This window comes from Dermacentor andersoni, chromosome 1 (genome assembly GCF_023375885.2).
Source record: "Dermacentor andersoni chromosome 1, qqDerAnde1_hic_scaffold, whole genome shotgun sequence".
NCBI lineage: Eukaryota > Metazoa > Arthropoda > Arachnida > Ixodida > Ixodidae > Dermacentor > Dermacentor andersoni.
The window spans coordinates 75,752,501-75,896,679 of NC_092814.1; the positions used below are offsets into that span (position 1 = coordinate 75,752,501).

At 47.5% G+C, this 144,179-nt stretch overlaps 1 protein-coding gene and 1 pseudogene across 2 annotated transcripts; one reads left to right on the plus strand and one right to left on the minus strand.

Moving 5' to 3' along the window:
* Window positions 1–8,567: 8,567 nt before the first annotated feature.
* On the minus strand, window positions 8,568–8,740 carry LOC126546389 (U2 spliceosomal RNA; annotated as a pseudogene).
* Window positions 8,741–40,217: 31,477 nt separating this feature from the next.
* On the plus strand, window positions 40,218–119,863 carry LOC126546260 (T-cell leukemia homeobox protein 3-like). 2 transcript variants are annotated; one of them, XM_050194410.3, is made up of 4 exons: window positions 40,218–40,667; window positions 80,866–81,118; window positions 101,898–101,942; window positions 116,710–119,863. In XM_050194410.3, exons 1-4 carry the CDS (start codon window positions 40,298–40,300, stop codon window positions 116,984–116,986), a joined length of 945 nt encoding a protein of 314 aa, XP_050050367.1. In that variant the 5' UTR covers window positions 40,218–40,297; the 3' UTR covers window positions 116,987–119,863. The 2 variants fall into 2 exon arrangements, with proteins under 2 accessions (XP_050050367.1, XP_050050368.1); XM_050194411.3 differs by lacking the exon at window positions 101,898–101,942 and having other exon boundaries at window positions 40,222–40,667.
* Window positions 119,864–144,179: the final 24,316 nt, after the last annotated feature.

The following is a 144,179-nucleotide window of genomic DNA, read 5'->3' on the forward strand; positions in this document are numbered from 1 at the left end:
TTATCCGATCCCTAACATCGAGGAGCGCCTTGAGAGAGTGAGTAGCGCTCAGTTTATTTCCACCCTAGATCTTGTCAGGGGTTATTGGCAGGTTCCACTTACAGAAGAGGCTAGTAGGTATGCGGCGTTCATTTCACCAATGGGGACATTCCGTCCTAAAGTTTTGAGTTTTGGTTTGAAGAACGCGCCATACTGCTTTTCAAGCCTCATGGATAAAGTGTTGCGGGGACAGCAAGAATTCGCTTTACCGTATCTAGACGACGTAGCGATATTCTCCGCATCCTGGCCTGAGCATATGGCGCACTTGCGGGCAGTGCTAACCCGCCTGCGCGATGCGGGCTTGACAGTCAAGGCTCCCAAGTGCCAGTTAGCACAAGCCGAGGTTGTCTACCTCGGACACGTGATTGGTCGGGGTCGTCGCCGCCCCTCTGAAATAAAGGTGGCCGCTGTGCGAGACTTCCCGCAACCGCGCACGAAGACCGATATTCGGTCGTTCTTAGGTGTCGCCGGCTACTATCAGAGGTACATCCCCAGGTACTCTGATATCGCGGCTCCCTTGACGGATGCTCTAAGAAAGACAGAGCCGCAAACAGTCGTCTGGGATGAGACGAAGGAAAGAGCTTTTAGCGCCCTAAAGTGCGCCCTAACAAGCCAGCCTGTGCTACGATCGCCCGACTACACAAAAGGGTTCGTTGTTCAGTGTGATGCTAGTGAGCGAGGCATGGGCGTTGTACTGTGCCAACGGGAAAATGGAGAAGTAGAACACCCCGTCCTGTATGCTAGTCGTAAGCTGACGAGTCGTGAGCAGGCGTATAGCGCCACCGAGAAAGAGTGTGCGTGTATCGTGTGGGCCGTTCAGAAATTGTCATGTTACCTAGCCGGCTCGAGGTTTATCATTGAAACGGATCACTGCCCTCTCCAATGGCTGCAGACCATCTCTCCCAAAAATGGCCGCCTCCTGCGCTGGAGCCTCGCTTTGCAACAATATTCCTTTGAGGTGCGTTACAAAAAGGGGAGTCTCAACGGTAACGCCGATGGCTTAAGTCGAAGCCCCTAACGTGGGAATCAGCCTCAAAATTGCTTGTTACTGATGTTTTTCTTCCTGAGGCAGGATTTTTTTTAACTTATTGCTTTTGTGTAGTGTTTCAAAGTGATGATGTGCTTTCTAGTGCATTTTTCCGATTTGTGGACGCGTTCTGAGTGCTGCTAAACTACTGTAAGGAACTAGGCAGCAGTATAAAAGGGGAAAGAGCCTGGCAGGGCTTAGTGAGGGTTGTGCCGTGCTTGCTGACTGAGCGGTTGACTTTCGGCGTAGTTCTAACGCTTGCCGGAAACGAGAACAAAAATGTCAACTCTCCCGAAGTCACTTTGCAGTGTCCTGTGTGCACCTGAACGTGAGAACGAGGCCTTCTCTGTGCGCTGCGCTCAAGAAACGCCAAAGGACGCCCGACTTCGGTTATGAGCATCATCGAGCGACATCCCTCCGGACAGCGGATGCAGTCCCCTGACCATCGGGATCTCCTTCCCCCGGCGGGGCGGTCTGTTACGTTTCGCCTACAACGCGCGGTAATGCCGGCGCGGATGCAACGGACGCCGGGGCTTCGTTCAAAGCGGCGGACATTTTGGCCCGTTCGAAGCCGCCGCAACGCCTACCCGCCAAGCGTGTCCAGGCGTGTTTCAGTGCCACGTGTCTTCGAGTGTGCGTGTGTGTGTGTGTGCCCACGCTTGTCAAAGCGCGGCAGCCGGGGAGCGGAGCTCCCCAAGTGAGGGTTGGCGATGCGTCACTACACTCGGTTCAGCAGGTCTCTCGGCTCGACCGTGCGCGCCGTCGTGGGCTCATGCTCCGCCGTCCCGTGACCTTCATCCCGTGACCTTCTTCCCGTGACCTTCCCTTTTGGACCGCGACGCCGAGGGTATAAGAGCAGCTGCCCCCGGACGCCAGGAGAGAGGCTCCGATTTGTACTGTTGAGTTACGTGCTCTCCCGTCTCTCCACTTCGGTCGACCTGACCGGCCGCTCTTTTGCTATGTTAGAATAAACAAGTTGTTCTGTTACCAGTCTTCTCATGCTTTGCCGGGACCTTCGGATGCTTCCAGTGCCCCAGGCCGCCAGGCCAACGCTACCCTTGGGGCTTGCGACCAATTGGCAATAACGGGCGTCAGCACCGAGACCCCAACAACTCGTGCCAGCGGTGCGGTTCCAACAGAGGTTAACCAGAGGACATCTCCGATCCGGTATACCCTGTTCTCCGGATTCAAGCGCATCAAGGTCTCGCCTCCCTGATATCACAGAGGTGCGATTTCAGCTACCACCATTTTGGACGCAGAAGCCCGAAGTGTGGTTTCTATACACGCCGAAACGCAATTCCACAACTGAATAAGGATAAAGTTGTGACCTTTGTGGTGGATAAACACAAACATGACATCAGATTTTTCATTGCGTAGGGTGAAAGTAAAAATTGTGTTCATCGCTGTCAGTTGTAAAGCATTTAATTAACCGCTTTACTAAAGCTTCGCTTCACTAAGTTTCAACATGCGCGTTGGGTCTGCATAATTTTTTTTGTTCTTTTTTGTGAAGCTTGAGGCAAGCATCATCACTTTCGCACCATCGATATAGTTCTTGTTCAAAATCCCAGCTCTACGGCTTCTTTCAAAAGACTTTAGTAAAACCAGCAAATAAATTCAAGTTAATTTCACTAAAAAAATTCAATTTAATTTCGTTGGCACTATGAATGTTACATCGTGATCATATTCACCTGTTTGTATATACAAGGCAATAGGTCGAAGTCAAAGATTGCAATAGAATCTCCTGTTCACAGAGATTCTAATAGAAAAACCTATGCACCAGAAAAAGCGAAAAGAAAATTACAGAAACGGGAAACGGCCCAATTGCAAGACTATGCAGGGTGTTCGAGGCAACTTGAGTCCCTCTTTTAAAAATCGCCGATACAACTTGAGTAGATAAAGGCGTTGCACTCTTGCTCCGCTGTTAACTGCTTACTACTGCTGCTGCTAACTAATTAACAATTTACTATACTACTACGTGAATGTTTTAAACGCTGTTTTGATAGTGTTCGGTCGTTCAGGTCCGGCCAATATTGTCATCGCCTCACTATTGATGTAGAAGAAAATGCCACCGTGAACATAGACCCTGTCCTTAGTTCAACAGCAAGGTAGTTGCAGAATGCAGCGAGAATGTTGGCGGCCTTGTTTCCCAAAAGCAGCCCGTATGCGGGGAGCGGCGAGGGCCCGCAATTGGCCCGCGCCGTCCACGTGGGGCGTCGCGGCGGTTGACCGCCGAGGCGGGCAGCGCGCATCAGAGACGAGCGCCGAGAGTGGCGTGCGGCCACCGAGGCAGCCAGCCCCGCAGCAGAGGGAAGTGCGGGGAAGCCGGCTCTCCGCAGAATGAAACTGATCTCGTCCTCACGAACCGGGCACTACGCTGCTGTAAATAAATAAGCGCAGTTTCCCCTGCCGGGCGCCTAAGCGGCGTTTTATGGCCTCCCCATTTCACCGTGAAAAAGACCCCAACTGCTTTGTAAAGTGTGGCAATCCGGCACTTTTAAACGACGCTGGGCCGATCGAACCAGGGCTGCCTCTGAGCGGAAGCCGTTTTACGGGCTCCGACGCCACTAACTCCTTGTTCCTTGGACGTGGGGGAGGAGGACGCCCTAGCCAGAAAACAAAGAGCGCCGGGCTGAAAGCACGTTGTTGGCGGCGCCAGCGGCCGAGGACGTAGCTCACCGCAGGCCCGCCACCATGGGCGCCAATTCGCCATTCTAACAGACGTGTCAGAATGCCGATACATTTGCGCAAGGGCTGTTTCCAGTTTGACCGATGGGGCTAGCACGGCCATTTCGTTCACGCAAAGCGCTAAAGAACCACCATTCTGTCAAACGCCAACTGAATACGAATCACGTTTCATATGTTGCTATAGTTGGAGTGATAGACAGAATAACTCTCAAACTTATACAGATAATATAGTCTCAAGGAATGTACTACCGAGTAGGCACACATTTGAACGGAGAAACGGCGCGTAAGACGAGGACAATGAAAGATCAACAACACATTCCCCGTCCAAACGCAACACCAGTTAGTCCAACGTCGATGCATATCATCAGGAGCCAACAAACAAAGACACCAAGGAAAACACAGGGGAAATTACTTGTACTTACTAATTGAATTAAAGAAATGATCCATGTAATGCGAAGACATGGGATCGTTCGCTCCTGCGGCAAGTTGTTTTTTCATCCACTTTCATTGAAATTAATTTATCATTTCTTTAATTCAATTTGCAAGTACAAGTACTTTACCCTGTGTTTTCCTTGGTGTCCTTGTTTGTTGGCTTCTCATGATTTGATAATTAAAAATCGGGCCCCTCGGTTAACCCCATTTCTTCTCGTTCGATCCCTTGTGCAGTTACACATCGCAGTAATCGCCAGCAGAAATGACCACTGTCGTGGACACAAAGGCGTGTTGCTTTAAACATTTTCAACATCAATGAAATGTCCTGTTTGCAAGAAAAACACAGCACGATGTCCGCGTTCTGCAATTAAAGTTGATGCGCATGCTTTGACTTCGTGCCTAAAGAAAGACAGTGCCGCAAACTGCGAAGATAATGGCGGCGTCTGTACTAATTCCAACTATATTTCTTACAGTTAAAAGAGAGATGCAGGAAAGCTTGTAAGTGGTAGGCAAGAACAGTTTATTTGAAGGCGTCAATTTTCGCAAGGCATTGAGTGAGATTGCGAAATCTGAAGTTGTACATTGAAGTGCTGAATTGAAAGAGGCGCAACTGCACCGTAAGAATATTCTAATAACTATAAAAAAGTTGGAGAGGCAGACCTCCTGTATTATCTTTCATTTTATCACGTACATACAGCATACGCAATACCTTTTTCGTGCATATGAACGAAGACAGCGTAAATGGATTTTCATACTACTAAACATACTTCAATCCTTCTGTTGGCAGTGCATCTTAGTCGTATCTACTTGACGGGTGTGGTCTTGTTATCATGAGCTTCAAGAAAGCAAAAGAAAGGAGAGAAAGAAAAGAGAACACAAGGTTGCAGGCCTGTTATTCTAAGTTCCTTGATATACCGCGTTATTTTTCACTTGTTTTAAATTTCAACAGATTATTCAGTAATTTATTTGTTGCTTTCACCTGTTCTTTTTGCATCAACATCTGCCCCGAGGGGGCAGTCCGCGTGATAACGGCGACGAGGTGGCGTCCGAGCGGATGATGAAAGGTGAAAGAAAATTGAGAATAGACTATAGGGTGGTTGCTCGGGCTAGTTGGTAATTCATGATAAAAAATGACGTACAGCGCGAAAGACAAGGACTGCGAGAGGCGACATACACTGCGCTGGTGAACTAGGATGGTGAACAGCGCGGTGTATGTCGTCTCTCGCAGTCCTTGTCCTTCGCGCTGTACGTCATTTTTTATGAGAATAGACAATGAAAATAATGGTTACAAAATATGGCCACAGGTGGGGTTTCGTTAACGTTCATCATGCTTGCCCAGCTCTTGCTCGCCGCCGTCAAGTCCCTCAAGAAATAAAAGAAAACGGAGAGCTGCCGTGCGTGACAGCTCTTCGTTTCTGAGTTCGGTAATGCGCATTCCGTGCTTATTAAAACTTCAGGTTGTTACCACGCTACAGCCCTCCCTTATACAGCACGCGAAATGGCCGTGCATGGCTGATGTTGCCTCCTTCACGAAGGTTAGAAAGCAAAGCGCTGTATATCACCATCTCTGTGTTTAAAGGGACGCTAAGTGAAAAATAATTTCGTCTGCATCAGTAAATTACCGTTCTACAACACCAAATACACCACTCTTGCAACGCTAAGACGCTTGGTAAGCCAGAAAAAGCGCAAGAACGAAATACGGGTGGCGACGCCTACTTGAGTTCCCGCACCTGAGGGCTGTGACGTCTTGGATTTTGATGGCATCTCCTAGGGCCTACTAATTATATATAGCGGTACAGATTGACTACATTGTGTTCTAAAGGAACCATATATTAAACATGGCAAGTTTCGAAGACCTTTATTCAGCCAACGCGGCCCAAATGCGAAAACATACTTTGGAATCCATGACGTCACGCTGACGTACCGGTGATGGGGTTTCGGCGCGAAATTCAAATACTGATACTTGGACCTTCATTTTCTCATCTAATAATCAAACTATTTTTTTGAAATGACTGCCTGCAGGGTTCTCAAACAATGCTTCATTAGTCTAAACTGATTTATTGTTTCACTTTAGCGTCCCTTTAAGTTCCTGAGCTGGCACACTGGCAATTCAACAATGTTCACTTAAATGGGAAGAACTAAAGACGTGGAATGCTTGCATACTGGCACAAGGGCTATCAGTAGGCGTGGAGCCTATCTTTTCCCGCTTTTCTTCCCATACACTGGTGCGTCGATAATAATAATAATAATAATAATAATAATAATAATAATAATAATAATAATAATAATAATTATTATTATTATTATTATTATTATTATTATTATTATTATTATTATTATTATTATTATTATTATTATTACATATACATTTTTGTGTCCCTGCCTATGATCAACAACACGCAACCATCCACAGAATACAGTGTCTTTATAAAGCTTATTTTCATGACCTTGATATTTTCATAACTGGCTGTCATCATTCCTTTCCGAGCCTTGCCTTGTTCTGTCATAGTTTCATGCATTGTTAAACTGCCCTTCTCGTCCTTTTCCTTTTGTATTTACATCGGGCTTTGTTTTATCTCCTCACTTCTTTTCACAATTGTTCTTTTTTTACGTTAAATAAACATGATTGATTGATTGATTGATTGATTGATTGATTGATTGATTGATTGATTGATTGATTGATTGATTGATTGATTGATTGACTGACTGATTGATTGATTGATTGATTGATAACCGTTATTTTTGCGACATCTCATCCAAATGAAATTTACCGACTTGTCAAAGCCAGAAATTGGCTTTTAGGGCTTATACATAATTTGTAATTTATACTTTATTTTTAATTCTTAGGGTATATTCTAAATTTTTACAACCCCGAGTCACTTACACAGTGCACGTTATTTTACGCTTGTTGGAGCACAAATATTTGTGGAGATCATCGCTGTATATATTATATATATATATGTATATATATATATATATATATATATATATATATATATATATATATATATATATATATATATATATATAAAGAGAGAGAGAGAGAGAGTTGATATGACGATTCCATCCCTGTTAGATTCGGGTTCTAGTGAACTACAGCTCTTCTAGTACTTCATCACTGCTTCAAGCGTGGCCGGGCCACCATTATTAGGCCCCACGATCGGCCGCCAGTCGGCGCTGAGGCTGATAAGGGCGGTACAACCTCGCGGAAATAGACTCGTTGTATAATACACCGGCGCAGGTCAATACTTTCGTTTTCGGTCTAGTTCTTATACCGAAGGCGTGGGGCCACAGCAGCGGAAGGAAGTGTGCAGGCGTAATGGACGCGGCGCGCGGCCTGATGACGCACGCTTCCCCCAGATAGGGCGAGCGCAGTGCGAGAGCATGCATGCATGCACGAAGAAGAGTGCGGCGGTCGCAAAGCGCGTGTGAAGTGCCCGTCCAAGATGGAGCGCCACGGGCAGGCGCGCACCTTAAGGCACCCGGATCGCGCGGGGCGGGAGCCGCGCGGTGGGAAAAGAAGGCGCTCCCTGCGCCGGAGTCCATTAACGCGCTCTGGCAGCGTTCCTTCTCCTGTGATCCGTCCAGAGCGGCGTAATGGATGTTGATGATCCCAAATCAGATTAAAGCTTTTCGGGTCTTTCCATCATGTTTCAATTACGGAGCAAGTATCGGAACACCGGAGCCCATTTATTCGTTTCACGGGGCCTCGGATTAGACCAAATTGAGGGCCTTTGGAGAACGATCGCCCATCAAATATTTACGCCGGAAATAATGTTTCCGAGAGCCTCGCTCTTCTCGGATCTCTTCACTGGCGCGCACTGGGCCGCTCATCCCGTGTGCACTTAATTTGTTTCGCTTTCACGCCGGCAAACGCGCCGATAGATGCGGCGCCGAGCGCTGGCGCGGTAGCGCGCGCCCCGTCACGATCAAGCGCCGGCCCGCCCCGACGAGACAGGCGCCACTCGGCGCGCGCGGAGAGCGACGCGGCGCGCATACCGACGCGCGCTGGACGGCGCCAGGAGGAGCGCCGCTCTGGCCGCGTTACGGCTTAGGCAACGCCCCTGGGCCAACTGTCTCGCAGGTGCAGTGCACTTGGCCAGCGTGGCAGCAAGAAAGGGTTGCGCAACGCTCGCGGCCAAGACGCAAATAATCGAGTTGGGGGAGAACTTTGATTTCGTCAGGTCGACTCTCGCGGTTAGCATGGTTCCCTCGGAATGCCTTCTCTGGTGCTTCAGCAAAATTAGTCACGCAATTTTTTGTGGTCTTTCATTGTGTTGTAGTGCGTCCGTGGGATTCATGTGGCTTTTTTTTTTTTTTTTTTTTTTTTCAGCGAAGCTGTTTATGGGGTAGAGTTCTGTGCATTTTTGCTCTGCGTGTGCAAGAACCGTGCGCCGCTCCCGGAGACACTGCAATACCGAGCCGATGCGCGGCGGAGGTGAATCAAGCACTCCGCCAACTTGCAAAAATAAGTTTAATATCTTGTGTCTAAACAGAACCCGTGTCAGATATTAAGCTGATAAGAACAGACACCACACTTTGACCCGCGTCGGCCATGTCTACGTTCGCACCTCCCTCTCTTTGTCGGCGTTGCAAGCGCTTGCGTATCTCATTTCCTTTCCTTCCGCTCTCCCGTGGTGGCGGTCCCGTCGAAACGTCTCGCGCGTCTAGTTTCCTCCGGCTCCTTCGGGCGGCGGTCGCGTCGTACGAGCGAATGTATATAATAATCAGGGTAAATGAGTTCGGAGCTTTGTTCAAAACTCTGTGTCACCTCTGTGTCGTGTGCCAAACAGCTTCGCTGGACATCCACCTTCACAGAGTAGAATGGCTCACGATTTTTCTTTTTTTTCTTTCTAGATGTTAAATTAGGATGGGGTACAGCCACCAGCGTGTATTTTTTTTCTTTTTGAAGCCTGTTCATCTAACACACTCATTTAAACAGACGCCTATCACAATGTAATTCCCGAAATTGTTCTCACTATACCAGTCCAGTTCATTGAGATAACTTAAGCGACAGCAGCTTAACGTGCCACCCCCCGCCCCCCCTTGTCCAGTTTTTTTTATCTTTTCGTATGCCACGGAAGTACTTCAATACAGGGATCTGAATGCGATGCATGGACGCGTGACCGGTGTGATCAAGAGCGCAGTGTTTCGTCGCCTATATAACGCGCACACACACACATCACGTGCAGTTCCGTATATGCAGTTCCGTACGCGCCGTGCGCTCGCCCGCGCTCGCTCACGAGAAACAAAACGCAGCTGCCCCAAGCAATTGGCGCGCTTCTCCAATAAAGCAGCGGCAATAATTCCCCGCGGAGAAAAGGGATAGGACGACACCATTCGCGGCAGTTTTACACAAGGCAGCCCCGGCGGTCACAACAGCTCGATATGTCTTGATGAACGTCAAGCCGTTTTGCCGCGCCAGGCTTTGCGGCGGGAGAAGAACGGCCCTGCCTGCCAATGCCTCGATAACCGAGCGAGCTCGTCACGGCGGCACGTGGCGCGCCTTCTCCGGGAGGGGGACACGGCCGCGGACTCGCGTGGGGGGGTCTCGGCGTGTAAACCAATTAGTGTATTTCCAAAATTGTCCCGTCTCGTCGGGCAGCAGGCCTCGCCGGGGGGTCGCGTGCCTGTGGCCCAACGATGGCGGTGGTTGGGCGAGAGACAGGCGTGACGGCTGGCGCTCCCTATTGTGCTCCCCAACCCTCGACACGGTGTCGGTGCGGCACGACCTGTGCTGGCTAGTGCGACCGTGGGTCCGAGCCCGAGAAAGAGATAGGGATGGGGGCGCCCTGCCGCTTTTTGATGGGGAGGCGTGTTGTCGTTGTTACAAGACCATTGAAACGAGCGCGCGGGAGTGCTCCTCCTGAATGATCCTTTAATTTGGTTGTCGAGCAGCCGAACCACCTGTTTAACGCTGTCCCGACAAACTGCCGTGCCGCTCGTCCTTGGGGACGCATTTGGGCGCCGTTCGAAGGCACGCTAGCGCCGTGTCTTCAATCCTGCTGACTCACGTAACTCGACGCGCTCGCCGAGCGCCGCCGTACACGCGCGCGCGCGCCTGCGGGACGGCGCCGGCCATAATTTATTAAGACGTGGGAAAAAATAGGAAAAGGCAGCGGCCGCTTGGCGCGCCGCACTCAGCGTAGGTGCGCGCGCGCCGCTCCTCGCGGTCCCCAGGAGAGGCGGCTCGCGTCCGTGCAGCGCGTGCCTGACCGCGCGGATGGGCCGCTTTCGCGGACGTGGGAAATTTGCTCGGTATGACGACTTTATTACGGCGCGATCCGGGCTGCTGCCAGCGCAGTTTGTGTTACTCGCTCCGCAGGGAGTTGGCCAACATGGCGAGGCCCGCACCACGCTAGCGTGGCGTCGCGAGCGCGCCTGGCGTATTTTTTTTTTGTTTTTTTTTTTGCCGCAGCGTATAAGCAGCCGAAACACGCAAAAGCAAAATGCTCGGGCGTGTCCCAATAAAGGGGTGTACTTTGAGCGAAAGAAGTAAGCGGAGAAAAAAAGAAATCGAGCAGGCACTTGAGAACCTGGGAAAGCAGGCGTGCGATTGCCGTATAATAGTGCAATAATAATATACATGGACTGAATAAGCGTCAAGAGTATATAGCGATAAGAGTGAATAGTGCGACTAAAAGTAACTGTGTATGCCACTTCTTGATTGCCTTCGCGTTGAATTGCTTCACCCGGCTCTCATAGACTGAGCCTGCTGGCGTAGTCTCGTGAAATCTGTATGGCGACTAATTGTAAATAAATTGTAAACATTGTGAGAAGATATGTTGCTGGCCTCTCCGTGATTAAATGTTCAAAAAATCACCGGGTGTCCTTAGCTATCGCCTAAGAGACGCGAAGGCTAAAGCCTTGTAAAGCGTACTGTAATTCACCCTAATCCCCATCATTCCTCTTCAATCCTCCTTCATCCACTTGAATCGACTTTAATCCACTTTAATCCAACTTGACTGACCTTATTCCACCATAGTCCACACTAATCCTCCATAATGCATCCTAATGCACCCTAATACATCTTCATCCCCATAATCAACCTTACTCCACCTTAATCCTGCTGAATACACCTTAATTCACCCTAACCGAGCTTAGTCCACCCTAGTTCACCTTAATCCAATCTCTAATCGAGCTTTAATTCACTTTTCTAATCATTAATCATCTCTCATAGGGTTGGACATGATTTGGTTCTTTTCTGGCCTTCCTTAGGTCACGTGATATTTTCTGTACCTCACAACGCGACCTTGAAACATAGAGATTTAATGCTTTCGCCTTAAAAAAATCAAAGCACGGAATGAAATGAAATGACCCTCACAGCAGTAAAGTCGTTGACTACCACCAGCGCTGCAGTCATGTTTATAAAAGGACAAGAGTAATACAGACATAGCAGCTTCCACGAAGTCTTGGCGATGGCGTACAAAAAATACGAAAATAACATAAACCGCACACAGAAAAAAGTAATCTTGTGTTTGTAATAATACAAAAGGAATAAGAATAGCAACTAAAAATGACGAAATAGACACATTAAAAAATAGTAGAAAGAATATGACCGTGTAGATATCGATACTTGGATACCACATCAGAACGAGTTACAGCTACGCTGAAGTCGGTGAGAAGTCATGAATGCAAGAGCCAATGCCTGATGAAAAGTCTGATGCCTCTGCCTTTCCTCCTTTCACGCTTAAAGAAATAGTGAGACAGGCACGAAGGAGGAGGTGCCTAGAGCGGTTGTTCAGCAACAAAGAACACGTCGCATGGTCCCTCACCATAGACACGATTAGCCAGAATCGCCAAGTGTGGGGTTGAAGAAGGTAGCTCAGAGCACAAACGGGCTGCTTGAATATAGATGGATGGCCCCTGAAACCTACTACTTGTAAGGACACCCCTCCACTTAGCTTGGGTGCGCGCCATCACCGAGATGACGCACGGCGAAAGGTTGAATAGATCGGTTGATCACTTTATATGAAAACATCACTCGCACCTGACGAGCCCTCGAACTGAAGGGTGAGGATTGGCCCGACAAGGAAGCGCCTAAGCAATGCGAAGGCGGGTACATGGATATAAAATATTAGAAAATTAAGTAGAGGCAAAATAGGACGAAGTAATTGGCGAGTGCATGTCTCCCCGTCCCTTTTGGGGATCACTTACCACTGCCTTCTGACCAGTCGGGAACCATGCTATACAAAGTATTTCAGAGGCAATATATTTATACTAAGGCTTTCGAAGCAAATTGATGTCCTAATGCATTTTAACACGGTCCAAGCAGCTTTTTTCATATTACGAAAGGCGGTCACCAAGGAGATAAGTACTGCAAAACAGTCCTTTGTGAATCTTATCGAGAAGTGCTCAGTATAGATGTTCTATATACAGCTCAACCTGTTTAATGTGACATGTTGTAATGAGCACTATTGAAGTGCTCTACGGAATCCTTCTTGTGAGGTGGATATTTATTGCGGCAAGTTAAAACGAGCGTCTGCAAACAAAGAAAATTAAATAGAGAGAAATAAATCTTCTATATTCCATCTCTCGACGAATGTCGACGTTAATGCGCTTAGCACTGAAGCATTGCAGCGACGCACAGTATTGTGACCACACCGACACGCCACGTATGAGGCGTGTATGCCGCCGGAGATCCTATCTCGCGCTTCCCTCTAGACACGCTGCACCATCTAGGGGCGCCGTCGTGAACTCAGAGCTGGCACGTGTGTGAGTGTATATTCAGACAAGCGTGCTTAAATATACATGACGCGGGTTCGATTCCGCCTTGCACTGTGGAAATTTTAAATGATTTTCACCGTGAAACGTCTTTTAAGTTGACCAGAGGGGGTCGCTGGCTAAAACCTCATGTAACTAAAACATGTTATATTATTATTATTGCATGCGCGTGTGTGCGTGTGCGTGTGCGCGCGCACGTGTGTGTGTGTGTGTGTGTGTGTGTGTGTGTGTGTGTGTGTGTGTGTGTGTGTGTGTGTGTGTGTGTGTGTGTGTGTGTGTGTGTGTGTGTGTGTGTGTGTGTGTGTGTGTGTGTGTGTGTGTGTGTGTGTGTGTGTGTGTGTGTGTGTGTGTGTGTGTGTGTGTGTGTGTGTGTGTGTGAAACCGTACTACCCACACGCCTTGAAATCACTGTGCGGAGGGAAGAAGCCATTACTCGATCATGCATGTGTCGCGTGCGCACACGGCATACCATTGTCGTGCCGTCCATGACGCAATCTGAGCTAAATTTAGCTTTGCGTGCGTCTTTCAGAAGGGCATAGCTCAGAAGTACGCTTCAAACTGAAATTGGTGCTCATAAGCTGTTATAAGGCCTACAAGTGCGTAATTTGTTGCAGACATTTCAAGCTTTCTCATGCTATGGCGCCCCTGCGTTCCACCCGCATGGTCAAGAAATGTCATAGATAGACTCAGGCAGCAAGTTAGAAGGATGTCCAACCCCTTTCACCAGGGCGGAACGTATCCATCTCCATAAGGAACGTAGCACAGGAGATTGAGGCAAGCGCAGGAAGCCCAACCATCTGCGAGGGTGGTGGGTTCGAGCGGCGCAGAGTAAGCGCAGAGCAGTCTCGGGTGCCACCAGGGGACGCATTCTGAAACGATCCACTTCGGCGACACTATCGCCTCGGCGACAGTATCGCCGTCAGTCGCGCGCTTATTGGCTGGTTGAGCAAAGTCGAACGACGTAGTGCTCAACGAGCCAATCAGCTCATCCGATTTTGCTAAAACAGTCAATCAGCGCGCGCCAATAGTGAAGGCGTCGCCAAAGCGACAGTATTGCCGAAAGTGTTCGTTTCAAAATACGGCCCCAGTAGGGGGGTCAGTTCTTCTCCGTAGTGCCCAAACAACCCTTGCAAAACAAACGGGCCCACTACAAATACAGAGAGCAAGCACGATTGTAAAATTAGGCCGTAAAACTACCACTAGCTGTAACATAAATTCTGCATGTAAGGAATGCGCCAATAAATGTAACTTATGGAATAATACGATTAGCTTTCTTAAGGTACTTCAGGTACTTTCTGGGATCTATCTATCTATCTATCTATCTATCTATCTATCTATCTATCTATCTATCTATCTATCTATCTATCTATCTATCTATCTATCTATCTATCTATCTATCTATCTATCTATCTATCTATCTATCTATACAACCGTTTTCCCGCCAATTAGGGTCGCTGGGTACTCTACCCTCTGATGCATAGAGCATTCGGCTACCCTGCTGAGGGAACCAGGTTCGCAACTAACCGCCGGACCATATTGGGTCACTGGGTATGTGACACTAGGTGTTTGTCGGCTCTTCAATGAATCCCTCTGACGAATCTTTGGCCACTGGATATGGGCCACTCTTTAATTAACCTCCTTGACGCCAGCTTGGATCACAGTTTCCCCGAGTGTTCGTTTCAATTTGCTATGAGAATCTTAGATGTTTTGATGAGAATCTTCTAAAACAACTTTTCTTACGGTGGCTTCCGTCGTCGGTCCGCGAGCTCCTATGACCATGCTCCAGGCACCTCGGCCACAACTTCACAATCAGTGGAAGGATACAGCGTGGGAACCGACGGAGACAAGGAGGAGGAAACAAAGGGCAGGAAAGACAAGGAGGTTGGCCAGTGTAAGTACCGGCTGGCTACCCTGTGCTGGGGAAAGGGGTAAAGGGAATAAAAGGAGAAAGAAGAAGAAGAGGAAAAAAATGGAAACCAGAAAATTCACACAGTAACGCGAAACTACGCGCTACAACATTCAAAGGCGGTCGCACAATTCACATGTCCTTAAAAACTTCAGCCTTGAGTGCCGAAGCCCGTCTGGATCAGTGTCCTAGAGCTCTTTCTTATGTAAAGGGGCGATTGTTCAGTTTTTCTAGCGCGGTCACGAGCACCTTTCTTGGCACTTTGTAACGGGGACAGTCACAAAGGAAATGCTCAATCGTCTTCTCGCAGCCGCAGGTGTCGCAAGTAGGGCTGTCGGCCATTCCAGTGCGGAATGAATAGCCAGGAGTTCGTGAATTACCACGCCGAGCCACAGGCGGCACAGAAGTGTTGCTTCCACTCGTGGTAACCCTGGTGGTAGGCGGAGTTGCAGACGTGGATCCAATCTGTGGAGACGTGCGTTCGTGAATTCACTGGTGTTCCACAGATTCTGCGTAAGCTCGCGGGCGAGGGAGCGAAGACTTGTGGCTGCATCTCTTCTTGACAGCGGTATGGGAATAATCTGGGCACCATCATGGGCCGACCGGGCAGCGCCATCCGCACTGTCATTTCCCGAAATTCCGCAGTGACCCGGTATCCACTGGTAGATGATGTGTCCCTTGTTGATTGCGTGATAGTGGAGTAGTCGGATGTCTGCGACTAGTTGCACATTTGGTGCGTGGTTCAAAGGGGACATCAGACACTGGAGAGCTGCCTTTGAGTCACATAAGATGAACCATGAATGTGATGATTTGTGAACAATAAACTCCAGAGCAGCACGGGTAGCTGCGAGTTCTGCAGCCGCCGATGATGTGATGTGAGATGTCTTGAATTTGAGGGTGACGCACTCTCTGCGGGAATCACCACTGCTCCAGCTGAACCTTTATAGGAGACAGAACCGTCCGTGTAAACGTGGATGCGTCCTCTGTGCTTGTCATGTAGCACTGAAAGCACGGTTTCTTTGAAGGCGAAAGTTGACATCTCCGTTTTCTTTTTGATACCGGGAATAACAAGAAGAGCCTGGAGTGGATGGAGGCACCACAGCGGTAGAGATGGTCGTGCTGCAGGCGTGAAGTTCGACGGTAAAGTTCCATGGTTGGCGGCAATAATCTTGCTAAACGCTGAACAAGGTCGAGCGGCAGGAAGGGAGGCGAGATGATGCGATGGAAGTCGGGCGAAGTGCCTGATATGCATCCTTAAAGTGTCGACTTGAAGATACGTATTAATGGGGTGGTCATGCGCGATGGCTATTGTTGCTGCCGTGGATGCACATCTGGGAAGACCAAAGCAAATTCGCAGAGCTTGAGTTGTACAGACTGGAGGGCACGGAGGTTGGTCTTACCGGTCCCACCCTGTGCAGGCAAACTATAGCTCAGGAGACCGAGGAACAGTGCGTTATAGAGTTGGAGCATCGCACTGACAGACGCACCACACGACTTTCCCGCAAGAAATCTGAGCATGTGCGTTATCATGATTAATTTCCGTTTTAAGGAAGGAGATATGAGGACTCCAGGAGAAGTCTCGATCTATTATCACTCCTAGAAAGCGGTGCGTCTTCTCGTAGGCAATTGGCTGTCCATTAATTCTGATAACGTACGGTTTCATTCCTTTGCACGTGAAAGCGACTATAGAGCACTTCTCGGAGGACAGCTCCAGACCTCACACTAGAAGATAACCTGATGTTAGTGTGGCCGCTTTTTGAAGTCTGGCGCGCACCTTGGAACGCGTCGCTCCTGATCACCAAATGCATATATCGTCTGCGTAGATCGACACATGGACGTATTGCGGAAGGGTAGGGTATGAACCAGGTCCATGAGCACGAGGTTAAATAGAGTGGGGCTCAAGACTCCGCCTTGTGGTACGCCACGGTAGGTGCTGTGTTGTGATGACGCACCATCCTCTGTTTGCACAAAGAATGACCTGTCCTTCAAGAAACTGAATATCCACCGAAAAACAAGGCCACCTAGGCCGACATCGCCCAAGGCGTCCAGGATGGCTTGATGGGTTACGTTGTCATAAGCGCCTCTAACATCCAGGAACATCGCCGCTGAAAGTCTCCTGAGGCTTTTTTCGTGCTGAACAGACGAGACAAGCTCTATGACGTTGTCTACAGAAGAGCGTCCGCGTCGAAAGCCTGCCATAGCGTCAGAGTATAACTTGTAGTGTTCTAGATACCACTTTAGACGCATCAGCACCATCCTCTCCATCGCCTTTTCTAGACAACTGGCCAGAGCAATGGGACGATAAGACGTCTAGGGGTGATTTACCTGGTTTGAGCAGGATCACAAGGCGGCTGGACTTCCATGCAGCAGGTACTCCTTCACGCCATGAATTATTGTACACGTCTAGAAGTGCATGCCGGGCTGTTTGACCGAGGTTTCCAAGAGCTGCGTATGTCACCCCGTCAGGCCCAGCCGATGAGGAACGTCTGCACGCTGCCAACGCCGCCTGCAACTCCTCGATGGAAAACAGATTGTCCATACGAGAATCCTACGAGATTGGAACATCACGGAAATCACGTGTAGCGAACGATGGCGGTAGGCCAGCAACCTTGAAACAGAAGTCCTCCGCTACGTCGATCTCTCTGCGACCTTGGTAGAGAGACAGGCATTTGAAGGGATGGCGTTGTTGCGGTGATGTTCGAAGGACACGCACTGTTCTCCATATGTGTGACAGGGGTTTATGCGGATCAAGGGAATCACAGAAGGTCTTCCATCTTAGAGACTGCAGGGAGTTGATCCGGACGCTGGATCTTCCGTATGCGTCTCGCCTCCCTTAGGTCGTAGATGGACTTCGTGCGCCTGTACCTTCGTTCTGCGCGACGCGGATTGCTCGAAGCCGCTCCAATTCTGCTTCGAATTCAGGAAATTTAGGAACTGGCCTAAAAGATCTTGTGGCTTCTTGAGCAGCGGCGTTAATTAGCTTCTCGTTGTTGCCAGGTAGACAGTCCTGGATCTCTTGGCAATTCTTCTCCATGAGCAACGTGTATTTAGGCCAGTCGATGTGATGAAGAACTGTAGTAGAGTGCGACTTGCGTATGCCGTCAATATTAACATATGTTGGAACGTGGTCACTACCATGCGTTTCATTGTCTGTGAACCATTTCACACTGACACTGAGGCATCTTGAAACAAAAGTTAACTCCAGGCAGCTGCTGTATGTCAATCCCCGCAGAAAAGTGGGACTGCCATCATTTAGGCAGCAGAGCTCATGGTCCGACGCGAAGGATAGTACACGTCTTCCTCGACAGTCCATCTTTAAGCTTCCCCATGCTACGAACACGCTACGAGTATAGTACTCGTAGCGTGTTCATAAGGGTCCTTATCATGGTGACAACTTGTTTGTAGTCGTCTTGGTTGCTGCCAGAAGGTGAAGCATGATTCGGCGAGCGTGCTACATCTTGTCGCTCCGCTGGTGGATCTAGCCGTGGCAATGGCGGCCACTCCTCGCATGAGGCAATGATATTGGAGACTTTCTGCTGACGAATCTCATTGCTGCTATTGCTAGTTGTATGCGGAAGTTTGTGGACTGTCAGTGGACGCGGTGCATCCTTAGCAATATAGCAATAGCAGTCGGTTTCCTAGATCTGCGGTGACGTGAACGTCAATGTCGCACCTTAGCGGCAGCCTCCCTGTGCGAGGAACCATCCCTGACCATTTGCCTCAAGACTTTCGCCTCATTTTTCACATGTGGGCAATTCTTCGAAGTTGCATCGTGAGAGCCCTGACAATTGGCGCACTTTTGGTTTTCTGCACGACAGGCGTCGGAGCTGTGCGACCCAGAGCACCGTGAGCACACGGCAGCATTTGTGCAAACCGCACTAACGTGCCCTATCCTTTGACTCTTCCTGCACTGAAGCGGCTTTGGCACAAAAGGCCGTACAATGTGTCGGAAGTGAGCGACCTTGGCGTGTGACGGTAGGCTGTCTCCCTTGAAAGTTAACTCGACACACTGCGAGTTTCCCAGGCGACGGGCTTGCAATATGGCAATTCCCTCTGTCGCCGGCTTGATGAGTATATGCAGGTCAGCATCGCTTATGGAATTAACTACGTCATACACAACGCCGGCCGTAGAGTCATGATGGTCTTGTTTATAGCAGCGTACGTTGGTGCTATCCAGCACCTTAACGTTGCTCAGAATGTCTAGCGCGCTGCGGTTTGTGACATCTCTTTCTATTCCCCTTTCCCCCACCCCCAGTGTAGGGTAGCAAACCGGATGCTGTTCTGGTTGACCTCCCTGCCTTTCCTACCCTTGCTTTCTCTCTCTCTATAGCGAGGATGTTCTTACGGGCGTCGATCCTTACATCTTTGATCTGACCCGGAACAAGTGCCTCGAGCGATACAGATGTGGCTTGGCGGTTGATCCGGTTTAGATTGTCGCTAGCAGCCACAGGCACGAATAAAATTGTGAGGTCTGATGGCCTTACTTGTGGAAGGAGATGTCCTTACGAGTCTTCTCTTTGCTTTGTGCTTCGCTACGGGCACGAAGTCGCTGTCATCCGAGGTTTCATCACTGGTCCCTGAGTAGATCACAGTGTCCTCGCTGTCGGTGTCACGCGGGCGACTAGACTGTTTTCTCGGTGCGGCCGCTGTTGACGTAGAAGGACCAGGAACGACTCCACGTCCATCGCCGTAGTTAAGGGAGCGGCGTCTCACACAAAGTGGCTTCAAAATCTCGGAGACAAAAAGGCAGCGTTCCACTCAGGACACTTCGTCGTCGTGTCCCCCTTGTTTCGACGGAGACAAAGGAGGCACAGAAAGTATACAGGCACAGCGCTTGTCTGTGTACTTTGTGTACCTCCTTTGTCTCCGTCGGTCCCCGCGCTGTCGTCTTCCACTATGTTCAACCAACAAGCTCAACTAGTTACTCTGCGTCGAACTACGTGAGGACATACGGAAAATTGGCGAAGTTATTGCTATACCGCGAAGCGTTTTCCACACCTACCAAGGCCCAGTTCATTACCAACACCAACCTCGTGAGCACCTCTAACCTCGGTTGTCTATCCCACGTTCCCCTTCGCCCCCTGCTTGCCGTCAGCAAAGCTGAACCCGCTCAACACCGTCCTGCTGCTGCCACCATGGTTTCGGTGCCTACGCCAGAGGCTGCATGTAGCCCTGCAGCTGGTTCGGAAACTGGAACCTGGATTGCTAATGACAACGGGTGATTCCACAGGCAGCAAAGGGCGCCTCTTCTATATCGTAGATCACACGATCGGTCAGCATTTTCGCGTCGCACATCCCGCGTGCGCCATCGACCGTAACTTAACGCCTGTGTGCCCCTTGCAAGCGGTCAAGGGCTCCTGTATTTTCGTGTACAGGAAACGATCGTTGTTCGTTAACCTAGGTCTCAATCCGTCGCACATTTTGCTGGATTTTATTGTTGGCAAAAGTTGGCCATGTCATAGTAGGAGGAGACTTTCTGTCAAGCTTCTCTATGCTGGTGGATGTGGTGAACATGAGGATGCTTGACTAGATCTACGACGGGTCTTTCTGTGACCGACAAAGCATACACTTTCTTTGTATTCCCCGTTTACCATCAACCATACCGTGCCGCCACCTTACAGGATATTGCTTGATGAGTTTCCATCAGTAACGGCAGCGCTCGATTGGACAGAGCCTGCCAAGCGCGATTTCGTCCGTCGAATTTTAACAACCACACAGCCTACCCACGCTACACCTCGTCGACTAGCTCCTGAAATGTGCATCGCTCGCCAAGAGTTTAAGCACGTGATAGAAAGCAGCATTGATAAGTCATATTCAAGTAGCTGGTCAGCGCCACTTATGGTCCCCCGGAAATCCGGCGACTGGCGTCCTTACGGCGATTACTATGCTGTAAACTTGGCTACCATACCTACCATGCCATACCATACCATACTTACATCATATGAATATTGAGCATGAATGAACCTATAGTAGCGCGATTGTGGACAGATTCAAGTGAGTCAAAAAGGCGTGCTTCATATGGGTCTTCACGGCATCTCTCGTCATCTACAATGTCAAGCATTCAGTTGACGTCCGCACGAAAATCTGTCACAGATGCGTCCTTCCATCGACTTAGCAACGCATGCATGCCCTCGCCTGAAGGAGACGGTACACGTAATGCAAACGAGTTGATTAAGCTCCTTGTTCCTTAATTACTGAGAGCAGTTTGTTTGAGTTTTTCTCTTTAGGAGCCTCAGCTTGATGAACAGGTTGCGCGAGGAGACTTTTGTCACGATAAATTTCTTCAGCTTCTCACTTTTTCATCGGAATTGTTTTCAGAGTACGGTCACATGATCACAGCTAAGGGCCCCGAAAGTCGGCGTTTTTTGGAAAATCCGAATCGTCCATCCTCTTACCAGCGAGTGTTTTGGAGATTTTATAGGATTAATCCGAAAACAGAGACCCCTGCTTATATGCGTTGTAATTGTATCTCTTCTCGCGCCCAAGCTGTCGCCGGGCTCGCTCCCTGATTGCAACTAAATAGCTCTTCTCTCAGAACTAGTTATACACGTGTTCCGTTAACAATGCACACGGAGCTTAGCACTTCAACCCCCGTGTACAGGAGTTCACTCTTCTTTTTTTTTTTTGCCGTTTTGCAAACAGGCTTCAGGCGTCCCGCGTGCCATCGAGGGTCACACTCGTTAGCATTCAGAGTGAACGCAAGCCACGTCAAGCAGAAAGTTGTGTGCATCGCAAACGACCTGCTGCGCAAATTTGTCTCTCCTCCCGTGCACTGCGCGCGGCAAGAGAGAGAGAGGGAAGAGAAAGAGCTGGACGCGTGCTGATGGGCGATAACCGAAGCCCGAAACGAGCCAACAATCGGTCTCTGTGCGCACTACACGTAACTGCTTCGCGTATTGATAGCGTGCGGCTGGTTTTTTAAGCCGTGCAAATTCTGCGGGCTCTCTGGAACATGGGAGGGAGGGGGTCACGGGCGACCGGTCAACCTTGAAAGAGGCCTGCCGGTGCGCCCGGGACAACGGCCGGTCATGCGTGCAGTCGCTCGTAATGGCTCCATTTCCTCGGCTCCGCAGAGACAAGTCGCCGCTCGGCTGTTGTCGCTCTCGTACAAGCGCGTTTCGTGCGGGGGGTCCGCCGCCTAAAAGCGGCAAGGGGCAGTTTGGCGACGTCGCCCTGCGCTCGTCGGTGCTTGTCTTACAATCCGCTGACGATAAGGCGCCGCGGTGTAATGGACACCACGCGCTCATTTATCCGGCACCCGATCTCGTGCGCGCCGCCTTCCTGCAAGCGGCAGACGTAACACTCGGCGACATGTCGCGCGCGGCTTTGAAAGTGCAAGACCGACGGCTGCGGCCGGCTCGAAATAGCGCCGCCGGCGAGGGAGAAGCTGCGCGGCTGCTCGCCTAACTCTTAAACTTTGTGTCGGCAGCTTTGGCAGCGCGCTCCCGTGCGCGCGGGTGTATCCGAGCGCGCATATTTATGCTCTGGTAATGCTATAGCCCTTACATTTTATCACTTGTCCTGTAAAAGCAATTTTCTCATCTCGAGTAATGGCTGTTGAACGAGAAACGGAAACTGTAAAGTACGCAACATTTCTTCTCAGAAGCGATCCGGCAGGTTTCTTTTTTTTTTTTTTCTTTAGCGTCGTTTGCTGTAAGGCTTCACTTTGGTACTTCGATGTAAGTGTCCTTTAGCAAGTGTGTGTTTATTGGATTCCTATTTGTTAGACTCAGCTTTCTTTTGCTTGCTTCTTTTTTTTTTTTTTTGCTACAATTACAGGCGTAGATTACCATTCTATTATACCTTATAGACAGATGCAAAGCTCCAAACACAAACAAAATAATATGGCATGCCCACTGTTTTCTTTATTATACATATATTCCCATTTTCTTGTAACCTTGGCTGGTGTTTTGAAAGTTTAAAGCAGAAAAGAGAGACTCAACACCAGCAGTTGCACTGGATCGGGTAACAGAGACATGTGTCTTTTCTAAACACTGTAGGCTTTTAAGAAAGGGAGCACCTTTTCTAGCGCCTTGTCTGCGCACGTCGGTAGGAACGAACAGTCTACAACTATCTTTTTCCGACAGCGGACAGTTAAGTTAGCAAGACCAGTGCCAAAAAAAAGAATACATTTGTATGATCACCAAACCGACGATCGCCACACGTTATATTCAGATGCCCGGCCGTCTCATCAAGCCGCATATGAAGAAAACAGCCAACTGAAGTCGTAAAAGCCAGCCGAAAGGGAAGCACTAACATATTTCAAACAATTCCTTGGTGCCTCTATAGACAATTTCGTTATCAAACACAGACCCTGGGAAGCGTTCTGTTCTATCGAAATTTAGCAAGTATGAAACACAGTGGCGAGCCGCAGTAATGCCGCAAAACGGAAGCCCACACATTTTCATCAGCTTTCCTCCGCAACAAATTTACAAAATAATTTGGCCATCTATTACTAGGAAAAGTATAAACCCCTGTGGTTCAAGCATGGTACGCATTTTGTTTATTTGAAAACGTAGGAACGGCCACAGCGGCCGCATTTCGATGTAACCGAAATGCAGACGCCAGTGTATACCGTGCATTGGGTGCTCGTTATAAAGAACCACTGGTGGTCAAAATTATTCCAGAGTCCACTATGGTGTGTCTCATAATAATATCGTGCAAAAAACCCAAGAATGTATATCTTTTTTTTTTTTTTTTTTTTTTTTTTAGAACCGCAGGAAGGGGTGCCCCGTACGTTGAGCCAATTTGAAAACACGCTTTCTTTTTCGGTGTGATATATAGGCTGATAGGACACGGAACCGGAAGTTGCTTGGTATAGCAGATTCACTGCTGCCAAGGCGCGCGCAAAAACCGTCTATCAGGCTGATTATTACTGGAGAAAAATGCAGGCCGTACTTGTAGCTTTAAGCCAGTAGCCAACCGTAACTATCTCTGGTTAACCTCCCTGCCTCTCTATAGAACCTTTTTTCTCTCTCTTACGCTTCAACAGTGGTGCCGATGACACCGCTGTAATGTCATGGATTTCATAAAAATTTTCGCGCATTTTGTCCACTTATACACCTCAAAGTCCCCAGAATTTGTCAGGTTAAGGTTTCGTTCGCTTTATAATTCAAATAAATTGTCCCTCTTTATTGACGAGCAATTCACTGACGAGGGGACCCTGGTGCTATATAGTGTCTACGGGTTCAGCTGGCATGGGAATCACGGGAAGTACACGGATTTGCCTAAATTTCGTCCTTCTGGCTTTTAAACGGCTTTGTGACGTTGCAAACTAATCGTTTCCGACCAATATTGCTTCATAAGTGAACAAATAAACGTAATAAAAATTGGACGATGGCGGAATTCGATCAGAGTAGATCTAGCACATAAGCCCGATGTTGTAACCGTTGTAAGCCATGGACAAACGCTTTCGTCGGCAGGCGGAATAGAACATCATTAAGTATGTCGTTCGGGCAACCCAGCGCGCAGAGATGCTTGATGTGTTTTGATTTGGCCACGGACGCATGCCTCATCAAGTGGAATCGCTGCAATGAGCAGGGATTAGGCACGTTCGCGGAGTCTTACTGCCTTCTACATGTAGAAAATTATAGACCGCTTTGAAATTGACTTCAATAAACGCAGATAAAGCGAATAAAACGAATTTACAAGAAGGTCTGAAGCCATGGACAAGAGCGGAGGTCAGACAAATTCGTGTACTAGCCATCATTCCAACAGTAGCTGAATGATCGCGCCGCCAGAACTCCGTCTAGTAATTCTATAGTAGGAATCTCCATGCCTTGAATAGTTTGTCAAAATCCGTGACAGCACTTAGAGCTGGTGCCTGAATTTCGTGCTGGCATCGCTACCTGCATTTCGCGGCTCATCAACGCTCCACTTACTGCACGGATTACGCACTCCGTATTGGAGAAATGTACCCTACAAACCTATAGGCTTGCTTTATCTTCGTTCACCATTCCCCTCGTCTATGTGCATTTTATCGGCTGTCGTGTTTGGCAAGTGTTATTTGAGAATGATTTTTTTTATTGTAGATCTTTTACTTACTTTTTTTTTGTCTATAATTCTTTTTCTCTTCCTTTTGTTTCGTACCAAAATAAATCCAGAGTCTCACTACAGAGTGCTGCATAATCACATCGTGGTTATACTGTGGACGATCGTCGTTTGCGCATTTCGGGAGATAAATTACGGTGTTTTGAGGTTAACTGTTTATTTGCTCGTCATCAACAGTAGTTACAATGCCTGTCAAGCTACAGTACTGGTGCCTTTTCATATTCATTACTTTCACGCCTTTCTTTTTTAAATTATGCTGTGTTCCTTCCTAATAAATAACTCAAGGTCAAGTATATTCCGCACCATACTTGATATATCGTCATCGTATATGCTCTGCATTTTCTTATTGTCCATAGAGACTGCGCTGTGCGCCCTGTATTAATTACCAAACTCGCTACAGTCAAACCCGATCATAACGAACCCGGAAACGACAAATTAGGCTGTATATCGAACATGCCAAACTTATCCATGAAAAGCTTATTCATTAAAAATAAATCGCTCAAAACGAACTGAGCGTTGGATATATTGAACTCTGAGTGACTCAGCCTGCGCCATGAAACCACCGGCAGCTGCTTACTTATAGGCCTTTCTTTTTTTTTTTTTTGCATATGCTTTTCGAGCACGTTTTTGTGTGGCTGGGCATCGTTTTTCAGCATGTTCGGAAGTGACCGTGTATGTGGTGCAATACGATACATAAGCCGATGCAGCAGTCGATCCTAACGAGTTGCTGCAGAGACACCTGTTGGTGTGAGAGTCAGGTCGTCATTGTCTGTTTCAACAGTGTCGCGCCCCTCTGTTCTACCCGTGTACGATGAGCTTATCCTAAAGGTTCGTTAATCACGGGTTAGGATATGCTAAAATATTAAATTACTCGTTATATCTAACTAACTATCTTTAGTCCTCGAAACAGTTCGTTATAACAGAGCTTGAGGGTAGCCCGATTTCGTATGCTCTCATATGTTTCTCCTTAGCATCCCAGATGAGCAAAAATGCACGACGTGCAATACAAGCTGTTTAAAGCAAGGCTTTGGCATGCCAGGCGTTCGTCGTCGCGCAGTATGGAGCTTTATGCATACGCGCCGCAATGAGCAAGTGTAGTAGAATGGTGGTGTGCTCTTTGCGAAACCGCATTTGAGAGAAATCCCAAGCAGACTGGTGAGCGACTTGGACTATGCAAACTTTCGGCTGGTGTTCATCGCATCTATTAATTTGTTTTCTAAACCACGTGTAAACGCGAAACAAATGATAATAAAAATAACGGATCACGAAGAATCCTTAACTTTTTCCGCCTTTTGTGTCATGTTTGTGTCTTATAGATTGTGTGATCTTTAGCGCTTGACACAAAAAGCTTCTAACAGCAACATGCAGGTCCGTCCCCCGTCTTGCTTGCTTGCTTGCTTGCTTGCTTGCTTGCTTGCTTGCTTGCTTGCTTGCTTGCTCGCTCGCTTGTTTGACTTTATTGTGCAGTTTTTAAGCAATTTTGTGCGGCTACAAACGGCAAAATAAAATGCCCAGAGCGAATACTACACGAGCAGGAAACTTATTATCGATGCTTTTACCGCGAAAATCATAAATTGCAGTAAAATAACCTCTAGAAATATCAGATCTTTTTTACTGCCCTCTCCTTTCTTCTTCTTCTTCTACTTCTTATTTTGCGTGAGAGTAGTAGAACCTTGTCCTCTTATAAAGCATACATGGAGCGCCGGCAACTAGTACACCTTTCTTTGCCTTTTTTGGATACAGGTCACTGAACAGCGCAAGGGGGGAGATTAATTTTGTCTTACTGAAGATATTATTTCGTACGATAGTACGAGCGAGAGAGAGAAAGAGAGGAAATGCAGGGGGATTGACCAGATGCGAGTTTCTCGTTTGCTACCCAGCAGTGGGGCGGGGTAGCAAGTATATAACAGCTGTGTCTTACCAGCACTCACGTACGGGGCAGAAACCTGGAGGCTTACGAAAAGGGTTCTACTTATATTGAGGACGACGCAACGAGCTATGGAGAGAAGAATGATAGGTGTAACGTTAAGGGATAAGAAAAGGGCAGATTGGGTGAGGGAACAAACGCGAGTTAATGATATCTTAGTTGAAATGAAGAAAAAGAAATGTGCATGGGCAGGACATGTAATGAGGAGGGAAGATAACCGATGGTCATTAAGGGTTACGGACTAGATTCCAAGGGAAGGGAAGCGTAGCAGGGGGCGGCAGAAAGTTAGGTGGGCGGATGAGATTAAGAAGTTTGCAGGGACAACATGGCCACGATTAGTACATGACCGGGGTAGTTGGAGAAGTATGGGAGAGGCCTTTGCCCTGCAGTGGGCGTAACCAGGCTGATGAGGCTTATGATGAGTGGGGCGGGGGAAGTTTAGGGGTGGGAAAGAGGACAGCGCGAGAGAGATACTCAAAAAGAAAATTAACAGGAAGGCGTTCCAATTACAGGCGTTAACACAGGCCGGCGGATATCATGAAGCACAGTAGCTCATGCACGACCTTCAGATGCGATGTAGTCATTGGTAAACGTCTGATGGAAAGTCTTGGTGGAAGTCGAATGCATAAGGATGGGTCCAGGGAATATAATCGGGCATGCATGAAGCGTGGTTCATTTCATTCAGTCATAGTGTATTGGCGTGCAAGCGTGCGGAGCATCTTTGCAGCGTCTAGAAATCGCGATTTATATGTGGTGGTCTTCTCCATGGGCTAAACGGGAAGCTTGATTGGCACGCTCATTGCCGATAATACCACAGTAACTTGGTAGCCCATGGAATACGACATAGTGCCCATTCACAGTCAAGGGGTGTGTGGCCTCTGTAAAACACCTTTTCATGCGGACCGCGCCGCCAGGCTGACAGTAAACACTGGAGTACCGCCTTTGAGTCGCAGAAAGTGGACCATTTCATTTGAATTTGGTTTGTCATTAATAAAGTGTAATGCGACGCGAAGTGCTGCAAGTTCTGCTGCCGTACAGACCTTGCCAACTGATACGTCTTGAACTTGAGAGTGGTGGCTTTTGCTGGAACGAAGGCAGCTACGGCAGAGCTGTTAGGCAGGACGGAGCCATATGTGCTTTTTTTTTTTTTTATTGCGAAAGCAATACTGCTCGAGGTTTCCGCTCTTGGCCGTCGTCCCGGAGAATCCACCATTGACCTTTAGCGTGACCTATGTGTGACGTCATACCAGCTGTGGAAAAGCGGGGCCCCAACTCGGCTCGTCGCGATCGTCCCAGCGAATCCTCCATGCTGCAGCTGCGCGCCGCTGCCGCGAGGGGCGCTCGCTGTACGTGACGTCATGCCAGCTGTGGAAAAGCGGCTCCCCCGAACTCGGCTCGCCGCGATCGTCCCAGCGAATCCTCAACGCGCCGCTGCCGTGGGGGAGGCGCTCCACGGCAGAAGAAGGATAGTGTGGAACTATTCGATACTGGAAACAGCAGATCAGGAAGGAAGCGTTTCATGATAACTCAAGAGGCAGTGCCCTACTCGTTGAAGCTAGATCAGGATGTCTTAGAACGCGGAGCTATAAAAACAAATTTAACGAAGAAGAAGACACATGTACAGTGTGTGGTAAATATGTAGAAACAATGGAACACCTCAACTAAAATGTGATGGTATCAAGCCCGATGTCGATGCGGCCACAGTCACCCTTCCTGAGGCCCTAGGGTTCAGAGATAATAATAGTCAGGTAAATAAATATGCGGTGGAAATTAGCAAAAGGCGATTGGAGGATTAGTGGCTCAAAAGCAGAGAGGTGACATAAGGTTAAAAGGGTAGGAAGACGTATATAAAGAAAATCGAGAAATTCAATAACACCCAACACAGATAAAAATAAAAATAAAAGGCAAAATAAAAATCTGAGCAAGGTGGCAACTGCCATCGCCCCGTTTCAAAGGGGACGCTCCTACCTTCCATCCATCCATCCATCCATCCATCCATCCGCTCGCTCTACGTGACGTTATGCCAGCTGTGGAAAAGCGGCCCCCCAACTCGGCTCATCGCAGTCGTCCCAGCGAATCCTCCACGGTATGTCGGATGATGTGTATAAGGTGAAGCTGCAACCATGTGCTGCAGCTAAGAAGCGGTGGAGTGCGGAAGAAACGGGTGAAGAGCGGGAACAACGTTTAGCTAAACGGCGCGCATATTATGCAGCCAGGCGAATGCGTTCAACATCTCTTGATCTGGGTGCATCTACAAGTATCATGCTTGCTCTCAATGCTGACGCGACTTTGGCGACACCTGATCGTTGACAGCAAGCCTTATGGATGCTTTAAATGGCGACGAGACTGCATCTACACGTTCGATCAGCAGTATGGAACTCTACAACCTGAACAGAAGATTGCTTTCGCAATCCACTACGCTTAGCCAAGCTAAGCCTCTGCCATTTTTTTTTTTTTTTTTTTTGCGGACTTCAGATGTTGTCACGTTGATGCTTGGCTCAATGAACGATAGTATGAAATTCTACGATAAGTCGCAGGCAAAATGTCAATATCAAGCCACATCATGATGCACAATTAAGTCAAGATTCCGTCACATGGCCAAATGGGATTTTCTTATCAGACCCAATGTGGTATATGTAACGTTGCATTTGGCTGAGCACCTTCTGCGAGCCGCAGTACATTCTTCTCACGTACAGAGTTTCATCTGCTGTGCGGCCACCTCGCGGCAACTGGGACATCAAATCTCACAGAACGCTAGCTGCCAAAAAATAATAATACTTATACTGATAACGCAATACGTTTTCTTTTTTTTTTTTCAAATACAAAGCTTCACGACATTGCTTGTCTGTGGGCAGCGATCCTCTGCGCTCGAAATCATGGAAGTGAGCAGGGCCAATTAGTACGATTTTCAGTTCCCGTTTATTACTCACGCAAGTAATTAATAGCGCGCGCATCGCGCTATGCTGCGGCTGCAACCGAAGCGCCCAAGCACTGCGCTCGCTCGCGTGCGGACGAAAGATATAATATATATATATATATATATATATATATATATATATATATATATGTGTGTGTGTGTGTGTGTGTGTGTGTGTGTGTGTGTGTGAAAGAGCGAACAAAAGGAAAACAGATAACAGTTTGTGCCGATCGGTTTTTCGCCGTTTCGGGGCTGTTTCAGACGCCTTATCGAGTTAGCCGGGAAATACGTTACGCCTCCGGAATTCTTTATTAAATAAGGGACTCGGCCCAGCGCGCTGAGCCGCCGCCGCCGCGCGTGACAACGCCGCGCCGTGCGGAGAAGCTCGCGCGTCGCGACCGCGAGTGAAAAACAAGCAGCGGCGCCCTAATTAACTCATTACTCGCGAGAAGAAGAGGCTGAAAGAGCTTCGCCCCGGATGAAAAATAAGATGCGTGCGGTTGTTAACACAGACGAAACCAGGGTCATTAATCATTTCGGTAATAGAAGTCTTCCGAATTTTTTCGCCGCTTTGTATATATGACATACGGCAGTGTTTGTTTGCGTAGGGGTTTGTCCAGCATTGTACAGCAGGCCTCGGTGCGTAGTACATTTCGCTGCCTCTGGAGTGCTTTTGTTTGATTTTGAACTTCTTTTCCTGTTATTGTGTTGTTCTTTTCTTTTTTTTATTTCTTTTCTACTTCTTTTCTTTTTTGTGTGTATTATTCGGCATGAGAGACCGCGTTATCATCATTGCCACCTCTTTATTTTTGTTATCAACATTCAGCATGTTATTTTCGCGTGAGGCTTCAGCTTTCTCCTATACCTGGACACGATGTGTGGCTTTTTTCGCTGCTCCTGGTCAAACGGGTAATTCCTTTTGCCCTTGGATAATACTTCAGGAGCATATTAATTAGAGAAAACAAATTGCAACTGCTTTATTAATTGCTCCCGCCGAGATTCAAGCGCGCCTAAAGTTGTTTATCGCTTACCGCTCTCGCAGAACCAGCGCATTAAACTTGCAGACTCGTGCTTCTTTCGCCACTGCGGTGGGCGTTCGGCCATCGAATGCCAAGGGGAAAAACACGTACGTCATGTTCAACAAGTCTGGAGACATCGTCACGTATAGCACGCCAGAGAGAATCTTCATCGACGGCTGGGAAAGAGAAAGAGCGATGAGATGTCAGTGCATCTGCAATCGTAGTTGCAATGTACAGCCGTGTTCTGGAGACACGAATTCAGCTCGAACTAACGGGATGCGTGTTCGGCGGCGCAAGAACAGTGGTCCAACCCACTGCGATCACCAACGTGTTTAGATCAATTGCAAATATTTACGATTTAGTGTTAATATACAACGTCAATCGCAATCATGCATATGAGTAATTCAACATTTGCGTTCTGTTGTTACCCTGGCACTATACGGAAAGTTGATTGATTGATTGATTGATTGATTGATTGATTGATTGATTGATTGATTGATTGATTGATTGATTGATATTGATTGATTGCTTGATTGATTGATTGATTGATTGATTGATTGAAAGTCCCAAAGCAGCTTATGAGAAGCATCGTATGCTGGAGGGTTCCGGGTTTAGTTTGACCACCTGGGATCCTTTCCATTATTGTGTTGCCAAAGCGCAGCACACGAGTGTTCTGCATTCGGCCCCTATCGGAATGCGCACGCTGTGGCCACTGAATGCGCACGCTGTGGTGCACGCTGTGGAACCGAACCTGTGACATCTTGCGCAATAGCAGAGAGCCAGAGCCCCCGTGCCACCTCGGAGGCTGCAAAGACAGCTGTGACAGTTCATTGGAGCACCACGCTCGACAGGATTGATGACCGGCCCCTTACGGAAGGCAGAATTCTTGGATGCTGGTCCCGCCAACGTCGGCACGAACTGCTTTAAAAGCGCTAATGTGTTTCTTAAAGAAAACGGGAATCACTGAAAAACTATAGAATGTGAGAACTGATGCATTCTTTTTATTTTTTAATCTTCTCTTGTTTTCTTATCTTTTCTGCGCTTACCCCATCCCCCTGTGCAGAGTTGCGAACAGGACACTTAATCTGGTTAACCTCCCTGCCTTTCACCTCTCTGCCTTTCACCTCTTGTTTTCCTTCCTTTCTTAGGGCGAAGTCTGCAAATAATGCATGTGGCTGGAATGGTTCTGTAAGTGTGTGCAGCTCCGATCGCAAGAAAAGCTCCCAGTGAGTGCCGGAGCCATAGCTCGTGCTGGTTTCGCGTCTTCCATTACGAAATGTTGAGCTAAATTTTCAGCTGCCTGTGGAGTAGAACGGCTGAATGAAAAAGCGCAATGCTAAATGTGTGTTGTGCCAGTCCTCATTACACGTGTGTTGCGCGTTATACATAGTATAAGAAACAACTCTTGAAGAAAGCCTTCAGGATGGTATCCACAGTGATTAACAATCGCTTCCACAATTAATTGGCTTCGTAATCCACAACGTGTATTCTGTGTGCATGAGCTAATTTTTGAGATTCGAATTTCAATCAAATCATGATTTTATTCGGTTTGTTAAAAGACCCACTGACGTCCAGCAGGTGTTGCTTAAATTTGGAAGCACGGTATACCGTTGGTGCAGTTGATGGCTAGTGTAAAATATGCACCAGTTTCGCCCGAAATACCAATGAAGTAACGGAACGTCTTCCGCGAAGAGAAGCGAATTTTCTCCCTGCAGAGGCATTGATGGGGGGCTCTCCATCGTGGTAAGACGTTAAATAGACGGGCCTTGTAGTCTGTAAGCAACGGGGGGCCCCTTTGTGCGCACTATTCATTCGTGCGCTGTGAGTTGCCACTGGGAACAGCGATGATGAAAAGCGCTGCACAAGTGTCTTTTTCGTCGCTTTTGCTCCGGCACTGTGGCTGCAGACGTACTTCCGGCGACGATATTTGCCGAGCGAACATTCTGCCTACTTCCGATTGTAAGGACTGCAAGATCGGGTTTACTCCCGATTTGGCATTCCGAATTTAGTTAGCATTGATTAACTGCAGGGTATAGTAACTTGCCTTAGATTAGACACCCTTAAAAATGAAATCTTGTGTACTTAGAAAACCGTCCGACACTGGCATTTTAATCATACTACATTTCACGGCTACGAGTATCAGTCGTTTATATTTGTATTTTAGTTCATCATTCGTTTATTGTTCAATTAGCATTTGCTTGCTCTTATTGGGGAAGAATTTTTCACATAGAGCCTACAAATATATATATATATATATATATATATATATATATATATATATATATATATATATATATATATATATATATATATATATATATATACATATATATATATATATATATATATGCTACAAATGTTAGCAGATCGTGGCAGGTCGAATCAAGTGCATCGATTTTTAATTTAATTGTGGGGTTTTACGTGCCAAACCACGGTCTGATTATGAGGCACGCCCTATAGTGCAGAACTCCGAATTGATTTTGACCACCTGGGGTTTTTTAACGTGCACTTAAATCTAAGTACACGGGTGCTTTCGCATTTCGCCCCTATCGAAATGCGGCCGCCGTGGCCGCGATCTGATGCCACGACCTCGTGCTTAGCAGCGCAACGCCATACGTACCCATTAAGCAACCACGGCGGGTTCAATTGCACTGTTATTCCCTAATAAAAATTCTATAACAGTGGCGACTAGGAAATCAACAATGGCTATAAGGTCGATAACTCGATAATCGATAACTCGAATCATTTTAATCCCCTTTAGGTTCGATGACAATTATTCCCTGTCATGAAGCTTCCTCCACATTTAAGGATATCCGCAGAACTGATTTGTGGTATTCGGCGTTCCCTTGCTTCGAGTTGTCGATTAATTCGGCCTGTCTCTGAAATCTGCCAGACTCCTGGTTAGCAACAGCTCCGGAAAGACGTTGGATGAGGGTTCAATTCCCGCGCCTGCCTTGTGAATGACAGTTTCCTTACATGAAACTTCGTCCACCTTGCGAGCTTCTGAAGAGCTGATTTACCATATACAACAATCTTCTTCGTAACTTCCAGTTATACAACGACTGCTATGTGCCTCTCCCGCTGTTGTGTTCAACCCTATAAGACGTCATGAGCGCGTTCAATGAGACAGTAGAAAGAAAGAGAAAAGTATAAGGCAGGGAGGTTAACTACTCTCTGCCTTCTACTTTTCTCTTTCCTCCTACAGTCTCATTGAACGCGCTTATGACGTCTTATTGGGTTGAACACAACAGCGGGAGAGGAGACAGTAAAGAAGAGGAAAGATGTATAGGGCCGGCGTCGGATCTTCTGGTTATAATACTACACAGTAATGTGCAAAGCACCGTCCCACGAAGGGTTCTAATTATTTTATGCTTTAGTAATAGCTGTAATAGAAGTAAATGAAAAGTTGATGAAATGTCGCAAGAAGGCGAGCCGGCGCTCGCCGAAGCAGGCTCTCTCCGATTAGACAGTTTCAGAATATTGTACGCAAGCAAACCTAAAGACAAGTCAATTGTGCGCGACTGGCACCTTCAATCGGGCTAATTCCCGAGGTCATTCAGTGATTCTGTCATTCGTACTAGGCCTGACGAGACCACACCTTCCGCATTTCGCGTGCGTTGCCCCCAGAGCGCACAGAACAATTATTGCATCGACGCACGAAGTGTTACCCGTCTGCTTGCGTGAAAGTGGCGGCAACAACAATGTTGTATATACTCTATAGCACATACAGCGATTTTTTTCTCCAAGCCTTTTAAACGATAAAAAACCCGTGCAACACAAAAGCATTGGATAATGTGCAGCTAGATTCCGCTAACAGCGCCGTGGTTGGCCATGGTTACCCGTTTTCCGGCATTCTATAAACGGCAATATGATCGCAGAAGGCTGAGAGCCTTTAATAGATCTTCCGAGATTCCTCCCCTACCTTATCCCACAAAGCATATCCCAAGTCCTGGTTTATGCTTCACGAGCCGCACCTGCCTTTCCTTACTCTCTCTCTCTCTCTCTCTCTCTCTCTCTCTCTCTCCATTTGTGCGCCGTACTAGGGGGATGTGCAACGTGGTATAGGCGAGACCTGTGACGTCGCCTCTGCTTCGACTTATAAGGCGCAGCTTTTGGGCGAGGTTATCTTGCATTGTGATAACCAGCGGTTGATAAAAAAGGATAAATAAATAAATAAATAAATAAATAAATAAATAAATAAATAGAGAGACGAGGACAAGACAGCGGCTCCACCTGATCTCTTTGTGTGTTTTTCGCCGGGCGACACGCGCTGGTCATCCATCATATAATCATTCCTGCTGCCCGCAGCGGACGGGCTGCTATAAAAAATAAGAGCGCGCGAGCTTTCGTTTAAATTTTCAGTTGTTTTCGCGGCGGCGTACATCGGCTTAATGTTTTGCAGGCGAGGTGCAAATGCCCACTACGCTTGTTGACTTGCGATGTTCAAACGTTGCGATTAAGGTGTATATAGTGAATATGCGAAGAGTTTATTCATTTGTTTTATAGATATACTCGGTCAACGTCCCGCTGTGCAACAGTGTGCGGCAGTGTTTTAACGCGACAGCGTTAAGGGCCCCGTATCGCAGAAAATCCGGCGTCGGCGTCCCGCGTGTTTAGAAAAATTTTATTTCAACAAGAGACGATACGAACACCGAGTCACAATCACGGCACAATTCCACGTGCAGGACGATAACATATGCAAAAAATAAACCGTTGTAAACACGGCACGTTTTCAAAGTAGTGTCCCGAGTCCTCACTCACTAACATATAGCCACATACATCCACGGAAAGGCACAGTTACACAAAAACTAAATGTCACATGTATAAAAGGATTTTCAGTATACACGGTGTAGACAGTTGTTAAATACAATGATAATGTGACAGAGACGCTTTACATAATTTTGTAGTGATGCTATGAGATGTGTATATACAAAAATTATCATGTACACGAGAGCACGCACACACAGAAATCATGGGCACCCAGATTCTATGCACATGCAATGAATGCTTTTGATGGCCTGGCTACAAGAACCAGGCTGGTCGAAAATTAAGTCCCGCGTTCGGCGTCGGACGTCCCTCCGGCAAAAATAATTTCGTACCTAATTTCGAACCATGCATATCGAATCATTCTTTTACCATTAAAGTTGTCCACACCTTGTCTTTCATTTTTTATAAAGTTATTCCTCGGAACTTTGAGAAGGGCAGCCCACAAACAAATGTAATGAAAAAAAAAAACGACAGTGCATATCTTTTATGTTAGCTCTTCTCAGATTGAACTATTAAAAGTGCGAAACAATAACAGGAGATCGAGCCACTAAAAGACCGCGTTTCTACCAGAAAGCTTGGCTTCGTATGTAGCGTTCGCCGCCAGCGTTTCCTGGTAAACGTTACGGTTACATAAGCTGCAGTTGCTGGGAAGCACGAAAAGCAGTCAAGGGTCTTTGAATGCTATCGCGTACCACTTTTAAAGGCGAAGCTTAAATGTCCTCCAAATTTTTTATTATTATTTTATTACTGTTTTTGTTGTTGTTGTTGTAGTTGTTGTTGTTGTTGTTGTTGTTGTACAGCAGAAAGGTTACCCTACGCAGAGTGCTCCAAGCAGCACTTGCGCGGAAAACTCCGTGAAATAACTTTTTTCTTTCTTTGTTGTTGTTGTTTCTGTTTGCAGTCACGAAAGTATTTAGGTGTTCCTATGCTGGAAACCTTGCACGATAACTGAATGCGATGGCAATTGCACGCCGGCGTAAGACGCTAGAAAGAGTCCAACCATGAAATACATTTTTGTTTTGTTTATCAAGGCAATATTCACGTAGATTAGGTTTTTGGACTGCTGAATTATTTATAGGATAACATAAGCATATACACACGTTTTTGCTGCATTTTGTCACACTGCTTCCCTCTTTCGGTCATTTCGAAACCGAGCCAAATTTTGCCATTAATCCTCGCTAAATACTAAAATTTACGGGAAAAAGACTGGCAATGGCATGGAAATCTTCCCCAAATTTACATTACGCTTTCCATTTTTCGGTTTCTGCATATCGTGCGGCACGCCTAGCGGACGATCACAGCCATAACGGTGACGCGGTGGCTTCCGAACCACGTTTGAGTTAACAAACAAGTGCGAAAACAATGGTAACTTTGAAGTGGAGCGTTAGAAAATACGGCACCTGCAGTGTAGGCAGCCCTTACCTTACAAGATAAGTAAAATACTAAGGAAGATACCCTCTCGAATGTGTCATCATTCATTAAGAGCACTTTTGCACTTTTTGAAGACGATTGGCCTCAATTTTATTTATTTATTTATTTATTTGTTTATTTATTTATTTATCAATTTATTTATTTACAATAGCTCAAGTACCCCTGCTAGAGGGGTTTTACATGAGGGGTGGGCGAGCATACAAATTGGCGGAAAACTCCATTAAATTGCGACCACTTTTCATTGCACGGTGAACGCTGTTGTGCGAGAGCGTGCATCACTTACTTCTTCTTTTCTGTTTCCTTTTCTACCCACTTCTCCCTCCTCCAGTTTATGGTTGCGAACAGTGCCGGATTAAGGTGGGGGCTATGGAAGCTGCAACCCCGGGCTCCCAGCTTTCACGGGCCCCGCTCAACCATTTGAAAAAAGAAAGTTGCTGAGCATGCTTGCTGCCAACGTTGTACATACGTACAGTGCAACGTACGTGCGTAGAATTGTACGTACGTTTTGTTGAATGTTATGCGTTTATAACTTGAAGATTGAATGCCTAATAAAATGTGTCTTGTTTTGAAGAATATGATCTGCTGTTTTTTGGTCCGTGCTGCGTGCCGATGCGGCACCTCGACTAATTGTGAATTTGTGATGGGCTGACGCCTTAAAGATACCGACGTGTACGTCAGATAATAGCTGTTAAATAATGATAGAAATCACGCCACGAAATTAGTTTCCCGAACCCAAAAAGATGATGTATACGAAGTGTCTATCGACTCCAAGGGTCCCAGAAAACTCGAAGAATGCAAACATTATACTAATCCACAGAAAAGGAGACATTAAAGAATTGAAAAATTATAGGCCCATTAGATATAAAATATCTACCAAAATAATCTCCAATAGAATATGGGCAACACTGGACTTTAGTCAACCAAGAGAACAGGCTGGCTTAAGGAAGGGATTCTCTACCATGGATCACATCCAATCAGGTTATTGAGAAATCCGCAGAGTACAATAAGCCTCTCTATATGTCTTTCATAGATTACGAAAAGGCATTTGATTCAGTAGCGATACCAGCACTCATAGAGGCATTACGTAATCAAGGAGTACAGACCGCTTATGTAAATACCGTGGAAAATATCTACAGAGGTTCCATAGCTACCTTAATTCTACAAAAGTAAATCAGGAAGATACCTATAAAGAAAGGGGTCAGGCAGGGAGACACAATCTCTCCAATAATATTCACTGCGTGCTTGGAAGAAGTATTCAAGCTAATAAACTGGGAAGGCTTAGGAGTAAGAATCGATGGCGAATATATCAGCAACCTTCGGTTTGCCGATGACATTGTTCTATTCAGCAACAATGCAGACGAGTTACAAGAAATTGTTGATGACCTTAACAGAGAGAGTGTGAGCGTGGGATTGAAGATTAATATGCAGGAGACGAAGATAATGATGAATAGCGGGCAAGGAAACAACAGTTCAAGATCGTCAGTCAGCATCTATAGTCTGTCAAGGGGTACGTTTACCTAGGTCAATCAATCACAGGGAACCTTGATCAAGAGAAGGAAATTCATAGAAAAATAAAAGTGGGCTGGATCGCATACGACAGACATTGTCAGCTCCTGACTGGAAGCTTACCATTATCATTGAAAAGGAAGGTGTACAATCAGTGCATTTTACCAGTGCTGACATATGGGGCAGAGACTTGGAGACTGACAAAGAAGCTTGAGAACAAGTTAAGGACCACGCAAAGAGCGATGGAACGAAGATTGCTAGGCATTATGTTAAGAGACAGAAAGAGAGCGGTTTGGATCAGGGAGCAAACGGGTATAGAGAATATTCTAACTGACATCAAGAGAAAAAAATGGAGCTGGCCAGGTCATTCAATGCGCCGGTTAGATAATCGTTGAACCATTAGAGTTACAGAATGGGTACCAAGAGAAGGGAAACGCAGTCGAGGACGGTAGAAGGCAAGGTGGAGCGATGAAATTAGGAAATTGGCGAGCGCTAGTTGGAATCGGTTGGCGCAGGACAGGGGTAATTGGAGATCGCAGGGAGAGGTCTTCGTCCTGCAGTGGACATAAAAGAGGCTGCTGCTGCTGCTGATGATGATGATTATGACGATGATTATGGTGATGTTTATGATGATGATACTTTATCACTAATCAGCGAACGTAATATGGGGCTTCGAAAAATTCAGCGTTTTAAACCACTCGTCATCATCATCATCGTCGTCACTAGGGCCCCAAGGATGCAATTAGCCCCTGGCCCCAAATTTTTTAACCCGGCACTGGTTGTGAATGGAGTTCCAGCTGCTTAATCTCCCTGCCTCTCCTTTATTTCTCCCTCTTTCTCTCTCTCTGTCTCGGCCATACAGCTGCCAGATTTCTTTTTTTTTATTTCCTACTAACAAAATGTTAGAAATCACATAACTATTACACAATAATATCCAAAGTATGCCGCTCAACCTTTGTTGCAATTCAGCATGGCTAGCTAAGAAGGATCACACCTAATTATACGTCTGTTTCCAACTGAAGCTAACGTCACTGCATGCATGAAGATATGTGAAGGTAATTTTCTGTCCAGAAATAATATAGGAGAGATAATCGATGTCACCGGGAACAATATTACAGCTCTTTCAAGCATTACCTCCCATCTACCTCCTCCCCCAAAAATAAAGAAAAAAGAAAATGGAAAAGCTTACGAAACGAGTACCTCCAGCTACTCTGTCCGACATGTAACCAACTGTTTGCTAGGAAAGTAGCCCAGTGTCTTACCAGCGAGTGAGCGTACCTCGCGCATCTGCTACATGAATCCCGGAAAGATTTTCCCCACGTGCGTGTTTTTCTCGGGACAATCATGGCTCCGAAGGTGTCAAGAGTGGGCAGGCCGCTCGTTGCTCTCGGGCACAGGTGGCGGGAGCGCGCAAGAATTTGGACGACGCGAGAGCGAAGGGCGACGCCTGGCCGCATGTAGTAATGAATTGCCGCTCCCAAGGACTGTCACAGGCGGCCATGCGTGAGCCAGACCAGAGCATTGGAGGAGCAGCCGAGAAGAGGCGACGCTTCGCGCGCCATGAGGAGCCCGTCCGCGCCCGACCGCAGATATTGCGTCCAAAATGATAGACGCCCCAAGGAATAGCTCAAGAAGTCTGACCTCGTTATTAAATCTCCGCCGGCGAGCGGCGAAGGCAGCGCGGCTCCATTGGAGGGCCGCCGACGGGCGCGGGCGGAGCGAGCGGCGGCGGAGGCGGGGCGGCAGGTTTCGGCGGCGCGGCCTCCTCCGCAGCGATCCCTCCCCGGCATGCTAATGGCGCCCGCGCGGGCGGCTCGCCATTTGGCGCTGTGCTCCGGTCGCCGGCGGATATCATGAGCCGTGCCTGATGAGCGCCAGGATGACGAGCCCCGAGCCAACGGACGGCAGCCGCTCGGGCTCACCGGCATCGCCCGTTCCCTCGGCCGAGGGTACCAACCACAAGCCTCGCCTTTCGTTCAGCATCAGCCGACTGCTAGGCGACGACAGCGAACGGCGGCCCGACAGCGCCCTGCTCGGACCTTCGCCGCCGCTCGTGTCGGCCGCCGAGATGCCGGCGCTGGTCGCGGCCGCCCACCTCAGCCCGCTGCACCTGGGCGCCAACGGGACGGTGATCCGCGTGCCCGCACACCGGCCGGCGCCCATGGGAGCCTCGGCGGCGTTCCCGTCCTTTCCATGGATTGGGCCCACGCACCCGGCCGTCAAAGACCGCCTCCAAGGTACGCTACACAGGCTCCGGACGTGAATGCCAGCTGTCTGGGCTGCCATTCACGGCCGCCGCCGCCGCTTGGCACGTGCTCGCGCGCGTCACTTCACTGCGGCACACTCGCGCGGTGCTACGAAAGGCACGCCTTGTGTCACACCATCGTATGACGTTTTTGTGTCGCGCTGTCGATGAGAAATGGCGTCGCAAGCACGACAGGAATGGCATATTTCTACTATGCGTGAACGATTTCAAAGTGTAAGGATTTCTCTTTTCCCGACGTACTTTGTGAAAGACTGATATCTTGCAGCTGCTAGGGACTACTGTCGCATCAATGACAGTTGTGAAAGCTGTATTTCGTATGTGCCACCGACGCTTATACGTTGTTTCGGTGACTAACTTAATAGCAGTGTTCGGAACAGAACAATATATGATTAAATCTATGATGTTAATTGGCCAGAAACTCTAAAATCTTTCATGTTCTAATCGACTAAACCGATCTAAAACGCTTCCAAACTAATTGAGGCAACTAGTAATTTCACTAAGTTTACGTTTCAGCTTGTCACGTATGATGACTCGTTACCGTAGTCTTAAAGCGGCATCAGAAATTATAGCAGCGTGCAGTTATAAGCTGGCGTACGTCCGGAGAATAAAGCATGAAAGAGTGCATCGAAAGGGGAAACCAAAGCAAGAGAGAGAGAGAAAAGGTATGACGGCAACCGCGTAATCGCCTAACGCACCACATTACCCTGATGCGAGGAAATACGGTAGAGCTGCGTGAAATGTTTGCAACCTAGCACTTTTCGCACATGTGTACCGTGCTTGAGGTCCGGTCTGGATTGTCACTGACGATTTATTGACATTGTATAAGAGCGCATCCATGACAATAGAGGACGCAGAAACCTTAAAGAAAGCAGGAGACAGGAAGTATAGGAAAGGCAGGAAGAATATAGCCAAAAGGAAATTCAATTGGTCATGCTGTCCTGTGGAAAGTGGATATGGGAAATGCACAATGCAGGAAGAACTACCAGGACTTAAAGAAAAGATAGACGAGTGACGCTACGGAGGCATGCACGATATGCATATACCCCTCCCAGTGTACGTTTATTGCAAGCCACCTGGACAAACATAGTAATTACAAACGTACTTATTCTGCTCATATACAAAGCGTTCAAGTATTGGTCCCATCAGGGAGAAAGAAAACCAGATTTATGTGGCTTGAAAGACTCTATTCGCACTATAATATGAATGCAGACGGTATACATAACGCCTCGATATATACAGTTTCAAGTACACCACTATAACATCTGTCTAATTCTTAAGAACTTTAAGTCAAACAGAAACGAGATTGCTGAAGGAGCGTTTTACTTTCCTGTGCGTGTGGAATATTTCGCATGGGACGTGTACAACTACTTATTTTTCAGTGTTTATCCAGTTGGTCATTGTAATCCTTAAGAGTCTGTCCTACTGCCAACTTATTTGTGTGTCCTATCAAAATGTACACGACGGTGCAAAGCGGCACGCGCGAAGGGAAGAAGATACGAAAATCGATGACATCGTCTTGTATACAATGCTTCCATCCATTCCGACCCACCATGCGTGCATGCTGTCTTTGAGTTACAATGCATAATTAATTAGCACCTATAGCCCAACAGTCGAAGCTCGCGCTATATGTTCTTTTGGACTGCAGCACCGCAAAGCAAATGAACCGCTCGTTTCTCCTCGGAGGATTTCGACTTCATTTTTTTTTCCTCGCTATTTTGCAAACGTGCCCGTGGCTTTCGATGTGCTGTCGCGGTGGTGGCGAAATGTACACGTCTTCAGTGCAAATTTTCTCGGTGTATGATTCAGCAGCGTGCTTTATGTAGTCACTCATAACAGCGTAATAAAACGGGCGCGAAACACGTTATCGCCAAAGCATTACACGTGTTGTGTTTCAACCATATAGGATAGTGTTATAACAAGCGTGTCATAACAGTGCACAGCTTTTGAAATTATGACGGCGATAGTCTTGGTTGCGCAGTGCTCGCCGCTGCAGCGCCGCTGGTGGCTCGCATGTCGTAACACTCGTGAATGTCAAGCGTGGAGGAGGAAACACACGTAAAAATAAAGATACACAAATGGCACAAAAGTGTTCACTAATGTATTGGCGGCAGAGAATTCTATAGATGAAAGCATCGAAAAAAATATTATGTAATACCTGGATCGTTAGATACCCACAGAGAACAGAACACTTGGCCACGATCACTAATTTGAACACGTACTTAGGTGTGCAATGAAAATTTTGCAGTTGCCATCGTTTTCTCACTAAGTGGATAGAATTATCATATAAAATTTAATAGGCTTTGCCGGCAACTAAATCGTGCCCCTCTAGAAAGCCATCACAAATCTCGAAAATATAACGCATCTCAGAGACCAAACCACGACTACATGTGCTTAAATTTTAAGTTTTAATACTTAAGGTTTAATTTAACTATGCGACGTCTTGCCGTGAGCGGTGTTCTGCTGCTCAGCAGTATATGGGTGTGTGCCTCTATTCTTGTCCACCGCATCCGAGTTCCATTGCTGGCTAAATATCTTTAAAAAAGCCTATGTATTGACGATTCAGTGCTAGTCTAAAATTAATTGGGAGCCAATTAATTACTTTGATTTAGCCTAATCGGACACCACCTATAGGGACAGTGCTAGGCGTATATAATTAATAGAAGATGAAAACCTTAATTAAAGGCGCTGTCTGCAAGAGACAGCTATTTGGTCGACAACGTCTGTTTCCTTACCCCCTCCCCCTCTTTTTTTTTACATCTGACTCTATGCGTTTACACGAATCCGAAAAAGGCGAGGTGAGTTGAGGTCGTGTCAAAAATATTGTCGTTATAGTTTTACGTGAAACGTGAACGCCAACGGGTCGAGGGCGGAGGGTTAGTTAGGGTTGACTGAACCCGACTACGAGAGATGGGTTGACTCGCGCGACCAGCTTCGGGAAATGTGTGCAAACGCTGCCGGGTCTGTCTGGCACGACTTGTGAATTAACGTGTCGTGATCGATCTCTTGCGAAGGAAGCTTAACAAAGACCAAAATCACGAAATGAATCGAGTTAGGATTCATTATGTGAACGCGGGCGCAGCAGCACGTTCTGAGCAATAATGCGAGCTGAATTTGAGAATGCTGCAGGCGGACGCGTCGGTATAGCGTTATGTGAAGTACGATCTGTGCAGCTGTAATCACACAACTCCACCGTGAACAGACAGGTTCCAAGGAAGTGAAGGAATGCAGACATAGGAAAGGTTTCCTCGCGCAATAGCGAAACAACATGCGTCTATAGGACGACAAACATATATATATATATATACAGGCATCAGCAGCGAGCGGCTTTTATTCGCCCCCCCCCCCTTTCCTCCCTCCCATTCGCTCCCCTGTAAGCACAGGTTACAATCCACCCGTCCATGTGCTCTCCGTTGATGCTGTCATTATGCCATAATCAAAGCGGCTATCACAGTCGCCGAGCAAGATGCACTTAAAGGGGCCGTGTCTGCTGACATGTCGGCGGCAGCTCGCGGGGCTGCTATTCGCGAGAACTCTGCTCGATATAACGCCGCTTTCGTTACGCGAATGCTCGCTTATAAGGTATAGCATTATCAGAAAGATGAAGCGTGCACGCCGCGTTGCTATCCGAAGCGCTGAAAGACCAAGGCGAGAAATTTTAGTCAGATAGCTAGCTTTGTTACACACGGCAGCCTCGTCGTATGTTCATGGCGATAGCGATCGCTTCCTGAAGTATATATGAACGCCGACGGCACCATCAAGAAGAACAAAACGCAGGCGTCACTTTAGCATGAAACCAACACCTCGTATATTTATACATATCAGAGGAACAAGTTCTGACGATAAACAATAATCCTTGCAGCCTTAACGGAAAAGCTGTATCTGTATTCAAGTAGAAGGAGCTTCTTATCGTCGATGAGTTTAAAGAAAGTCTTATCTATGATTATATGATTATGCAACCAGACTAAGGTAAGCAACCAGGGCCAGTATAACGTAGCGATTCTATTACAATTATTTTCCATACCGAGCTTCGTAAGTGGTCAGAGTATAGCTTCGCCTACGTAATCTCAATGATAGGGTGGTTGTGAGCGGTGTATGATAACAAAGAACAGCTAGAATCGAGCGATGTAATATAACCGCTACATTGAACTGGCCCAGATAACCAAGTATACGCCTATACGCTCTTTTGCTTGTTTAGCTTCACTAGAAAGGAAAAGCGGACAGTGAAATCGATGTCCTAAAAAAAACAAGGAAATGAAAAAAGAAAGGAAAGAAACGACTGCCGAAGCTGTACTGAGGCACTATAGTATCATATAACTTCTTTCTTTTGTGAATTCGTGCGCGTTCTCTCTAAGTAATTTTCGTCGCTCAGTATTTGACATGCATGAATGAAGTTTCCATAGGACATGAAAAGCACACTAAGCCTTGATCTGCGGATAGCTTTGTCATTAATTGACGACAGCAGTATTTATAGAAGGCAGGAGCAACGCGTATCCCTTAAAAACGAAAAGAAAAAGGAAAGAAATACATGTGTGTATTTCTCCCTCGTTTCTGTGAGTAATATACTAGAACAGCTGTAAAAAGAACAAAGACAACATGGAAAATACTGCCAAACCTAATTTTATTCATAGGTATAAGCTAGTACGTTTGAATACGTGCAGAAAATCGCATTCGCAGTACATCTTAGAGTGAGTGAACGGAGTTTTAAACTGAATTGCACTCCACTGGCTATCTAATGCGTCCTCCTATAAATACAAGAAAAGGAGCAATCGAATATACGCGTCATCTCAGCCTGTCAATGGCAAACGATCTATGAGAGAGCAGAACCGAGCAAGAAATTTTAGAATTATTAGAGAGGCTGTACCAAAAAAAAAGAAGAAACATCCTAAACAATATGCTCTGCGTACCCGCCTTTTTATATAACTCCTTGGGAAAATGTGAAATACTGCCTTAAACGCAAAGCGCCTTGCTATTGAAAAGCCGAACATGTCACTTTTGATGGATGAACGGATAAAATGGTGAACAGGTGAACAGGTACGAGGTGCTTTCATGGATAGGCCTTTGCACATGCCAGAAGATTGCCCGTCGTTGCTATTGCATAGTAAAGACGGAAATAAATTTTTGTGTGCACGTCTACCAAGATGTGGTGACTGAGCTCGTCCTTTCTTTTTCTTCCTTATAGTTTTTATGCCTTTTTCTAATGCAAATATAGCTGTGAACTTGAGCGAAAACGATTAATACAAAAAAAAGAAAAGCAATGACAAACTGACTGAGTGAACACAGTCGTGCAGCAAAAGGTCCGAGTAGCATCAGGTTGCACAACTAACTGCTTGCTCTCGCCTTTTCGTTCGTTATACTGCCACGGAACATATATGTGGAACTTAGACACTTTTCTAACTCAATTTTGTGCAGCGTATCAGAGCGGATGAGCCCCAATATCCACCAATATTTCTTTTGTAACGCGTGCCGAAATCTCAGTATACATGGCCGTTTTTGCATTGTGCCTCCGTTGAAATGCAGTCTTAAAAAAGAAAAGCCTCTGAGGGTGGTTCATACACGAGGGCGAATCAGAAAGTCTCTGCCCCTATATTTTTTTTAGCCAAATTACGGCGCTAAATATGAAGTCAACATATCCCTTACCAGCGATGGATCTTTCCTGGACCGGCACGGCCTTATCTGCCGGTAACTCCGCGGCACGGCGCTCCTGTCAGCTGTTGGCGGTTGTGCTTCACACGTCCACGGCGTACGAGCAACGAAGTGTGATTCGCTTTCTATGGAGCAAGGGACGAACGCTCATTGAAATCCACAGGGAAATGCAGGTACGGAGAAGGGTGTCTCGCGTTGAGAAGTGCGAGGTGGTGGTGTTGTGAGTTCGCAAAAGGCCGTGAAGACGAGCACGATAATGAGCGTTCGAGGAGGCCGCGTGCGTCGCTGACTGACGTCATTTCTCAAATTTAGTGCTGTGATGGGACAAACATCTGAACCTGTGTGGGGACTATGTGGAAAAATAGTGTAAGTAAAGCGTGCGTATGTTTGTAATTACCTGTATGTACCTTATTTTGGCTAATAAAATATAGGGACAAAGACTTTCTGATTCGCGCTCGAATCAAGGTAATCACAAATATGACGCGTAAACGCAGCTATCTGCGCCTCTTGACTCGGCAGGGCGACAAGGAAATGTTCAAAAAAGGTATTACGGGTCATTATCATGGCGCAGAAGTTTGAAGAAACTTCACGTGTGCTTCCAAGTCATCAAATGATAGAAGTGGCACTAAAAGATGTCATCTAATAATGAAATAATCAAGCTGCAGAATGTGGCATCATGGAGATGCGGCGATGCTGTGGACAACTTTAAAAGCAAAGGTGTTGGTTGTTTCCATTGGGTGATTGAGCTTGCAGACATGCATACTTTTATCGAAGGATGTTTCGGTTAATATTTTGGGAGAACATGCTTAAAAGCGGCGAATAATTATATAGGAAGGATAGAATATGTAGTTAACGCATTCGTCCGCTATTTTTGCCTGTATACTTTCATCCTACTCAATAAGCAGGCGCTTTTTCACTTTTCACAGTATACTTCGCTGCGCTCCTTTGTTCACGAATATACAACCTGTCTGCAAAGACTTGCATCCGTCATTGTGCAAATCTTTATTGCCGTTGAGCACTTGTTCGGGAGGCTGTAGTTATCTAGAGCGATACACTAAACGAACGTCAAAATCCTCCGAGCGGTCATCAGTGGTCTCAATTTCCTCCATTGTATGCGGACAGAAATGCAGCGAATGGTTAACATCGCCGCAGTTACTGCCAGACGAGCTTCGTATGCGCCTGCTTGCCACGTGGGGCAATTTCCGCGCAAAATAAAGCGACGGGAAAAACCAAAACCATCATCGCGTTACATGCAGTGTGCAAGCTTTCAAAGGCTCTTGTTTACAAAGCGGGTCAGACGTGCTTTAACGCCAGAGCCCCCTTTTTTTATACGAATTTGTGTCCAGCTCACTCTCTGCGCATTGGGTTGCGTCATTCGCTGCCTGCGTCGCCCCCCTAGCAGCGGTGTGCGTACAAGCGCGACCGAGCTCTATAGGACGAACACCTGCTGTTGTGCCGCGAGCTGAACGCGTGCTGTCAGCGACCCACAGAGTGCGTGCACCACTCCTCCAGTGACTTGAATGCGTTGCATGTGTAAACCGCGCCGTGCCCAGCGTGTGGCGCCTGCAAAATGCAGGCGTGTGTGTGTGTATATACGACGGACCACATTCCATCCGCCACAGGCAAGCTGCTATGGCGGAATGTATACGGGCTGCGCATGTTCGCACAAGAAACGCGCGCGTGGCCGCGCGTAGAGGATTTCTTGCCGCGAGTGTCTCTCCTCGCTTGATATGCGTACACCACTGCTACTATGCACGCTCTTTTCTGATTGAGCTGTTTCGCAGAACGGCCTCGCCTAAAGTTGAGCGAGAAAGCTTCAGTTGGGTCAGGTTTCCGCCGCTTGAATGTGCCTATACACGCTTTTTGTTATATTCGAGTTGGTTAAGTCAGTGGAAGCCAAACAGCGCTCTTGAAAAGGCGATAGACTGCCGCATTTTCTTGTAGCTTTTTTTTTTTTTCCACTGACATAGGCGCTAGAATGGACAAGGACGTCTTAATATTTGCGACTTCGTCTAACTCCTTGATTCGATGAGCAATGAACAAACAAGCAAATGCTCGAAAAAAATAAATTTAGGGCCAGCATGAATAGTACTACACAGCACAACAATACAGCGTTCTGCTGCGTGTTATATGTACACGCGGTCCCCGGTAAGAGAAAATCAAAATATGCACTAATGAAACTTTGCATTTCGTATGTCAATGTATTAATTTGTTTTTTCCTCTTCCGTAGAAGCATAATCGCAGAAAGTTGGACGCAAAACGAAATAGCCAAGACAAAAGGTCTTCCTTAAGTACAGGCGTAAGTATAACGTAAACGCAAATAATATATATAAGGAAAGCGCATCGTTCTGCGTCTTCCGGTACGAACGCGCCTATCGTCTCCTCAAGGGCTACGAGGCCTAACAAAAGTATGTGACTATATATCATTTATACGTGCGTGTGGGTGTACGTCGCGCCTTAGCCTGCGGTTGTTTGTTTGCTTGTTCACGGCGTGTTTGCTTTTATCTTTCCTATATATACATCTGGTCGAGCGCGCGAGGCCGTCATCTATGCAAACGTTTGCACTTTCTCAGCATCTCTTTCTCTCTCTCCTCATGACAAATATATGGCACCAGAATCCGGCAAAATTAATGGTGCGCAATCGTCTCCGTCTATCATGTCAATAAAAAGAAGAGAAAAAGACAGTATTTACAACGAGTAATTAACTTTACGAGAGAATTCGTTCATATCGCAACCGAAAGTAAAATGAAAGAAAAAAAAAATTCGGTTTTAATTCAGAGCACGACAGGCAGTGATAAACTTTGCGATTGATTGCACATGCGCCTTTAACGATAGGGATTAACAATCAGCATTCATGCGTCATACACCAACTCTAAACATTGTGTTAAAGAAATCTAAGAAGTTAGGCGCCATTGTTATAAAAAAAACATACCTGAATTGACTCGTTTATTGCTATTTATTAACTGCGACATTATGGGAAGTTTGGTTGAAGAGCTCCCTATTCCGAATTTGTAACTAAACACGCAAAAAAAAAAAAAACGAAACGCTAGACAAGTTAAGAATACAAATAGAAACAAATATAAATTTTGGAAATCTTTCAGAATCGATCAGAGCAAATCAAATCTACATACACTTTACAAAGATGCAAATTTCTTGACATAAATTGCAAATCTATAGAAGTCATGCTTAATGTAGAGTCGGCGCATGACCTGTGACAAACACGAGTATATACTAGGAGGAGGGAAAGATATAAGTAGAAAGCAGGGAGGATAACCAGAATAAGGTCCGGTTGGCTACCCTACACCGGGGGAATGGGTACGGGGGAAAACAGATAACAGGGAGAGAGAGAGGAGGGAAGGAAAGAAGGAAATTGCGGTGAGTTCGCTGACGTGCGTGGTCTTACAGAAATTGCATTAATAGTCACAGATGGTTGCACAAGCCCGTTATGTCAAAGTGAATAGTCACTTTAGAAACCAGGGAGCGCGTTAAACATTTTATACATATACAGTCTGTACACAATGTGAAATGAAGCATCCCGTTCAAATATGCGTGTTACGTTTCGTGCGCAACTTTGTCACTTTAACGTTTTACGCCGTTTGCATCGAAGTGGTGACAAGCGTTATCTTGCTATAAAGGTCAGGCTGGAGCGAACATTCCGGCAAGGGGACTCGTTAAGCATACCTGTATTTGTAAACTTGTCTTTGCAAAGACTTGTTTTTCTAATGGGGAATTGTCTTCGTCGACAAGTCTTCGTCAAGGGATCTTGTCTTAGTAAGAGCAAAACCAAGTCCATTTTTTCGGAAAGTTCGCTCAGTTGCCGAGACATCCCTTGTTCGACCATGTTGATCACTCTAAGATGAAGACTTCGAGTGGACCTCTGTTTTGCTTAGTTTAAAGGGAAATTTATGTGAATTTCTTTTATGCCCCCGACGCATTTCTTATATCACCTTCACAGCCAACGCTCGATCCAGTCTACACTTGCTTATCTATACCTTTTGTATGCTTATCTGTTTGTTGTTGACGTAGCGACAAATTGAACAATATTGTCCAGAATTTAGTACTACGTTTTAATGGACATATTTGGCGTCAAGATAGCTACGGGCGTAGCACAAGATCCAGAGATATATGTATACGCGCGTGGGCCTCCCTTGGAAACAAATCCCCATTTTGTCCCCGCGCATCCCTCATAAGCGCAGACGCCCGACTCAAGCAGTGATTAATTCAGTGTTCAGACGGCTTTGCCTTGCCGCGAAGCGGTGCCATATGAGATCTGACTGCGTAACCCTTCCCGCGCGTGAGAAAATTGGGAACGCTCTCGTGAAGAAACAAGGCGGTAATAGCTCTTTGAAGCGACGAGCGCTGACAAGCCGTGACGTGCCTCCTGCATCGCAAGGTCTTAGGGCTAATCAGCTCAGTCAAGCCACTTGTCAACTCGCCCTGAGCAGCGGCGTGTAAGCGTGCATCATCAAAAGACAGCATGCCAAAGGCGGTTTTTTGGTTTCTTCCACTTAACAGCACATTGTCAATGATAGCTGCTTAGGAAAAAAAAATGAAGTAACCAGGTGGCTAAAAATGCCCACGATCTCAAGTATTTAACTGCGCTATATGTACACCCGGCGACAAAAGTTTATGGACCACGGGATCTCCGAAAACGTTCAATGCCCGAGTAGCCTGTAGCAGTAGCCAGTAAAACTGCACAAGACAACGTTGTTAGCATATTCTAGTCGAGGTCCGAAATGCTAATACCAGACTTCGTTTTGAGCTTGCGGAGATATTCAGCTTTTTCTCAGATTTCATGGCCCGTAATATTTTGTCGCCGGGTGTACGTATAATACTGCTGAGTGTCTCTAGCCATGCAGGGTTGTCGCCAGTTTCTTCATCTGCACAAGCTTGTTACAGCGAAATAGCAATGAAGCTATAACTGCCTAGAGCTTTTTCTTATTTTAACTGTCGTTTCCTTATGATGTATTGTTATAACGTGACTTTATTGTCCGTGGTCGCATTTGACGGTGAAAGACAAGGCCTCGATGAACAGCACTATAGCCCTAATCAAAGCCGAATGAAACGGGTATGGTCACAGTCGTGCACTAAGTGCAACTCGACTTAATTTGTACTTACCAGATTGCGCATTTATACTCTTACTATATATGTAGGCTGTTTCCTTTTAATTATTCCGCTGTCTCTAAATTACGCCTAGCGTCATTGACCATCTGGACTTATGTAGAAGAGGGAAGTTCTGAGAAGTCTTACCGTGCTTGGAAGCTTGTGGCTTAGGTTCACATTTTTGATCGTTGCTCTCTTTTAGTAACACATGCCTTTCGAGCAGTTTTGAAAAGTGCTGACTCATCTTTCCTGCAACCGGTATGTCAGCGTAATGGTGGCATCGTCAACTTTTAACAAAGCGGTCATGTACGCGGCTTGTTCCTCAGACAATTTGGAAGACAACATCGAAGTGGTTTCCGTGACGGCATGGCGTCTGCAGTTGTCAAACGCTAGCTGTACGTTGTTCGAACTTCACCTTAATATGAATGACAACCAGCGCCGCCATTTGGCCATTAGTTTAAACAAAAGCTTGGAGAAGTAATTGTGTTTGGAAATAAAAAGATTCCGCTGTTAGAAAGTAATTCATCAGGTAGATTATCAAAAGCTCTTTAGGAGCCGTGCCTGACACTTCTAAGCAGCGACAGGTTATCGACTTCATCAACTGTACAAGTTTCGGTCGTGGTTTCCTCTAAAAACCTCCAAGAGCTCGCTATACCACCACTGGTCGCCTCAAGCTTTCCAACTGTTCTGCCTTTTTTTTTTCTCAAGTTATCATTCTCAGCTTTATTCCCTACCTCGTTCTCACACGTTATATCTAGCTTGGGCTTTTCTGCCCTATAGTGTTTGTGGCTGTGCGCCAGCAGGCGGGTTTAGCATGGCGTGCTGCGCCGACAATCGTTCCGCCTGAGCAACCCTGACGTTTTAACGCGATAGCGTTAAGGGCGTCGTGTCGCCGAAAATGCTGTGTCGGTGTCGGCGGAGTTGTCCGTGAGCGAAAAATGCCGCATACATTTAGGTATATGTATATGCCACGCCCTGCTGTATGACATGCGGTATATGCGGGTTATATTGGGACACCATTCTGTCACTAAAGTTGCTCATACGTTCTCTTACATTATCGACAAAGTTATTCCTCGGTATTTTGAGAATCAGAGCCCACAAACAAATGTCACGAATCAAAACACCGACAGCGCATGCCTTTTAAGTTAAATCTTCTCGAGTTAAATATTAGCAGTGCGAAACCTTTTAACAGAAACATGAAAAATTATGTAATTTTTTTTTTTTTTTTTTGAGCGGATGTGCACTACCTCCGGGATCGGCCCACGAAAGAGGCCGCGTTTCTACCAGAAAGCTCGCCTTCGTGCGCAGCGTTCGCCACCAGCGTTTACCGGTAAAAATTACGGTTACAAGCTGTAGTTGCCGGGAAGCGTGAGAAGCAATCAGGGATCTTTGAACGCTATTGGGTTGCATTCTTAAAGGCGAAGCTTAAGCGTCGTCCAAGTTTTCTAACACAGGGTTTCGCCAAAAGTGCATCAAATCAGTGTCTCGGAGGAGATCAGAAGGTGTAAAACTATGTCCCTTCGGGTGGGTCGATAAACGCGACATCTGTGATACTCACGTTAGGGAAGCCTCGCCTCCGAAGGCAGTCAAGCAACTGCTTCCTTTTATTCTGCAGCAGGCAGAGCCAGAGAAAGTGTTCCATGTCTCTCATCTCACCACGCAAAACAGAAAGCGGGGAAGCACGCGTTCCTTTCGAAACGGCAGCTAGCAAAACCCCTGGAGGCCTTTGGCACCGAAGGAATTTTTCCGGCTCGCCCGACGCCTTGGAAAAATTTGAGGGGCACAAAAACCCAAAATGAAGAAAATAACAGACAGACAAGAGTAGCTTTGCGTTCGCGTCAGCTTGTACATATTGCAGAAGAAAAAAACGTTTGGATACCTGCCGAACATGGCACCGTTACTCTGCAATTCTCGGTTCTCGACCCGTCATCGCATGTGTCTAAAGAAAGGACAGTAAACGCGATCTGTACTGACGAACAAGGCACTGTCCCGAGAAAGCAGGAAAAAAAAAGAAGAGAAATATCGACTCCGGTCCTAATTAGCCGTTGCGGAAAGAGTGGTTCCTGTGCTTTATAGGCTGCCATAAAAAGGATTAATTGGGGAACAGTAAATCATTAAAAGGCTGCCTACTAATTCTCAACGCAAACGATAGCTATATCGTACTTGCAAATCAGTACGACACCTACGCATAAAAGAAAACAATATTGACTGCGTTCAATACGTATTTAATTGCTCAACTACTCAAGCTGAGGGTTGGCTGCGTGAACGTGCGCGAACGTTTATACAGACAAGAACGTGTGGTCAGTCCGTCGTGTACGTCTTGCGGCTGCTGCGAGACACTTCAGCACGTGATATGGGAGTGTCCAGCTTTCAGTACGCAACGCATGTCGCTAGTGAGGGACTATCAACTCCTTGACCTGCGGTGTACGACATTCGACGAATGTTTGTACCCCAGTGGTTGTTCGTCTCGACGCGATCAGGCACATCGCGCTCTACTTACTTTTCTAGAATTAACTAACTTAGGTCCATGTTGCAAGCGTCGGTACTATTTCTTCTATTTACCATTCTGTCGTTGCGTGACCTTCAGTGACCGGCCCTACTGTGTGCGATCTGCACTGTCTGTTCTACTTTATTGTTTTAGATTTGTCCTGTTACTCTTTCTTTCCTCTTTCCTCCGCCCCTTCCTATATTCCATTTCTGTGTTGCTGTCACCTTCCTTCTGAAGAGTAGGCAGGCGTTGTGCCCCTTCCGGTGACAGTTGCCAGCCTGCTCCTCGCTTTCCTTTTCCTGTTAAATGTATACACTTTTTCAAAACAAGTAATAATAATAATAATAATAATAATAATAATAATAATAATAATAATAATAATAATAATAATTTCTGCCTTTTCAGGAGGGCAGATTTACTCTCCTATTTAAGGTTGAAACTTAATTACATTCGCTTTTGATGAAACCAAGCAAAATGAATGTGATTCAAGCTGACTGCAAGTAATCAAGTTTTTTTTTTTATTTGTATACAACTTGGAAAGGTTCAATCGCGGATGACCGTCTCGTGTACTAAACTATGTTGAAGTTAGCCGTTTTAGATTGCAAGCGCTATGTTCCATACCAATCACAATGTTCAAAGAGTTCGTGGCGCAAGCTTTATTATCATGAAAAGCATGCGCACGCACGCACGCACGCACGCACGCACGCACACACACAGACAGACACACACACACACACACTCACACGAACTCAAGATTAATTTTGCTGCAAACTGTTAATTGGTCCGTGTTTATTATATCGCCAACTTTATTAAGTTCCTCGTCAAATACAATGAAACAAACGGAAAGTGGAGCGAAAGAAAATATTTATCTTACAATAAGTAGCGACACTTAATTTTCCGTGCATGGAACACTTTTCCTCCCAAACTTTGCCAGCCGGTTATTGAACAATCGCCAGCACAATGTGACCCTATAAGCGCTATTTCAAATCGGTTTAGACTGCACATAATTCCTGCTAAAGTGACAACGACGATGCAAGATCTAATTATGTCTATGTGAACGCAGTGTAAACCAGCTGAAACTGTTTGTAATCAACAAAACACTCGCCAAAATACCAAACCAAGTCAGAAAAAAGATCACGCCGCGCATTTTGGAACATGCATGATGTAAACAAATGCACACAGAGAAATACTGCACAAAGAAAAGAAATTTTTTTTGGCCTAAGTAATACCAATGATACGCACTATATACTGGCTGAGTACATGGGAATATAAATGCTGACAGGGAGAGATACCTTTTTGGACTCCTGATGTCGATTCCAGAATGGAAACGGCACATTTCTAACGAAGTCAGAATCAGAATGTTTTTGAGGCACTTTTTGGAAGACGGTATTCAGGACGTTTAAGTTTAGTTTTAAAACATCGTACGCCTTCCGAATGTTGTAAACCTGGAGATCGAGCACCATCGAGTAGCTCTCATTGATGAACGAATAAATGCCATCTGCACAACGATGTTCTTGATGCCTTATAAGAGGGCCACGTCATCGCGGAATTGGCTGTTTTTTAAGAGTTTCCCTCCAGTGTATGTCCCAAATGGGAACAGAAGCATGAACTATCATGGACGAAAAATTAAATTATGGGGTTTTACGTGCCAAAAGCACTCTCTGATTATGAGGCACGCCGTAGTGGGGGACTCCGGAAATTTCGACCACCTGGGGTTCTTTAACGTGTACCTAAATCTAAGTACACGGGTGTTTTCGCATTTCGCCCCCATCGAAATGCGGCCGCCGTAACTATCGTGGACTCCCGTCACAAAGGTCTCCTCAGCCATGCCCACCAAAGATAGATTCTTATTTTGATGATGACATCGCGTGCTGACCCACGCTAGAATACGCAGCTGCATTGGGGGCACGTTAAAGATCCCCTTGTGGTCAGAGTTAATCCAGATTCCAGTATCGGTGTTAAAGAAAAAGTCAAATTACGGTTTCCTCGCTGCAGATGCTCAGGCTCATTACATTCGCACGAGTTGAATCCTATCACTCGACAAGAATCCCATATGCTCACTTATCCATTAAGGATCCCGCCAAGCCTCCAAAGGCTCCTGATGTTACAGCATGAGGAGCGCAGTTAGGACCGCTTGTCCGTGCAAGGAGTGAAGAGCTGTAAGAGGCCAAGAGTTAATGGGCGCACCACACCCGAGCTCTCTGTTTTGTTTTGTCGTGTCTTTGGCGTAAAGATTCACACACGCGCTTCATTAAGCAACACAAGCGCCATTGGCACTGGCAGATGTGTAAACTGCACGGCGGAGCGCGTTCGCAGCATACTTGTGCACGTTACAAAGAAAAAGAAGGTAACCGATCACTTCATTCAAAAATGTAATTGATTACAGTGACCGATTACTGCCACACAAAAGTAACTGAGCAATTACTAAAAAGCAATTGATTATTTTTACGTTATTTCTGTCCCAACATTTGTTAACGTTGATAAATACAGTAAACAGAGCGATCCAGCCTGGATCTTTCAGTGCGTCCTCTGCAGCCCTTCACTCGTCACTTATCTTCACTAACGATTACATTTCAAATTTTCGTCGATCATCTTCCTTCGGTTTCTTCTGAAGACATCATCAGCGACAAGCAGCGACACTGAGATCTCGCTCGATGTGTGCGCAAGAAGTAACAGTGGTGTTCTAAGAAAAACCTTGCAAAAAAATTCGTGGTCACTCAATGACACGATGATCACGTTTGGGTCCTCTATGAAGCGCAGCGCTTCATTATTGTTGCTGGTGCTCGGAATAGGGGCTCCCGGTGAAAAATCTGTCCTATAGGTGATTTAATAAAATCAACGTCAGAAGTGGCCATCACTATTGAGCCATATAGCCAATAGTTGATCAACATCCGGGGAAGTGTTAAAGAGACTGACTACCGATTTTTAAGAACCCCGTTCTTTTATGGCGCAACGAAAAGCTCACCCTCGGCAGTGGTTACACCAGCAGCAGTTACTTCCAAAAGCCCGCGGTAGATGTTTTGTAAGCAGAATTTTCCGATCTGAGCAGCCTCTTAAAAAGAAAGAGTCCGTCCTCCAGCAACGCTGAGAAGTAAGAGCGATGCCGATAGCCCGCTTTACAAATTGTGAAAGTCGCCCCTCGTTCTGCTTTCATAGGAATGAGTGCAACTGTGGTTAACCACCTATAAGTCGAGCTTTTCAACCTCGCTTTTGAACATACCAAGCTGGTACAATAAGCTTATGTTGCTGTACAGACCTTTCTTATATCTGTACCGTGTTTTTCGCCAAATATACGAGTATAGATGGCATGGCTGGTTGGTACTGGCGTCGTTATTCTTGCAACTCATCGAAAACGAAGCCGAAGGCAGCGCCACTTTTTTACTCACTACATACAAAGACTTATCTGCACATTTTAAGTTAGAAATGACCTATAATAAAAGATCTACGGCATTTCAGCACTGATAAAAGACCAGAAACCGCGTGCACTAGTACAATGCCACATGAGCTGTCATTTATGCATCTTCATGATTTTGCCACGTGGGGCGCCGAAGGTAATTTTTCGCGAATTTCATTGAATTATTAAGTATCAGCGGGGTTATATCGATTCAAGTTCTGAGCTGTCGCTGTCCCTTTAACACGAGGAAACAAATACTGAGCGCTCGGAGTTTGCCTGTCTGAAAAATGGGCATCCGCGAGGCTGCTGCGCGGCACAACCCAGGACGCTCTACTGTGTAAGTGCTCAAAGCTGTGCCGCCTGTTACAGGCTTGTCTCATAAAGCAACTGGTTACATGCAACTGCTTCCTGAAAGATAGTTATCGATTTATAGTGTGCGTTACCGAGTAAAGAAACTAATAAATTAATTACAAAACTACCAAAATATGTATTTGACGACAAATAATTGATTAACTGTATTTCGTTACATGCAAGTCTGATCCGCAGATGCATACACGAAAAACTAGGCCACGGTATATGTGAGGATTCTTTTCGCTCGATTCTATTCTACTCTATAATCATCCACAGCTGACGACCAGCCGATTCAGGTGATAACGTGGGCGGAGAACCGCTTCGACCATTGACGAAGCGCGATAAAGGAATAGAATGTGTATGGCATCGTTACATTATGCCGGCCCAAGTTACAACGAAAGGCGCACCACGGGTGAGCGTAGAACAGGCAGAGGGACTGACTGAGCCATCACCTCTTTGATATCAGAAGCCAGCACGCGTTGAGCTGTGACGTAACAAGGGTAGTCCGGCAGTCCGTACACTTCAATGGGGTACGCGGGCGACGCTCAGCGCGATCGCATGGCTCCTATAAGGCATGGCCGTGTAACGTTACGGCTCAAAACATGCAGACCTTCTGTTTGGGTATAGCCGGACTGTGCGCGTCTTTGGTGACGACTGGCGAGGGAAAGCAAGGAAAAGGCAAACAAACAGCTGCGTCGCGACGAGGTGGGGCCGCCATCGTCATCATTATCATCAACAGCACTAACGTACGACAGTCAGTCTAGTCTGCTGAGAGACGAAGGCCCCTCAAAGTGACCTCCAGTTACCCCTGTCCTGCGTCAGCAGTCTCCGTCCTATCCCTGCAAATTTCCTGATCTCATAACTCCATCTCATCCTTTGCAGCCTTGCACTGGGCTTCCGTTCGTTGGCACTCGCTCTGATATTCTCACAGACCACCAGTTCTGTGCTTTAGGTCTAGGAACGCGGGGATTTCGCGAAACGTATCTACATTGTCCATGTCTGTTGATAAAAAATAATGCAGGACCATTCAGCACGACTGAGATCGCGCCGGGCGAGAATACACTAGCATGAGTTTGTTTTTTGTTTTGCAACCCCACGCCTCTGCTCATAATTTTCACATCGTTCGCCCATTTCCAAGACAGGCGTTGAGTGAACATATTTTTCATTCCTCACCTTCACAGGTAACGAAAGAAACAGCAAGAGAGATTGATTGATTCGTGGGGTTTAACGTCTCAAAGCAACACTGCAGGCCTACGAGAGACGCCATTGTGGAGGGGCTCCGGATTGATTTTCATTACCTAGGGTTCTTAAATGCGCACCAAAATCCACGCACGTGAGCGTTCTTGCATTTCACCTCCATTCACTTGCGGTCGCTGCAGCCGGTAATCGAACTCGCCACCTCTTCACAGCATAACGCCACTGGCACCGAGTCACGGCGACGGCTCGGCAAGGAAGAAACAAGTGGGCATGAGGGCAAATACTTTGGCTATTATCGAAAATGGAGAGCTTGGCTTCAACACGCCGCATAATGAGAGGAGAGGGGTTTTATTAGATAAGGCAAAGTGACTCCGTCGTCATTTCCCTCTCCGTGGGTATGCACGTGCGCGTAGTTGTTGAAATGCTTTTTCAGTAAACGACCGAGGTGTTTCATCGCACGAGCGCAAAGGTGTAGGAATCTTTTGATGCCCAGTACACAATGACGTCTGCGAACTCATCCGGGATGTCGTCGCTTCAGGCCTGCTAAAAGCGCCCATTACACGTGCAGACTCTGAAGATAAGAGAAAACGTGCATAGGGTCGCAAGGAAAACAAGTGTAGAACGGGTGGCAGTTAGGCTGCCGTCTAGGAACAAGTGGGAGAAAAAAAAAGAAAGAGTCTCTAAATGACTTGACGCAGCGGCTATAGAGCGCAAAGGGCGACCGCGGCGTGTAGCTATCGCCCGGCGTTTCGTGTTGGCAGACAATTAGCGACCATTTGAAGCCCTCCCTCTTGTTGCCGCGAGCGCACTCTGTCAAGGAAAGTGGTCATGCGTAGGAAGATTAAATAAACACGCAAATGTTGCCAGTCGGCAAAACGAGAAAGCCTTTAAGGTTCGCCAAGGACGAGCGCGCGCGTCGACGGCGGCGCATTGCGAGCGTATCGATATCTTGCGGAGTTAAAGCCTCGTTTCCCCCGCGTTTTGAGCGTGGCACAGAAACAAGAGACAAAGATCGTCGGTTCTGCTGCGGGCGGCGACTAATGTTCGCCGAGGACGTGAATGCCTTTTTACGACCTGACAATAATCGATGCGAGCGTTTGGCTCGAGGCATGCGCAGCCGGCTGCCGCGGGTAGCACACCCGCCAGCCGTGCGTTCGTTCGTGCTCGCTCGCTTGCAACGCATTGCAGCGTCAACGCTCGTGTCCTGATCGCGGACACGCGCTCGCGCGAGGAGCCTTCGCATGGCCGGCCGGCCGCGCGCGGCGGTCATCACGGGCCGCAATTTCCAGGCATGGCGGCCCTTTTGCCGTGCCTCATGCTCGAGAGGCGTGTGCGGCAGTTTATTGGAGTTGGAGAAGAATGCGCGGTGCGCAAAAACAGAAAACGGATACATTTGGTCCCGCTTTTCCTCGCGTCATCCGGCGCTCGAGGCTCAGTATATATAGCATCGTGCTTCGCGAGATGTGCACGCGGCGAGTCGCGTCGCACGTAAAGTGTTAGGACAGGTCTCGTGCGGTTTTAGTGTGTATGTAGTACATATATGTATACCGCTGCCGATAAGCGCGTTGCAAATTGGTGCGTGCTGACGTGTCCGTGGAGCAGAGCTCTGTGCCGCGCGACTGATGGGAATCGTACGATGGATTTATCTTGTCATCAGCTACTTAGTCTTTAGCAGCTATAGTAAGCCAGCTGCTGAGCACGGCGCAATCAAAGATCTGCGACTCGGGTTCCTCGAAAAAAGAAATTTAGCTCGCCGACGCAGGCGTTTTCCTTATTCTCCCGGCGCATACGAAATGCGCCTGAAGATTTTCTGCCCTTAATACGTTATTTTATTGCTCTGGTTGCATGTAAACCATGCACGTGCAAGCGAACCGGTTGCCCGCCTAGCGGCGATCAACAATTTATTGAAGAAGTGATTCAGCGCAACAACAGATAAAACCTTTGCGTACGGTGTAGGTATATCCAGCGATGCCATTGCAGATTCCTTCGTGCATAACACCGTAAGTTTTCCACTGCCAACATCACTTGCGACACGTGTGTGGTTGTTCGTAATGCCAAAACATGCATGGTACAGAATAAAATTGAGCATAATTACATGTATTTGGCTCTGGGAAGCTGAACGCGTCATTGCCATAAACGAGGTGAGGTATATAGGCAATATATTGGTGGAGCTGTACATGGAGGAAAGGCAGCGTACATTTATCAACAGCGCCATTGTGGTCCCACGGAATGCGTATGTTCGGCACGCAAGGCAGGTGTTGATGGGCATCAACCCAGAAAAGGCACAATGGAGGAAGTCGCTGGAGAGGTAATCGTCCACCGACTGAGCGATGGGCTTCGGTTGCTGAGCACTAATTACGGATGTATACACAACTCGTATGTTGGGAAGCAGGACGTTGTCGGTCTTCCGTCATAGCGTGCCGTCCTCTATCCAACAGACGAATGAATGCACTTCGTAGAGCCAAGTCAACTCCAATGCGCCATACTCTTCGCAGCACGTGGAACTGATGGGATCGTACTATAGCGTTGAGATCTTTAATTCGCGTGAAAAATATAATGCAGGAGCCACATCATGCCTATTATCACTTTCAGTCTACAATCACTTAACTTGTTTATCTGAAATGCACACTTCCTGCGTTCGTGGTCTTACAACTGCTCGCACATGTCTACGGAACAAGGAAGTCACAAAAGAGCCAAGTTTCTATAGTGACCTAGGCGCGAAGTCTGAGATGTATGAGAAGTCGTACCCTAATTTCAAAGCTCACTTCTCGACTTCCGGCACCGCACTTAGGCTGCGAAAACGTTTTACATTACACGTCGCTATCGTAGGCTTCGCCATACAGCTATAGATGTATAGGTAAGCCGATGAAAATATTAGAATGTTCAGAAACATAATTAAGTTAAATGCGGCCTTTATAAGATGTTCAAGAAAACTATCACATAGAAAGCTTGGAACTCTGCGAGATTATTCCATCCTTACGACAACCTTCTTTTTTATTTTTTTTATTATTTTTTATTTTATGTTTTTACCTTTTCGACATATTGCTTCGTTTCATTCTTGCTGGGATTCAAATATAATTTACGGCAGCAAGATGCAAACGGGCTTATCGTTACCGAAAACAGCGTGCTTAAATTTAATATTAAAGCACCAAAATTCAACACATGCAACTTCTTCCGACGCGAATGTGCCCGATTTGACTCGCCATAGTCGCCTTCCGTAAACTCGACATCGGCTAATGGAAGCTATACAACGGCACGCAAACAGCTATAGACTACTAACAATACCGGTTGCACTAAATGACGATCTTGCTAACCGTCAACACTTGCAAACTCTCACGCGAACTGCCGTTTCCTACCACTTTAGGCACAACAGCTAGTTTTCTTCCCGCGAAAGAAAGGCGTTTTTCACGCACGTTCTTCCATGTCAGCGTTGCCTAGGCAACGCTGACAGAGAGGTGCGTGAGCGTTTGACCAGACGAACGCAACCAGAATTCATACCACGTAGGCTGCAGCACAGGTATTTTGGACGGCTGCAGTGGTGGCAACAAAGATGTTTATAGGTGTCACACGTTATCCTGGCTGCACTGAATACGTGTCGGACAATAATTGTTCGTGACCACAGTTGTAATGCCAGCTATAGGTTTAGCAGTGGACACCGGACTTGCAAGTACACAGAGCCCGATCGCGAGCACAACCACCATAATGGTACATTTACAGCGAAGAAATGCTTGATCCGGCGCGACTTTCGAACGCTTCTGCTAATTCGAAATATTTAATTATTCGAATTGACTTTGTCGCCACGGTTGAAATAAAGAAAGGCACCTGTAGTTACTCTCTAGCGTGACTTGCCGATTCACAGAGAACGTGCAAAATTCAATTTTACGTACAGTGTACCCCCGTATTAAGTACCAACTCAGTCATCAGCTTCTGTGATCCCCTGACGTCCTCTTGCGTCGTCTGTGCCTCAGCTCAGTTCCATTTTCTTTACCCAATTGCAGGGTAAGAGGCGGGAAACTTAGATCCGGTTAATCTCTTTCTCAACAAGCACTTCCTACTTCGACCTAAGCGTGCGTTTCTCCAGTATGTTCGTGAGGCCTCGACGACGAGGACGTACACGCCCTACTTTTCGATTCGACTGTCCTAAGCACATTACGTAGACAAGCAGCTCGAACAAGAACTCCGTTTTACTTGACCCATATCGCCCTTTTTTCGCTTGCCAAAGTGTTGGGTCCATGGCCACAAAATACAGAGCGTCGCAAATCGATAACCGCCCCCTCAAGGCTTCTTTAAAAAGAGTCATATACTTGATAAATACTGACTGCACAGCACCACCTGTGTATCTTATTGGTGCGTCATGGGTGAAATATACTGGCGCACCTACATCTCCAGGCTATTTCATCTGCAGCTTTTCGCAAAGGGCTTTCGCCCATGAGTCGGCACATATTCTTTACCTTTCTCTTTTCACATTATTTGCTACAATGCAACGATTTCTATTATATTTTGTTTAGTATCAGTTTTTATCCTTTTTTTCTTATTAACGAACTGGAAAGAGAGTAGTCGTTGCTAGCATACGGGTGGCAAGGGTGCCCTGATTTCCTTCGAATTTTTATTTGAAGAAGAAAGAATGAAAAAAATTGTCGCCATGGCGTCCCTCGGCAACTTGTCCTAAAAAGAGAGGAACGAAAGAACCACATTCTCCTCCCTTTGTCAGGATGTGCGAGTGAAACACCGAAGTTGTACCGCGTTCACAGACATTCGTGGCTCCTTTTCTCGTCCTTCTTTCTTCTGCTGCTGCCGCGACGAATAATTGTATAATGCTATCGGATAGCCGTGCGAAAGTGACGCAATGCATATTTGTCTCCGCGGGGTCAGGCATACCAACAGAAGCCGCGTGAGGTGTCCGGCGGTATTTTGTGAAGCTCGCGCGGCAGTGGGCGAGGAGGAAGAGCGGGGCATGCGCGCACCTTGCGCGGGGGCGCAGCCGAGCATGACCGCCGGCACTGTGGCCGCTGTGCCGCCGCCGCGAGGGGCGGGGGTCAGACCCGCGGCGTCCCCGAGCTCAGCGCGGCCCGCAGGAGCGCTCTCTAGGCGTCGGCGGCGGCATGAGATAGGCCGCGCACAAATTGGCCCATTCGTGCTCGCCGAGGCGGAGTAAACGCGGCTGTCACTTGAGCAGCTCGGAGGCGACAAGAGTGCGCGCGCGCGCGCGAGCTCTCGGCCCGCCGGGGTCTCGCAGATAAATCGTCACTGCGTGGCATGAATAAGCAACGAAGAAGTCCTCAGTTTCCGATCTCGCCCCTCGAGAAAGAGAACGCCCTTCTTTTCTTCTTGTGCCTTTTTCCTTCTCTTTTCGCGTTCGTTTCTTGCCTTCTTGCCCCGGCGTTTCCTTCTGTCCAAGTAAACAGGCGCGCGCCTTTCGTCTACACACGTAATACGCACGCTCAGAGCGCGGCGCCGTTTGCCCGTTCGGGGAAGCGCCGCCCCGGACGTCGGAATCCATCTCTGCTCGCTGGCTGCGGGAGCCCGCTGCGCCGCCGCCACGCCGGGAGGAGATGCCACCACGGCGGCGGCGGCACCGGCGTGCCAGCGTCGTCGTCGGCGGCGCCGACCCGCCGCACGTGTGTCGTGCCGTTTGGGGCGGATATTACATCTCGCCGATTGATTCCTCACGCGTATACTAATGAGCCCCGAATGCCCATTTGCATAGATATACGCCTGCGCTCCTCGGCATATTGCGCCTTCTCGGTAGAGAGATGCGCCTTTAGTGAGCGCATCTTCTCACTTCTCTCTCTCTCTTTATATATATATATATTTCTTTTTTTATGTATATACCGCGTCGCCCCTGCTTTTCCTCCACTTCCAGGCGGGGGAGAAGCCGCGAACGTCGCCAGCTCAGAGCGGGCTCTCAAGTGCGACCCTCATAAATGCGCAATGATGCGCACCACCGCGCGGAGATGCCTGGCATGGGTGCACGCAGCCGCAGATGCGGCGGCGACATGGGCGCCAGTGTGCGCGCACCGGACCTGAGTAACAGGGCGTGGCGGGCGTCACTCATTTTGCGCTCGAAGGTGCTGTCGATCGAGCACAAAATAACATATCGCCGATATAAACAGACTGTATACGGCGCAATGACAGAACACAGCTGCGGCAATGAACGCTACCAATGTTCGAAGTGTACGTCGAGATCACCCTCGACGCTAAAAATAAAAAAAGTATGTGGGTTTGAAGACATAATCTTTCTAATTTGATAGACGCTATGGTACCTCGAGAGAGAGAAATGTGGCGGATATATACAGGGTGTTTTACGCAACTTGAGCCAAACTTTACAAATATGCCAGATGCCACGCATACAGCTGGACCAAACCAAGGTAATGTTGTTTGCCGTCACTTGGAAATACTCAGAATACATTTTATATTCCACCTAATTTGATAATTAGTCTCAATTAATTGATCAACTTCTCAAATATTATAATTAGATGAAGAGTGTCAAGGAGAAAATTGTAGAGCAACATGAAACTCTCCCGATACAGCTTTCTGTTGCTCAATACGGGCTGCATAAAAGTGTTTTTTTCGAACGTGAAAGAAGCCGGCGAATGCACACAAAGTGCCTCGAGCGGCCAGTCACGCGGCAATTTTGTGTTTATTCGCGGGCTGATACTACAGAGAACCTACTATCACCGTAGAAAAGTATTGCATTTCTACAAGGTGTTTTCTTTTTCTCTGACGCATTCAGCGCAAATATTGCTATCAGCAAAGTTTGTCCAATGACTTGTTGCGAGGAGTTAATACCACTTTGGCTTCTTCGGCTCCAGTATCTGTTGGCTGTGTCTGTATAGCTTCGCCCTCAGCGTGGCACAGTTGCCTGGCCGTTTATTAAAGCCTTAATGCGCAGAATTAGTGCCTGAATTCTGAGATCTACTTGTTGTGTAATCACCTCCTGGCCATCGACTGAGAAAATAACAACAATATATTCACGCTGGAGCTAACAGCTCACTTGCATGCCGCGGAAGACACTGCGAGATGCACTAAATATGAGGCTGAAGACAATAAACAAGTTGTCCCCGTGCATTTGATCGAAGTCAGTGAGCAAGCGTAGAAAAATTTTGCGAAGGGTTGTTCAGATAAACGCGCCATCTTACGGGATAACTTTTGAGTTAGCTTCACACTTTTATGAAAGGCATTTATTTAAAGAAATCCAATGATCATGTTAAAAACCTACGCCTGCGTTAATTGCTACGTCTACACACAAGAAACTTGACTACAAAATAACTTAGACGGGTGGCTTTATAAAGCGTCGGAAAACCGGTTTTGAGAACCGCAAAAGTGTTTGTTTTCTCATTTATCTCTTTGCCTCTATTTTCGCTGTTTTCACGTGTGCCTGTCGGAAAATTGGACGGGTGCCTGGTTGACCTCCGTGTCTTCCCGTCAATGTTTCTATCTGTCTTTCCCTCTCCGCATGACTGTAGAATAACCAATACATTTTACGAACTTTCCATGCTGGCAGAACAACAATTCACTCGCCAGTGCTTTCCTAACATTTGAAAGAATTTACAACAACAACAACAACAACAACAAATGCAAAGTGAAATGCAGAGGCAGAGAGGCGCCGTGGCCCGTGGTTTACAAAAACGTCGTTTGTGCCCCGCTTCCAGGTAACAAGTGCATATCATGCGAATAACCTCTTAGCAGAGCCTCCCGGCGCTTTAATAATAGAGCCCATTGTGCTACAGCTGCGGCCGCAAGAAGAACATCAAGTGCTCGCCGGGCAAACGCGGCGGCATGCAGATATACGCCTCCGGGTGCACGACACATGTACACCGCGCGTCCGAGCCAGTCCAAGCTAATGATCACATGCAGTGCCCGAAGTTTGCTCCGCCGTGTGCGTGTGTGCGCACACGAAAAAGAAAAAAAAAAGCAGGAGAAGAATAACTAGAAAGATACTTTTCTCGAAGCGCGGCGGCGCGCGCAGCAGCTGAGGAGCACGGACGCCAATTCAAAACGACTTAAGCAACCTTCGACAAAGAATCGGCCACATCCGTTCAGCAACCGTCTCATTTCCGCGCCGAAACCAGCCATTGAGGCGCGGGCAAGGCAAACGTTTGCGGGGCAAACTTTCTAACAAGGCGGGCTCACGCACGCTTGCCGTCCCACGCGCTGTTGGGCTCTCATGCGGCCGCTCCTTCTCCTTCGCTGTGCGTGCGCGCCGCGACCGCCTCGCATAAAAACAATGACTCGGCGACGCTGAAGAGCGCGCCGCTGGGGCGCCTGCGAATTTCGGCTCGAAGCGAACGAGCGCCTTTCTGTTGCGTTACTCGGCGCAGGTCGCCTCAGCGCGGACATTAGAACACGAAAAGTTGATGGCCAGCGAAGAAGCGCTCTAATCTTGAGCGGTGCCCGTCCCGCGTTCAGCCACCCACCTCCCACCCCTCTTCATCCACGTAGTCGCTTTCTTTTTTGCTCGGTCTTCCGCATGTTTCGGCTAAACCTCTTGCTCTGATTTTGCCTAAACTGTCGTGCCCCCTGCTTCCCTTTCCTTTATTTTTCGTTATTTTTTTATCTCTGAAAGCCAACTTCACCACACCGCTTTTCTTTTCTTCTTTTTTTTTTTTTTTTTTTTTTGCGCTCTGCCATGCGAAGCGAACTAAGCGTCGAAAAAGGCAATGATTAAAACGGTCAAAGACGAAAGAAATTCGCTTGAAACTCGGGAGTTTGTCACAATTGCTGCGCGTGAGGGTGTTTGGGTGTATGAGTGAATAGTTGTGACGTTTGAAAGAAATAGTTAACAGCTCGCAACCGCGTCCAGTCCAACTCACTTCTTATGTTGTGGTGCGAAGTTCCAGTTTCATTTTACGGCACAGTTACTGGAGGGCTTGACATTACAAGATCCCTAAGGCAAACTTGCTTAACTTGAATCGTATACTAAAGCGAAGTTAATAAAAAGGTTATACTTGTAAAGTACCCTTTCAAAATTTTATTTTAATGCGTTCCGAGGTAAAATTCCGGTTACTACGGGAGGATATGAAGACTAAACTTTCGTTTTCATTTGTTGAATTTCAAGCCGCAACAGTATTATCGGTGCGACAGTGTGACGTCACAGATTGCAATGCATTTTCACGTATTCGGGTCGTATGCGTTCGGCGAGTTTTCGAAACTTGCTAAATTGAATATTTGTTTCAGTTAAAATGCAATCCACACCTTCTTTGCCAATAAACGTACAACTTGACCTTATATGTCAGGTGCTTTCGAAATTCATGACTTCCCAGCTAGCTGGTGCAGGAACATGACGATGTCGCCACCCGTCTTACGTTCTTGCGTTTTTTCCGTGGTTATAGCGTCTCTTGAAACATGACTTAAGATATCTAGCCTATATAGCTTCGTCTCGGCCGGAGACCATGATTGAGCTAAATGAGAAAACCGTGCCATAAGGGCTAACTAATTATGCAACACCAGTTCCTTAATGATCAGCCCTAGCACCCGCAGCTGGAAAATGCATATGAAGTTATACGAGTATACGGTATAGGCAACATTTGATAGATGCTCATGAAAAAGAAATTTGAAAAAAAAAGTTCTTTTATATAAAAAAGAAAAAAGTTATTATAAAGATAAGGATTTCGTTCTCTCTCGCGTACCATTTACAGATTCTGTCCGAATGGAACGTGTGAATCTAATAGGCGCGCAAAATGTAATTTAATTTAAGTTAATTAATTTAATTTAATTAACATTTAATTAAATTAGCTTAATAGGCACGCAAAACCTGTCTTCGGCGAAAAGCGTCAGCACGGAGGTTATGAATAAAAAGCTCAGAACCTCCAAATATCTTGTATCGGCTATTCAAATATTGATTACACACCCTTGTGGTTCTCTCTTAAGGCGTGCATGTACTGTCACAGATAGATGAAACATGAATGGTATTATAGTTCGAACGCGAACAGATGTTGGGAATTGTTTTAAATTCTGCTGTCTTGAAATGCCGCAGCAATTCATTGACGCTTTCTAAATATTATTATTATTATTATTATTATTATTATTATTATTATTATTATTATTATTATTATTATATATGCGTGTGTATGAATCATTGACATAAACAAACAAGAAGCAATAATACAGCTGAGCTTTAAAGGCATAAAAGAACAAAAATATAGAGTAAAAATAACAGTAGGAACACGTTTACGCATATAAACTCGCAGAAGGCTCAAGCGAGCGCAGCCAACAGCCTAGGTGGTGTTGCAACAGCACGACACTTATAATTTGCACGCCTTTACGTGCATTATGTTAAAAAGAGAAATCTAGGAAGAAAAACTAGTACCAAGGTCACGGGCACTTCCCACACACACCTGAAATGAAGACAATCCACATTATTTGCGGTAAAGGAAGGAAACATCTTAAATTCCAGCGCGATTGCGCACGTTTCGGGTACCACAGAAATAACCTCCGAGATCGGGCAGCGCGCTGTCCTCGACGAGCCCCGCCTGATCTCGGAGGCCATGTTGCAAGTAATAGAAGTTTTCACTCGCATCAACTCAAGTTTAGCGCAACGCAACTGTTTTATTCCAAGCAAGTTGGCCTTCCTTCTTCACAACGGTTGTGTCATGTGCGGTGAAGATGTGCTGCTGTATGCAGGCTGCATGTCGCTGGCCTCGAGATGAGAGCACATGTCCAATCTGAAGGACCTGCGTTTTCTTGGTGCATCGTTTCGTGAGTAAATCGCTCGTGTAAGAAATCGCAAAATGTAAGAATGAAAATCAAATGGCACTCCGGCACGAGCTTCTTGTTTTCTTGTTCGCTGCTTCGTTCACTCCGTTCATATTTCATTTGTTTGTCGCCGCAGGCACGGCAAGTGCTGCAAACAACGAAAACATTGCATCAGTCTTGCGTTCCGTTTAGGCGCGAACAGCAGTTATTCATGCGACAAATTGAAAAGATTATGCTGTTAACAAACACCCCGCCCCCATCTTTGGCTTTGAATATGTACGACATGGAAACAGCAGCGATCGTCGTAGAGGTAGCTATAGGTATACACATGGCGCGCCCCAAAGACTATACAAGCGCTGTTAACCACAAAGGTCGCACCGACTGCCTCCACATCTGTCCAGCGTGTATACAAAAGGCATGCGAGCCCGTGTCGCGTTACTTTTTGTAGGCGTCATGGGGATCCGCATTGGTTGATTTTAGTCTTTGCATGGGCGAAGTGATTACTCTGCTTGTCTTGTGCGACATTGAAATTTCAAATTCGTAAGTCATTACTCAATAAATCCCGTCATTGTGTGGATTTGAGCGCAATAAACAAAGTCTATCGGAGTTTGAGTTTAACCTTTCTTTTTTTTTCTGTCCTTTTCTCGAGCGTACGAGTGCATATAGAATATGTTCACGAGTACAGCGGTAGCTTATAGGACGACTGCATAGAGCGTATACATAGTGGAGACAAAAAAAAAATAAAAGAAAAGAAAGAAGTGTATACAGAGACAAGCAGCTACGGCCAAGTCGAATCTTTAGTGAAAGCTGCTCGAAGATTTTGCACGTCTAGCACACTTAACGCTCTTCATACTAGGTCGACCGGCTTGTATGTTATACCACGAAGAACAGAGGAAAAAAAAAAGTGATCATCTGTTATATAGCGACTTATAGTCATTAGGTTTCCGAAGTCATTCATCTCGAGAATGGACTGGAAACGAAAGAAAAACCTATAAGAACCTTTCCTTCTCAATTCCGTGTATGGAAAAACTCGGTGAATGATGAATTTTATGGCGTATATTTCTATTAACATTTTATATTGTACCTAAAGAATTGTGAACGATCAGCAGCGCACGCCCTGCAGACTCCGGCTGCAAAAGGCCAAGCTAGTGGCATAGGACGGTAGAAGTTGGTGGTTACGCACCAAAGAATGTTCATTCCCATATCAGGCGCGGCAGCTCAGCTCTTGTCGCTCCTCTCAGTCTGAAAGAAACCGCCAAGAACGCAGAGAAAGCTAAACTCCTTCGGATGATCACTCCGCTAAGGGCCACAAAAAATGAGGCATCGCTCTTGGCGAAAAAGGGGCCTCTTTACTTTTGCGCAATCAGCCACAGTGAGGCGTGGGCCAGAGGCATGCGCCGTTATACACTATAGTCCTGCCGCGGGAAGCAGTCTTCCCACCTAGCATTGCCGGTTGACTGCCTAAGTGCTTTTCTCTCCCTTTTCGTCTATCTCGGGAGAACAGAGACGCAAGTAAGTGAATGTAGAATGTATAACGCTCTTTTATTGGTCAAAGCGGACGACCGCGCAGTCCACCGAAGAAAGCAGGCGGTTCTTCCCCATACCGTCGCCGGAAAAACACAACCCCTGCGATATGCAAATTGCGCCGGCTGCGTAACATTCGTTCGCTCTCTCTTTCCTACTCTCTTTGAGTTTCTATTTCTTCTCTTGCCCTCTATTTCCCGGCACACTTAGCATGGGCCGCACTTGTAGCCTGCGCACAGCCGCTGGTCCTTTTCGCCCCTCGCTTCACCGATTTACTACCGCTTTCCGAAATCGTGCACGAGCCAGGTCGAGAAAAATATCGAGAGCAGCGCTATTTAATTTCAAGAGCTGTCCGTATCCATTACCATTGTGGATCCATTTAGAGGGGGCGCCTGTTTTGCGCAGGGCGCCTGTGTGCGCAGGCGTGCACGCGGGTGGGGAATTCGGCGGCCCGGCAAGTGAGCCGAGTCCCGCAAAGCAACGGGGAAAAAAAAACGTAAGAGAGGAGGCGTGCGCGCCGAGGGTTGCGAAATCGCGCCACGCAGGGAGCAAGGCTTCCCTATTTGCATGGCCCGGCGTAGTTTGTATGCAGCCTGGGGCCGCCTTGTAAATGCAGCCACGCCATGCGAACGTAGGGAAGGGGGAGAGATCAGAGCGAAGGGACGAAGAGGGGATGGCGAAAAACAGACGCAAGCGCAGGCGCTACCCCCACCCCTTCCTTCCCCGGTTCCACGCCGAGCACGCTTTTGTTCATCGTCCCCTTTTTCTTGCTTTCCCCGCGTGTCCCGTCGTTTGTTCCCTTACCTTTGCGTACCGCGCCCTCTCTCGCCCCCTAGTGTCTGAATGTGGATGCCCACTTCGCGAAGCTGTTCTTTTGGGCCCGAAAGAGCGGTAAGCACTCCAAGTAATCAGAGTTTTTACTCGGCCGAGCACTCGGGCCCGGCGCGCCGCGGCAAGTGGCGGCGAACGCACGTCGAAACTGCGCGCACTGAGTGCCGCGCTCAGTGTGACGCCCCCCCCCCCCTCTCTCTCCCTTGCGCGGCTCGAATCGGTGAGCCGTGCATGCTAAACGATGAAGCCCGGCTGGGCGCGGCTATCCGTGGTCAATTCGCGCTCCCTCGCATGTGCACCTTGAGCTCGCGCTCTCGTCGGGCCGGACGATGCGTACGCCGATTCCGTTGCTGCGCACGTGCCACGCGAGGAGACTCCCTCCCTCCCTCTCTCCCTAAAATATGAAAGGGCCGCGTTAATTTCAAGTCCCATCATGTTTCTCATTTATGACCCTCAAGATGCGAAGCTTGAGCTGCATCTTCTAGTATTCGCTCCCGTTACTTTAGGTGTGGGGAATCTTCTTTTCAGCCAAAATAAGTGAGTAAATAAATAAATAAATAAATAAACAAAACGTGAACTAATGTAAGGCACTGTGAAAATATTACGGAAATCTTCATCCTACTGCTACTACTGCGTGTTGCCACACCTACTAGTAAAAATATAATATCAATAAATATGCTTCGCTTGCTATTTATGAAGTCAGAAACGGCAGCTGTTGCAATTGGTTTAGTTGACCGAGTCATACGGCGCAGGCTGGTTCGCACTCCTTGGGCGTTTACAGATGACACTGGAATTGAACTACATTCACCAGGCGTTGGCTACTAATAGAGTTCGGCGGATTCGCATTATAATATTCCACTGGCATGCGTTTGGTTTTCCTCCGCTTTTGTCGGAACACATGTCAGTTCTTGTGTGGTTCATTGAGACAAGTATTTAGTTATATTTTTCGGTGATTATTTGCGCCAAAGGTCAAGGATTTACCAGCAACTCCTACGACATATCCACTGAGCAGTTGTTATGAACCTGGTCGCTGAGGAGGAGGGTTTCTCTCCTTTTTTTTAAAAATCTTTCGTGTTCTGTCTCAGGGGCATTCGTTGCAAATGTAAACAATGTATGTAGTTGAGGCGATGCGGTGATTAGGTTTACGTCAGTGTCGAAGCTGCCATGACACAAAGTCCATGAAGTCCAAACGTGGTGTGAAGTACAGTGTATTCTTATTGGGCGAGTATTAGAGGCCTAGAAAAAGCAATCAATGTCAATTTACGCATATATTCACAATATTTAACGCGCCTTTACTTAACTTGTGTCGCAATAAATCTTAATTTCACTGTTTTACTTTTCTTTTTATTCTGAATTATAAACAGTTTATGACTGGAAGAAACGCAAGTATATCCGTTAGATGTTTTACTTAATACTGCATACTAAATAAGTGCTGAAGCTTAAAGGGACACTAAAGGTTACCAGAAAGTCAAGTTAAAGTGGTAGAGCAACGTTCTAGAACGTCTAAGGCGTCAATATAATCGCCAACAGAGCTTTAGTAACCGAGAAATTGAGGTAAATGCATGACACGATTTGAGACCCCCCAGCGACATTCCGGTACTAGCCCGATGACGAAAGCACTCCTCATAATTTGTGTTACTAATACTCAACTACCCGTATTAAAAATATTATTTCATTCGATTATAAGACGGAAGAAAATGCTACTTGTCTACGTCTATTGGATTCTAAGAAAAAATAACATTTTGACGTTACCCTTCAGTAGTATGGGTGGTCGAAAGGTTTCGTTTTCGCTCGACTCTGCGCCGCGCACGCTTTGTAGTTTCAGTAGCTTCGTTATCGCGTCGTGCTGTGCGGGTTCTGCTGGCTCGCAAAACTTTCATTTGGAACAAGCAGCGAGAATGCCACGTCCATGTGATATCGTGGGAAGCCCTCGTTGCTTTCCCGCTCCGGAGAGCCGGTGTCGAGGCCGCCGTCGTGGCCGCCGTCGAGCCCTCAGCAGCAGGTCGCGCTCGTCAGTGCTCAAATCGCTGAAGTTGAGCCCAGCATCGCGAGCCAATCTGTCGTTGTCAGGGTCCATTGCAACGAACGTCATAGAATGAAGTACCAGCTTATGGTCGCGCGTTTCTCCTTCCGCTAGCCACCTCACTCCCGCTTTCGCTCTGCTGTCGGCTCCGTCTTGGCTCTTTTTCTGGCCGCGCGTTTGCGTTTTGCGCAGAAAAGACGTAGCGCCGTCTGCGGACGCCGTTCCACTCACCGATGGCGCAACGTCACTATGAGACCATGATGTCAGTACTCCTCGATCGGAGGGCGGGCGATTTGAACTGCGCTAGAGGTACGCGGACGCTTCAGAACGCATTTTCTCTTAAAGTAAGTCTCTCCTTGGCACGAAACAAGCGTTTCGAGGTTTCTGGGATGGTATTTGAACAGTCCACGTTGACTTAATAGTAACCTTTAGTGTCCCTTTAATGCGGGCTATGTGACACGATACTTCGAACTTGCGTGATCCCTGTGCATAACCGCCAGCACGTTTTCAAGTTTCGAACTGGCTCACACGCACAATTTGCCCTGCAAATCTACAATGTAACTGCAGAGGTGTGTCGTCAGCCCCTGGAAAGTCTTGCCAGGAGACATATAAATTGCGTATAAGTATTAAGTAGATTTTCCGCGGTCCTTACAAGCCTATTAGCGGGGCAGAGAGACAAGTTACCTTGGAGAGGTTTGTTTCGGAGGGATTTGCCTGGTGACTCGCCTAGCATGAAAGCAGACTAAAGCGATGGCGTGTGAAATGACACGTACCAAATGCACGAAATTCTCACATCCTACCCACACACTGTCAGTTACATCGAAAACTATAAGAGCATCGGTTGAGAGCAGCGTTTCGCAGGAAGGTTAGAGCTGCCTTCAATGGCGAGAGAGAGCGAGAGAGAGAGAAGGCAAAGGAAATACAGGGAGGTTAACAAGAGATTAACTCTGGTTCGCTACCCTGTACTGGGGGAGGGGCAAGGGGATGCGATATGTGAGAGAGAGAAGGATAAAAATAAAGTTAAAAAAAACCTGCACACACACGCACGTACACACGAACTGTTTGTGTGGGCACTGTCACGCAGCCCGCAAAGGCGTTCCTAGTGTTACGCACTGTAACCGTACAATCCTACGTCACACAGTGCACAGTCACAATTTGTCAGACAGTCGCGTGTCTTTTAGGTACCGCAGCAGCGCCTTCATAGCGGATCGCGCTGATGTTCGCGTGGGCTGCAGTTTCCAAGGATCTTGTCTTCTGCCATTGGGCGCTTGTCCAGTTTGTCTAGGGTGGCTTAGAGGACTGCTCTTTGCCGGTTGAAACGAGAGCACTGACAAAGAAGGTGCGTGATTGTTTCATTGCACCCGCAGAAGTCACAAAGTGGGCTGTTGGCCATTCCGATAACAAAGGAGTACGCATGTGAAAATGCCACTCCAAGCCATAGATGGACTAGAAGGGTGCAGTCACGTCGTGGAAGCTCGGGCGGAATACGAAGCTGTAAATTAGGGTCCAGGGTATGAAGGCGTGCACTTGTGAACTCAGATGAATTCCATTGGGCTAATGTCAAGTCACGCGCAAGTGCGGAAAGCGCGGAAATGGCGAGGGTCGCACAAGCGTCGCTGATCTACGCATGGTCAAATTTGCGCACATGTGATTCTGTGCAGTGTGCGTCTCGAAAAAATGCCCTATAGACCCTTTTTGTACACGTTGTGGCAGCAGTACAATTATGACCCCAGAAAACTTCCCGTCATGCATTTCTGAGAGGCAGTTAGCCAAGAAAACGGAAGTATTTCATCGCATAGCTTACTGTAGGCACATGTTCTTCACGTCTTCAGATGTAATGAAAGTGCGCCATGCGTCGATCTCATGTACGGGCTTTTTTTGTTGCACTGAACAATAAAATTCACTTGTCGAACATTCCATCTTTACAGCAAAACTGAGGCCAGCTGGAGGGTTCTGTAAATCTATAGGCTATTGTAACTTGTGTTGTTCCAGAGGGCTTAAGCGGAAGTCTTCTGCGAAGCCTGTTTGTAAGCGTAAAAAGGGTCTATGGAGAGCTTTTTTATCCACGCGATAGCTGGCATGTGCACTGCGCCGCCGGAAGGCGTCCGCGGTCTCAGTTTTCGGCTAGCAACTGTGCGCGAAGTGACGTGTTGCGCACTTTGCTTGATTATAACAAATGCGTGTGCTTGCCAGCCTGTTATAATGCAAACAATACGATTTACGCGTGAAGCTTACCCGTGTGCAATTTCGCGTGAACCTCGCATCAAAGACAGTCTTGAAGACGACTGCTCAGCATAGCGGAGGCATCTATACAGTGTCAGGTGAAGCGTCCTGTTTAACTATATAGCTGTTACGGGTGGTCATTTTCGTTCCTGCCAACTAAAGTAGCGGACGTTTACTCGTGAACTACAAAAAGGTCTGCGGTATAACGTGTTCTCATATATTTCATTTCCTCTAACCTTATAGTTGATTAGTGCCGTGATCGCGAATGAGAGCAGGTAATGGCTCAGCGTCTTCGCGCCGTAAAAGGGATAATGAAGAGAAATATTAAGGCAAGCTGTATTAGTAAGCTACGCTTCTGTAATACCAAAGCGACCAGACTTACCGCGAGAGGAGTCTTAGCAAGTCACAGAAGATGCGAAAAGATCAGTGACGTCACCAGCCTGAAGTTCTCGCACCAGCCCGCCGACGCAACGGATTCTGACAGCGTCTACTCGGCCCTTATTGTTATTTGTTTACCGCTAAAGAAGGACTACATTGCATCAAAAAGACACTAAATACACAGCCTTGGAAATTCGGAGAACATCTTTTTTTCGCAGCGAAACGGCCCAAACAGGAGAAAATGCTCTGAAATCCGTGACGTCAAAACGACTTACCGGCGTTCATAGTTCGGCGCGGATGTTAAGAAAAGATTGGTCTTCACTTTCTTTAGTAATCATACACCATTTCTCACCAACTGGCAAAAATTGAGTGTTGAAAGGACAATATACCAGCTTAAACTGATTTAGTGTTGCTTTTTAGCGTCTCTTTAATTTGTGTGTTTTTCCGACTGCAAATAACGAAGAGAGAGGGTGAGTAGGCATCGTCAGTGGTACCAACAGAAAGTTACTGAAAACCAGGAATCCACTCCCAGTCCGCGGTAATTATTAAATACACACATTTAGGCTGAATAAAGAAATACGGCCTTATACGGGCGACCAACTATGAGCGAAGCTTAGCGAACGTAGGGTGTGAGCATGGCCGATAAAACAGCATTCGCGTATACAGCCAAGTTTCCATTAAGTCAACAATGCAGGGTCCGAAGACTTGTTATAAAAGTACGCCATTGAACGTGCCCGTTGTAACGAGGGCTATAGGACAGCCATGGAATGACCTGCCAACACGCAACAACTCGGCCCTAAAGATCCCGTGGTACCAAGTGTTTTCATTGTCTTTGGGCAGCCAGGTGCTTCTGAGCAGAGCAACCACATTCATGCGGCTATTTGCTGCGACCCACCTGGTGTTGAGCTAAATGGCGCATTTATTCTATACAAGACATATACATTAAGACATCGCAAAAGGACAAAACAGGCAGCGACTCATACTATAATTTGTCACCTGAAGTCATTGAAGCCCAATCCAGTATATAAAGGGTGCTTCACGCGAGCTGACCATTTTTTGCATTGTATAATCAGGACAAACGAAACGCAGTGCTGTTACCACTACCAACAATGCACGCACTGTCCAAGCCTTATAACCTAACTGTGTTGCGCAAGATGACTATGTAACCATTATTCTTATGCAGGCTATTGTATATTCTTTTCCTTTTGAATACAATCTTAATAATCAGCTTGAGAACAACTTCATGTCGTCCCATCCGTTGCAAGTGGCGCAAGGTAATGAACTGATTTCAAAACAAAATGAAACAGGAAAAACAGGTTTACTAGAACACCCAAGGGTTCCAGGAGGTCTACAAAGTACGAATTCATGTCTTGAGCTGCTCAGAATGCCGGATGAAAAACTACAAAAAGCCCTCGTTGCCTGGGCCCAAAGGGTCGTTCCTCGTGAGGGGCCATCCTAGGACTCGGGCCTGCCAGATCATAACTGAGCAGAATCTCAATAAAGTTGTTACCACCACCATGTCTTCCATGTGAGTGACAATGTTAGCAGCCAAGAAACCGAATTCGCATTATCCTGCCATCAATTCTAATCACTATTAGAATAGGAAGACAGCATGTTATTGTCGGTATGTCTACAATGACGTTATAGCCGTAGCGGGCAATTGCTATGTAGCTAACGGCTGTTCCCTTTTCTTCTTCTTTTTTTCTCTTTTTGTGGGAGACAAAAATAAACAAACGAGTTGTTATCGCCGTTTGCTGGCGACGGCTGCATCTTGTCGCTTGATTAATATTATAAGATAAAATATAAAGCAAGTATAAGTTCTTGACGGGTTTCTTTTGAGTCCTTGGTCTAATGCAAACAGCGCAGCCTTGATACAAGTGCCGCTATATATATATATATATATATATATATATATATATATATATATATATATATATATATATATATATATATATATATATATATATATATATATATATATATATATATATAGAAAGAGAGAGAGAGAGAGAGAGAGAGAGAGAGGAGAGAAAGGCAGGGAGGTCAACCAGTCCAGTTGGCTGCCCTAGACTAGGGGTAAGGGAAAAGGGAATAGAAAGAGGAAAACAAGGAGATAGTGAGCACTGAGGGCTCGTGGCAGGATGCATAGGGACACTATACGCAGTCTCTTAAACCGGTGCACTTCAAGTAGTGTACAAGTGCACGAATCGCCTTTTGTGCCAGTGACAGGTGTGCTAGCCTTTCGGCAAGTCACTGCGATAGACGCACGGCTTTCGGGATGCCACAACGCTGTGAACTTCTATACAGTACACACACCTCCTCCTCATATCGTCATCATCATTCATCAACCCTTTTCATGCCCCTCCCTTTTCCTAGAGTAGCAGGCCAGAGCAAGATATATCTGTCGCATTAGGTAATGCTTAAACAGAAGAATGTGGAGCAAGCTAAGCATAAAGGTATCTCTTGAAACGTTCTCGTTGAAACAAAGTCTACGGATGCCTGGGGTACACAGGTTTCAGGTGCACAAATTGGAAACAATTACACACTATGCAGTACAGTCAATAATTGTCACAAATGCCAATGTCTTCAAAAAAATGTTGTGATGCACTTTGTGATGCACTTTTGATGGCCCTGGGCCAAACACCCGGGGCAAGTTAAAAAGAAAAAATATGATGCGAGTCAATTAAACGCAGCTCTTGTTCGAGGCGCTGTCTTTGTCTATATTGTGTGGGACAGTCGAGGAACAGCTGGAATACGTCCTCCTCGTCGTGGCCGCACGAATGTATTGCAGAGGAAACGCGCTTAATTGGAAATAGCAACTGCTTGGTGTAAGTATTTCCGAGGCGGAGACGATGTAAGAGGGTGTCGATGCGTCGTGAAAGCTTGGGTCTAGCTGGTACTCAACATGTGGGTCAACTGCATGCAAGATTGCTTCCTTTGTGCTCTCTGTGAACCAGTTAGACACGCACAGATCTCTCTTGATGTTTCGTAATATTCGCCGTGCGCCGAAATTTTGACGTGGAAATAAGGCAGCTTTCCGAATTGTCATGAGCCGTTTTTGCCAACGCATCCGTCATTTCATTTTCTTTGATTCCGCAGTGACTTGTAACCCACATCAATACACGTGCGTCTATTGTCCCGGAATGGTATATTCAATACACGTAGGAGCCGCCACATAATCGGTGATGACGACCCATTTTCGCGGTGTTTTTTTACAGTTTGGTGAAAAAAACATAAATTATGGGGTTTTACGTGCCAAAACCACTTCCTGATTATGAGGCACGCCGTAGTGGAGGACTCCGGGAATTTGGACCACCTGGGGTTCTTTAACGTGCACCTCAATCTAAGTACACGGGTGTTTCCGCATTTCGCCCCCATCGAAATGCGGCCGCCGTGGCCGGGATTCGATCCCGCGACCTCGTGCTCAGCAGCCTAACACCATAGCCACTGAGCAACCACGGCGGGTAGTTTGGTGAAGCCGTTGGATACTAAAATGGCTCCGCGCTCCGATGACATAGAAGACAAAAGAGGACCCAACCGACACGCATATTCTTCGTGCAACTCTGGAATGTCAAATGCCGATGTTGTACTTTCTGTAGCAACGGAGACATCAATGTACACATGAATGAAGTCTTGGTATCTTTCAAATAGATGATATGAAGCCAACTGCATCGCTGGCAACGCGTCTGGTGCTTCATTTTCAATACTAAGCACTTCTACTGATATTTCAGTTGTTGGTAGTTCCAGAAGCCAGGGAAGGTAGTTTGGATCTGGATGCCAGAACGTCGAAACTGTGGAACGTATACTGATGCAACACACAATCTAACTGTGTTCAAGCACGACTCTCAATACGTGAAACGCCGATATGATCGTCAGTTACTCTGTGAAACACGTGACCCAACGCTTAGAGCATGAGATACAATTGCAGTAAGTGTGCACTGATTTCAGGCGAAATAGTGTGAGCATGGCAAGGCAGTAAATAGTGAGCATCTGCATCGCCGGCGTCGCAGATTGCCGGAACGGGGCGCGGTTTCTCGGACTCTGCCAAAGACCTTTGCGGTGACTTTTGGATCCCTTTTCTTGTTTTTTTATTTCTTTATTATTTATTTTTCAGACCAGTAAAGAGAAACGCTGCGAAAAACGAAACATATACGCAGATAAATATGTGCGGAATATCTGTCCTAAAGCTGCCACGTTGTTTACGCCATGTTCGGGTGGTTATGAACTGCGCTTGGCGCCTAATGCGCCGCGTTTCTTGCAGCATGGTATGGTACCGTTGAGCATTTTTTTTTTCTTTCTTTCCCCTCTCGTGACTGCAGTGCCATTCGGGCTGCCGAGCGCCATGCCCCCCGTGCCGCCCCGGAGGATCGGCCATCCGTACCAGAACCGGACGCCACCCAAGCGGAAAAAGCCGCGCACATCGTTCACGCGCATGCAGATATGCGAGCTAGAGAAGCGCTTTCACAAGCAGAAGTACCTCGCCAGCGCCGAGAGGGCAGCTCTTGCCAAACAGCTCAAGATGACCGACGCCCAAGTCAAAACGTGGTTCCAGAACCGAAGGACCAAGTGGAGGTGAGCCCAATTTCTTACCATCAGTGCAGTGCTGGCGCTGTATCTTCTAGACTATACTGGGCCAAGAAGTGGAGAATCTTTTCTTCTTCTTCTTTTTTTTTTTTCCCGAAGCGACTGTCGTTGTCGTAAATACTGACGCGCTATTTTTATCCTTCTAGTGTTCGTTTTAAATTTTCTCCTCTCACGTACCGCCCTTCTCACGCTGCGTCTGCTCTCACTGCATCGATAGACTCAGCGTCTAATTGACTGTAGCGCCTCAAGGTTCGTGCTAAAGGCACTATATAGAACGAAAAATTTACCCTCACAGAAACGGTGCCCTTAATGAATGACGACAGTTGAAAGCGAGTGGTTCTCCCCTCTGTTCCCTTATTTGTAAAGGCTGAAGGCACTATGGAAGAGACCGGCATGTGTATTGTCCTGGTTTTCGCAAGGTGGCCCGAAGTCGGACAGAATGGAAAAAAAAGAAATGGTCTGTTTCACTTTAGCTTCCAGGCAACCTATAACACGAGAACTGCGTTTTCAGCTTTCTGAAGGCTCAAACAGCCGCGGCAAGCGGGCATTACGCATGCATCTGGGCCGCGCAGACACTCTTCCAGTGTTCCATCCTGAGACGACTTTCCCTTTGGCTTCAAATCTTCGAGCAAGCAGCCGATGCTGCGGGCGATAGCGAGCGACGCAGTCGGCCGCACGGAGGACGCCGACGAAAATCGCACGGTTCCTCAAAGAGAACCGCCAGGTAGGATCCCAGCCGGCCGTCTGCAAGGATACTGTTTGAAACTTTTTAGTTGAGGCAGCCCCCTGGGAGCCGGTGTCATCAAAGCCTCCATCGCGCGCATACCCACTGACTTCTCTGCTACATGCCCGCGACACGCCTGCAGGCGGCGACTCGCTCTCGATGAGACGAAAGTATACGGAGCGCCGTGCGGCAATAGTATTGAGTATTGAAAGGAGCATCGCGAAGATACTAGAGCGAAAGTAACGAGCGCAGCTAGCGGTCCTTCTTCTGACTCAGTCCACTCTGTCTTTTTCTTCATTTGTCGCCGCCGCTGCTCCTCTCGCGGAAAGTGTCTTTGCGCGGCAATGTCCAGAAAACCAGTTTTGTGACACGGCTTTCTCGGAAGAGAGAGAGAGAGAGAAATAAAATAGCGAGAACAGGGACCCCGGAGAGCGCGCAACGCCGGGGAACAGCTTCTTATCTTAATTATCTGCCGCTTTTGTCCGGACCGTTGAGCATACAAACGACCGCATTACTGGGGCTGCGGCAGGTCCTTAAGCGATTAGAGAGCCGTAAACTATACCCGCTTGCCGCGATGCGCCGACTGATTTCTCGTGCCTCTCGAAGGGCTACCGTGTCGGCTTCTTGTGCGCCGTCAGTAATGTTCCATAAGAAAGTCGGTGGCAGCGCTGAATTAGTGGGAACAAACAGATGGGCAAAGTACACGAGCTCTTTCTGGTGGTCTGCAGAAGGCGTGCACAGTCGGTCACTTAGAGACATGTGCAAGATGGCTTCGAGCAAGAGAACAGTTGAAACGCGATTTGCATGACTCGAGAGCGCGATATTCAGAGAGAGTGACCGCCAGTTGTCAGTGCTAGTACGACTTCAAATGAATAAATAAAGTAAAGAAAACGCATCTGCAAGACAGAAAGAATGGTTTTCAATCCAGCACAGTGTCCTGCTTTTGACTCCCTGTTGACAAAAAATAACTTACTCAATTAAGCACAAGGCTACTAAAAAAAAAGAAAAAAAAAAGCTGTATAGGTTATATAGCGCTACTTGGATAAGTGTACACAACCACTTAGGTGGGTCCGTCTAAGTGAGGGTATTGCAGTTTGTATGAGCCAGCTATGCAATTCGAAAGTGGTCAATTACAGCGCATGGTGGCATGATCATATCTCTGATGGCATGATATAACCAAATGCCTATATACCAGGTGTACCTTTATGGAGGAGTTATTTTGGTTCTTTATCGGCTGACGTAGTTTAAGGCTATTAGCACAGCGAATGGCACTCGCATAACGCCATCAAGGAAAATCATTTTTTTTTACTCCTACGTTTGAAACAGAGTTCGCTGCATTTTCATTCCTTTAAACCGACTCTCGACACCCAGCGCGGTACTCTTAAAATATTATTTATAATACCTTCGAATTATAATTTAATAAATTTGAATAGTTTAGGGCCAATGGACGCCACAATTGATCAAAAACTGGTTCTACATACAAACATAACAGTTACGACCAAGCAGCCCAACCATGATCGGGTGAATCATGCTAGAAAGCGTCGCATCGTTTAGCTAAAAGTGCAGCCTTCGCCAGTGAAGAACCTTAAGTAAGTAAGAACTTACCGGATGAATTAAAAAATAATGCTGTGATTTAGCCGCAGCATAAAATTATACGCAATATGTCTAATTCACCTATAATTCCGCTAAACGTAGCGACCGTGGGCGCCGAAAATTTAAAATTTCGCTGACATTCGCTCATTATCAAGGAGCAAATGTATGCATGCTACAGCTTTATCATGTTGTGCAGAGCGTAGAGTTGGGCCGTATTAATGTAGCGATGCCTTCCGCTCGTTTGTATGCGACTCTTATCGTTTACCGTTCACGGACAGCGGATTGCATTGTTAACGCCGGTGGACCGTCACTCTGGCCACTGAAGAAGCGCGAAAAGCGAGCTTATGGGTGGCATCAAAAAAGGCATCGGCAGAATGTCGCGACCTTGCGTTCTAGTGCATACCATACAGTTCCCCTATACACTACGGAAACTTGATGTTGGACGAGTTCGTCAGGCTTATTACTTAACACGTCTTTAAGACGCGAAGAAATATACACAAAGAAGGAGGAATAAAGATAGGAGCGATGAGCGGAACGCTTTGTGAAATTCCCTCGCGCAGTTCCGTGACTTGTACTCATCGTTTATAATACGTATGCACTAAACCGACTAACGTAGAAAGGACGAGTCGCGTCCTTCGTGACGTATCGCTCGTGCACCATAATGGCGCCATGAAAGAACTAAGCTTTTCTTTTCTTACGTGAGGCATCATTAACGCGAATTACTTACATATGTACGAGAAGTTATGCCACACGCACACACACACACACACACAGTGTATATATATATATATATATATATATATATATATATATATATATATATATATATATATATATATATATATATATATATATATATTGTGTGTGCCTGAGGGGGGGGGGGGGGGAGTGCACCCGAAGAGGTAAAGTCTCTTGGCAGCTTATTTCGGCACGAACTTGACGGCTCACACCGGTTATAAAATTATAGCTGGCTGGGACGATCAGCCGAGCAAGGAGGGGACGCATTACGAAGCGAGGAAACAGGCGCGACGCGGCAGCGCAGCCCTTTGCCAGCGTCATTCGGCAGAAGGCGTCACTAAAGCTTCTCGAACCTATATGCGAATTGTAGCGGTTAGCCCGAACGATCCCTCTGACTCGAGTATGCGTCTGATGCAGATCCAAAAAGCCCGCGCATGGGGCGCAGACGTGTGGAGAAATATAACGGTTTGTGCGACGGACATCTGAATGGCTTGTCTGCGAAAGATCACAATTGATAACTGCTCATTTGCCTACGGTACTGGTAATATTTTGCAGTCCTCGAACCCACTTCAATCGCGCAAACAATTTTAGAGCCCCGTTCCCGTTTCCCTGGGGCATTATTGCATGTACTATACATAATATACCACAGAAGATGCAGATGGTCAAGCAGCCTGCTGAGAGGCCTCACCCGCAGGATGCTTCGCCTACGCATGCGGTGGGCGTTCCACGCTACAGCAGACCCTCCGTTTCACGTGGAAAAGCTTCTTTTCCCGAGATAGCATGCAATATTTTCCTTCGGTTCTTGCTGGACATGTAAGCTTTAGGTCATGCATAACCCCAATGGATGAGTGGCCGGGTTGACGAAGTTTTTCGTTCGCAGAAAACACTCACAGCTGGGCGGCGCCTCGTTGTCTTCTCTGTCATGACTGGCCGGAACGTGCTCTAACACAAACCGTTTTTGAGCAAGGGAGCGGCTTTATGAATTCGGGCTCCCAGTTGCGTAGCTGAAATTAATTTTTCACTAGTCCAGCAGCCAACGATAGCCAAAATTCAGCAACATGCGAAATTTGCGATTCCTGCTTCGTTCTTCTCAAAAAAAAGAAAAAGGGGTGCTCATGCGGTCGCGACCTGAAGAACGCATACGCAAAGCGCACAGCCGCGGCGGCGCCTCTCCGTGCGGCGCGCGACCTGTCCCGCGGCGGAGCCTCGAAAGGCCGGGCATTAGCGCCTTCGACTTGCACACGTACTCTTCTCAGCCAATGGCCGGAGCGGCAGGGCCGCGAATTACGTGGTCGGCCGGACGACCATTATCGGCGCGCGCGAGCGCCCGGCTTCCGAATTGCGAGCTGTCGTGCGCTCGGAGACGCCCGGGGCCCCATCCGTGGCCCGGCTCCAATGGGCCAAAAAAAGGGGGCCGCCGTGCCTCGCTGCCGGCAGTGCGGCCAGGAACCGGTGACCAGGCGGGCAGCCGGCCGCGACGGCCAATGTAGCAGCGCCGTCCGGGGCGCCTCTAATTGCCGCAATTTGCCCTGATGACAAATGGCCGATGAGCGTCTCCGGCGTCGTCGCAGTCTCGGCGGTTGAGAGAGAGCTGCGCCACAGGCACTCCGGAGCGGGCACGCTATAGGTTGCCCGCTCGCAGCAGCCGCAGGATCGCCGCCGGCGTGCGAGCTCGTGTGCATGCGTGCGCGTTGCACCGAGAGTTGCGCCGTTTGGTTGCGCACTCGCGTATGGTGAAGAGGCCTCGAGAAAGAGGGGCGGCTGAAATGAATTACAGCCTCTAATGAATCACGTAGCTTCTCGCGAATGTGTCTCTACTGTTCCTTGAAACCCCCACACGCGCTAAACACTCTTAAACAATTATCCTTGTTCAAGGCCAAAGAGCCATTGTTGTGTCCTCTTGGAAGAAGAGCTTAGATTGTTTCGCTTCATTCGCAAAGAGCCGTGGAACATGAGTCAGCGAGTGCAAATGTTCCAGACACAGTAAACCGACTCGAGGAAATGGGATATGCACCTCCATTTAATTCTCTTACCCCACTCTGAAGAATGCATGCACTATCAAGCATCAAGATGGCCGCTAAAGCTTATGGTTAGAAGGTCGTTCACTCCGAAACGTCTACAGTAGACGGGCTAATAATGACTACGCTATTTTCTAGAAAGTAACGGAAAATTTGTTTTTAGATCTTAGGTTAAATTACTTTACACATATGGAAGAAAAGTTTTTGTTGTTGTTGTCGTTGTTTTGTGTGTGTTTATTCGTCACACGAAGAATGGTAACCTTATAAATCATCGTATATTTCTGTCCAGCAGAGGTGAACAACGTCGCCCAAACTGCATGCCTTGCGCCATGCAATCTGAGTAGCACGCTGCGGCCAGCGATAAGCACATGGTAGCGCGTCATGTATAGCAGTGCGGGAAGCGTTCTTTCAGTAAAGTTGATGTAAGGAGTGTTTCAGAGTATACGGGCCAATGAAAAAGACAGTAAAGTTACCGGTAAGGGAAGACGCTTTACCGGAAACTGGATCATTCCTTTGTCGATAAGCGTCTTCTTTTTTGTGGTAGCAAATGAATGCGTTCGACATAAGCAAGATTTTGTAGTTCTACAGAAAGCAGAAATTAAGTAGACAACGCGCCGGAAGCGCTAGCCAAATCGGAGTAAAGTAAGCATTGACGACGAAATCGGTAGTCTGTTCGTTCTTCATTTGGATAAACACGTAAAATAAATGCGAAAGCAAAGTCTTCAGCATGCTTATACAAAGTTGCTGCTGTGAAATAACATTTGAGAAGCTAAAGACAGGCGGCAGCTCTTCTGGGGCCAAATTCACAAAGCTTTTCGTTCGTAAGTGCTTTCTGCCATTGGCTGACCACCTTCGCCATAATATGTCCGGCATGCGTATTGGCGGAAATTTTCTCTTACGAACAACTCTAGCTTTAAAGATTTTATTGAATATGAGCCCTGAAGCGCAAAATTGTGAAAACATTTCGCTCGCTTCGATCATCACGTGCATTGATCCCCAGGGTCACAATACTGCAGCGTGGGTGCGAAAAGGCGCGAGCAGCCCATGGTGCGGTGAGAAAACAAGATTTTCCGTCTCATCATGAAATAACTGCCCTTGTAGAAAGAATTGCGAGTTTTAAGCTGTCATCATCATGCCGCTCTGGCGTCGTTCAGAACATCTCCTTGTCCTCAGGCTCACACTCCACCCTTGTATTTAGCGAAGACAAAACATCTTTGCCCACCACAGCCGCATCTGCTCGAACCTATGACAAATGCGGCAGTCTGCAGTTAGAATGGGGACGTGCTATCGCGCAACTTTCGCGCTTCACATATTTCTCTTCCTTTCTTTTTCTTTTTTGCGAAGTTTTGTGAGTGACGCAGACTGAAAGGGGCGGATCAGCGAAGTGTCGTCGTGCCGCCTCCATTGACGTATCCGTACTTCGTCATCGCGCAATCATCATCATCGTTCTTTCATACAGTTGGGGGATGCTGCACGCGGTTGTATGAGATTTGCGCAAGTTGAAATATATATATAGGTTGGCGGGGCAGAAACTACTGTCGTAGCATACGAGTTCACAGCCGGTTGAATCGCTCAAGTCTGCAGATATAAGAGTAATAATATACTTCTCTGGATTCCAATTGAACAAGCGTAAATAGGAAGACAAATAATGTCTACTTAAAGTGTATAAAAACGAATGGTCACTATCATTCATAGTATATACAGCAATAAGATGACACGCATTCCGGGACCGTCTGCTGCAAACACGAAGGAGAAGTAACTCGAGGTCGCTTTGAGGGAACCAAGTGCATAACACTCAATTACGCGGAAAGGAAGGCGCGCTAGGTCAGCAGTTCTAGAAGCGAGCTTAGTATTAGCAATTCATGAGCTTCTGATCTATCAGGGTCTGATATTGGTCCGCTAATTTGGCTAATAAAACACCCACGACTAGGAAGCGCAGCAGATTTCTTCCCCTCCGCTCCTCACGTGGGCGGACAGGCATCTTTTCAATGATCTCGCCACACTCGAGAAGTGCGCACACCGTATAAGCTAGCTTCGTCTAAAGAGCGCGATAAAGCGCGAAAGGCAACAAGCGAGTTCGGTGGGACTCTCACGGTCAGGCACCACCGTTCGTTGGCAGCAGCGCAGCCATAAGCAGTCGTTCTATACCGCTTATTAAAAAGGTCGTTAGGGATAACAAATACCTCTTGGAACCGCAAGCGTTCCCGTGGAGCGGACAATTCGAATAGCAGCCGCGCTTTCTCGGGCTGCGCCCACATGTGGGCTACGGACGAAGCGCGCCGCCGATTACTCGGACGGCACGCAACGCGCTCTTAGCAGCAGCAGCAGCAGCGTCAGCGCATGCCATTTACTGTATGACCATCGGTGGCAATGCCTAGCGTTTATTCGGCTGTTAGGGAAAGGCGGGCATATATATATATATGCGAATGCGCGGTAGACCGGCGCCCACTTTGTTAAAGGCTGACAGGCAGCGACGGAACCGGCGGAGCACATAAATCACGCGCGCGGCCGTATACCTCGGCAGCGCCCGATCTCGGGCCTCTTCTTCGCCGGTGCCACTCGAATAGCCGCCCAGCACACGGTGTTATTAAGCGCGCGCCAGTCTCCGCGCGCACATGCAAGTTATACGTGCGCGCCCGCTGCAGAGACAACTGCTTACCACCACATCACCCGGCTTGATAAAATGGGCACTGTGTAACTGCCAGGCACCATTTTCTCCTGGCTCCGCTCTCGCATCCGCCCGAGTCGTGGCGCAGAAGCGCCTCGGGGCCGCGCGCAGACGGGGCCATTTAGGCGGCGCGGCTCGTTCGTTCCCAAAAGTCCCCCCAGCGCTGCCAGAGGACGTGACGCGCGAGCCGCGTTATGCGCCCGCTCCTCTTTGTTCTGGAGCGCCGAAGCGGCCGGCGGCTACCGAGTTCATTCGGGAGGTTGGGCTCGGTAATGGCCGCTTATCAACGCTCATTTAAAATGCTTGTTCCGCGAGAGAACAGCAGCGCGCGGCCGTATACGCCGCGCGCAGCGCTGCTTCTTTCGTGCCTGTTATGTACGCGAAATGTGAACGCCCCTGCGAAAAACGCTAGGAGGTGTTCAACGACACGCTTCGCGGCGTTATACAATGTCCGCGCTCGCCCGCCGGCGCGCAAGACGAAGTGCAGGCCCGCCTTGATGGCGCTCAATTTGCTCGCCTATATGCTCTCATCCCATTGGAGCGTGCTTCTAGAAAAGAAGAAGGGAGGGGAGACCTTCGAGTCGTTCTATTAACCGGCGCTTGTTTGCCTCTGAATGCCTCGGCTTTTGTCAAAGTGTTGTGTATAAATAGTTCAGAGCCCTGGTTACAAGCGTTAATAAAGTTGTCAAGAGCTTAGCAAAGCCACCAATGGTGCCCCCCTCCCGCCCCCCGCCCCGCCGCTAAAATGAGCCGGCTGCTGCCTTTAAGAAGCACATAGGCGTTTCTTAGCACGCCTCATATGCGTGCAAATGTAGTTACGGGGTACACATGTTAAAGAGCGCCCATTGTACATATAGCTAAAACGTCGCGCCGTGTAGGTATGCATATATGCTCATCAGTAGACACCTGCAGTTTCTTTTATACTCGATAGCTTGTTACGTATACAGTCGACTCCCGTTAATTTAACCCTTGCACGACGCCAAGATTTGGTCGAATTATTCGAAAGTTCGAATTACCAAACGGCAACTAAACTAACAATTCAAATAGTTTTATTGCTTGAGGCAGTCCGTGATTTCTTTCTGTTTCTTGCGCTTGAAGAACAACTCAACCGATATGCGGAATCGAGCACCGACGTGTTTAATCGCTGCCTCAGCTTTGAACATAAAAAAGGAAAGAATGTGCTGAAAGTTCTGAAAGTAAAAGTAGAGAAAAAGTCAAATAAAACTTCTTCACGCCTGGGGAAGCAGTAGCGCCGGGTGCTATATACTTTTTTTTCTTTTCTTTTTTGACGCCGTAGTAGCCGCTGCACGCGTGAGGGGACACGCGGTGGGGGTCTAATTAACCAAATCAGTATGTCTTCGTGTCCGAACTAATCAAATTTCTCTTCCAAAGCAATGTATGATTTTGTCTGGTTTCTCGCCGGAGACATTGCAGTGCATGCGTTCGAATGAAGCAAATATTCAAATTAACCGAGGTAGAATTAACAAGAGGCGACCGTATTTACCAATGTATAGCGTTTCTCTTTCGACGTAAGTTACACTCTATGTGAACTTTCAGCAAAGACTCCGTTATTCGTCTTTATGGTGAACTCGCGAATTGAACGAAGTGTTCGCAGTCCGAATTCTGTAGTTGAACGTTATGCTTGCTCAAACGACTTGCTCAAAGGACTTGATCGAATAGGTTTCATTTAAAGCAGGGCGATATTATATTTGTAGCAATCTGATAAGTTCGCTGACTTAACGTATACGTCCATGAGAGCAAGCAATGTAGCGTGAACGAAGAGACGTACGTAAGACCAGACACGTGCAGCGTGGTTTGAGATCTGTTATGCATTATACTTGCTATCACGGAGCTTCAAGCACCTGGAAATTTTTATTTGATAACTTATTCCGCGACTGTAGGACGATGGTTCCCGCAAATACCAACCCAGCGGCCAGCTGCTGGTTGATTCCAGCATGTTTTCAGAAGCTCGCCGATTGCGTCCATAAGCGGAGCTTTCCGTCTCTCCTTCCATATATAGCGTTTCACACACAAAGCGTTTTGTTCTATAGGAAACGATTTGTGTCTGCCTTCGGTTTGTGTGCGTGCTCTTCAAGTGCGTTGCTATAATTAAGCTACGCATACAACCAACAAGCCCAACAGTAACTGTAAGAAAGTTATGGAAGGGGGGAGGCCGTTGCATGCATGTGTATAACGGCACACGCGCTCGGCTCTCGTCGGTGACGCATGCGCGTGTCTTCGGAGGAGCGCGCGTGCAACTGAGCCCTCTTTAGGCGGATAGTGTGACAGAACGCTCGCGCTGTCCGGTGTGCGCGTGGCCGAACTGACCATACCGAGGCCTCAGGGTTCAGGCTGTAGGGGCACGTCCTGACCCGCCACATATCTCTGCAGTTGACTCACGTTCGCCACAGGCGGCGCCGAGCGGGCGCGCAGGTCGATCGGGCGTGTGCGGCCCCGAAACCAGCGGCGCGCTCTTCGCGGCGCGCAATCAATAATTAATTCGTTCCACGCGAGGGCTCCGCGCGCCGATTCAAAGCTAATATTAATGCCCGATTAAAGAGCACGCGGACAGAGAACGTTTCGCCAGTCAGACCGAGAGAGAGAACAGAGAGACCTGCGTGCCTCCTCATATATATACGAGTGATTAGCCACTCCCGGGGGTGTCCGCGCTCGACGCGCGGCCGAGGGAGGGGCCACTTGTAGGCTCCGTACTCGCTGGCCCGAACGTGACCATTGGCGGAAATTAATGCGCGTTTGACTCCAATAAATCTGGATTAGAGGCTCACCGCTCTCCGCCGCAGCGCCCAGGCCCCACGGAAAACCATTGTGAAAACAAACAGGCTGCCGTCTCGGTGCGATAAATCGCACGAAGGGTGCAAGAACCGTGCCAATGGCGACTAAGGCGTCGCCTTCTGCAGGTCACGCTCGTGCGCTTCTGAAAGGGCACCTATACTCGAATTTGTTGCTCTTAATTCCAGTGGAAAAGCTGCAGACTATGAAAGCGTATGCACATCGCACCCCTTCGACATTTCATCAAAATTTTCGTGCTTCATCGTCCTGACACGTATCTGGTTTTTGCCAGTTTGCCATGGAACAACCTCTTATTTCAAGCCGTCACTTATATATAAAAGCTGCTCTATGCAAGGCTGAACTGTGTATTCAAGCTTCTGTAAACTATTTTCACAATTTCTTTTCTTTTCATTTCTTTTTTTTTTTTACGTGAGTTCTGCATGCCCAACATCGTAGAAATAGTTAAAGAAAGCAACCTGTATAAAGCCACAAGGCCGCAGGGCGTCTGTTGACACATTGCGCAGTGAATGAAAGTAAAAGAAATGCGCGCTATATAGATGGCATAAGTTAGTATCGTTTCAGGCGACACAGAGCTGTACACTATCGTTTACGAGCTATATAGCTGTCGCCACACCAGCTGGCTCCTCTTATCTGCCCACTATTATCAGACAAGACACTGACGCCGAATCGCGTGCACTGATATATATGCGTGATGGAGAGAGCCCAGGAAGCGAGAGAACGAAGTGCGTCGCATGCAACGAGCCTGCGCGCGCGGACAGGACGAAACCGGCGAAACTTTACGAGCGGGACGTTAAAGAGGCTCGCCACGGTCAGCGGCCAGGGGGGACGGACGAGCTCTTCCTCTCTGCAGCTAGCTGGGCGGAGAGGCTGGCAGCCATGAATGATACATTCGAGAAAAGTCGCGTTTACACGGCGAAGAACGCCTGAGCGGAATTTTAAGTGCCGTCGGGGGCACCAATCATTGCAATGGCCGGGGCCGATTCAGGATAATCGAGACCAGCCGGCGTTTATTTTCCTTGGCCGCGTCGGCCGCCGAAGCAACAGAGCCGTCGTCCCCTCCCCTCGGTGCCGTTTTTCGTGCGCCAATTAAAACGACGGCCAAGGGGGCCTGCCCCTTGGCGAGACGACGACGCTTCGTCTGGGGCCGTCCCGGGGCGTCCGGCCGCACCGAAGAACCGGGGTACCCGGCGAGCGGTGCGGGGAGGCACGGGCACGATTGCGCGGGCCCTAATGAGCGCCCAGAAACTCCACCCCATTGACGCGGCGCGCTTATCGGCGCGGCGGCGTGCTCACGAAGGCGCCAGATTTCGCGCGGGGGCCCCTCTCGAAACGCTTCGCCGCGCGTGCGCGCTGGCCAGGCGCAAACAACGCGCGCTCGCGAGCGCGCCAGGTGCGCGGCGCCGCGAACAATAGACGCGCGTGTCCCGCCGCAGTGCTATAGCACAGTGCGAGGAGGGCTGGGTTCGAGGGGGGGGGGGGGGGGGCGCTCGAGGACGCTGCTGGACTTTGCCACGACTACGGGCGCAGCCGCGCCGCAAAAGGTGCTCGCCATATCAGCACGCAGATCGTTTGTAACTCCGTGCCGAACAGGTGTGCGAGCAACTTGCAGACACATGGATATGCGCTGCGCGTCCGCCAGAGAGCCGGCTGCGAGCCAATTCCTTTTCTTTCTTCTTTCCTTCCTGCGCTTCAGAACGATTTTGGCCCAAGATTTCTGCAGCGATCCTTTTTCCGCACGTCTCTTTTTACGATCTGACGACAAAGAAACTATGTTGGAAGAGTTTCCCCACAGCGTCTCCTTCGCTCTTCTCGTGAAGTTTCACGTCACGAAGTCGTTACGCATGCATATAAGCCCACGTGTAGCGTCGCCCTCGAGCTGCGTAGGGGCGCGAGCACGCATGTCGTCGCAACCTGCCCTCGGCGCCTTCTTGGCTTCTTATCTGATCGCTTTGTAGAGGAAACTCAAACCAGTCGCTGTGTGCTGTGTATAAACTGCCGATGGAGGAAAATGTGTCGTGAATATTTTCTAAAAGAAACCGCACAATAACGCCGAGATAGGTACCAAAAGCGGCTTAAGGCTATATTCGTCGAATATGGTGGCCCTTTACAGTTAGGACCAGACGTGGATTGTGAAAAAGACGCATAGGAGGAACGCTTTATAGGCGTAGTTCGTCGTAGAACGAGTAGAGAGAGAGAGAAATAGAGTAAAGGGGAAAGGCAGGGAGGTTAACCAGAGGGGAAGATCCGGTTTGCTACCCTACGTAGAACGAGTAACCTAACCGTGTACTATATATATCCAACGTCGTACAGTACCGTTCTCAGGGATGTTATAGATTCCTATAATCCTAGCAGCGTCAAGCACTACATTGCAGAGGATAAGCTGCTCTTCCTGTTGGTGTTCTTTATTTTGTCATTCTTGTGAGGTAAAAGGTCTGTAAATAAGCACTTATTTTACCGTCGCTATAGGCTACACACATGCCGATACACCAAGGCCCTGTGCGGCCTACCACCTCTCTTCCGACCAGAAAGAAGAAACCAGGGCCTGCACGGTACGGCACAACAGCATGTCGAAGATGTAAATTACGCGATGTACCGCTTGCTCAAGCCCAAAGGCACTGTACGCTCGTGCGAAAGTCGGTACCGCTTCCCCGCTGACCTAATGCACCTGTTATGAGCGAGCATTTATACGTACGCCCTCTCTCGCGGTATCAATTCTGCAAGTTCCCGCCGTGCCCTCTTGTTCCCCTAGTCCGCGCCTCTCGCATCGTCAAGTGTAAGATGGTGCGGCGGTGCCACGCAACGCGAGCGTCTTTGAGAAGCGCCTGCGCAAAATAAGAAAAAAAAAGCGGCAGCGGAAGCGCGTCGAGCAGCGTGCCGTCGCACATTTGCATAAAGGGAGCGGCCGCGGCGGAGGGACCGGGGGCTCGCGGGCAGCCGCTGATTGCAGTGGCAACCGGGCGGCTCTCTAATCTAGCGCAGGTCCCGGCGCCTGGACCGCAGACGCGGGGGCGCCCGTCGCGGCGCCGGGGCCCCGTATGCCACCACCCCTCTCGAACGCCGCGCTGCTAGACCCCCTCTCACAGGCGGCGGCCCGTGTGTCATTGCGGCCGCGGCTGCTGCTGTCAGTGCGCCGAGAATCCTCCGGGGGAGAGAGTGAGCGCTAATGGCCGCGGGTGGGGGCCGTTCCGGCGGCCAGTGTTCACGGAATCGCCGCTAGTGATGATACCCATTTCGGCCGCAAAAGGTGCGCTCCGTTTCTCGTCCGATTTGAATACAACCTGCCTCGCTACTTTCGCTGCCTGCTCAAGGGGCTTTTCCCGCCGACATAGGTCGAGAAAGCGTTTCATTACGGCAGCCTTGAGAAGCGCGTAGCGCGGATGAATGGGCGGACTGGTGCTGTTCGGACGGGCTGCCCTTCCGCCTCCCCCCGACTACTGCGGTTTTCTTTTGAGCGGTGCGTGTGTGCAGGACCGTCGCGAGCGCCCTGTCGGCGCTGTTCTTCGCGCGGCATACTCGCCGACGCTCCTGGTGAATTACAGAGTTTACTGCGCACTCCTCCCCCCCCTCACGACCTGCGAGACGGGGAAAAGCCGGCGGCAACGGGCGACCGACCTGCTGCGTGAAACGAAGGCTACCGGCTCGTAAACCGCACGGACAGATGGAGCTTGTTTAAACCGAAAGACCAATGCCGGACTCATGTCGCTGCCCTCCCTCCGCTGCCCTCCCTCCGCTGCCCTGCTCCGTAATCTCAGTCGACGTCCCTTTTATCGGTCGTCAGTCAGTGTAAAGACCGGTTTTGAATGTCTGCCTCGGCGCCAAAGAAAGTGGCAACTCTGCCATAACATGTGCTCATAGCGAGTCGTGTTCGTGTATAGGTAAGCAAAACGGCTGTACCATGCTGAACAAAAGGAAGTGCGACCAGACTTCTCTTTATCTCGAGTGGCGCCTTCAATTTCCCCTTCTGCGAGAGTATAGGCCCAAACACGTCGCGATATGTTTTCAAGGCGCGATTCTTTTCGGAGAGAGGCACGCAGAAAACACAAATGCATTTTTGCATTTAAAAGCTCAATATGGTGTTTCCCGAAATAAAAACATAAAAGAACTTCAACATCTGTACACCATGAAATCAGTTCTAAGACCTCCGTGCACTGGAGCGGTAAACTATCATGTATATAGAGCCTCAAGCATATTCAAGTTCACGAAGCGACGTTTTCAGTATATATATGACGTACAATCTGTCAACAGTTCCGAAGTTACAGTGGGCATATGACCGAACTTGCCGTGGGACAGTGTGCTAAGGACCCCGTAATATTTTCGCTGCTCCAGAGTTTCAGACGTCGAAACAGTGTTTCGCGTTTTCCTGACCTTGGGAGCTCCACGCGTGATTATATAGGAGGCCTGGAAATGTCGCGGCGGCAGATGTCGCTCCTTGCGGAATGGCTGCAAAACTTTCGGCAGACGACTTTTCCAGAAATTGTACAAATAGCAGCTACGTAAATTTTCAAAGCTGATAAATGCGCTTCGGGCACACGAGGAGTTTAGAGGCATTCATTGAAGCGCCTGTCACGGGCTGTGAGCTATGTTGTTTGGCGACGCGCAGGCAAATTTCAGCGTGTGCATGTACATGGACTTGTAGGCGCTGCACAATTTTTTGGTGGCACCGATGAAGAAGCAAGTGCCAACTATTATATGCGGAGAATAACTCGCCGCTAAATAAAATAACTCATGAAGTCACAGAACAACAATCACCGTGAAGCCCGCATATAAAGGACACCAGATTTTTTGCTGGCATCACGATGAACGCCCCACGCGAAGCCAAGGTGGGATTGATTACCAGGCTGTATAGTTTCGTTTCGCAGATATTTTACGATGACAGAACAAGAACGGCAACAGTACCACCTTAGCGGAGCTGGATTCCTCATGCCATTGTACGTACCTTGTAATCCGTCTGAAGGTTCCGCGTTCCTCTTCGGGGCTGCTCACTGCCACCACGCAGAAACAAAAAGGCGCAAGAGGCAAAAGTCAGGTTACGTTCTATTGTTTATCCATGTAGCCGAACTGCCATAGCTCTCGGAGCACAGAAATCACGAAATAGTTCACAATTCCTCGCCACTTACCGTGGAATTTAGCATGCACAATGTAGTGGTCGCACGGCAAGTACGCACTGGATTTTCGGATCTTAGATACGACGTGTTAGGAGTGACAAAATGTGTGTGCTTCTGTTTGACGGATCTCCTGCTTGGAAGTCTTGTATGGGTTGACATCATCATGGACAAAGTGAAAGGGATGACGAAAAGTCCCTTTTTACTCCAAGAGATCAAGGGCTTTCAGTTCCACACGAATGCAAGTGAAAGTGAATTTCGCCTTAAAGCCTAGCATAACCCATCTATGGCTTGAGAAGATGTGCATAGTGCTGAAATAGTACACGATATTTTAAGATAACAGTTAGGTTCGCCGTATATACGTACGCCGGAAATACGCACAAATTAAGGTTTTGTGAAGTGCATAGCAATCTCTCCTCGCATATGTCGCATGCACTTCACTCGTGCGCCGAAATATGGCAGCGTGAGGAGGCAACCGAGACTTGCTGTTGGGCGAGCATCCATGACTTCACTGCAGGTTACAGCTGTGCACCAACCCTATAGGGTGCTATTCAGGACATTGTCGAATTCTGCCATATTGTGAAATTCTCCATCTTGTCAGCTCCGATTGGCCCAAAGGGCTGCTACGGCCTCTCTGATTGGCTCAAAAATGCCGTCATTACAAACTTCGACAATACGGTGGACTTTGACAATGTCATGAATAGTACCCCTAGTGTGGCGCCTTCATGCGTACCTTATATATCATGACCTATAGCATGCCTGCAACTCTGTCGTGAAAACAGCAACATGTCGTCATTTTGCACGCCTGAAGTGACCTTATTTGGTAAATATATATAGTGGTCGAACGCGAACTTCGGTCACCACTTCCGAGGCTTTGCAACAAGTTTCACGTGCGAAGTCGTGCGAACGCTCTTGGGGAATATATAGCGCGAAGTGACGCGTGCCACTTATTGCGGCCTGCGCGTATAGCTGGAACGAAAGGAAAGATCAACTTAACATCGATCCCTCTACGAAATATATGTATATATGTAACATGTTCTTGCACCAGCATAACGTAAGCTTCTATAAAGTCTATAACGTATCGGTGGACTTACCTCAACGCTTTTCTCAGTAGTCTGCCGACGATAACCCCCTCAAACATGCAGAAAGGACTGGCTCGCTTTTTTAAGCAGCGAAAAACTTTCTCCAGAAAAAGAAATAAAAGAAAAAGGAACAGCCAAGCTAAGGTTTGCAAGTCAAGCTAAAGTTCTGTAGCACACACACGCACAAAAATTAAACAAGTAATATGTAGACATTCCCAAGGTCAATTACTCAAGCTTTCCGCTTCGATTATAGTGTTGGCGTACTTGTTTAGCCATCGGGGATCTTAAAATATCATGTTACGATACGACCTGCAGCAACGAAGTAAAATAACGCTCAGTGCATTGAGTGAACTCACTTGTTCGTGTTCGTGACAAACAGCAGTGCGGACAGGCGAGAAAAATGTCCGCTGTGCGACTTTTGCGAAACTAGCTGTCGTATTTAAAAAATAAGTTAGGAAACGACGTTCGATTAAGTAGAGATAACAGTAGTTATGGAGTCAATGTGTATAAAGTCAAGAAGTAAAGGAAGCATACGCGATCTTCAAGAACGCCTGCACGGATTCCATAAGGTACCATTACTCTTCACAAGTGGAAAATTTCTTATTAAGAAAGGTATCGGCCAAGGAGACACAATCCATATACATTTTTATTCACTGCAGGCTTTCAAAGATTGTTAAAGGTGCTAGATTGGGATAGACCAGGTGCAAGGATTAGAGGAGAATGTCTCCCTAACCAGTGGTTCGCAAATGACATTGTCCTGTTACATTGCCCTGTGGTGAACATTACAAAGAATATTGTGGTCTTATTTCTCTTTCTTAAGTCGGTTATATCTTAAAAGGAATTGCTGGCATAAACACTCCACGAGAACGAATGCATGTACCGGCACAACTAACGCTTCATTCCGGTTTCAGCACGTCGTGGGCGTCGTTACGGCCAGGTCGAAAGCGATCTGGTAGCGCTGCATGACGCTATCCCCTAGATGACGCTTGAAGGTATATACGGGTCCTATACTTTCTCGTACGGAGGAAAGCGGCAAGTCTCGGTGAATCGGTGTACCAAGCACAGGCACACTTTGTGCCAAAATTACTGGCGACGTTCGCTGACGATAGTGGTAAGGGTACCGCCCGAAGCCCTGCAGTCTGCACTAGCACCGCGCGTGCGTTCCCTCAGCGACTCCCCGAGATTGCGCTGACGCAGGTATCCCCACGCTGACGGGGCCGACCGGGCGCTCGTCGGTCATCGAGTCGAGCGCTCGTTGGCCTCGCAGCCCGTAGACACGCAGCATCTAATCAGGCCGAGAAACGCGCCGGTCGTCGTCTCGCCGAGTTGCGTTTCCCGCGGAGAAGCTGGGCCAGGGTGGGGAGGGGAGCTTTTCCTCCGTGGGGGAACCAGCGTCTCGCATCGCTCCACAGGCCGGAGGAGCGCGCGGCTTCATTGAGTTAGAGCCTGCAGGTGCGGCTGCGAACAGCGTAACGCTCGCAGCTGTAAACGCATCCAGAGCGGCCCAGATCAGAGAAGCAAGTTAAGCGGACACTTACGGCGTTAATTAAGGCTGGCGGGGCGCGGGCGAGAAGCGCATGCGTGCCATCGATTGGCGCCATCGACCCGAGGCATCCGTGCGCCGGTGTCTGCGGTGGGCCACAGCTTGGTCGCGCTCATTTCCTCCTCGCCTTCTGCCTCCTTCGTCGTCCCCGCTGTACGTTTTCTTCTCGCTCCTTCTCCGTGTTTTGCGATGGAGCGCATTAATTATCGTTTTCGGAGGTTCTCAGAATGCAAATTAATTACGAGAGTCGGGCGTGCGTTGAAACGTAATCGGGAGTTGGCGAAGCCCGAGCAATAAGCGTGCATGCGATAGAAGCATCGCGGGCTCCCCTTCTGCGAACGCGCACACACGCACGTGCGGCGCTTCGCATGCTGCAGCTTCGGCTCTGGCGCGGAGCCGAAGCTAGCTGCACCGCTGTTCACTCCTTGGCTGCTTTCTCGTCGGGCGGCCAGTGCAGCGCGGTTTACGCCGCACAAACGACAGAACGGAATGTTCCCGCGGGAGCGCACCGTTAATCACGATCCCGTTTCGGAGCACTGTGGCCGCGGCGCGCCCTGTCGGCGTCAGCGTATGCCTGCGCGCAAGGCCTCTTCATTTTCGCGAAAGCGAAAAAGCCCAGCAGCGTCTGGCTTGCCGAGGCGGGTGTTCAGGCATAAAAGCGACCACACGACGTGCCTGGAACCCGCAGCACGCCCACTGGGCGCTGCGACAAAACACGCTCGCGTGCAGTCGCTCGGGACGCATGGATGGCGTTCGTGCGTTCATTTTGCCGGAGCAAGCGACCGATATCGCGTCAACATCAATCTGCTGGTCACAAGCTGCTCGTGGCACTCAATTTAGATACCCGCACGTCAAAAAAATAAAAAAGAGAGGAAAAATCTTTGGGTGTTCACCCCCCAATCGCGTAGCCTGCAAACAATCAATAAACGCTAAACATCTTACTCTACTGGGGTCGTCACGTCGGAATATACTTACAACGCAGAGCTGTACCGGCTTTGCTCACCTCGTCGTCTGACTTGGTCACGTGCGCTTGTGGCGAAATGCTCTTCTAGAAATCAGCAGAACAAGGACGCAGGCCATCGATTGAGGGATTGATTGATATTGCGAAATTGAAAATTCTTGCAACAAATATGTTGCCAGTCTGTTGAATCGTTAAAATGTTGAGTTAATGGCAACGGATGACACATGAAATAAGCTAATTACAGCGATAAACCCACCGAGTTTCTTAGCAGGAGCAGTGCAATTAATTGGTTGTAATACGAATGAATGGAAAAGATCAACGATGATCAAATAGCCCTTTAAAAGCAAAGTGTTTCTGCAACGAGCCAGCCAAATCATCAACAATGTCAGCAAGAGAAGCATCAATCTCAGAACCAAACACCGTTCTACTCACAATGAAACAGGGAACAGTAGAAACCTAAGCACCAAACAAAGAAGAAGAAAAAAGGGGGAAGGAAAACATATTGATCATACTATTAGTAATGGAAGTGCTAATACTAATACTGATATTATCAGTCTTCCTGTGCGTTTGTATAGCCTACTTGTTGCCTTTGCTTTTGTTCGGGGTGGCGCAATACAAGAGAACTGGGGAAGCAACTCTAGTGCTGAGAGTCATTGCGGTCATGATGATGGTGGCGGCGGTGGGGCCCCATAACTGATACTGCTTTAGTTGCGTATACTTCCTTGCAGTCGTATATACATATGTCCCGCAACAACCAAATAAAGTCACCTTGCTTTATTAGTGTGAGAGTCGCAAGAATCTTCTGCGCCTGCATGTAAAGCACACCAACTTATGAGGCCCTTTGATTTAACATGAAAAAGAACTCGCTGGTTAATAAGCGCAATCGTCATTATTTTTGCTGTCGAGTTACTTAGGTTTTTAGCTATTTATAGAAAAATATCGCACTTATTCGAGCGCGGGCGAAACGAGAGGTCCGCGTGGAGTTACATGCTGGCCAGATGAGGGGTATGGGCTTTACGCCGCCTGGCGCTGCAGCAAAGACCGATATGACGTACGCTGAGTGTCGTATTGGCTGCGTTTATATTGATAGAAACAGTGCTAAATTTTTACGTGAACGTATTTAGCGTCTGCACAGTGTGCCGTAATTTATTCTTTATGGCCTGGTATTACAGCAAGGCCACCGCACTTAGAATGCAATAACTTAATTATCTACGCGGCGTATACATCCTATATAGATGTATACCTTGCTTGTCTCGCTCTTAAGTTTGTATATTCAGGCGCAGGTGTTATGTGGTTTGGTTTTCTTTCCCGTGAGAATTAGTGATCATGGTTAAAGCTCGATGCAATGGACTTAATTATCGCTTCTTTTTAAAAAACTCGATATCATCGCTTGCGCGATTTGCTCTGCAAATAAAGTGTATTTTTCAAAATGCAACCACTGTGTAACACTTGTAATGTGAACGAACGTTGAACTTCGTGAAAACTGGAACACAGCAAGGATTCTGAGACGTGTTCCTTTTATTTCAGAAAAATCAGCCCTCTTTCAACCTACGCCGCATTTCCTGATGATCTGTAAGTGAAAAGTTATACAACCCGATGTAGCGGGACTCTTTTAGAACAAATCCTGAATAAACAAGTGAAGGAGTTATAAAATTTAACTTCGTATGTAAGGAGCTTACCTTATATCTGCAAGTTTTTTCTGGTAGCAGCCACAACTTAACTTTTTGTTCATATCTCCGGCACCATATATACACAAGAAAGAATGGGTTAGGTATTTTTCCCGCATTTACTGTTCTTATTTCAAAGTGGACAGCAATTGTTAACTTCAGTGGAGGTGCAAAATAAAAACAAAAGCAAAAAGGCTACATTCACAATGTTAATAACGTCAGAAGTATTTTAACAACAGAAGAAAAACGAAAGAAGTTGATTCAGGAACATGTATGATAGATTGCCTCATCCCATTTGCAAACTCCTTAAAAATAAATCAAAGGCTTGCGCAACTGTTTACTATGGGTCTTATCACGTGAACGAGAAATTAGTCATCCAGAGCAGCTTGTGTATAACTTTAGTAAAAGACGGCAGGTCCAAAGCGTGGCAGTTTGGGCGAGTTGGTATGTCATGACTTTAAGCTTGTAGCGCAGCTCAGAAAGAACAAGAAGGAAGGTGGAAGAGGTAAGGTGGAAGAGTTCACTCTGTTCTCCGTTCCCTTTCATTACCCCTTCCACCTTCCTTTTTGCTCTTTCTGAGCTGCGCTAGAAGCTTTAAAAAAAACAAACGGCAGATTTCACTTGATTAAAGATATGCATGCTTCCAGTTTGCTGAATTATGGTATTATACGTACTATGTGCGCCAGACCGGTTTCTGGACTAGCCAGCAGTGTGCAATCAATCGATCGATCAATCAATCAATCAATCAATCAATCAATCAATCAATCAATCAATCAATCAATCAATCAATCAATCAATCAATCAATCAATCAATCAATCAATCAATCAATCAATCAATCAATCAACATTTCCCCCTTAGAACGGATATACATAGGCAAAGACTGCTGTAGTATATGAGCCAAATATCCAGTGCCTTTCCACGCACATTCTTTGTCCTGATGATGATGATGTGTAGTGTTTAATGGCGCTAGCGCCAGATGTGACCAAACAGAGCCACGGTCACATCTTTTTGCCAACATGGGCGCTTGCCGTTCAGCGAAAAACAGCGTTGAATTTGTGCTCAGATGATTCCAATATTTAGTTTACGGTCGCCGTATGTTGCTTGAAATTTTGCGCCTGAATGCATCTCTTTCTCGTCGCTTCGCACGCGTTGCCACAGTTGCCGCGGCGATCGAATTTAGGCTGACAGGCTTGGCTCCGCCACTGCCCTAACGACTCGCACACCCCCGGGCGAGATGTTATACGCGTGCCGCCTTTTCCACACACGGCGATGCGACTTCTCGTGTGCCGCACCGGCAAGCGGCGGCGGCGCCAGCCACGTTCGGGGCGTTGGCGGGCGCGATCGAAGCGCCGTGCCTGACGGGTCGACCCGAGGTGCCGCCGCACCTTTCGAGGGCGACAGCGTCACGTCCGCGGCTCTTGGGCGTTTAAAAAAAATGCAGTCAATCTATCAATCAGCCGGCCACTGAGGCGACCGATTCCGAGGAACACATGGCGCCGAGAGGCCTCGCTCGCCGTCTCGCCACGGACCACTCTGAAAGACTTCCACGTTAAGTGACCATTACAGCTGTCGTTTACCCGAAATTATTTCGACAATGCGACCAGGCCCCTTGTTTTTTTGTCTGCGGGTCGCTCAGGGCGGCGGCGGCGGCAGACAATCACACGAGTTTCCCCGACTGAGGACTGACATGCGATCATTATCTCTTTCCCCCCTGCCACCCCGCGCCTTCTCGTAAACAGCCCCTCGTCAGGATACGCAATCAAAGAGTATATGGCGTGTAAAACCTAGGAGCCAAATTACGGCTCTGTCTTCGAGCAGTCTTTTCGCCCTCCCCCCCGTGGCGCCTTCCCCCCATACGCTCGCCTTCCTCCTCACCTCTGGCCGCAATCGAGCTTGTATGCAAGCTGGGCAACTGTTGCATAAATTCATGGCCGCGCTCGCCGCTCGGGGCGAAACATGGCGCCACGGCGGCTCCAGATCGCCGTGGCGATGGCGCCCCTTCCGCCGGCAGCCAACCGGCGGCCTTGGAAAAAGGTGTCTCGCGCCCCCTGCGCGGCTCATCTGCCGAAGCGCTCCCATGGACGCGCACGGCACGCACCGGTGCGCGCCGCCGAGATCTCGCCCTTTGGCGCCGCGCGCTCTTCAAAGCTGCTCCCTTGTTTCCTCGGCGTCGCGAGCCGGTGGCTCTTCCCCGCCGCCGACCGTCGGCGGTGACTCGGGGCGCGCGCTGCTCGCACGTGGTCAGCGCGCCGTCGAAGCCGCGACGCTAGCCATCGCTTCCGGTGCTCCGGCGCCTGCCGCGTTCTAAACCCCGTCGTCGGTCGCCGATCGTTCGCGGCGAGCGAAGCCGTACGTTCACGCCGCCGCCGAATAGGGCCAGCAGCGTGCAGCAGAGTGCCTTCCGTGACATTTCGGTGATAATTGAATCACGTGTGATTGGGATCTAGGCCGGTGTAATACGGCGATTCTTTCCTTTGGATTGTATTCCAGTCGTGTCACCCGTCACGTTCGTATGGCTGACCCCGATGATAGCGGCTGCGTTTTTCATGGTAAAGGACGAATAACCTGCACTTCAATAGAATTTAGCATATGAATATGTGTTGTTACTGCCCCATTCTACACACCACCTTTTCTTTTTCTTTCTCAACAGCCATGAGAGTGCAAAGGAACGCACGGAAGGGCGATTCGCATTCTTAAACCAAATACACACGGAAACCTGTTCATCCCTTTCATTCAACCCTTTATTCGCAATGATGGCCTGTGACATAAGAGGTGGAAAAGTGATTATTATTATTATTATTATTATTATTATTATTATTATTATTATTATTATTATTATTATTTCTGAGGTCAATGATCTAAGTGTACTCTTCAATGCCTCGTTAAGCTTTTCATCTCATACTGAACGCAGTGCTATGCGTGGTCTGCGCTGTCTAGGTTCTGTTTGCCGCCTCTCACGCGAATGGAAATCTCCCACTCATTCCCTAATGCTGTTTTCCTACCACCATTTCCTAATGCTTCCTAATGCATTTCCCCCACTCGAATACGCGTCGGTGATGAGGAATGGAACTTCCAATTCCCGCAGTAATAGACTAGAAAGTGTTCAGAAAAAGTTCGTAGCAATTAACCGCCATCGTTTTTGCACTGGCATCGGTCAGTCTTTTAGCGCTTGTACTTTACTCTCACTACCGTCCCTTACCTGCTGCCGACGTATTCGCGCACACCTTTTGTTTTTGTACAAGTCCCTTCACGGAAACCTTAACTGAGCTGAGCGACTTAATTATGTCGCGCTTCGGATTCCGCAGAAAGTCACAAGGGAGCATCGACCATTCTTCTGTTTCTGCTTGTCACAGCAAACATTCTGCTGTGTATGTAGAATTCAAAATCTTTGTGATACCTATTTCGCTTATCTTGATATTTTTCATCAGTCGCTTTCGTCGTTCTGTTCACAGCTTCGTATTGTTGACTGTAGTTTTTCTTGGTGTACGTGCGTGCTCTGTTTCGCCGTGTGATATAATACATTTTCAGCTTGCCTGGCGATATGTCTAATGTATCAGTGGCTTTTTATTTTTCTCGTATTTTAATGGTCTTGGTACGTTGCATTTACATGTATTTACACAATCGCTTCCCTTTTCTTTATTCACTTTTCCTTTCGTTTCTACCTTTAGATGTGCAGTTTTTGTTATTTTAATTCTACTTGCTCGCTAATCTTCTGTTCATTTTCGGTTTACCTTGCCTTTGTCGATAGACAAGAGCTCGTTTTAGCAACTTTCCCTGTCCTTAGTTGTGTGCCAATACTATGTGTCCAAACGGCTTTTCTTTACATGCATCTTTTTCTTTTGCCTTTGTATACCTTTTTTTTAAAGCTGTACATTATCTACTGGTTAGATTACCTGCGCGCTAGTATTAAAATCACATGTTTTTTTTTTCTGGACACATGATCTAAAGTCTGAATTTGTTAATTTATTTTATTGACTCTCACGCATTGTTTGTGTATTTCTCCGTCTTTCTGTTGTGAATTCGCCTTGGCATTGTTGATTGTAAACTGTTGCTTTTCATAATTGTTTTCTATTTCATAATTTTTTTAGATGTAGTTGCACTTGTATTTTGTATCCCGGCCACGGCGGCCGCATTTCGATGGGGGCGAAATGCAAAAACACCCGTGTACTTAGATTTAGGTGCACGTTAAAGAACCCCAGGTGGTCGAAATTTCCGGAGTCCCCCACTACGGCGTGCCTCATAATCAGAAAGTGGTTTTGGCACGTAATTTATTTTTACCTTAGGGTTGTTCCTGGACACGTTAAATATGATTGGTTAATTAGTTACATGTGCTGCGATCAATCTTTAAACCTGTCTGAATAATTCCGCGTGCTTGGAAAACTGCTGGCATTTTTCCTGTCTTTAAATCAGGCTCGAAAACGCGTGTTGCAGAATATCGGCTGATTTCTTTTCTTTCTGCAGTTTCCAAGCTTTTCGAATAAGCTATTCACAGTGTATTGTTTTTCAGTGTAGAAAATGTTCTTGCTGCAAATCAGCGTGGTTTTCTTTTCTGGCCGCTCAACGACCACGAACCTTGTCAGCCTTATGATGCAGGTTTCCACGCTCGTCATGCAAAGTGGTCAAGTGGTCAACCTCAGCAAAGCCTTTGACGCAGTACCCTATTGTCCGAGAAGCTTGTGCACCACGATGTTGAAGCTGCTATTGTAGCTCTACTACGCAGCTATCGCCTCGATAAGTCCTGCTTCGTGAGCGTCAATGATCAACCTTCTTTTGTCTAAACGGTATCTAGTGGTGTGCATCAAAGCTCCCGTGTTAGGTCCGCTTCTCTTCCCAATCTTGGGCACTGACGTTTCCTCAGCAATCCAGAAGTCTTTATTTCTTCTTTACGCTGATGACATCAAAATATTTAAGGAGATACGCAGTATTGAGGACTGCCGCGCTTTTCAGTCCGACCTATCCTCATTCTCTGAATGCTATCAATTGAACGGGCTCACTCTAAATTCCTCTAAAACCAGAATTTTGCCATATTCGCGTAATTATATTCCCTTATTTTGTTGATCATTCACTGCTGACGAGGGTTGATGAAATAAGCGGCCTGTGTGTGCTTTTTGATAGCACGTTAAGCTTCTTCTCCCACGCTAAGCGTGTAGCAACGCGAGGTCTGCGCATGCTCGGTACCGTCTGCTGGCTCACACGAGACTTCCATATCATCCCCCCCCCCCCCCCCCCTTCTCTTCTCTGCTCAAATTGTTCACATCCATACGTCTTCCATTACTTGAATGCGTCTCAGTGGTGTGTAATGGCCCAAGCAACTGAAATAGCTCATTAATCGAGCATGCGCAGAAAATGTTGCAGTATGTATAAGCATCCTTTTCTGGTCTCGCGCATCAACTTTTCAAATTTGAATAGTTATCCTACACTTCCGTCAATTCGCTCCTCTTCCACTTATTGTACAAAACCATTTATTTCATTATTACATGCGTGGATCCGCCAGATTATGTTTCACTGCGTATTACGCAGAAGACTACCAGGGAACATTTAGGCCTTTCCGCGTTCCCGCATCTTTCGGCAGACACTCGCCTCTCCACAGAATGCGAAGTGTTTAAAAATGTCATTTTTTTATTGAAATGAAAAATAAAAGAAAGAGATGTAGTCATCCTATAATGGTGACGGCTACTCTTTTTCTCATAGCAGAAATAACGTTATATATATATATATATATATATATAATATGTAGTAGGAAAATGAAAAAAAAAAAAAAAACGACGTCACAGGGTCATAAATCCATAGCACACAGTCATATACATCCACGAACTTATAGATATAAAAGGCAAAGGCAAGTCGCACCGCATTGGGTTTGTAAACGAAGTCATAAACAGAGCCACACAAGCGGCCGCGATGTAGACTGCGATGAGTATGCATGCGAACAGATGAAGAATTACAGAGTTAAAATAATACACGCACAGGATATGAGATTCAAGAACAAGTTTCAACATAGAATACAAAAAAGTATGACACGTAATATACAAGCGCTAATAATTACAAATAATCAAAGCAAGTTGTTGTTATATTGTGTGTCTGTTCAGTGCGATATCTAGTATCAAGACGGCAAGTTAGGCCAATTGGTTAGGATTCATTGTAAGGTTCGTTACAGCGCAACACAAGACACGGTTCAGCCGCAGTGTCGTCATTTTATTCCTTTCTGTCGTCCGTGTCTTGTGTTGCGCTGTAACGAAGCTTACAATGATATCTAGTACTTGTTAAGAATTCCTGTATCTTCGTAAAAATGTTCGAGTGAATTCAATGCTTTTCGCTGGGTTATTTTCGATGGCCAACGACTTATCGAGTGAGAAAGGTCGGTGAGGATAAATGAAGTGTAGTGCTTGTTCTAGCTGCCGTTTCTTCGTAGCGTGCTTGGGGCGTTCCAGGAGAAGATGGCAGACATCCTCATCGTCGTTGCCACAGGAGCAAGCCGGGGAAGAAGCCCGTTTTATTCGATATAGAAGATGTTTGGTGTATGCTGTCCCAGGCGCAGTGAATGAATTAGTATCTCAATACTTTTCGAAAGTTCTACATTCAGCCGGTATTTGAGTTGAGGGCCCACTTCGTAAAGAATCGATTGCTTAGTGCGTTCATTGAACCAGGTTGACATATACAAGTCCTTTAGTTCTCTTAATATGCGTTGCGTGTCCATTGGTGTTAAAGGGATGAGTTGAATTTCTGCATCTTTATGGGCCGATTTTGCCAACGAGTCCGCTAATTCGTTGCCTGCTATACCAGCATGTCCCGGGACGCACTGTAATATCACTTCGTATTTTCTTTTAATAGCCTGAGTTAAACTCTTCAGTACCGCGTATGTCATTCGTGCGTGTGGTTGGTTGTTATCAATATTTTCAATATATATTAAAGCCGATAAGTAGTCCTTACAAATTACCCACTTTTTCGCTGTCTCATATGTTTTGATAAAATAAGTGGTTTGGAGAATTGCCACTAATTCAACTGTTGTTGATGACGACGTGCGTCCTAGCCGACACGGGTATTCTACCTGTAAGGATGATATAACATACACTGCAGTCGCACTTTCTTTGATTACAGAACCATCCGTGTCATTTTCTCCATCTTGATATCTTTCAAAACGTGTTGTCTTATTTCTGTCCCGAGCTTCGCACTTTCTCTTGAGTAATCTTTCTAGCTGCGCCACTCCTGACTTCTCATATAGTTTCTCCCTCCTTCCGCACATATTGTCCGTCTCCCAATAGTGTGTTATTACTGTATTGTTGCTCATTACGTAGCTGTTTATCCAGTTCTTTTTTTTTCATTATTTTTTTATCCCATGACTATGTGTTGTAGTTGTTTTACATCTAACCTTGTTCATTTTCGTTTTTCTGTGCACCAGCACCCAGACCTCAATTATGTTGTTCCTGGGTACATAACTATTGATTGATTGATTGATTGATTGATTGATTGATTGATTGATTGATTGATTGATTGATTGATTGATTGATTGATTGATTGATTGATTGTCGGCATGTCGCCTTTCTTTTGGTCTCAGTGCACGCAGCGAAACGGGATCGACATCGACTTTGGCACTTATTGCCAAAGTCAAACGAAGTCCCTTTTGCGCTTTTGTCTAGATGAGAAAAAGGCAGTAGGTTCATTTTATACTTTGTCACAAGTTCACACTATTACGGCTTCAGCGGATAGTTTTTATTTATTTCTACAGCCCGGCTGCAGTACACGGCTCACACATGACGCGTTATGGTTCGAAATAGCTGTTTAACTTGCTTGAATGTTAGTCGCATTAACGTCGACAGTTACTGTGAGGTGGGTTCTGCTAAAATTTTTCATTCATATGTCAACTGCGTTTGCGAAGCTCTACAGTTCTCTTATATTTACCAGTACTCAGATCACACATTGCCCGTTGAAACTTGAGCTTGTCCCCTGTGGAAGTCCCCATGAACTGAGTCCACCTCACGGTTTCATTATTCCAGGCCGCTTGCTGTGCTTTGCAGCCCTATAACATCCGTATCCACTGTTAATATCTGCACATTTATGTTTTTGGTGACTGATTATAAGATATTCATATATTGCGCATCTGTAAAACTTTAAGTAGTGTTGCCTGCATGCTGTAGAATGTAAGAATCTTGTTTACTTTATTCAGTGCGAAGGTTAGATATAGCCCCTCTCTTATAGGTTATAAGTAATGTGTGAAGGTACAACATAGGTTATGAAAAAAATCAGATATTTTCGAATATTGCAGTAACTGTCCCTTCGTCGGTCTTATACCCTGACACCAGCCTTGGTACGACTGGAAAGGCATGGTAACCGAAGGACGGGCTTCAAGTTCCCACGCTAGCCTCTCTTGTCCTCATGACGTTTGGACAGCGTCTGCTCTGGACGCTGTTGAATTGATGAAAAAGGATTGCACTGATTCCGAAGGAACCAACGGCCAACCTATTGAGTTTGATAATGTTTTCTGAACGTCTTTGAAAATCGCGACGTCATACTAACGTACCTGTGCTGCGGCTCTGGCGCCAACTCTGAAGGGAAACATTGCGCTTCATTCTATTAACTAATAGCAAACCGCCAAATAAATGGAAATTGAGGATTCGAAAGATTCCACACCAGGTTCAACTAACTTAGAGTTGCTTTTTATTGTCCTTTCAACACTAACAAGTCCCCCTTATACCATTATGCATTTTACGATTTCATTCAAACAGCTTCAGTTTTTTCCGCACCTCTCTCTATTTAATTCGGTGCCGCTTTGCTTGCACACTCCTATATGTTATTTTGTTTATTCTTGTCGAGTAGCTAATAACCTTTTATTTAGTGCTGGCTGCGACATTGAAATAATTTTGCAAGAGACATAATTTTAGAACATTAGCCATAACCGCCGTCCGTATTCACAAAAAGCGCTCACGCTGGCATTCTACGTAAGAGGAAAGTCCAGCCAATCCTGATGTTAGACATTATATTAACGAAGGCTAATATAATATAATATAATATAATATAATATAATATAATATAATATAACATAACATAACATAACATAACATAATATAATATAATATAATATAATATAATATAATATAATATAATATAATATAATATAATACGATTTTTGTTCGTGCACCTACGAACAAAAAGCTTCGTGAATACGGCTCCGCTTCTTTCGGGGAGCGCCCAATTTCTTCGTATGGGACCCGAGTTTTCTTGCTGGCACCACTTGTTGGACGCTGCTGTCATTCTCAAGAGATGCCGCAGCTTAATGCATAGTCATTAGCCCACACCAAGCGGTGCCATTTCGCACTACCCAATTGTCTTGCATGCCTCCTAATATAAGTGCCCGTGAATGAGTGTCAGTCAGCAGTATACCCTGTTTTGGTGTGTCGATATCCGGCAGGTCTTCAAAGACCTTCCCTTGCGTTAGTTGTCGCTTGCCATGATATACATCAATGTGCACTGAGGGATGTTCTGGAACATTTCTACAACATCGAAGTGTGCCCTTGCCATTGGAAGTGCTACACGATTGTGCATCGAGCATCCCTCAAATCTGTTCTCATCAACAGCCATCCCCTGTTTTTTTCGCCTTTCCCTATCCCCAGTTCGGCGTAGCAGGCTAGAGCTGACCTCTCTGCCTTTTGTTGAGTGAAATCTCTCTCTCTATCTCTCTCTCTCTCTCTCTCTAGTAGAGCCACGAGTCATATACTAAGTTTGTAACAATAATGTTGGCGCTTGCTCGCAATGCGCACTGTGATTAATCGACATGGTCGAACAGAAGCTTCTCGCCAAAAGAAGCAAAGCTGTCTTCTCTTAAAGCTTGGTCATTGCGTTGAAGAGCAGGAATACTTTCATCAAGATGTACTCGTTGAGTGTAAATTATTCAGTCCTAAAGTGCAGTCAATGAATTTCGTAGGCAATTGACTTGAACATGGTCAAATGTTGATACTACGGTGGAGTCTTAACAACTGTTAAAAAACACCACTGCACATTCAGAGGCGGCTTAAGTGGGGATGATATTGTGGACAATTGAGGTATTTGCTGATGAAGACACCATAACGGCGGGCATAGAAGAAAATGCAAGATGTGCAGTGCTAGCTGCCTCTACATAGTGCAGACTCTTAGAAACAACCTGGCGCGTTTGTTTTTTTATTTCCATTTCTCTGGAGGCTTCCCTACAAAATTGTTTCGGCTCTCAAGGAAAAAGATAAACAATAAGTAAGGCAACCGAACGATGCCGGCAATAACGCAGCGTGTACATCGACGGAGAACGCCACCGGGATATTTCATGCCATTTTCGAGGGCTTGACGCGGCGTCTCTTGCCGAGGCTCCACTTCCGACAGATGCATGCTACAACGGTGGGACGACGTCGTCCGTCCGCGACATCGCGCGCCGTGATCTGCGCCGTATGAGCGTCTCTTCCGCTGGCGCTTCAATGAGGCGTTCTCGGAACGCTCTTACACCAGGAGCCGCCCCACGCGCCCGGAGACAAGGATGCTGCGCTGAAAGCGAATCTCCGCGATGGCCGCCGATAAAAACGGGAGCGCGTGGTGGTGGTGGTGCCTTATCGGCGGCCGCAAACCGCGGCGCCAACTCCCCGGCCACTGATGCTGCGCTGACACCCTCGTAAAGAACCGAGGAAAAAGTACCCGGATTTCGGACTCCGCCATAGGTCCCACGCCGCCGCTTCGAGCATGCCGCATGTGGAACGAGTGGCCGAGTTGATGGAATCTCGCGATTTAAGAGTCGACCGCTTGACTCGACGACGCCGCTCCGCCGGCTCATTTCTATATGCGAATGCTCTCCGGCCGCCACCATCGCGCCAGGGTTTCCTTTGTGCAGCCTGCGCGTTTCGTCTTTGCTGCTTTTCATCGGGCCTTCTCCGCTGCATTTGCGCGCTCGTTTCTTCTATGTGGGCGTTATCGTTGTCTACGGGAGTGTGTGCGCGTGGTGTATAGTGTGTGTGTGCTGCGCGCGCGGGCGCGCGAGCTGCTCCCCGCGGGGGAATGGGTACTTTATGTGGGCGACACCATGGTCTTACTCCCCCCACCCCTCCTCCCATTCTCCGTTGTTTAGTATACACCGTTGCCTTTTGAAAGCGCCGTATGTCTGTCAAGGCTCTGCATTGCCAAAGTCTACGGCAGCACGCAGCCTCTTGCGTGCGCTGTATAGCAGGGGAAGTGTACAAACGTTGTATTCGGCCAGGCTCGCCCTTATGACGCAGAAGTAGCCTGGGCCTCGCAAAGCGTCGAGAAACACTGGGCGCGGGCATTTTCGGGCTCGTTGTCCAAACGGTGTAAGAAAGCGTCGTCGTTGGGCAACAAGATGGCTGTCAAAAGTTTAGCCATATGTTGTCAAAGAATGGCGCAAGTACCACCACGTCGACATCTTGCTGTTGCCTCCACGTGAAAGCATACGGCGTTGAACGCCTGAGCAACAAATATGATGTCGTCAGATTATTATTTTCTCCCAACGACAGGAAAGATCGTTGTGGAATTCTGAAGAGCTGGTGCGAAAAATGACCACCGCCTCAAATCAAAAACCACCTTCAACCTCGCGGTGTTGGATGCCTTGGTTGGCGCGGTTGTACGGATGATGATGGTCAGCTGAGATCTGAACTTTCATTAAAGCACAGCATTTTATGAGCTGTCTTCTCTTCCACCTGATAAAGCAAGAGAGAAATAGCATGGTTAGCCTTGGTTAATCTTGATTGCAAGTCCAGGTTAGTCTGGTTGTCTAGCTATGTTGCGGCGTTTAGCCAGTCGTTCGGCGCACTGTTCGTCTGTTTCCTGGGCGATTCGTTTCCTCTTCATCTCGTTCCGATGTCCATTCCAGGCCTCCTCCTGCTTATCAGGATTGTCGCCGTCCATACTGCCGCCTCAACTGTGGTTGCGGCGCACGCGAGCTCTCCTTTTCAAACCTCCGACATGTTGTGTTATCAGGCATGCGACGCAGCTGGCGAAGAGAGCGGAGGCGAGCGCAACGACGAGGAACGCGGTTTGACGTCATGCCAAACGGGGGCGGCGGAAAGGCGCGGCGCTGCGCAGCGGCGGAACACCTGTGCCTCGGTGCTACTAGTGGCGCAAGCGCAGTAGTGACTAGGGAGTGAGAGAGAGAGAACTATCCGCGGCGAGGCGCGCGTTGTGACGTCATGTGCCTCCTCGGAGCACCACCACGGCGAAATCGCAAGTTTGCGGCCAGTAAAGCTTTCGCTTTAAAACGCCGCAATAAATGTGAAAGGGCAGGCTCACCTGTAGCCTTCGTACTTCACCGACGCCTTCTGCATCACGACGATAGCGTTCGAAATTGAAGCATTGCAAGTTTACCAAAGTTTAAATAGCGCGTTCCAACAGTTATGAGCCCTTAAGTGTATAATATACTTCGGTACTCGTCTTCGCTTCGGTACTTCGGTACTTCGCTAAACTGGTTAACCTCCCTGCCTTTCCTTCTCCACTTTTTCCTTCCTTCCTGCCTTCGGTACTCGTCCTCACATCTAGGAGCGAATGAATACGATTTCGTCATTTCTTCTGACTGATAATGTATAAAGAGTAGTACAATTTACACCACTGAAAGCATCCCTCTGCAACCTAATCATTTTTGGTTTGGTTCCGATTCTCCGATGCTTTATTTCAAGTTCCTAAACGAGCTATCTTGGGCAGCAGGAGACCCGTGCTTTGTCAAAATATGTACGGTTCTTGCCTAAATATCACTCTCTCCCTGGCGTCCTTATCAGCACAAATGAGATTCCTATCTTGTTGATCGCATGGAGTGCTGTGCGAGGGAATTTGCACAATGGTTGAGTCTCCGGAAGTGTTTCAGGTGGCGAGAATCTCCACGTAGAATTCCGAGAAGTGGAAGAAACAGACAAATAGTGGGTCCATTTAAAAGAGTATTGTTTCACACTCGAAGACAGGTGTGTCAGCGAAACGAGTGCTTCTCGGCATGCATGCGCACACGCTCCGCAGAAAATCGGACAGGCCGCCGTCCACGGGCGTTTACTAAACTCGCTCGACCTTCACACTTCCTCGGCGCGCCCAACTTCTACTCTGATGGCGGCACTTAGCGATAACGAGACACGAACGACGCTTGCTTTTGAGCCCCAAACGCGCACGGTCTTTACGTTTCCCTCTCCACTAGCTCATTTATTCATTTTTTATTCGCTGCGCTTGTCGAACTCCAAGACGGTCGGTCGCGCCGCGCTCGCGTTTCTCGGCACTTCTCTCTCGCCATTTTTCTTCTTCTCTCTTCTTTTCCCCCGGTGTGGCACTCACAAAGACACGTTACATATCTAAGACCCGGAGAACGCCCCGAGAAGGTCTCTCTTCCATCTGGCCTCGTAATGAGCACTCTGATGCGCGTTTTGCCCCCTCTTTGTTTATTTTCGTCGCCCGCGACGGGCTAATGCACATGTAGAGGTGCGCCCGCGCGCGAGGGGCAGGCGAGACTGCCGCAGCCTACCTGACAGGAGAGGACTCCGGCGGGCAAAGCCAGTGCCGCTAAAGATGAAAACCGGTCCGACGCCTGCGCAGGGCACCCGCGCTGCGCGTGCGCGCGCTCGAGCTTCTCGAGTATAGTGCGCCTGCAGTCTCTTCGGCCGTTAGACGGCGACTGTCGGTGTGCCGCACCAACGGCAGCCGCTGCCCCAACCGAGGCGCCAGCCGAAACGGTGGCTTTACAATATAGCCGACGAGGAATGCCTGGCCCGCGAACTGACCGGCCAGCAGCAGAGCGAGTGCGACGACCGGCACGTGACCGGACGCCCTCCCAAGCAGTGGTACCCAGAATAATGACCTGCAGTGCCAGCTAAGAGAGATTGAAGGCTCATACTCTCTGGCGATCACCTCCAGGTGACGCGCAGCCGCGGCCTCATCTACCGCTTTCTAGAAGGTCCCTCGGTGCCACGTCAGGATTGTCTATAGAGCGAAAGAAATTGCGGCAACAGTACCGTGAGAAGTGCCGCTACTGACGATTGACAACTTGCTAATGGCGACACTGGCAGCAACGTCGCTAGTGATAGCAATAACGGAGCTCGTATGTTCTTACGTAATTTAAATAAACATATATGAGAGAAATCGCAATATTTATAGTTATTTCACGTAGATTCGCAGCTTCGCTTTCGACGGAGGTGCAAATGAATATGCAAATTTGATGATTCATCCCTGTTTTTTCTCCGAGTGTACGTTTTATTTTTTTGCTAAACAAAAGAATTGCGTACAAGTGAATAAACTAACAATCTGGCGCAAAAGACTCAAAGGGGTAGTAGTGTATAGTATATAGACTAAGTAGAGGTTCGCTCATCGCCATAGACATAGGTAAGACCATTGCAGGCTTCCTTACAGGAATGATATAGTTTCGGTTTGTTATGCTACAGGTGGGAACGAGTATGAAGAGATTAATATGAAAAGAAAAGAAGCAGGGAGGTATACTGATGAGGTTAGAGTATCACCAAAGGTGTGATGGCCACCCTGTCATGTGCACACTACACAGTGTACCGGTGAGGTATACTGTTCTCTAACATAACTACCTCTGCTGCTTCCCTTCCTGTGCTAAGTTAGTGTGTATCAGCGGGTACTATTTTGGCAATGGTGTCGGGAGTCAGGGCTGTGTGCTCGTGGTGCCCTGCTGGCTCGTGGTGCCCTGCCGAAACAATGTTGGCTTTTCCCTGCGCAGGCGCCAGACGGCGGAGGAGCGTGAGGCGGAGCGGCACGCGGCCAACCGGCTCATGATGTCGCTCCAGGCCGAGGTGGTCAGCAAGTCCATCTACGAGGGCGCCCGGGACTCGTTGTGCATGAGCAACGCCTCGCTGCACGCCCTCCAGTCACTGCAGCCCTGGGCTTCGGAGGCAGCCGCGGCGAACGCGCTTCACGCAAGCGCCGCCGCGGAACGAGGTGCGGCGGCCGCCGCGTACCTAGCGCAGTCGCCATCGCTCACCTCGCAGCTCTGCTGATGGGCCGCCGGCCAGGCTCTGATCTCGGACTACGGGCATTACGCGCTAAGCCACCTCGACGCGCCTCTGGGACAAAAAGTGTGCGCACCACGCGGAGCCGGGAAAGCACCGCATGGTGGTTCGGTGCACGCATTTGCAATGGATTCTCGAGTGGACTGCCCTAAGGCTTCGATGTGACTGTGACTGTGTACGCGGGGAGGTCGTCGCTATGCTGGCCACACCGACGGACTGCATGCCGCGTCGGCTCTCCGCATTCGCGGCCCATCCGTTAGCTGCTTTTTCAGTGCACATGTTAAGGCCTGCAGTGCACGCAAGCCGACCGATGCGCACTCGGCGTACGCAAGCTGTGAAGTATAGGGTGCGGAGGTGGGTGTCGCATGATAATGTTGGCGCCAGATCACAGTGATCTGCACAAGATGCATATTCTGGCGCCTTAACCGCGTGCCGACGTGCCTCATCGACACAACATGCTTTAAGTGAGCTTCTTCAGGCATTTACTTAACCAAGATGGCGGACCTCATGCTACAAGTGCAACGAATTCGAGACCGTAAGAGCTGAAGAGTGTTCCAGCGCAATACGTTACACAGACAAGCGAAGTGGCACACACTTGTTTCTTGCGTCCACTTGTTTGTCCGGGTCCTTCATTCCGCTTGAACGTTCTTCAGCATGCCTTACCAGCAAGGCTTATAGCCTTTACGGTGACAGAAACTGATCCTAGTATGGTGACACTAGTGCGTAACCCTCAGTTTCCTCAGTGCTGTGAGCGTGATGTCCACTATCACGGTTAAGGCAGTCAAGGTGATTTCGACGGGCGGGGAAGCCAGCTTTACGAGAGAGAGAGAAAGGCAAAAGAAAGACAGGGAGGTTAAAGCTTTACGAGAACGTAGCGTTGTCCTATAGCACCTATTTTCTTGGCACGTGTAACTCCGTGTTTGAGCACTCCTTTGACCATTGTGCTAGCGACTGTCGGCTAGAGTTTCATAATGAAGAGCACTTATTAAGCAACCACAGCTCACCAACATTGCTTTGTAAATATTAAGCATTTAGATTAGATGCTTTAACGTAACTTGTGCTTTCGGCAAAGGATGTTGACGAATTAAATACGTAGGACAGGAAGCTTTATAATTCTTGGTAGCTATCACTCCTTTCTCAATAAGCGTGCATCCACTAAATGCGGAATCTCTATTTTAAGGTCCCGGTCCTCAAGCGTTCAGAGACCTTGTACCTTAAAAACATACCTATCGAAGTTATATTGAAGCACCAATATGATGCGGTCCATCCGCGAAGTCGCGTAGAGGGTTTAACTGCGCCTTAACTTAAAGCGACCAAGAACATACATACTGTCATATGCAATAGGCGCACAAAAGAGTGCAAAGGCAGCGAGCAGGATGACGCGCGAGAGAATTAGTGCAGAATAGAAAAATAAACTCGAGCAGGGTGAAGCCGGTAATACGGGGCGTGAGCAGTTGTTTCCGGAGAGCCGCCGTGAGTGAAGCACGCATAGCGCGACCTCCCCTTCGGCCTGCGTACCCGTCGCCAGCAGCTGTGTATAGAAAGACGTCGTCAGCGCTGTACACTCATTGAAAGTGCCATGACAGCGACGCGAGGTGTGCAAGAACTGTGTACTAGTCCTCCACGAACACTCTCCGGGCCCGAAATCATACAGCATCCGACGTCGCGAACCCCTTGCAAGATGAAACCAGTGTCTTCCGCGTCATGGGACTCTCCGGTGGTGACGACCGTGTTGCCACGCACTCAACACGTGTAAAGCGTTTTCTTGTTTCTTTGTCAGCATTATCATTGTTCCTGTACCTCTGCGTGGCTTTCGGTTTCCTTTCGTGGACTGCGGACGTGACCTTCGTGGCTCTTCCCTCCTAAGGAAAAAAAGCAAGCACCGACTGACTCCCTTTCCTGTCATTTCTTGTCGTGCTTTTTTTTTGTTCTCTTTCACGCGCCTGGTCCGTTCTGTCATCATTATTACTTTTTTTTTATCGGCGGCCAGCCCCACAGGCAACCGCTGCAGTGCGCGTTGGAGCCAAAGAAATGCCATAGATGACGCCGAAGCAGCATAAGGCGATATACTCTAGAGTGCGTGCCCCTAAAAGCCGTGTTTTTGTTATCAGCCGCCGCTGTCTAAAGAGACGACCATATTGACTCCGGCTTCGGGAGATGAACGCTTAGCCGCGTCTGAAGATTTCAAGCCGCGCAGCAAGGCGTACGCCGGATGGCTTCGGCGATGTGGGGACAGTCGCCTCATTTCTTGTTGGTACTATTTTGCCCGTCCGGGTGCACCACGACTGCCGCTCTACCGGACAGTTTTGCAGGCGGGTACAAGTAGCCGCGTCACGAAGCCAACGAGTCTTGTAGAATGCACTGTTGAGAGATTCGCTGCAAGCGAATGTAGCCTGTTATGTACATTAAAGCCCTTTTCTAGGCCGTGCTGTACCATACGAAACCATATGAAATGCGAAGAACCCGCTGGCAAACAAGTAAACAATGAATTTTTTCTTCTTTTTCTTTACGCCCAGTACTTTCTTAAATATAAAGAGCAGAGATAACGATCAAGGTATTAAGACACGGCAGAGCTACTAAAATATGCGGCATGATTACTTCAATATTGCAGAGAAATTCACGAACAGCATAAAATTGGCAGTTGATAGTCATATTTAAAGCGTTTGTATACATATTAATAACTGCGCTGAATAAGATAGGCTTCCTAAAACGCATTCTTCCTTAGGCGTTTATTTGCTCTGACGGAGTTAAGGTCCGCACTGGAATAATACTATTATGCACGGCTCTCGATCAGAAGGTTTAGAACGTTGTCATGTATTATATTTGTAATATTTACATCATAATAAACTCATTCCGTACGCATGACCATTTGCTTCCTGGCTTTCGAGTGTTCTTGTTGGCATCTTGTGTGCATCGCAAAGCCTTCTCTCTTCTCGTTGTTCATGGAATTCACACAACCATGCATCCTGAAGAGCAAACACTGCAGATGCAAAGGATCACTTCGTCTTTTACTTTATCAAACGCATTGTGCATGGTTAGGATCCCGCATATATGACTGTAGTATATGATCTGTTTCGGAGAATGTTATCATGGAATTCAGCCCCGCATAAGATGAACAAAAAACGCGGCCTGATCGGTAAGATTTTTTTTTTTTTACTCGTGTTCAGAGGTGCCTTGATTTGCAGCTTCGCCCGACCACATGCCCGAGGCTAAAGAATCACTTATTGGGGTACATCTCCCGGTGACCGTGTGCGGCCAGTCCTTCAACGATGGCACCTGTATGCATACTTAAGACAAATGCAAAAGAGGCCACATGTAGCTCGAGGTGAAAGTAAGTTTCTCGAAGGCAGAGACTCCGTCTTGCCGCCAAAGTGGCACGTCAGCGGGCAGCAACTGCAGCAGACCATCACACGGTCGCTTCCCTTTTCTCCAAGGTATGCGCCGCTGGTGGCGTTGTCGAGTTCTCTCGACACTGAGGTCAGCGCCTTCACATCGTTTATAATTGTGCAGTTATATGCGTTCTGACTCTCGTGCCCAAGGGGGAAGCCTCGATTTAACGCTTCGTTGTGCATACGAGAATGACAGGTTAACAAAATACGCGCCTGTCATTCCGCTACTGCTGAATGACCTGTATTAGCGGAGCCAGTGGACGCTACAGATACGCAACTATGGAACGCTATGCAGATATGTACAACGCTTTGCAGCTACACCGGGCGTTTGTACCAAGACATTAAGTAAATATTTAAAAATAGCCATTTCAAAATAAAAGGACGGTTCCTTCAGAGGCAGGCTATTAGTGTTGACGACCACGGGCTGACACATGGTAATGAGTCGCTAATTAACAAAAATCCATTATTTATAGTTTAACCATTTATTTTCAGCAGGCGCATCGTACGTGGCAAATCGAAGCGATATCTATGTACAAGGCATATCAACTTTTAAATCTGGAAAAATGAGATTACCGGCGGAAGTGTGGCACGACGAAATTCGGCTATCGGAGCGCACGAAGCCGAAACTGGAAGTCTGCAGCGAGCGCAAAGCCTGGAGTCGCCGTTCTGCTTACGTCACCTTACAGCGGGCAGCCAGTGCGCTGTGACACAGAGGAGCACGGAGCCGCACAATTCATGATGCGCAGGTGTTTAAATGCCCTACTTTTATTCTGTCCCGCATCTTCTCCCACGCTTTCTACGCTACGCACGCGTAATTAGGCACCTAACGCCCCCTGAACACAACGACCCGAAACCACTACCTGTAGCCGCAGCTGTCAAAGACACAACTGCAAGGTGCAGAGGTCAATCTCGGAGTTTGTTCGTTGCCGAGCCGGCCCGCGGTGGCTTTAGTTGCTTAAATTACAATGCACAGTAATAGTCTGTGCTCTTGTTGGCAGTAGTGGTTTATGTCAGTTGTGGCTTATGCTCCATAAGCGGTTCCGTGGCGCTTTACAGTGAGTTCTGACTCTTTACGGCGTCTTTCGATGCGTACTTATGCTGAGACAGTCTCTCTCTTTTAAGTGATGGCCCAATGTTGGATTCAATGCAATTCCTGCTACATGCCGACTAAGACCACGATACTCCCACGAACATCGCCTATATTGGCTCAGGTTATAAAATAATGGTATTAAATGTGGATAAGATGCCTCTACAACATATTGAAGTTTCGTGTTAACACCGAGTGGCTTTGACCTGAAATATCTGGTTTTATAGCAAAACATTGTCTCTCTCCAATACTTGCGCGAATGACCTATCTTTCTGGAGGTTGATTTGTCGCAATAAACCTCATCTCTTTCAAAAGCACGCGCCGTTCCGCGGTTGTTCGCGCAGTAACACGACAGAGTTTAAACCTGCGTTGTACTCTTATAATGTAACAAAAGCAGACGCTGAACTGTCAAAGGTTCACGAGCCATCTGTGTACACTTCTTTAGAGCTGGCACGCTGGTTGTACATCCGAAACATGACTGACTGTACCGCTCAGATTGGTAGAACTTTACAAATTTTTCTTACTTCCTCAATGTATAAAAACTCGTATTTTTGAATATATCTGTGACGGCAGTGATTCATCGCCGTGTTGAAAAATGGGAACGATTGATTCGTACCCCACCAGCTGCGAATGCCAATGGCATAGAGTTCTGAGTGGCAACGCTTCCGAAAAGCTTCTGGCGCTGATGTTGAGTAATATTCGAAATATTCGAGTGGATGCTATAGTAAAAGACGACTGGAGCTGTATAGGTATTACGTAGACACTAAAGTGGACTGCGAGTTCTCTCGTACACCCCCTCAAACTGTTGGCTAATCGTGACGGTAGCCGCGTTCTCAATCAAAGTATCGAGATCATTTCGGATAGCGAATTTCTGACCGAATTCGGTCCAGCCACCGCGGGAGAATCTGACGAGCGTCCTTTTTATATCACGCGTGTTGAAGCTGCATAGCGGTGCGCAGGGAGTAACGCTACAGTGTGTGCTACAGCGGCGGCCGGGTGACCGCTGCGAGCGGAATAAGCGCAATAAAGCACTGTTCCTGTCATTGCGACGTCAAATTCCTTTATAGAGTGTCTGTGCGGGAATTTAGCGGTAACTAACCTAACGCTCGCAAAGTATACTTAAATACTTACTCAATATGTGCAGCGAAATGCCTTGCTGTTTCAGATAATATGTTTCTGAACTGTGGAGAATGCTGTAAGGGAAAATAAACTGGAACCGCCATGCATTTTACGATACGTTTTCAGTCCGTATTTCTCGAAACTGCTTGTACGCACAAGTCACACGAAGTTCCTAGCAAAAAATATACGCGTTGTGTACCAGCAGACTTCGAGCCTGCAATTACAACACGCCCCTTAAAGTAAATAATTAAGGAGATAATTAGCAAAATTTTTGAAGTGCTCATTGTAATGAACTTATACACTTAATATGATTGATCGCATGTACCGCTTACACACAATGACGATCAATATTAGTTTAGGTTCACCCCTCTTCTCATTTGTAGTATTCTATCGCCGCACAGCATTTCATAATCTCAAAATTTTCGAGGTGAAATGGCGCTCGACGCTCAGTAAAATAGGATAGTGCGGAATTTCGTGGTTGCGCTGTGTTGTGCTTTGTTTGTGTTCCTGGTTACGCTTGATCATTCCAAATATGAAAACATAAAATTGTCGTCTCTTAGAGGAAGCTTTATTTACCGCCATCCGTGAGCCTTCAGTGACTCTGGGTATCTTTGCGGATTCAGGGATAGGTGTATCTTGTATCGTAGTATACACAAAACTTCAAATTATATATAAATAATACAGATACTGATACACCTCTTGTCGAATGTATCACGATACAGATACGAGATACTAAGAAAGTGTATCTCATCATAGCATCAAAGATACATGTATCTTCGATGCTGATCAGGCCTGCATGTGTAAGACCTGCCCACTAGTTCATGTAATACAGTGCGATATACTACTCCAAAAACCTTCCTGTTCTTCTCCGCCATTCCTTTGATTAATTTGACTTCCTTACGTCACTGCATTCCCCGGATATTGTTAATCTTTCTGCCGGACATACAGCATCACGTTACTGATTATTGCAATTTACACACACGAACGTACAAACACACAAACGCGCGCACGCACGTACACTTTAATCCAAACAACCGAGTAGATGTTAGCATGACTAACCTTCTTTCTTGTTATGGACATAGACACATATTTATCTGGGTTCAGCATCATTGGCCACTGGCCACACCATTCCGTAAATTTTTGTAAACTAGCCTGTAATTCCATTTGATCGTCTAGTGATGTTATCTTATTGTATAACACACAATCTCCCACAAATAATTGTAGTGGAACAGTTGCACAATTTGCAATAACATCATAAATATTAGGAACAGGAGGGGCCCTAATACACAGCCCTGAGGTATCCCTGACAGTACTGGCAGGAGACTTGATTTACAGTCACCTATTTCGACGTATTGTTCTCGAGACTGAAGAAAAGATTTGAACCAGCTAGTTATATTAGATTTTTTAAAGAAAGCATCAATTTTCAACAACAACTTTTGGTGGAATACTTTGTCAAATGCTTTGGAGAAATCTAAAAAAAAGTGATATCTATCTGTCCACGGTTATTGATTGTTTCAGAGAGGTTATGAACTAATTCAACAAGTTGCGTTATGGTAGACAGACCCTTGCGGAATCCATGTTGAGTTGGTGACAATAAATTACGTGTTTCGAGATAATTTGAAATGTGTTCACTAATAATGGTCCAGTAACTTAGAGCAGGTGCTCGTAAGGGAAATGGACCTTTAGTTGCCTATGGCTGTCGTGATGCCACCCTTATGTATAGGTACAATTTTGGCCTGTTTCCAAGCTCTAGGAATGGTACTTTGGCTAATGGATGATTGAAAGATAATCGTTAAGTGTTTAACTATCCACTAAGCATACCGGTATAAAAACTCATTGGGAAGTCGTCTGTGCTGACACTTCTTTTTAAACATTAATTAAAACATTGTCAGCCGAAGGACGGTCAGGAGAAACAGGCAAGATCGGTACCGTTCCGTCGTCCCGGGCGAATACGGAAGAGAAAAAAGAATTAAAATCTTCTGTGCGTTCCTCTGCGACTTTTTGATTATGTGAAGAAAAAGATTTCGTTGATGGGTTAACCTATCGCCGGAACTTAGCAGGTGCATCCGAGAGAAACTTTTTTAGTCTTATAGAACTTCTGCCTCGAATACCAAACAAGACAGTTAAGTTCTTTCCTCATTTGAGGTAGGGTATTCAACATTTCTAAGCTAGAGTTTTTGGAACATGCAATCCTTTTCCTCTGGATTCTTCGTTCTGAATGAATTATTTCTCTGTTTACCCATAGATTTTTCTGCTTTCTTTTTTTTTGTTTTGATTTAGGAATAAAATGTTCAATGAGCCACCACTGACGAAAAGTGTTCCCACAAGCTGTCCGTAATAGCCTTACATTCGTATATTGTAGTAAACTCGTCAAAGCAATATTCAAGATAGTCTAGTATGCTAAGATCATCCGCGGCATGGAAATTCAATATCTGCTGCGGTAATTCCTTATCCAAAGAGAGTGGAGACAAGTTAAAAGAAAGCATAACCATCTTATGATCAGCTAAACCTTCAACAACTTCGCATTCATTTATATAGCTAGTTAGAGAATTAAACACAAAGAAAAGATCTAGAATGGAAGATCTTGATGCACAAATCCGCGTGTAATCATTTACGACTTGTACAAAGTTGTAACATAATATTAATTCTAATAAGTGTTCACTGAGTACCACGTCCGTTTTACCAGGTAAATATGAGTTCCCATCAATATCTGGAAGATTGAAATCACCCAAAAGCACAATATTGTCGCCCTGTTTAAAATTGAAATCCATGAATTTACAAAATGAAGATTTTTATTATGCAAGAAGGTGAGGCGTGCAGACAGGACACAAGAGAAGAGAAGTGGACAACACGAATGCCCTGTCGTCGTATCTGGTGCTCTGTATACGCCTCCGATAAAAACACTGCGATTACATAACGTTGTCTGGATCCAAACGCTTTCGATATCACCTGGGACTGCTATAATAGTGAACGGTATATTTTATTTAATCGGGATTGCGACGCCTCCACCTCTTCCGGATCGGTCTTTCCTAACTATGCTATACTCCGGGGGTATAGCATCTAATGCGTTTCGGCGGATCTGCAGGGCCAGCATATGCTGTTGTCGACTACGTAAATCATTTTTGCTTGTTGTGTCAGTGCGTAGATAATAACGGGAGATCTTAACGGTACCCCGCCACTGACCTGCTCTTCAAGAATAGAGTCATGCCCTTCACGAATGATATGGGGGCGGCGCACGGCGACAAGAGGAAGGCAGGCAAGCTATTCTGGATGTGGCATTGTGGAGGACGCCCTAGTTGGTCAACAATACTTAGAACGTACGAAGTCCTTTGCGAGACGGGTAGCTTCACAAGAAAGTGACAGGACTGCGACAGTAGTTCAAGAAGCTTAAACGGATGTTTTGGCCTTCTTTGCTGCTAACCGTCACGGTAGTGTGCGCGATGCCAGTGCGGAGGCCGGAACCTCAAGGTCATCAGTGGGGAGGATTTTAAAAAAAGGCCATACGCGCCTCTACCATGTACATCTTCATCAAAAACTTGAAAAACTTGAAGACCGAGATTTTGAAAACAGACTTGACCTTGCCAATTGGATTTTCCCGAAATGTAAGAAAGAATCGGACTTTCTCACTTGCGTGCTTTGGGAGGATGAGGCTAATTTTTCCAGAAACACGCAAGTTTTTCTTCACAACGCGCACTGCTGGAGTGATAGGAATCTCCAGTGGCTGACACAAACACGACACCAATATCAGTGGTCGTTTAATGTGTGGTGCAGTATTTTTGATGGCAACATCATCGGGCCCATCTTTTTTGACAACACACTAACGACGCAACGCTACGTCAACGACATCCTCGAGGGCCCCGTGAACGACGTCTGTTGCAACGTTCCCCTTGTGCACCTTCGCAACTCCTGGTTTCAAGGCGATGGTGCTCCTGCGCATAGTAGTAGTCAGTCTAGAGCGTGACTCGACAAGCTTTTTCCGGGATTGGCCGGCACGTACCTGTACCCTAGCCTGCAAGGTCGCCGGACATGACACCGCTGGAGTTCTTCTTGTGGGGCTACGTGAAAGATCGCGCGTACAGCATCTAGACTACCACAGCGGACGCCCTAAAGGCAAAAATAAGCAGAGACGTTGACCTGTTTGAGCAAGCGCTATAAGTGGCAGTGGAAAATAACTGCTCAAAATTAGTGTAAAACGTGACTGTTTAACGTAACTTAATGACTGTAAAATAAAAGATCCGAGACTGTTTACATTCAATTTTCTTCTCCTTGCTCTTCACTTCCTCTTCTTCTTTTTACCGGGGCATTACATCCTCGGGTTCTCTTACTGCCATCCTTTCGCGGATGGTAAAGCACTATGTCACCTACAGTTGTAACTTCTGCCTTGCCTGCTGGTCCTTAAAAGTGCGCCGGCTCAGTATACCTTGCTGCTTCACCATATTGAGGACAACATAAGGGCCCGTGAAAGCATTTTTCGAACGATTAAGACCTTTTCCTACTAACACCATGTCTCCAGGTTGTACGTTGGGCATGTGAGTTGCATGGTGTGAGTCGTAGTATTTCTTCATTGTACGTTTATGCAAATTTTATTCCTCTGACGTCTTCCTGCGTTCTGGAATATAGATCTTCCCTTCTATGCCAAGTTCGTAAGCTGCTGGTAACCACGTCGTCTTCTGAAAGGCAGAAAACTGAGGGCTACAGCAAAGTACAGCTGTGTGCGATTGATTGTGATGCCTAACCGCTACCTGAAGAGCACAGTTCCATCCTCCAGGAAATTCTGCGTATATAGAAATGAAGGTCTTCAAGTCACGTATGAGGCATTCCGCTAGGGCATTTCCTTCCGCGTGGTATGGTGCTGAAAATATCGAAGCGATACCCTTTTCTGCTGTCCACCGACAGAGCCTTTCGCTGCGAAATGCAGGTCCATTATCAGAGACAATCACCTTGGTGTGTCTAAATGCCTCCCTTTACATCATTGCAATCACACTGTTTGCATCTTATCTTCACGGTTTGGCTGCCGCCATACGTGTGCACTGGTCCACAGCCACTATAAAAGACTGAGTCCGGCGCACATCTTACCCTTTCTTTTTGAGTTCAGCGAAATCGAGATGAACGACTTCGAAGGGGACATCTGAATACAAAGAAATGACCATCTGGTTTTCTTTTGGGCGGAGCTTGGCTTTGATAGCCTGACATCGATGACAGGTCATGACGTAATCCTCTGCATCGGCTTCCATGTTCTTCCACGTAAAATGTTTCTGAATCTTCCAGTAGGACCGCCAAAAGCCATCCTGCCCTCCGGAGTGTGGACTGTCGTGATAGAGCCGCAATATTTTAGATATGCAGCTTTGAGGGACAAGAACTTTCCGTCGATTAATTTGAGCTCTTCAGTGTCTTCCCATAAACTTGCGACGTGTGCCCCTTGATAGTTGCTTATTGGCGGTACGTGCAACCTTGATAACGCGTTGGCGTCAGGTAGCTTTTCACCAGGTCTGTGGCTAACATAAAAAGCGAACTGCTGAGTTTCGCTAATCCATCTTGCCACTCTTCCCTTCGGTTGTGTAAGGCTCAGAAGGTATGTCAAAGCCTGATTGTCCGTGAAAAGCTTGAACTGAAGGCTCTCCAAATAACTCCTGAAGTATCGTAACGCCAGCACTACTGCTAAGGCCTCCTTTTCCGTGGTCGTGTAATTTACTTCCACTTTTGAAAAGGTGTAGGAGTAATAGCCAATGGCCTTTAACTGGTGACGTCGGTCTTGGTTTGAATCTCGTTGGCATAACACTGCTCCTGGGCCATAATTGGACTCGTCAGTGCAGAGCTCGAAGCAGCAAGGTATATTGAAGTCCGTGCACCGTGAAGGACCAGCAGGCAAGACAGAAGTTACAACTGTAGATAACCTAGTGCATTACCATCCCCGGATGATGTAACGTCCCGGTCAAAAGAAGAAGAGGAAGTGAAGAAGAATAAGGAGAACATCGAATGTAAACAGTTGATCTGTCTCGGATCCTTTATTTTACAATGATGTCACCCTATCCTCATAAAAAAAAAATATTGCAGCAAAGATAGAAATAGGTAAAAACTGCTTTGTTTCGGATTCTTCCCGGAGTTCAAGAGACAGAAAGGGTAAATGTCTAAACCAGTCGCCTTTGGATGTTTCTTTGTGAGCGGCTGAGACGCATTAGGTGCTTTTGGTTTATTTTTCATTAAAATAAACTCCTGAGTAGCTCTTTTCTGTTCTTCCGAGAGCTGCCTTCTTTTCTTTATTGGTGCACTTTTGCGCACTGCTCTTTTTTTAACATTTGTTGAATTTCTTTTGTAGATTTGTTTTATGATACGCGATGGTTAAAGCAATCCCGAGCGCCTCATGATCGAGCACAACATTGTTGCGTCCTCAGACGCTGGCGCTTATCGCACCATGCTAGTTAGGTCGTGAAACCTCTCGAACCATCCTACATGATGAAGCCATGTACGATGCGGCAATAAAGGAATACAGAAGTATATATTTCAAAGGTTGCTTGGAGGCGCTTGAGTAGCGGCTCGCGAGCGCGCATGTATTTCATATTTCGCGTATTTCGCGGGCTTTTGTTCTTTCTTGGAAAAAAACAACCAGGCATACTTCAACACAAAATAAATGCTTGATTCGGAGGTTCTTTAAGGTGTCCTACAACTTTGTGATTGACATGTTTCCGATTCAAGCAATAATTAAAGAGTTCACCAATTAAAAGCAATTAATTAATTAATACTTTGCGATGAAAAAATACTGGCTCTAAGTACACATGATTGTCGCTACTATGCGGTCGGTACAATTTCTCTAGAGCTCCTCGTTTTTTTTTTTTTTTTAATCTTGCTCCAGGTTAACTGGGACACCCGGTATACGCTACACTAAAGCTGTAGGTCAATAGGCGAATTCGGAAGCTGTCCAGGGCCTACGTTTGTAAATAGTAAAAGGGTTTATATACATATACCTAAACTGGCTACGCCATACAATTGAAACAGGTTAAGCGTACTCATGATGTACTTCCGCCAGTCCTTGCTCTATTATGCAGCAATAGCCACTTCTACTCGCGTAAACGGATCCGAATTTTTGTCGCTTCCAAGAGAGCAGTAGCACAGACGATGCAAAACGTCACCGATTCAACAGATTTCCATCACCGTACCACTATTAACTGAAAGATAGGCTAACTCACATTGTCCGGAGATTGTGCGCAATGATGAGCTTGCAAAATAACACTTCCGGCCTTTCTTGCATGTGTAGCGGCGTCTGCTGTGCTAACACCACAGATAACAAGTCCCTAATCTATCCATTTATTTGTATTTCTGTCAGTGTAGCACTATTACAGCAGGAAAACATATGCCTCAATATTACCCTACTGTAACTTCGGAGAGCTCGAAAGACGTGAAGGTCGGAACAATGAATACAAGCGCCTGTCTTGCATTGTTCTGTCCTTCGTCCCTTTCGGGCTATCAGAAGTTATGGATTCGTACCACATAGCCCAATCACATTTCTTGTTGTCCTATGGGCCCGTAGGTAATACGGGGTGGTACGGCCATACAGCGTCGTATTTCGCACGTTCGTGAGGTAAATCTATCGCCACTAGCTTGATGGCCCTAAAGCCATCATAATTTCCTAAATACGATGCAAACAACGCTTCAAATCGCTTCGGACAGCTCCCCCCCAAAAAGCGGAAGACAGGCGTCTTTTTTTAACCTTTTCGGAGGTTAGAAAGAAATAAACAGATCTACGTAGTAACTTCGGACGTTCCACGCCCACTCTCGCCTGCACTACATGTCAACGGGGCGAGCGCTCAAGCAGCCGAATTGCTCGACGTACTCTGCAGTCACAAGAGGAGTTCATTATTTGTCGCGACTCTTTCAGTCGATCGCTTTCATTCGAGACGATGCCGAACAAAGCGTTACGCACGGTTGCTGCGTTCATCCCTGAAAGCGAAAGTGACTCCATAGCGGGCAGCATCGGGCCTGCCAGAGCGGCCACGCGTCGCTCGCTTGCGACGTCAGTACGTGACAAAGTGGCAGACATTGCGCGCACGTGCACGAGGGGACAAGCGCACCCAGAACGCGTCGCCCCTGCGCTGCGCCATCTGGTGCGCCACGTGCCTGGACTGCGGGCCCACGCCCCAGCCGCGTGGTCGGCTCAATCCGCGCGCAAACGCCACCTCGCCAGCCAGGCACCTGGCACCTGCCGATCGCGTCACCCATCGAACCGTCACACAGCGCGCGCACTGACCGCTGGTCGCACTATAGACACACACACATGCGCGCACTCGTGGCTTCCGAATTACAAGGATTTTTTGCACGCGCCGCTGGCGCGTTTAATTGCCGCCAGCAGGAGGGCGCACGGTGGTGGCGCGACAGCGCACGACGCGTGTCAGTTTTGCGGCGCGTGGCGCCTCGGCTGTGGCAGCGTCTCGATTCATTGTGCTGAAAGTGGCGAGCGCTCTTCCAACAGGCGGTGTGTCACACGGTTGCCCATGCCGCCTTTTAATCGTTACGCCCGAGGTGCCTCTTGTCCTCCCTCTCGCCATTCGTTTTGCTTTTCTGCCCTTGCGACCCGCCGCAGTGATGCGAGGCCAAGGTTTTTTTCGAGCAGCTGGGGCATAAAGCCTCGGCCATTGCGCGGTCAGTTGAGCACGAGAAAGCCTATTCTGGGACGTTATTAGCTTTCTTTATGGGCATTTTATCACGTGCACCATATTTTCACGCGCATCTCACAACGAATAAGCAGAGGAGCGTGTATTCACTGACATCAGAGCACGGACTATGTTGATCTGCATGCTTCCCATGTATTTCTGCCTTTTCTGCCGGTACAAACATTAAGAAGTATTGTTACATCCCCTTTTCTGTAATAGGTATAGGTAGGTATATAGGAATGAATGGGGTCTAACTGCAGAGGCTGGAAGCAGTGCGCCTCCGGCTAGTTCCTTTCACTTCCTAGTAAAAAAAAAAAAGAACGTTAAGTTGCTTTTAATATAAATAAACAAGAAACTATAATGTAAAGGAACCTTTAGCACGAGCAAACACGATCACATACTTGAGGGAAAGAAAACGAAATAGACGAAACATCCACAACGAAAGCGAGCCGCCGCATAAAATGTCCCTAGTATCTTGAACACATGTCCGTCCTTATAACAAAGCATTGCAATGCACTGAAAGCTGTCCTTTCAAAGTCACTAACTGGCCACGGTCCAAATATTTTCCGAAGTAACCATGGATGATTGCCCACAACTGTAAGTTTGAAGCGCAGCTGTTGCCTTTGACGGGCGCGTACTGGGGGCTCGCAGCAGTCAATTGGTGGAGATTACATGCGTTTCCCACCAATGCACCAATAGGCTTCTTTTTAGATTTTAAGATGGCTGCCGTCATATTATGTCCAATTAGAGAACACAAACCGCCGGGGAAAGAAACGGCCGCTCTCGCACTACCTGTTGACTGATTCAGCCTACATGCACACCAACCTACGGGAGCAAACCTACAATTGACCGCATTCGTCCTGTGCTTATATACAGTGCTATGAACGCAGCGAACACCCGTTGGTACAACTGGGCATTTAAGAAATGTACACTTTTTTTACTTTCCCATTCAAGAGCGAGCTGCTTTTATATATAGCAATGATAAGCATACTGTATGAGTGGCCAGGAAGTTAAAAGATCCTCAAAACAAGGCAATTTAGGCTTCTTTTTTCTTTTCAGTTACACAACTGTTTGATGCCAATCGTTTTAGCTCCAAGTCTCACGCCACCGATGGTAGTCAAATGCAATATTTAGTTCCAAGAGCACGTTCCGGAAGTACAATTTAAATGTGGACTAAAATGAAAGCGCATGCGCTCAGCAGCACAGCATAACAGTGAGCAACAAGGGAATGGTAACCGCAATATATATAGTCATGCCTATAATGGAATGAAGAGACTTAACGCGAGTTGATACATGCCTACGGAAAATGCGAGCAATTATATATATGACAAGGCATAATTCAGAATAAACATGAATATCACTCAAAGGACAATTAAACAAGAACTTGACTCGACGAACGTATGCCATTATTCATGCAAATATGGCCAGCAATAGCTGTCTTGCTGCATAAATAGGTATTTGTGGTGACTCAATGAGCGGTACTCGTAAACATTAACGGCCAACAAATACACACCGTGCATGTCTCTTTCCTGAAGCTTCCAATAATCGTCACATGCCCCTGTATCTGGCAATAGCGCATACTCTAAAATTGTATGAACTCGGCGGTACCTGCGGCATCAATTCGAGCGGGTGTTCCTGCTGGGCGTCACCGATGATGACAGCGTCTTGTATAGGCAGCAGCGGGCGCTCGTCGGGATCGAAAACGATGGCACGATAAATATAGATTTAACGGCGAACGACGCATATATGCGGCCAAGATAGAGCTGCTGCGAAGCAACGCAGCCAATTCGAATCACTGTATACTTTCAGATAATACAAAACATGTTCTTCCAGCAAGTGTCGCGTCCATTCGTGCGATGAGCAAAACGAGGACAAGGTAAAAGCGGGAGCCAACGTTTCGACAAGTGGACTTGTCTTTTACAAGTACCCTTGTCGAAACGTTGGCTACCGCGTTTACCTTGTTCTCGTTTTGCTCATCGTCTTGAATTTCCATCTCCCGACTTCCTCGTGTTTTCCATTCATGCGGTAACTTAGATCTCTTTCGTTCGTCTTCACTCTCGCTGTTTTTTTTTTTGTTGTTGTTGTTATATCCCAGTCCTTCATGCGGATATTTTGTCAATCTCCCCTGAGAAACTTAATAAGAGAATAAATTAAGCTGTCTCGGCCTTCTCTCTCTTTTATTTAAATCACAATAAATGTTGAAGACTGTCGTCGTACTGTGGCGACAGCTTCTTGTTCTCGCTCAGTAATGAGAATAAAGATAACGCCGGCTGGAGCCCATGTCAGCATCGGCTTCGTCTTATATTTTACTTGCTAATATATCACCAATGAATGACTAACGTCATCGCATCGCATTAAGTGGCTCCGTCTCACTAGCAATTGGACGAAAAGTCAGCCAGCTGAAGAGAAAGGGTCGCACTTTCGTTCGAAATGCGAAGCATTCAGAGCGATAACAAAGTGTTGGATTATTACCCGAAGGAATTAAGGGTCGTAATGTAATGGGCAGCATAAATTGCGATAAACATTCGCTTACTAACTAAAAACGCACATTGTCACGTGCCCGAAGACGTGCATAAAAGTTCACTCGACGGCCGCGTGCACTCACGACCACACATCACCAGTCGCGGTATAGCTTGGTGGCTATGGCGTTGCGCTGCTAAGCTTTAGGTAGCGGGCTCGATCCCGACCCGTGGGGGCCATATTTCCGTGGGGGCGAAATGCACAAAATACGACAGAGCCCACCTGACGACGAGGGTCGCAGTTAATGCAATTAGCAATGAAGCAAAGTAGTGACACACCACACTGCCACCACAGAGACGCGTGATGTGTGAGGCGTGTATGCAGCCGGGCTCTCGCTCTTCCCTCAGCTCACGATGGGTCATTCAGTATCAGCGCCGCGAAGACCACGCATGGTGCTTGTGTAAATTATTCAGGCAAGTTTGTTTGAATACATATGACGCGGGCACGATTCCGCCCAAGCAACGGATAAATACTAAATATTTTCTTTGCCATTGAAGAGCGGCACATACCTATAGGGCACATGCAAACGCAAGGTGGCGTATAGTGGTTTTATTGATGGCGTTACATGCCGAGTGACCCAAGATGGTACGGTAGGTGGTTTCGAAACCAGCTCCATCAGCCCAACTGCCCGCTGCTCTACCCATTCTACAACGGACTTTACAGTGGCATAAGTTGGCGGCAAAGCGGTTAGAAGCACAGACGGATAGATAGGTAGGTAGACAGATAGGTTGCGGGAGAACCCATCTCACAATGGATGTCGACGCTAAGACGATTAGCAATGTAGCAAAGCAGAGATAAAACGTGTCGCCACCACAGAGACGCGTCATATATGAGGCGTGTATGCCTCATGTATGGTCGGGCTTCTCTCTAATGCTTCTCTCTGGACGTGCTGGATCATTCAGCGGCGCAGCCAAGGACTTCACGCGTTGCGCTTCCGTATACAGGGTGTCTATTTCTTTTAGAATGTCTAAAATTTTTTAAAAATAGCTTGCGGCAGATAGCACAATTCTAACTCTTGATCTAAATTACTCGATGAAACGGAATTCTACGAGAAATCAAAATGCACCACAAATAATTAGCATAATTGCGTTGATTACCCTTGTGGGGATTTGGGAATTCGAAGCGCCATCGCGCGGGCGCATTCACGTGTTCTACAATCCCTACGCTTCACCTCCTTCTCCCTCCGAACCGGTTGCCAGCGGTGGCGCTTCACTCACGATGGTTCGCGGTCAGGGCGCAGGAGCTGCCGTCACGAGGCGGCCGCTGGCGGCTTCTCTCATGCCGGTAGCGTGTCTCTTCTCCCTTGTGACTGCGCCAGGTACGTACATGCTTCCGCTCGTCCACCGACACCTTTGTGACTAGGACTTGAGCTCACGCACGGTGCCTTTGCCCGAGCGGGGAGCGCGTACCTTATGTTGATCCGTTCCGGACGCTAAGCCGAAGAACGGGTGCCTACAGTGCTCGCGCGAGGTCGTACTACGCCGAGCCGCACTTATCGGAGGCCCAAGCCAAAGGAGATTGCCCGAGCTCTCGCGAGTTGGCCCATTGGTTATCGCGAGGGCAAGTAGCATAGCCGCTGGGACTTTTCCTAGCGGCGTGTCCCAGCTTGAGCCTGTGCTCTTGCAGCGACGTGCTATAGGCGCCCCTGACTGTATTTTCCGCCCTTGGTGCGGGACTCCTTTGGTACCCCCGACGCCCCGCGACCAGATGTTTGTGCAGTGTCGGGTGTCGCCGGATTCAATAAACGGTTTCCGTGAACTCAGGGCAATCCTGTGTTCTTGCGTGCGTCGCTCGATAGCCCCTTGTGGCCTTCGCGCACAGCGGCGCACGAGGTCGATGGCTGACGCGTCCCTGTGGCTCGCTAAGCTCGAATTTGTGGTGGTCGGTATTCCTGTGTGACTTTAAACCCCACAACCTTTTTATTAACTAACTACGGCACATAGTTAAATCTACGAATTATAGCCAGTAAGTTCGCAAGGTGTATCTACTTGAAACGAATTCTCTGGTCTGCACCAGTTTAGAGATATTAATTTTCAATGTGTCAGAAGAAATGCATTGATGTTCGAGTTACTTTTGTACTTCAATGAATAAAACAGCGTTTTCTTAAAAGAAGTAACTGAAACGCCAATGCATTTCGTAGAACACATTGAAGATTAATACTCGAAACTGGTGCGGTCCAAAGAATTCGTTCCAAGTGCATACGCCTTGCGAGCTCGCCGGCTATAATTCGTAGAATTACATATGCGCCGTAAAGCAATTAATCAAAAAGTTAATAAGTATAATCATAAATATTATTGAACTACGCATCTTGATTTATGGTAGAATTAATTACCACCTCATCGAGTAAATTATATCAAGGGCTAGAATCGTGCAATATGCCACAGGCTATTTTTAAAAATTTTGGACCTTCCAGAAAAAAAAGAAAAGAAAACACGGTATACATTCAGGAAGTTCGTCTGAAGGTATAAGACGCAGGTTCGATTGCACCCAAGCACCAGAGAGATCTTGGGTGATTTTTTGTTGTTGTTGCAGTTGATGAAAGGCACATACCCGGTGTCGCAAGTTGGCGTGAAGGAGGTTTACTGGAGAGCGGCACATAAGCAGTGGCGCATATCCAGTAATACAAGTTGGCGTGAAACGGGTTAACTGATGAGCGGCACAGACCCACTCTGAAATACCCAGTGACCCAAGATGTTGCGGCGGTTGGTTTCGAACTCATTTCCCTCATCACAGCCAGCCTGAAGCTCTAACCATACAACCATCGACTACAGAGCGACCCACGTTATCGGAACAACGGACGGACGGACGGACTGACGGACGGACGGACGGACGGACAGACAGACAGACAGACAGACAGACAGACAGACAGACAGACAGACAGACAGACAGACAGATAGATAGATAGATAGATAGATAGATAGATAGATAGATAGATAGATAGAAGGGCCCGAGAAGTCCGTGAAGTACCCTAAAAATGCTAATCGCATTAAAATGCGACGGCATACGGATGGAGGGACAGCTATCCTGGTTACGCAATGGTTTCTTTTAAAAACTGGAGATCATGTTGTCGCTCGCTGGGGTTGCCTAGTGGTTATGACGTTGCGTTGCTAAGCTCGAGGTCGACGTTTCGATCCAAGCCGTGGCGGCCGCATTTCGCTAGGAGGCGAAATACAAGATGCTCGTGTACTTAGATGCAGATGCACGTTAAAAAAAAAGAAAAGAAATCACACAGAAACTCCCCTAGGAGTTTTCTAAGTTGCGTAAGCATTGTGCCACTTGCTCATCTCCACACAGCCCGCTGCCATTATTAATGCTATGAAACTTGATCCGGCTAGTACAAACGACAGCGCTGCAGCGACACGAACTGATACGGACGGTGACGGAAGGTGCATTGATAACGCAAGCAAAGCACTGCAGGTGGCGGCGTCAGGTATGCTGATGACATTCTGATCGTTATAAGCCGTTATTGCTCTTTAGGGCCTTATCCTTCGGCGTCGAACCATTATGAACCGTAATGAAACGTACACCGCCGGCGGCTGCGCATATGGCACGGCCGCGCGGACCGTATCTTGAAAGCGTTCTACGATGCGGACAGAGTGTGCCGACCACTGATAGCTGCGCGCGCTGTGTTTTCACTGCTTCGCGTTGACAAGAGACGCTCAGGCCCATGTATTGAAAGCGATCTGCGAAAGGGGCAGGGTGCGGCTTGTGCTGAGATCTTCGTGAGCGCTGTGTTCTCGCGGCCTCGTTCACGTTGAAGCGGCAGGCAGCATGAAGATAAAGTCGCTCGCTGCTGCGGGCTCTATATAGAAAGCGATCGTCATAAGGGATGGCCGGACAGAGGGACAGACGGATGGCGTTCAACATAATCAGATCGCAGTTTTGGCACTTACAAGCCCAGAATAATAAAAAGAAAATGTCAGAACAATTACAGCAGAAGTCATGTCACGACGACAGTCAACGGTAATGCGATTAACATTCGAGCACCGTAGCGACACACCGTATTTCTGAAGTCGTGTTTGTTTAACATCTGTAGTGGTCAACGTGAGACTTCATTTGCTTCGGATATGTGCCACATACTTCTGCATCGTCCCCCTTTGCTGAGCGCTTGCCAAGGTCGTCCATGAGCGTGGCGGCATGACGACAACTGTATATGACGACGGTGCAGGGACGACGATGGAATCCCAAAGAAAGAATGACGTCGCTGAAACGACAAGGTCGGTATAACGACGACGGTATGACGACAATGAGATGACGATTCTTAAATTGTGATAATGGTACAATGACGACAGCATGGCGACGATGAGATGAGGTCAATGCGATGACGACGAGCGTAAAAGACAGCGGCCTGACGATGATAGCGTGACGACGACGGCATGACGAGAGTTAGATGACGAAGCTGGGCTGACTACGATAGCACTACCACGACGGCATGACAACGGCGGTATTATAACGATTGAATAACGACAGCGCAATTGCGATAGAAGGATGAAGGACTGAAGTTGATGGAATGACAAAGGCGGTATGACGACGACGGTATGAGGGCAAAGGTATGACGACTATGATGACGTGACGACGACGGCATGATGAGAGTTGGATGATGAAGCAACAATGATGACGATGGAACGACTGCGACGGCACTACAGCGACGAATGCATGACGACTGTATGACGACGCTGGCATGTCGACAGTTTGAGGACAATGGGATGAAGACGAGTGTATGACGGCAATGGGCGTGACAACGATTGTATCACGAAGCCTCTATGACGGCGATGGTATGACGACCATGACATCGCGGCGATGACGTGACAACGCTGGCATGACGAGAGTATGATGATGAAGCTTGAGAGACGACGGTCGAACGACATCGATCGCATAATGACAACGGTGTGACAACGAACGAAAGGCGACTGTATGACGACGATGGCGTGACTACGATGGCATGACGAGAGTTGGATGGCAAAGCTGGAATGACGATGATGCAACGATAGCGGCGGCATCACAACCATGAGCAGATACCTCTAGTGGCTCAAGCTATTAGACAACTTGGCCAACTGCCTCGGCGTAGAAGGTGTGACGACGACGGCATGATGAGTGTCAGATAGCGAAGCTGGAATGGCGACGATGGAATGATCACGACGGCACCACGGCAACGAGCGCATAACTATAGTAGCCTATGTTAGTAAGTAACTTGGGTCACTGGGTCGGTGTAAGGTGAAAGAGCACAAGGTTGCCAAAGAGAACCGCCTAAAAATATTCTTTCGAACTTGCGAATATGTATTAAACAACAAGAGGCAAAAAAAAAGGAAATTCCAGAAGGGGTGTGTATTGTAGGAGGTGGCGCAGTCGAATGAATGAATGAATGAATGAATGAATGAAATAAACTTTCATTTCCGAAACAGTGTTCCCAAGCGTTTCTAGCTCCCATTTAGGGAGGGTCCCTCATTCGAGTCCTATATTAATAAACCACGCCTTCACATGTTCGTAAATGAACCATATCGTCTTCTCAAGTAGTCAGTTTAGTATATGCTACACTTCTGCAAAAGCTAATACTCAATGGACAATAGACGCGCTGAACTGCTCATCATGTGTGTAGTTCCGTGCAACAGCTAAGCACTCTTGCATGAGGATGTTCCAGGGTGTGTCTGTCCTCGCTTTGTTTTTTGTTTGTTTCTGCAAGTCGATACGGGCAAGCCACAGGCCAAGCTGTTTCCAGCGCCGTATACAGGAGTGTAGCATGCTTTGAAGCATGCTGCTCATTACAAACGTCTAAATACTGCCACCTACCAAATGTACTGGTACTAACCATCAAGTAGAACGAACGCGCTGAATGAAAAGGATTAAGACGACAAGGAATAATCGGAAGCATATTTCTAGAGACCCTACAAATGCTATAAACTCCAGCAGCAGTATATATACACTGCATATGCGCTGTTTTGTGCTAACGTTGGCAGCACGATATTAATCAAAACCAGGACAAGGCAGAAGAGCAACCTCGAATTGTGTCAAAAAGCAAGGGGAGAGAAACGAGAAACATATCTGTAAAGGGCGAGTACAAAAGTAATAACGCCGGGTACCAGCGTTGGTTCAATTAGAAAACAGCCATTCCTTTATATTGAATGTTCGCTTTCTCTAGGAAAAAGAGCGATTGAATTATGCGAGACGGAGCCACCGCGACCTGTTCGCGACGGGCCGCTTAAATCCCGCTGCCGGGGCTTTGTTTCGAGCGCGCATGCACGCGCCGCTCCCGTCCTGCTTGGAGCGCGATGCAAGAAGGAATAAAAGAAACGGCGCAGGGGAAGGTCTTAGCGCCAGCGTCGGTCCCTTATCGCGGCCCAGCCAAGGGCAACTTGGCGTCCCAATATCATTTTGAGCGCAGCGCAATGAAGTGATCGGCGCGGCCGTCCGGGGGCGCGAGCAGCGGGGCAGAGGCGCCTCGGGGAGGTCCTTAAGGGAATAATGGCCCTTCCCGGTTGTGCGTAATCGCGTGCCGGATTTTCTACGGGGCTGATTAAAATCAGGAGGCAGCCGCGCTCTCTGCCAAAAGCGGGCCCCGGTGGTGTTCGTGTGCTCCCCGCCCGCGACGTTTCCTCCCCGGGGATATTAGGGGCCGGAAGTTGGTTGGATGACAAATTCACGCCTAATGCGGGTGGACAGTTTGGATCCGGGCCGTGAGAATCGATAATCAAGCATTGAGCCCAGGGTCTCCCCCTCCCTTGCCGGTGGCCCGAGGACGAGTCTTCGCCCCGTTTCGGAACCCCCCAAATCCAACGTTGTCAATTTCTGCGCGCGCGATCTTCGCGCCCCGCATTTTGCATGCGCTGCCGCCTTCCCGGTGCCGGCGCAGGGCGCGACGCGGCAAACTATCGCGACGAGCTCGACGGCTCAAAGGATTGCCCGCGCACTTCGCCGCCATCCAGTGGTGCCCTATACGACACGGCTCTGGCATTCCCGTAATGCCGAGTCATTAGAGACTGATGCCTCGAGAAACGAGTGCCGCGTTGCCTGACTGCGACAAGCCGCACCGAGCCGCACGCTTGCGTCCTCTTACAGAGTTGCGACTCAGCTCATTTCGGGATGGCATCTAAATCATTGCTTACCAACTCGTTGGCGCAACTCCCTGTTTGTGACAAAGTGACCCCCTGCACAGTACAGTTGCGCGGTGTTCTCCACGAATGAGCGTCGCCCTTCGCAACCTCCGTGCGACCATTTTGCCGAACGAACTGAACAACCCTAACGCGATTGGTGCGAGCAAGCAATCGGGCAAATGCGCTTTCGCGACGTAAACACATAAATCACTCAGTTATGCTAGTCGCAGACGCAGCAGGTACTTTAACAGGGATGACTACAGATTAGACGAAGCAATACCATCCTAATACGTCCCGTTATGTTTGAAGGAGGACTGAACGCCAAAGAAACTAAACACACACACACACACACACACACACACACACACACACACACACACACACACACACGCACACGCACACGCACACACACACACACACACACACACACGCACGCACGCACGCACGCACGCACGCACGCACGCACGCACGCACACGCACACACACACACACACACACACGATAAAAAGCAAAAACTGAATTTTTTGAGTAATTAAGACGCACAAACGGAAATTGACGAGTGCCCTGGAAGTTTAGGCTGGCTCCTCAATTTCAAGTCCGGGGCAAAGAAGAACATCGGCTTGATCTCGAAACTCCATGTCAGTATACTCTTGCTCAGGGGAGAATGTAGATACGTACGTACAATGCTCAGAGATTCAAACGCGATACTCGAACAGCATGGCCGCCGGCGCTTGTAGCGCCACCGATGAGGTCTGGGGGAGCGCTGGGGGCTCAGAGCCCAGAGGTCACCAAGCATCAAAAATGCTCTTGCCCTCATCGTATACCACAATGCATCAGCTCGGTTTCCCTAGCGCCCACGATTGCGATAGCCCTGGAACACCCAGTCACCAATCATATGGCATTGGAAGTGCTCAGAGCCCATATCAGGCACATTGCCTGCGCCCATTCACGCCACCTCGCGGCGCTGCCAGAAGATATCAGCATACAGTGACTGCCTCTCTAGAGAGTATACGCCTGCCGAGAGGCTGCATGGTACCTTTATGGAGTTTGCCTCGAACACAAGTTCGCCTTTTGGTATCAGGAATGCAGACGAAAGCAGGATTCTCGTCGCCAGCTCTCAAGCAACTATCTCTGGTCATGCTCCACGAGACATACAAGGAGCATCTTCATATGTACACTGATGGCTCGACAACTGCGGGCGGATCTGAAGGAGCCGTGAACTATCCCGCAAGATACGTCACGATTCATCAATCCTCTCACCGTAAAACGTCGACTGTTGCGGAGATTCCTGCACTACCCAGCGCACAGATGGAGCATATTTACCGATTCCAAGGTAGCCCTGCAATGTCATCTATCCACACTACGTCATGGATCACAAGACCAACTAGTGCTGCAAACATAGAGTTTCTAACTACATTACCTAGAGGGAAATCTGGCGCTGCTGCGCTGTGGTATGCATGGGAATGCCGGTATATTGTGGATTCGGATTGGCATCGTTCTCGTAGAGACAGAACACCTTGAAGACCCGCTTGGCAAGTACCGTTCAGTCTGTCACAATGATTCATTTTCTACTAGAACAGCACGTGAAAAGCTGTTTTAGCTTTATTATTACGCGATAACATGTTTTGTTTAACTATGAGAACTTGTTATTGTGTGTATGACTACATGTTACGTAAAAAGTATCAGCGGGCCGCTAAAGTTGGAGGACAGACGACAAGGTTTGCGCTCGCTTTGAAACAGTTGGTCGTCTGTTCTTGCTTTTCTTCGCTTGGTCATGCATCGTGGGTGAGTAAAGATGTAATATGCGTGAATGGAAACATTTTATGAAGATTTTACTTTGAGAACGCGTTATTTGCGTAGCCATATCCACGTTTTAGACGAAGCCTCTTACAACACGAGCCAACACGAGCCTCGCAGACACATATACCGTCATTCCCATGACGGCACGGTGCCCCCTTAAGAAACTCCCATAGACGGTGGCGCCAGATTACCCTCTAGGTGTTATAGTGAGAAACTCTATGGCTGCAAATAAGCGAGAAGAAAGGGGGTTAACCGAGGGGCCCGATTTTTATTAGTCATATTATAAGGAGCTAACCAAACACTGACACCGAGGACAACATAGGGGAAATTACTTGCGATCAATAAATGAAATAAAGAAACCATTAGTTAATGGAAATGAAAGTGGATGAAAAAGCCCCACAACCTTCGAATTTCGCGTGTGATGCGCTACCAATTGAGCTACCGCGGCGCCGTTTTCCCATCCACTTTCTTGGGTACTAATGTTTCCTGGTAGAACCCTGGGAGTGTTAGCCAGCGCCACCACTCACAGCCCTTGGCGGCGGACGTGGAACATCCTTTCTGCCGCAGGCGTCACGAGAACGTGATCTTTTGGGATGAAACCAACCGGTCAATAAACCCACACATGCTACCTGAAGGCATCAGTGTTGCCGGATTCGAGACCTTCGTTATGTAATAAGCGAGAAGAAAGGGGGTTAACCGAGGGGCCTGATTTTATTAGTCATATCAAGTGCTGATAGATATCAAGTGCTAGATAGTGATGGAAATAAGACATCTATATCACCAACTAGCAGAGATAGGACAAAACGCCATTTTTCAGTGGCTTCCTGGTCACTGCAGCATCATGGGCAAGGAACATGCCCATGAAGCTGGTGTTAAGGCTCACGAATATGTCTTGATGGATCCTATTCCGCTATTAAGAACCGATACAGCAAGAAATATTCGCATACATACACGTGCAGGAGATCACACGATCCATGTGGAACATGCCCGGTTTCCGGCATACTCGTCTGCACCGCCTGCACCCATCTCTCCGACTCCGCATTCCATCTGGACTATCCCGAATTGCGACAGCTGCTTTCTGCCGACTTTGCCCATGGGGTATTCTTCGGGAATGCAGTTACATGTATAGGAATGGCTGACAGTGCTGCTTGAGACAACTGTGGCAGCGAGGAAACCATCGAACATGTCCTTAGTTTTGTTACAAATCATGATGTGCACACCATGCACCCCAGAAAAACTACAAGTAGTTCTGACCTTAAAAAAAGTGGCAAAACGACAGCCAGCTTACCAATCCGGATGAATCACTGTTAGGTCGTACATGTCCTTAAAGAGACCAATAATTTGAGCCTACTGAAATTTCAGTGAAACAATGGGTTCAGCGTATCGGTCCAATATGCGTGTCTTCCATCACCTATGTAGTTCAATGAGGAAAAAATTGAGTCGCTATCACGGCCCTGCGAAAGTGGATGTCCAGCGAAGCTGTTGAAAACCACCACAACTGCTGAGGGGGGTATGCAATGCTTTATGGCTTTG

What these genes read in the sequence shown, in the direction of transcription:
- LOC126546260 (XM_050194410.3), top strand. Translation starts at nt 40,298, where the DNA reads ATGAGCGCCAGGATGACGAGCCCCGAGCCAACGGACGGCAGCCGCTCG. An exon ending in CGTCAAAGACCGCCTCCAAG is followed by an intron (nt 40,668 to 80,865) that starts GTACGCTACACA and finishes TCGTGACTGCAG; the next exon opens with TGCCATTCGGGCTGCCGAGC. An exon ending in AACCGAAGGACCAAGTGGAG is followed by an intron (nt 81,119 to 101,897) that starts GTGAGCCCAATT and finishes CTTTTATTTCAG; the next exon opens with AAAAATCAGCCCTCTTTCAA.